This window comes from Saccostrea cucullata, unplaced genomic scaffold, assembly GCF_032062105.1.
Source record: "Saccostrea cucullata isolate Sc308-1 unplaced genomic scaffold, CSIRO_AGI_Scuc_v1 ctg1039, whole genome shotgun sequence".
NCBI classification, from domain to species: domain Eukaryota; kingdom Metazoa; phylum Mollusca; class Bivalvia; order Ostreida; family Ostreidae; genus Saccostrea; species Saccostrea cuccullata.
Genome location: NW_026928226.1, coordinates 8,253 through 152,431, shown reverse-complemented (window position 1 = coordinate 152,431; position 144,179 = coordinate 8,253). Strand labels below are relative to the sequence as shown.

The 144,179-nt window shown below is 32.6% G+C and overlaps 9 protein-coding genes and 2 long non-coding RNA genes across 13 annotated transcripts in view; 2 read left to right on the top strand and 9 right to left on the bottom strand.

Annotated features, from left to right (window-relative positions):
- Positions 1–3,926: 3,926 nt before the first annotated feature.
- Positions 3,927–5,320, bottom strand: LOC134276830 (uncharacterized). Its single transcript, XR_009994124.1, has 3 exons — positions 5,186–5,320; positions 5,006–5,091; positions 3,927–4,027 (listed from the first exon to the last, which is right to left on the bottom strand). It is a non-coding gene; the product is annotated as an uncharacterized LOC134276830 (long non-coding RNA).
- Positions 5,321–16,903: 11,583 nt separating this feature from the next.
- On the bottom strand, positions 16,904–21,852 carry LOC134276829 (snaclec bitiscetin subunit beta-like). The gene is made up of 4 exons (XM_062759120.1): positions 21,634–21,852; positions 19,892–19,977; positions 19,358–19,445; positions 16,904–17,247 (listed from the first exon to the last, which is right to left on the bottom strand). The coding sequence occupies exons 1-4, from the start codon at positions 21,839–21,841 to the stop codon at positions 17,078–17,080; spliced, it is 552 nt and encodes a 183-aa protein (XP_062615104.1). The 5' UTR covers positions 21,842–21,852; the 3' UTR covers positions 16,904–17,077.
- A 2,342-nt stretch (positions 21,853–24,194) lies between these two features.
- On the bottom strand, positions 24,195–29,391 carry LOC134276837 (ficolin-2-like). Its single transcript, XM_062759125.1, has 3 exons — positions 29,298–29,391; positions 24,966–25,133; positions 24,195–24,487 (listed from the first exon to the last, which is right to left on the bottom strand). The coding sequence occupies exons 1-3, from the start codon at positions 29,389–29,391 to the stop codon at positions 24,243–24,245; spliced, it is 507 nt and encodes a 168-aa protein (XP_062615109.1). The 3' UTR covers positions 24,195–24,242.
- Positions 29,392–31,526: 2,135 nt separating this feature from the next.
- Positions 31,527–34,851, bottom strand: LOC134276835 (uncharacterized). The gene is made up of 5 exons (XM_062759124.1): positions 34,813–34,851; positions 33,197–33,358; positions 32,231–32,438; positions 31,736–31,819; positions 31,527–31,617 (listed from the first exon to the last, which is right to left on the bottom strand). Exons 1-4 carry the CDS (start codon positions 34,849–34,851, stop codon positions 31,746–31,748), a joined length of 483 nt encoding a protein of 160 aa, XP_062615108.1. The 3' UTR covers positions 31,527–31,617; positions 31,736–31,745.
- A 4,772-nt stretch (positions 34,852–39,623) lies between these two features.
- Positions 39,624–42,237, bottom strand: LOC134276828 (uncharacterized). Its single transcript, XR_009994123.1, has 4 exons — positions 42,102–42,237; positions 40,724–40,931; positions 40,169–40,252; positions 39,624–39,782 (listed from the first exon to the last, which is right to left on the bottom strand). It is a non-coding gene; the product is annotated as an uncharacterized LOC134276828 (long non-coding RNA).
- Positions 42,238–53,242: 11,005 nt separating this feature from the next.
- On the bottom strand, positions 53,243–74,464 carry LOC134276827 (uncharacterized). Of its 3 annotated transcripts, none has more exons than XM_062759116.1 (5): positions 74,372–74,464; positions 65,138–65,288; positions 55,072–55,353; positions 54,384–54,597; positions 53,243–54,242 (listed from the first exon to the last, which is right to left on the bottom strand). In XM_062759116.1, exons 2-5 carry the CDS (start codon positions 65,148–65,150, stop codon positions 53,873–53,875), a joined length of 879 nt encoding a protein of 292 aa, XP_062615100.1. In that variant the 5' UTR covers positions 65,151–65,288; positions 74,372–74,464; the 3' UTR covers positions 53,243–53,872. The 3 variants fall into 3 exon arrangements, with proteins under 3 accessions (XP_062615100.1, XP_062615101.1, XP_062615102.1); XM_062759117.1 differs by lacking the exon at positions 74,372–74,464 and adding an exon at positions 65,477–65,507; XM_062759118.1 differs by lacking the exons at positions 65,138–65,288; positions 74,372–74,464 and adding an exon at positions 60,519–60,817.
- A 6,206-nt stretch (positions 74,465–80,670) lies between these two features.
- Positions 80,671–91,030, top strand: LOC134276851 (uncharacterized). The gene is made up of 4 exons (XM_062759139.1): positions 80,671–81,010; positions 81,264–81,473; positions 81,628–81,759; positions 90,406–91,030. Exons 1-4 carry the CDS (start codon positions 80,707–80,709, stop codon positions 90,915–90,917), a joined length of 1,158 nt encoding a protein of 385 aa, XP_062615123.1. The 5' UTR covers positions 80,671–80,706; the 3' UTR covers positions 90,918–91,030.
- Positions 91,031–108,022: 16,992 nt separating this feature from the next.
- On the top strand, positions 108,023–109,333 carry LOC134276834 (zinc finger CCHC domain-containing protein 18-like). Its single transcript, XM_062759123.1, has one exon. The coding sequence runs from the start codon at positions 108,023–108,025 to the stop codon at positions 109,331–109,333; it is 1,311 nt and encodes a 436-aa protein (XP_062615107.1).
- An 8,448-nt stretch (positions 109,334–117,781) lies between these two features.
- Positions 117,782–120,609, bottom strand: LOC134276833 (protein A16-like). The gene is made up of 3 exons (XM_062759122.1): positions 120,529–120,609; positions 120,343–120,433; positions 117,782–118,011 (listed from the first exon to the last, which is right to left on the bottom strand). The coding sequence occupies exons 1-3, from the start codon at positions 120,607–120,609 to the stop codon at positions 117,782–117,784; spliced, it is 402 nt and encodes a 133-aa protein (XP_062615106.1).
- A 10,904-nt stretch (positions 120,610–131,513) lies between these two features.
- LOC134276825 (neurogenic locus notch homolog protein 1-like) lies at positions 131,514–136,870 on the bottom strand. The gene is made up of 8 exons (XM_062759115.1): positions 136,816–136,870; positions 135,957–136,229; positions 135,401–135,646; positions 134,477–134,827; positions 133,325–134,233; positions 132,749–132,895; positions 132,073–132,277; positions 131,514–131,677 (listed from the first exon to the last, which is right to left on the bottom strand). The coding sequence occupies exons 1-8, from the start codon at positions 136,868–136,870 to the stop codon at positions 131,584–131,586; spliced, it is 2,280 nt and encodes a 759-aa protein (XP_062615099.1). The 3' UTR covers positions 131,514–131,583.
- A 4,923-nt stretch (positions 136,871–141,793) lies between these two features.
- The window catches only part of LOC134276850 (zinc finger protein 714-like), a 6,949-nt gene continuing 4,563 nt past the window's right edge, over positions 141,794–144,179 (bottom strand). The window contains exons 2-3 of the mRNA XM_062759137.1: positions 143,087–144,179; positions 141,794–142,479 (exon numbers count right to left, since the gene is read on the bottom strand). The exon at positions 143,087–144,179 is cut by the window's right edge and continues 877 nt beyond it. Coding sequence (XP_062615121.1) covers positions 141,977–142,479; positions 143,087–144,179 — 1,596 coding nt within the window. The 3' untranslated portion in view covers positions 141,794–141,976. The remainder of the gene's footprint in view (positions 142,480–143,086) is intronic.

The following is a 144,179-nucleotide window of genomic DNA, read 5'->3' as shown; positions in this document are numbered from 1 at the left end:
ACCCCCTCAATAGGATTTTCGGGTTTGGACTACTAGTTTGGACAATGGAATTTTTTTTCTTGTCAATTCTTTTTTTCAGATTTGAATTTTTCTTTTTTTTTCAATAAGCCCCCCCCCCACGCACTTAAAATTTGCTTCCGACACCAATGTAATCAATGCACACTTAATTCTGTATTTCAGTTATATTCTTGGAATGAAATATTTGAAAAAAAGATATCATAGATTTCAAAGTTTCATGTAGCTTAATATTGCAATATTTCGTGTAATATTTATTTAAAAAGAAGTACACTTGTATATGTAAATCCAGAATATTAGTAAACATAGTTAAACAATATACAATTTAGTTCATAAATTTGTTTATTTTTTTGCTAACAACACTTCATTTTTTTAATTTTAAAATTCCTAATATTAGTATTTGGAAAATGGGGAGAGTTTAACGCATGATGCGCATGATGCACGTGCTTATTTAGTTAGTTATGCACAACATTAATAACTTATAATGTCCAACTTGAAATACGGATTTTTTCAAAATAAAAGGTTTAGTTTAGTGATCTTTTTCGCATAGTTAATCAAACAGTTCAAGAACGAACCTCACAATTAATACATATTTATTTTGTTAAGTAGAGGATGTAAAAGGGGTGTAATATCCTTTTTTGGGATTAGTACCATATATATGTAAAGATTTTTTTTTTGACTGGGCTGTTTTCTTCATTTTTGTAGTTCTTTTAATCAAAAAATGCTTGCCTTAGATACACAACTCTAACTTTCAGCGTTATTTAATATTTGTAATAAAGTAGCCAAAATAAAACATTGAACATCCCCACCCCCACCCCCCACCCGAATCGGGGAAACACAGGATAGTTTGTGAGGAATTTTTGAAGCGGCCCTTCCATCCAATTAGAGAAACATGATTTGGTTTTCAACACTGACTAGTTTCCCTTTCCATTTTTTGTTTGCTTGTTTGTTTATTGCGTTTCGTTTATTTATTTTGTTTATGTTTTTTTTGTCACAATATTTCAGAGGGTTTTGATACTATACCCCCGCTTCCAAGAAAAACTTTAGGATCTCTCTCTCTCTGTGTTTCTTTGAAGAGGAATGCACTTTTTAGTTCTTTAGATCAAAAGAAGTTGCAGGGACGGCGTTTTTTTTAATTGTTGATATCAAAGATGGCGGGAAGTGCAGCTTCTAGTCCATCCCAGATTCTAACTCTAGTTCTCATTCTCAAGGTTATGCTCCGAAAACGATCGATTTTTAGGCCGAGGCAGGCTACTGACAGATAAGTTTGTTACAAGGATTTCACCAACCTTGTTTAAAGTCAGCATTACTTACATGTTATGGTCGCTATATTGATCTTTTCACAAATATAACCTATCATTGGATTCATTTTGACCGATGTGTTTCATTCTAATTTTTAGGCTTTTAATTTTGTTAATTTTTAAACTGAATTTGACTAGATGGGATGGTTTGCCCACCTTATCACTTTAATATTATATACGGCTCACTTTCTAGAAACCAGATTTCCAGGATTTTTGTTTTATGCCCTTTTCATGGTTTTGTACATGTAGTTATTTATGGATGTGGATTTTAGAAAATATTGTCAAAAATAAAGTTGTCATGCTTAAAGATAACTGAAATCGTGCACTGATCAAAATGTACATAAATACGCGGGATGATAGGTTTATTTCTATTTTTCTTGAAAAGGGAAAAAAATTGAAACCGAAATATAAATATAGCGATACTGATACATCCCGTAAAACAACTTCCAAGTTCAAAAACTTTTTAAACTCTTAGGTGGGGTCAATATTCAACAGGGTCTATTTTCAACTCGTTGAAGTCATCGGGGATAAGAAAAAAAATATCAAGCTGTTGAAAAATGACCCCGGGTATAAATTCAACGACTTTTGGTCTCAATTTTCAACGTTGAAAAAACACCCCTGGTTCAACATTCAACGTTGAAAAATGAACCCCGGGTCAATTTTCAACTGGGGTGAATATTCAACGTGACACCGTTTCTATTGTTTCCAGTTAATGGTGGTATTTTCAATTTAAGTGATACATCAAACAGCAATCATGATCAAATACAAGTGTCACTAAATTGATGTGTGCGTGGAGTTTGCTGCTTAGATAATTGATCTGTTCTTATCTATCACAGGTGATAATATCAAAATATTGTATTTTCAAGCAATTTGGTTGAATCTGATTCGTCGATAAACATTTGTTAAAAACCACTATTACCCGCTGAATAATGAATCCATGCCCTCTAGCGTAGCAACAGTCGACATTGCTTGAAAACGGGTGATCAGAAAAATGTTGACTGCACAAAATTTATGCGAGCACGTAAGGTTCACTTTCATATGTTTTTGTATAAAATATTGAGTATAAAATAATAAATAGTGCATGAAGCTGAGCGTAACATTGAAACTTTTCATCCCCTAGAAAACCATTGTCAACCCAAGCTGCGTCTCGGTTGACAATAGTTTTCTTAGGGTTGAAATTTTCAATGCTACGTCCACTACATGCATGCAATAAATATATAGGGGTCGCTTTTATCTTACAGTGAGGTTTCTGACTGGTATTATTTACTGAAACATGAGCTTCAAAACAATTATTAAGTACATAATTATGTACATGTAGTATTGACAAAGGGAATTCTGTGTTTCTTATTATTACTCAGAATTATTTTTTATGTTATAACCAGTATGAGTAAATGTCTTTTACATGATAATTTAGGGCCAAAAGACGTCTTAACCTGTCATGTCCGGCCCTTGTTCAAATTAGACCAGAAAACCCATAAAATATATTTCTCTGTTAAAATGTACTTTTTCTGCTTTTTCCTACTATCTAACAAATAAAACCATTTACAATTCAATGTTAAGGTAAGTAAAAACTTCACTGAGTGTTTAATTAACAATCAGCATTGATTTCATTTAATTCAATTTATTTATTTATTTATTTCATTTCGTGTACAAAAGCTTATCATCCATCTGATGTTTAAAAAAAATAAAAAATAATAATAATTAAAAAAACTATCATGTAAACAAAATTGGGAATACATGTATAGAGACTTAGAGAGGAAATCTAAGTTTGTGCCACAAGGCTCGTCGTTCCAATCGTCATGTAAACGTTTGACACAACTGAGCATATAGTGACTTTTCACAGAGGAAATCAAAGTTCATGCCACATGGCGCGTCGTTCCAATCGCCAGCAGGTAACAGATTAACACAGTCTTCAAAGCTTGCAAATTCTGGTCTAGCTATACTTGGTTGTTGTGGATTCCAGTTTGTAAACTGGAATGTTCTATTTGAATGATTCCATTTATAAACACCCTCCTCTTCAATGTCTGACCCCCCTGTCCAAACCATGCAACTAATATCGTACGTTTTACACAATTCTACAATAAATCGATTAAAAGATAAATTAATAAGAATAAACACAAAAATATCATGTAAATTAGAAAGGAACCTCAACCCACCTATGATGTGCAAAGCTCAGTGTTTGCTCTGCTCCAGATTTGTATTGCTTGAAAGAATTTTAGCGGAATCTTTATATTTCAATCAGATTCTAACTTACTTATTGTTGTCTTAACATGCAAATTAAAAAAAAAACACTAAAATATTTATGGTCCATGCAATGACTTCGTTCGCAAATACAATCTATACATTTAATTATGTCCAATGAGGAAAGACGTTTTATACAACTTGTTCGAACCTTACTTTTACACAGAACTATAAATAGATTTTCCGTTATTTTCCGATCATGACAAGGAGCACACGGCGTATGTGACCGGTCAACAATGGGGTGCTCATACCTTCATGGATATGGTGCCTGATCCCGTCTCTGATGTTTAAGTTGTATATGTGATTTCTCTCCTTCTGAATTGTTTGGTTCAGTTTCCTTTAAGTTTGATTACGGTAACTTATGTCAATATACTTCATTTACCTCTTTTAAGAAATGTGTTTGTTATCCAGTCCGATTCTAAGCGTTCCTCAATTTCCACTAGATACCCTCCTTCTTTTGCACAAGCAATCTATACAAAACAGTGTCTATAAGTAAAACTAATGATTTGTGTAGAATCAGATCACATGGTGTGCAATACAAAGTATCCGAAGTTCAATTTTAAAATATATCATTTAAGGAACATGATCTTTGTTAAGTATTGATAAGTACTGAAAAAAATATTGAACCTGTAGAGATAGCACGAAAACATGAAATTTGCACATTTTGACACTTAGATAAAAGAATTACATCAACAAAAAAATGCTCGATTATTTTTTTTTAATTGTACAACACCTTTATGTGAAAAGTCATTAGCACTAAGTTATTTAACAGAAATTGAGATAAAAAAATAGTTACTTGCCTGTTCAACGTTCTAATACCCCTAAACATTTCTTCTAATGCAGAAGGTCTACATAAATTGTTTTAACATTGATTTAACGAAGTAGTAATATTGTTTTCGATGTTAAGTTTTCATCTGTTGAAAATGCTCTATATGATAAGATTTGTTAAAAAATTCCTGAAAATAACCAATATTCAAGCTACAATTTTTTATAATGATAAAGTTTCAATTTTTGAACATTTACATTCATATACATGTACAACGTTATATAAATACTTTTGTAAGGTATTTTTTTCTGCATAAACCACCGTATACAGAAGCGTAATTTGATTTTGTGAAAAATGAAGTTTGTGCGCATATACCGTATATATTCTTTTAATTTCGCGTGTTGGAAATTTTACGAGAAAGGGGAAGATTAGTACAGTTTTTTATTATTATTATAAGTTATTTTTTTACGAATGAAGATTTTTTTGTTTGAAATTGTAATGTTTTATGTCACATAGCTGACATAATTTCCGCGTGTTTTTTATTTTGAAAAAAATAAATGCAAAAAAGCGAGAAATAAATCATCGCTAACAACCGGATATACGGTATATAAAGAAAAGGATAGGCAAACAAGAATACAATATTGTAAGTGCAGCAATTTGTTTATCAATTTTTTTTTTCTACCTGTGCATCCATCCAGTTCATTTTCGTGGTATGATACTTGTAAGCATGTCCATGATACTGTACCCATTCATCGGAACACATATTTGCTGTGTAAAAGATACATGCATATAGTTTAAGTACTTGCTTTATGAGAGCAAATTTAAAACGAAAGAAGAAAAACTAAATATTATAAGCGCATACCTTCTATTTTGTTTCGCCATGTTGATAGTTTCTTTACCTCTGCTTTCAATTCCGTATTTTCTTTTTTATATGAATTCAGTTATGTTTCCATCAATTTCATTTTCCTAAAGATCTCTGATAAACCCTTATCATAATGTTCATATTTCTCGTTTATAAGAGACTGGGAAAATACCTGGGCAAAACAAAGAGCAAAGAAGGTACACAACATTTTGAATTCATGTATTTGATTAGCATAAATGGATGTTAGACTACAAAATAAGGAAATATTTGATTTTTTATTTTACAAAAATATTTTTATTCTATTTTTTATATTTTGTACAGTGTTTACCGGAAAAAATTTGTTTCGATACATTAACGTATCAAATTTTAAAATATTCCTTATTCGTCGATAAGATTTCTAAGGAAGCCAATTAACCAAGATGAAAATGTATCTGCCCTTATCTAAAACATTCAAATGTGATATATTTATGCTAATGTACTATATTTTTTACTGTAAAAAATGTATGGTTAAAATATAATTAAGGAAATTAATTTTTTGCTTTCATATGCTGTTATACATGTAGTTTACTTAGTTTTTGACTGTTCTATAAATTGTGCTTACAAAATATCATACAATTACTTTTGGTGTTAAATGTGGCGTGTTATTCACTAGAAAAATATCAATATTGACCGAGGTGAAGCTTACAAAATATAAGATATTATAGGTCTGACGTAATATTAAATAGTCCAGTCAAGAACATTACTAAATACAAGAAGTGACAAAAATCAAGAATTTAAGGGTTCCTCTTATTTTTGGATCTTTTGATTGTGTTCTTTTTAAAAATGCTTTTTCGATATTTTATGTTTCCCATCTGTTTATAGTTATATATATATGTAGTGAAATTGTGTATGTAAATGTATTCCCTATGACCTATCACCCTGACCTCATAGCCATCCACCCATACTGGCCAGCAAGCTTCCTACCTCAGTCCAATCCAGTCCTTAAACCAATCACCACGTGTGTGTGTTACCTGTTTCCTTATAGTGTTGTTACCTGTACCGTTTATCATGTAGAACTTGTCTGTTCGTCATCGCCTTATATACTACTTTAAGGTAGGCGACATTATACACAGTAAAATGCCTTATTTTACTACACTGGCGTCGCCGGTAATTCGGTGCGGGGCGTACTGAAGTTACATGTTTTTATTCACAAAATTCACGTGTGAATTGTCTGTCACTCGTGAGTAAAACCATTCACGTGGAATGTTTTGCATTAACCCCCTTCCCCGCAATCACGCATTTTAACGCATATACCATTTCCTATTTCTAACGCAAAATCACGCATATACCGTTTCCCCGCAATCACGCATTTTCACGCACTTTAAAAAGTTCATTTAATCTTTAATTTAATGCCAATTTCCTTCTATTTTATACTTGCAAAAATCTTATGAAATAAAAGAAGTTTTTTTTTTGTATTAAAATATAACGTCATAATATTATTTACGCTAAACTTTAGAAACGTGTACCACGCTAAAAGGTTCTTGCGGGGAAGTGGTAAATTTCTATTTCTATGACGTGACCATTAAATGTTTGTTGCATAACAGTTCAATAAGTTGTAAAGAGTTAAGTCATTTTAGGAAACTGTTGCCTACAGGTGTTATAATTAACGTTATTTGCAAAGTTCCAACAATTTGACTAATTTGCCAGGTTTTTTTTTCACGCGTGAGTCGCATTTGAACACGTGGTGATATCACGGTCCAATTATTTTTGCATTTTCGTTTTTCATTAGTATTTAGTATTATATTTATCGTACAGCGTTTTTTGTAAACGTTAGTGCGAAAATTTTGAATATTTTCATTACTACTTAGTGTACAATATCGTAAGGGCGTTTTTTGTAAACGTCAACTACGAGAATTTGAACATTTACATTGTCTTGTGCAAATTGCATTATTTTTTTTCTTCTCACTTGATTCAGTTTCGGTCACTCGTGCCACAACGACTTAAATTCATTCTAAATTGTTTGTACAATGTATATTTCATTCTTTTGCACGACACAAATATTTCATTTTTTTTTCTATTGAAAAAGTTGTCACTCGTGTTGACAATTTTCGAGGAGCGTTTTCTTCTCGACTCGTAATTTAATTAGTATATTCATATATTGTTTTTTCCTTCTTTAAGTTCCCAAAAAATATTTTGGGGGAAAGTAGAGAGAGACAGTGTTTTTGTTAGTTTTATATACGAGGGTTGATCCAAAAGTTCGTGTAATTTCTTCATATTTTATTTATTTTTAAGTGGAATTGGTTGAAATTTACAAATGAAAATAAAGACACTTGATGAATATTTAAAATTAAAAAAACATTTCAAATATCTTTGATAGTAACTCTGTGGCAGTTGCCATAGAAACGATTGTTTTGAAATGCGGGGGAGACATTAACGCGTTTATTATAATTTTTTTTCTTAATACGTGAAATCAGAACTATACCGCGCTATGTGGTACATAAAACGAAAATTATGTCATTATTATGATTGTTTGCTCTTTTATGAATATTTCTGTGAGAGTTTTACTGATTTTACTGGATGTTTAATTTTTAAGTTGATGATTTATTGTTCATCTTTAAGTTGTTAGACAACGTCAAAATTCGGTCGAGTCATCTTTTTCGTGAAAATTCCGGGATCACTCTATCTTAAATACGTATTTTATTGACATAGGCTTGGGAAAAATGCTTTTAGTTATTGGTTTTCAAGTGGTATAAGAAATTTAAGAAAAATAGAACTTTCATGGAAGTTGATTAAAGGTGTGGTCGCTTTTTTGAGGCTCTGTTTTAAGTGTGTATCCCCCTAGAAAAATTAAAAGCATTAATGGACGTTGTCTGCTACCGAATTGTTCTTGACATTGGTACTGAAATTGGAACATCAGAGGTAAAGATGGGTAGTTTTTTGACATATGAGTAAAAAATGAAGATACGTTGGTGCGAGAAGATACCCAGATTTTTCTTGAGAAAAAAAAAATGGAGAGAAAGGCAGCATTTTGTACTTCACCACTATTTGAATTGGACATAAGAGCGAGATGCTTCTATAACGTGACGTGACATATCTAATTTGATGTTACGTCGAAGTCTCCCCCGGGTTTCACGACTATCCATTTTCAGAAAGGTCGTATGACCTTATTGGTAATTGGAAAATATTGAAATTTTCCAACATTGTTACATTATGCCTATATATTATGAATATGCCTGTTGTTTCCTTTCATTAAATCACGCTAAAATTTTAAAAAGAAATTCCAACTTTTGGATCAACCCTCGTACATGTAGTTTCACAGAACTAGTTCATGCAAACCCGTTTACCTGTTGTAGCTATATATAGCTCAAAGCGCACGTGCTTCTCGCTTCAACAGTAGACTGATTTTTGTAGTGTTACATTTTTACATATTAGCTCTGTGCAACGACAGTAAATCTCTTTGCAAAAATACAAACAATTCATGTAACATTCATCAATTGACTATACTCTTTAATTAATTAGTTTATCTGGTGTTTATTTTAGTAACATCAGTGCTTATTGCTACCGTCGTCTGTCATCGGGCGTTTACATAACGTTATAAGAGTCAGTGCGGTAATTTAGGTACGCTAATTTACAGATTAAGCAATTAATTAAAGTGTACAACACTAATATTTTGGACCAATACTATAGAGTATCATCAAATAAAAGCAAAGATAAAGGAAACGCTATTTAACTACCAGCGATATACAGATAGAAAGAAATGATAGAAAGAAAAGAAACCTCTAACTAATCGCCAGAAACTTTACTGTTGAATTAAACCGGCTTAGAAACAATTATTTATTGTGTTAAAGAAAAGTTTAATTCATCAATAATCGAAAAATAAAGATAGAAAACATTAAAGATAAAAAGAAGATAGAGAGAAGATGATAGAAAGAATAGACGCTGTGTAAATTACCTGGACTATACAGATGAATTAAACCGGCTTAAATACAATTACAATTATATTGTGTTAAAGTTACATTTTATTCAGATCACGGTGATCAAACGGAACTTGTTGCATATCAGTCACATTAGTGTGTAATATTTTCACCGGCGGTTTCGTTTACCGTGACGTGGAAATAGCGTAACGTACAGCAATATAAATACACACATTCTCCGACTGACTGTTTCAGTAGTATCAAACGGCGTGATAATTTTCGTAACTTTGAACTACTGAAAATTAATCAACAAGATGAACTCAGCTATGACAGCATGTACAGCACCTCCGGGATTCTATGGTGGACCATACCTGTCATCTCTTAATCCATACGTGTATCCAACTCCGTGTGTACCAGTTCCTGGGAGCTATCCAGTACCATTTCCTGAATATGGTGGACCATTCCTACAACCATTCCTTGGACCACCACAGCCATATCCCAGCATACCTTGTGCATATGGCCCATATCCTGGAATGTTTCCACCTGGATACATGGTACCTCAACAGCAATACCCACAGCCATGCATGTATGGAGGACCACCAATGCCACCACCACCATTGGCACACTCACAAGATGGGGTAGCTGTACAATGCCCTGCTATGTCAACAAGTGAAATTCCCTACAACCAAGGCCAGGAACTATCAGATGGTTCTTCACCATTAAAACCTGGAGACACCAGCAGCTGTGAATCTGTCCTGACTGCACCAGTGTATCATCAGCACCAGCAGCCAACATTTACTGCAGCAGTGCACTAGCAGCAGCAGATGCCCACAGTTACCTCCAAGAGTCCACCAGGGTTTCCACAAATGCCAAGTGGTGATGTATCACCTGCTGGTATGGTGTCACAGGATGATCTCCATGTTCCTGGAATTTCAAACTCAGAAGACATAGAGGACAGAGATGAGACAGATGGCAGTGAGTCTGAGTTAAGGCTACAGAGTAGTGAGTATTCAACTGCTAGTTGCCAAACAACTCCAGACACTAATGATACATCTGATTGCCAACAACAAACCCTGGACTTGACACCAGATACACAGGCTCCTAAGACAATCGACAGTTTACAGGAGCCCTCCTACCAAGAGCTGGTTACAGAACAAGAGGAAACAGCAATCTCTTCACTACTGGATCCACAACAGAAGGAAATTAGTGAAGCGCTGAATGCTGATTCCACACTGTCTGTACCAGCAACAGCTGTGTACGTTACCACAACCACTACTGAAAGTGACAGCACAGATGGCCCAACCAGGTCTACTTGGAATGCGGCCGACAAGAACTTCCCCCTAACTTACTTCGCAGAATGCCTTGTTTGTGTATTCTATTATGTGGACAATGGGCTGGGCATTCCATCTGGGCTGCCACTTGAGAACAAGTGCTTGGTTGTACCATAGCCTATCACATTGACTTAGATCATTTGCTTAAATAAACCTGAAATGCTTTTACCCAGTGTTTATCGAGTTATATTCTAGTTCTAGTATACTTAATATGTTGGTTTTTAGTTAGACTTAGTTAATTAGATAAATATCTTTCCATTCTCAAAAATAGGAAAGGAAACATTTAGTTTTAGTTAAGATTTACATCAAATTAGTGTAGTAATCTAATCAATTTTAGTACATGTATTCTAGTACTTACCGGGTAGTATTAAGTCAGTAGACTGTAGTGTTAATAACAGTTTACTGTAAACCAACTTTTATTCGCGACGACTTTATTTCGCGACTTACCGGGGGTAAACTAGTTTGCGACGATTAATTTTCGCGATGAAACCTATTTAGGTTCTCTTGTTAATAGATACATAGACTTTAAGATCCGGTTCGCGGCGAGAAATATTCGCGATAACGAGGCTTTCGCGAACTTCGCGAAAATTTCTCGCACGCGAATAAAAGTTGGTTTACAGTATATAGTTTTATTGCAGTCTAACCTTATTCAACTCTAATTTATTCAAACTACATGTACAAACATTTGAACAAGAACTGGTTGTTAACACTCAACTGATAGTAGTTGGTAGTTGACCTACATTATTTTAGTTCTTATATCATATTTATAATCAGTTTAGATTAGTAAACAGATCATTATACTTAGCTTACTAACATTACCAACATAAGTGATTATTATAACTATAAATTGCAGCACGTTTTAGTCGTTATAGTGTTTAGTGGAATTACTAGTAGACTTGCCTACACAATTATAGTACTTTAGTAATTTGTGTACAATAGTCAATACACCAGTATAGCTAATTTTATATGCACAAACTACATTAGATAAGTTCTAGTATTCCTCCATTAATAATTAGAACAGTTAGGTATTACTACTTCTCTTATTTTAAAAATAAAAGGGAGGGGAAATAGTGTAGAATGTAGTTTGTGGATGTAAAATAGTGCAGATTTTAGTTTGTTGATTTTCATAAGTTTTACTTAATCAATCTTAAATCCAAGATGGTCAAGAGAGAACTATCGCTTATGCTAGTTTAACCCTGTCATCTGAACAATGATGCTACTGCACAACTATGGTAAGGAACTTCTTGCAGTAATAGTCTTTTCGCACTTCTTTCGATACTACTTGCTGGGAAGATGCTTTACCATACGTAAGCCAGCTAGCTCGTTGGACAGAAATACAACATGACTGTACAAAGGGATTGCAAAGAGCATACCAATACAGATGCATTATCTAGGATAGACGTAGCTTGTCCCTTTAACAGGTCAAACTTCACAATTGAAGACTTGGCTTGTGGTGGATTTTACTACTGACGCTGTGACCTAGATGATGTAGTTCCTTTCACTGTTCCACCGAAGCCTAATCTGGGTGAAGCATATTCAGGCAATATGTAAATCATAATTAATATGCAATGATCTATTCTGTTGCATGTCCTTGACCCAGTTCCTGAGGACTTTAGGAACACTTCAACCAGGACTGGTGTAATCATGCAACCTATGCTTTCTGTCAGATACCCGGCTGACCATTCTCAGTGAAGGTATTGGGCAGGATTGCTTTATGTAAATGACCTTATGCTTTCCGTTCATATACTTGGCTGACCTTTCTCAGTGACAGTATTGGGTGGATTGCTTTACATAATTTGTTTATACATGTAGTTAGTTATATGTCGTACATTTTCCGTATCATACACGGCTAACTAATTTTAGAAAGTGACGGTACTGATGCGGAATATGTTTTGTAAATACGTTATTTAATAGTTATATTTCCTAGCGTCTTCTATATTTAGTCGACAATTAAGGATACATACCTTCTTTAGTTAATATAGTTATCAGGATAGGTATAGTAAGAAAATATACAGTTTACTTAGTTTAGGTTAGGCTTAAGTTAGTATAAGTTATAGAGTATTAGGTATTCAGATATTTAAGGTGACGACTTACATTAGAAGATAATCGTAATATATATTAAGTTAATTATTAGAAAGCATCACATCAGTTTAGTTAATTTATCTGTTGTAAAGTTCTAACATATACTGCACACCAGCACGATTTAATTAGGCAAATCAGTTGTATACACAATTAAGTTAAGCTTGTACAACTAAATCTCACTAGACTAAAACCATATGTCATGAAACCTATTCAGTTACAGGACTCCCATGGAAGTAGGTCAGTGTTAGGTCATAGGTAAGTTATATTCCTTTTGGCTATAAATTAAGTGTTAAAACATAGGAAATGTATAACATACAACATGGAATGCATATGTCTATAAACATAATCATTTGATCTAATGTGGAAGTTACATACGAATTATCACAATTCGTATATCAATGTACTTTATTCAATCTTGCCACATACAAACATGTTTATCCTGCAGAACTAAAGTGCTAGATGTAATTCCGGCCAAGTTCATGTGGATACATGAATTAGTTAATACGTTTTCCATGTCATACTTAAATAATATTCATGTATTTCTGGTTTACATTCCTCTGATTTAATTACAGTAATTGCCCCTAGCTTTATTAAATAAAACGGGGAGGAATGTAGTGAAATTGTGTATGTAAATGTATTCCCTTTGACCTATCACCCTGATCTCATAGTCATCCACCCATACTGGCCAGCAAGCTTCCTACCTCAGTCCAATCCAGTCCTTAAACCAATCACCACGTGTGTGTGTTACCTGTTTCCTTATAGTGTTGTTACCTGTACCGTTTATCATGTAGAACTTGTCTGTTCGTCATCACCTTATGTACTACTTTAAGGTAGGCGACATTATACACAGTAAAATTTTTATCCTAATGGCAGGAAAATGTCAATATATTTATGTTCATTACATAAACTGGCGTCTATACTCAAGCTCCATGTAACTCCCCGGGATGAACTGTAAAGCCTTTGTTATTAAAGATGCCCATACTCCGACAAGTGAATGATAATATAAATACTAATTAAAAGCAAAAATACACAGGGGCTATGGGAGTAAGTAGAACTGAGTAGGACGATTTTTTTCCTTTATTCGTGATTTGTTATTTAAAAAAATGTCATTAAAACTGCATACACATGTTTGGTTTCTACTAGTGCAGTACTACATTTTTGTTTAAAGGTAAATTGTTTAGATTACAATGCCAGATAAAAGATATATATAAAATTAAATCATCAAATGGATGACAGGATTTCTGTAGTTTATGGATTTTTTAAGGCAATATACTTCCCGAAAATTACATGTATTATCCTACCTCTCTGATTGTTGGAGGTCGTTCATGTTTCCACTGTCAACCATATTTATTGAATGAATGGTCTTTTTAAAGTTATTTTTCTTAAATTTCCTCAATGCTAAATTGTATTTCTAATTTGTTCAAAGCAATTCATAGAGATATATTGAAGGCCATCTACTTTTTATTAGTAGGGGAATATTCTCCCTGATGAACTATTTAGCCATTGGAAAACGAATAGTGCAGATAGAATATTTGTAAATAACATTGGTCCCTCTGTGGTTGCGACTGTCTTAAGTCAATAAAAAATATAAAGCACTTTTCCTTTGCCATGGATTCGGCACTTTGGTGTTATCCTGATTTGGTCGATCCTTCTAATAACATTTTAATAACCCGTGTCATGGTAGAATAAAAAAGATCCCTCACTACTCGGTGACCATGAGTGCCGTGTAAAGGTCAAAATGTTAAAAGCCCTTCACCGGTATTTTGTAACATCTGTGTAAAAATAATCAAATGGAACATAAAACAATACGCAATCAATCAATCTTCCCTATTTAGAAGTCTTTGAATCGGGAGAAAACCCCAGTTTCATAACTGGCAATGGTTTTTTTGCTTTATAAGTAAGAGAGAATTTAAAATATGATTGGGTATCATGTTAGTTTAGATGTTTTCGACGTAATTCAGAACACGCAAATTTCCTGAAAGTTAGTTGAGTCAAATAATTAAAATTAATAAGCATAAATTAAGGTTTTATAAAAAGTATTATAATACTAGCTTTGACTTAGAAATGTCACGAATTTCTTCCTTACTGACATTTTCAATCTTATCTTATATAATTAGACTGCTTCCTACATTGCAACTAATACCCCATTCATACGACGAAAATTTGCTTATGTGTGCAAATTTACATATAAGTAAATCTACACACCTAAGTAAAAGTTAATTTGCTACGCGTTCAGACGAGATTTATGTACTGTAAGTAAATCCTCATATTTTCATATAAAATATGGATAGATTCAGAATTATGAATTTTTAAGAAAAGGGGTATTTCTTGATTGTTTGGGTATAAGACTAACTTTTGAATGTTCCTCAAAGAACCTGGGGGGGGGGGGGTCCAATCCTCTGATTAACTGGCACAAAAAAACGAACTTAATGACTTTATGGACAAAGAATGGCCTAAAATTTAACACACAAAGGAAAAAAATTATTAAAAATTATGTTTAATGTTGGAAAATCTTTTTGCCTTAGTCCTAAAGACTGTAGCAGAGCCTTTGGGTGTAAAGAAAAAGGTGACTATAATAATTGCCATTTACTGGTTGACGTCTTCAGCAGAAATAGGACGACTGGAATCTTTTAGTGTTGGGAAACCCACAGTACGTCAAGTGTGCGAGACCATTATGAAATAATTATCTGCTTGAATATTATTACTATGTATTTTCCAGGAGAATGAAAAGGGTAAAGAAAACTAACATTGATCGATCTAAAAAAAATCATTGAATAATACACTTTATATGTGAATAGGAAATTAACATAAACCCCCGACCATATGCATTCATGGTGGGATCAGGTGCCAAGGAGGATACTTACGAATACCTTTATTTAAAAAAGTTTACTGAATTTCCTGTGAATTAAATTATAATATGTGAGTAGCATGTCTGTATTAGAAACAGAGAAAGGTAGAAGAAAGTAATCAAGAGCTAAACGGTAATGGAGCCCGAGCGACTAATGGAATGCGTGTTCCTTTCATAGCTCCGGAGCATTTCCAAGGAGACAACTTGAACACTATATACAGGATAATTTTGCCCTTTAGCACAAGTTTGCAATAAATTTTGCCCTGTCTTAAATTCGCCCGGTCAGAGTTTTGTGTAAGAAATTATACTATGTTCTATGAATTTGCCCCGTTCTAAATTCGCCCACCTGTGAGTAGGGTGAAAGGGACGAAAATAAAACGGGGGCGAAAATTTCATATACACAGTGGTAAGGACACTACTTACCACAGCTATATCTTTAAAAGATATAAACATAGGTTTGCCAGAAAGGGTGCAAGATGTCCTCGTTTTTGCAAATTCCAAAATTTATTTCGGCTCCTTGTTTACACTTTTGCCTTTTATGGCCACCATGTTTACCAACTTATATTTTACATCCCAATACAAGAGAATAATACATACCCTTTTCCATATCACATCCTGTATCAGCCCTCAGGCCCTCTGGCTGATATTGGTGTCTCGGGCTGATACAGGATGTGATATGGAAAAGGGTATGTTTTATTATTTTTATTACATACTTACTAATAAAATACAGAGCACATTAATTTGTGAAGAAAATAAGTAAATAATCTTGCACGTACTTCTTACAATGTACACGGCCTGTTGTATCATACGGTTCGGGATTGTTTCAACATGACTGTACTTCTATTTCAAATGCCCCCGATCAGTAATTTGAAAATAATCTATTATTTGTCAATTAGATTATCCTTACATTCAAAAAGTTAAAAGTAAGAGAATTATTTAACCCCAATATGTGTATGATCACAAGTTCAATTTTTTAAGGTTTAATTTACTAAGGGTGTGATATTGATCCATATCAGCCCTGCAAATCCATATCAGCCCTGCAGGGCTGATACGGCTATTGTGACGTCAGGCATATCGCATATGCAAAAATCCTGTATTTATTACTAAGTATGTAATAAATGCACATACACAATCGAAACAATACTTTAAATGGAGATTTATGCAATAAACAAAACAAAATACAAACATAAGTGTATTTGCTCGTGTTCATACGACAATATTTACACACATAAACTAATAATTTGCTACAAAGTGTGTGCAAAAGTTAATTTGCACCTAGTCCTGACCAGGTGTAAATTTACTCAACTGTGCAGAATTTGTCATACGACAAAAATTGCACATGTGAGTAAATTTACTTATGTGTAAAATATACTGAGGTATGCAAATCATGTCGTATGAATGGGGTATAAAGATTCGAATTTAAATTTTTAATTTTACTTTTTTTAACAAGTAATAACTCACGTATTTCATTTCTTGCAGTTGCAAGTAACATATATATTTTTAAACATTTCATTTATATATGAATTTTATGAGTCTAATTTTTATAGTTTGATTTAATACTAGCGTTCTAAATTAAAAATGGAATTATCATTCATTTTAAGTATTATTAAATTATATCAAGTTCGACTACGACTGACTTTGATGTAAACTTTGTTAAGACGTTTCACACAGAAAATCAAAGTTCAAACTACAGGGTGCGTCGTTCCAATAGCCAGAAGGAAGCAGGCTCACACAGTCTTCATAGCTTCCAACGTCCGGGGAACTTATACTCGGTTCCTTTGAGTTCCAATTCGTGAAGTTGAATGTACAATGTATTATTGGAATGACTCCATTTAAAAACACCCTCCTTATCACTATCGGTTCCACCTGTCCAAACCATGCATTTCAATTCGTATGACGAGCATAAATCTACAAGAAAAATATCATTCAAATTTCTCTGAAACAAACATTGAAAATTTGAATCTCTAATTGCAAAATGTAATAAGACACTGTATAAATTGAAATTTGTGGGCCCGTTTTATTTTCACCGCTTTAGTTCTTATTGCTAGTGGGTTAATTAAAATAAATAAAAAGTTGGAAATTGGCAAGGCATGGTTTCCAGAAACAAAACGCTTAATACACTTGTTTTTCACTTATTGAACAGTGAAATTTCGTGTAAAACACTATAAACAATAAAAAAAAAAATTAAACTTATTGACCATTTTGTCAAGGGAACAATATTTTGAAAGTCCATATGTATACGTATTGTTAATTATATGTACCGTGGCTCAGCTAGGAGGGGCAGAGGTCATTTCTGCGATTATGTGGAAAAGATACCATTTAGTAACTGTATATCAAAAATCAGAAGTAAATCCCCGTCAATATGTTTTTTTTTTTCCAATCAAGTTAATTACATTCACCCAGTCTCTTAAATTTTATGAATTATAATACGAAAAGAAAAGTAATGGTAACGATAAAAAAAAAACTATTAACAGTATTAGTATATCTGTTGGGGGTTTAAGGATTTTTTTCTCATTTTTGAGTGAGTTATTGGTGTGTTTCATACGTACACCAATAATTCACTGTAGCTTAAAAATATTCCTAATGCTTTCATTTTACATGGGTTGTCAAAAAGCACCAAAATATACTCTGTTTTAATCTGTCGCTACCTTTTGTTGTTAAATCTTTACTAACGTCTCTGTAGGCCCATTGTGACGTCATATTCGAGTCTCTCCTGTGTGTAATTCTACGCTTGAGTAAACAGGAAAATGGTATTCAAATCAATACTACAGTCGGAAAACGACAAAAAAAACTATAAACAGTTACTAGAAAAACACACAAAATGTATATTTTTATATTGATCATTTTTAGCTAAAATATCTTGATGCAAAAAAGGAAAACTAATTTTTGACGCATATCTGCGGTGATTTTCTTTGATATTTCTGTGGTGATATATCCCATATCACATATGCGATAATACTTTCCACGCCCCTTCGTATATCACTGCAGGAGGCAGAAATCAGGTCATGAGAAAAGAACTGATTTTATTTCACAAGTTCATAACTACAGAAAAATGAACATATTAATTATATAAGCTATTTCTTAGCCTTTAACTAAATTAAAATACATGTATTTAACTCAGCTGAATGTTCCCAGTCGTTCAAAAGATTAATCCATTTTGAAATTTTGAAAGTTACAGTAAAATCTCCAAACTTTATATCGTTAAACTCCGTGATATTTGCTTCTTTGATTTCATATTTGTAGAGTGCGTGGCTCAAAGATAAATTGTCAACATCTTCAAACTCAGCTAAAAAGCCAAAGACAAATTCACTAAGAACGTCCGACATGTTGGAGAGCTAGCTTGAAATGAATCTTAAGTTCATGACACGCTGAATATTTTTTTTATTGAATTTTGACACTCTCAGTGAAATTTATGTCCTTAGACATGCGACAAGTTGCTTACGTCATAGATGCCTCGTACTATTAGTTATATCGTTTTCATGGGGCGTGGAAATCTCGGGCGCTCCGCGCCCTCGATTTCCACGCCCCATGAAAACGATGTAATCAATACTACTCGGCTTCTATGATGTAACCTATACATGTGATGTGTACATTTTGTAAAAGGCATTTGTTTTGGAAAAATCTATAGGTGTGCGTCCTTGTAACAAATAATTTGCATAGAAAATACATCATTTTTTTTTTTGTTGATTGTTTAAAACATTGATTTGACAAAATCTAAAGAGAAGGGCAGTTTGGTTGGTAATATGTATGTGTTCCGGAATATAACATGTTCAGTACTACATGCTCAAGCGTTTTTAACGATTTATTATAAAAACCAGACACCTCGTCAATGTAATGAAGCAAAACTAAGCAAATTTAAAGCGCGACAAAATTGTTTCCAAATGTTTAAAGGCGATTGTAACACGTTGCAAAATTTAACCTGTATTAAGTACCGGTATCATAAAAATAGTGCATCATTCCTTTCAGGGTAAGAGGCACGACCAATGTTCATTTTCTTTTCGAAAAAGTTTTTTTTTACCTTTTTTAAGAAACTGGTCCGTGATCCAGTCTGATTCTAAATTGTCCTCAATCTCCACAAGGTATGCGCCCTCCTCTTCACATGCAATCTAAACACAACAGCCATGGACATCAGTTGTATTAGATGTACTTATTGTTTGCAAAATCACAACCAAGGTATGACTTTTTGTGGGTTTTTTTGCAAATTATCTTAAGGTATCTGATTCATATGCATAATAGGACATCATTTTGTAACCTTAAATATCCATCCTGTATTAAATACTCTGAAACTAATTCAAAGCAGTTTAGAGACATAAATGATTTACCAGGAGAACTTTCAAAAAAACTGTCAATACCCTTCTTTGAATCTAAAATATCTAATTTTATTTAGATTTCTCGTACAATATATAAAAAAAATTCATCATATTCAATAATTTTCCAAATGTGACTTTTGTGGGGGTAAAATTATCCAATATATCGCATATAGTCCCTTATCAGAAAATGTGTACTTACAAGATCGACTACTTGTGAATTTTCATTTAAACTTTTTTTATACCTTTGCATCATTCCAGGTCATCTTCGTCTCATGATACTTGTAACAATGCCCTCTATAATCAACCCACTCAGCGGAGCAAACAAAAACTACATAATATATAAAGGCGGAACATTTATATTTCATTATGACTCTTGCATGACATTAAAGCAAATTGAAAATGGAGATATATAAATAGAAAAAAGTAAATACGTCAGTACCATCTATCTCGGTAGCTCTGGCTTAGAGCGTTTGCTCCGAGCTCGGAAGGTCTAGAATTTAAATCTCGACAGCGATTGACCTAAGACGATCAAAAATAGGGTACAACTTTTCCTTCGCCAGGCGCTGGTGACCTTGACTTGAAAGTAAATTCTCTTTCAAAAGAGTCTTAATACAGCTAACTTGTCATTGGGTCATATTTTGCTTATGTTTCAGTTGTCCCTTTTGTTATACCAATATTGACTTTAAAATGTTCAGTCAACCTGATCAGTGCATGTCAATATTGGAATGCTTAATCATCCTACGTACTTGACCCCACCTCGGAAATTTCCGCGGGTAGGTTTTTTTTTAATATATTTTGTAGACTTTTGAGATTGATCGTAATTCATTATCGTCACCAATACCAGAACCCCTTTATCACGGTCACAGGCCTTTGAATCGCTTTAAAAAAATTGTGTGTGTAAAAAAAAATAAAGGTACTGAACTCTTACACTGGGTACCTAATTTCGCTATTAAAATATTTTTTATTCGAATGCTCTAAAATTCTACTTTTTATTTAAATCTATTCATAGTTAAACATTCTTCAATTCTACCAAAGCTCATTCCGAAATTCCTGATATTTCTTGAGATATTCTGAAATCAATTTCAAAAATGACCTACTTTCTTTTACTCGACATTAGCTTGGGCCCCTGGCCATTCACATGTAAACAGATGGTGTTTGAAGTGCGGCGAAGAGTTGCATAGTATTCGCAATATCTTTCAACAATTTATTTAAAGTTGATTTCTTACTCCAGATTGTAATGTTAAGTCCGTAATAATATTCCTTTCGCGAAAAATTAATTTGAAAACGTCTACATCAACAACTACCGCCATGTTGATTATAAATGTGAATGAAGCCATGGTAGAACGAATTTTTCCCGGAATATATTATATACGTTTCGATTTTCAAAACAATTAGACCGCTAAAATGTTGTTTATGACTTAGTTACACCATATGATCAAATTAAAGAAAACCTTGTAAAGCTTGAATGCAAATGAGCAAATATTCATTGAATTTAGAATAAATTCCGGGGAAAATTTGTCCCGTCGTTCCCGCTTTACAATTAGTGAAGGCCCAAGCTGACGTCGAGTAAAAAAATTATTGTCAATTTGGGAATTGATTTCAGAATATCTCGAGAAGTATAAGGAATTACGGAATGAACTTTGGTAGAAATGAAGATTGTTTATATTTGAATAGATATGGATAGAAAGTAAAATTGTAAAGCATTTGATTTAAAAGAATTTTATTGGCGAAAGTAGGTACCCCATGAAAAGAGTTCCATACCTTTATTTTTTTTTCAACAACTCAATTTTTTTTTCTAAGCGATCTAAAGGCCTGTGATCACGGTAGACGTTTGCGCGATTAAGATATTTATCAGCTCAATAACGATGAGATCAGAGTTAAGTATTAAATTTAGTTATTTACCGCTATATGGCGACGTCTCTATATTTTGATCGGGACAAAATAAATCAATAAGTTTGTAAAAAAAAAAAAAAATTAACAATACCTTCTGTTTTGTTCAGCCTTGATGATAGTCTTCTTATTTCCGCTCTTAATTCCATGTGTTCCTCCCTATATATGCTTATTTGTTTTTGCAGCGATTTTAGCATCTTAAGCATATCTGATAAACGTACTTCACATCGCTCACATTCTTCGTAAATCAGAGACTGGGTATATACTTTTCTAACGCAAAACAAAAAGAAAATTATCAACATCTCTATAAGTTAATAAATGTGTCTGAAATTTACAACAACAAAAAATTGATATTTAAGGAAGCTTTTATGTCTAATAATTTTACAAAATTAGTCTTTTCAAGTTTAACAATGCTTGCCTGAAACTTTAAAAATAAAAATTTCCTGGTCAAATCTCATATATGTTTTACATATGCAGTTCGTTTAATCAATTTTAAATAAACCAGGAGGATAAATCATTCTTTCCATCTCAATCAGAAAAGATATGTTTATAGTTTGTACCCTTGTCGACTTACTTATTACATCTTTCACTTAAAATAATTTTATTCCTGAATACGTATAAACTATTTTCATTAAGAATAAGTAATTGCACAGTGAAAAATTCATTAATTCCAGGTATATTGAAATCTGATAAAGAGTTGTTTATTTTTTTCTGCACTGGATTTTTATTAAAATGTAACAAGCATTCTTAGAGCATTGCATAAGCAAATTCCCCTACTGGTATTCTCTTTTCTTTTTTGGTTTTAATTTTATAAGACCCTGTATATGAAAAGCCCCCCCCCCCCCCCCCCCCCAAAAAAAAAAAATTAAAAAAAACGAGGACATTTCCGTAGTCGTTTATGAATGAAATGACTTGAAATGAAGTCTGCCTTACAAAGACGTGGTTCATCACTTGACTGCCACTAGACATGTTTTGATCAGAACTGCTTGTGTAAGCAGAACAGAGTAAGACATGTTAAAGTGTTTTGTTTATCTCCAAGACTAATAATTTTACTGAAATTGTCTGGAGGAAATGCAGTTTAACCTTACAACCTCGTTCTTGGAACATTATTTTGCAGCATGAACCCGATCTTTAACCCGATTATAAAGACAAAGGAATGTTTAAAGCTGATTTACTCTAGCACCTTTTAGTAAAACATGACAATATTCAAACTTGATCTATCACACGGCGGATATGACTGGTCGGCAGGGGTAGCTCTCTCCTTCATGTTTTAGAGGTCCGTATTTGTTCTGGTCCTGATTTGTATTGTTTAATGGATTTCTGAGCTCGTTATCTTCATATATTTTCTGCTACACCCAGCAAAAGAAACATGAGCAGAGATGATGGCGAGCCTGCATGAAATTAAGAGAATAAACGGTATAATTTAAAAAAAGAGGCTTTTGCTTGAAATTATGACGTTATTTGAAATATAAAAAAATAAAAAAAAAAATAATGCATGCATAGTGTTCTTCAAAAACTTTATTTCGAACAATTTATTACAAATATGGCTTTTATTTTAGTGATGTTTGAATACAATGAACATATGTCTAAAACAAAATATAACAAAATCACACAAACTTCTTTATCGATTATTTTGATTGATAGATTGATTGTAGTTGTTGTTCAAAGTCTCATTCGATTTTTTTCACTCATACAGACACGTGATTGTTTTGAAAAGATTTTTGCATTTGTTCATAGCTTTGATTTCATTAATTCACGTGATCGACAATTTTTCATCGGTGTAATCATTAAATATTGTCCAGCACGGCAAATACATGTACATCAAGAACACAATGTTACAGTATCGACCAGACACAACCTCACTGAAAAGCCAACCAAATAATGACCCCAGGTTAGTTGTGCATTCATTGGGGTTATGATTTGGGTAAAAAAAAAATTAGGTGCGCCCTTGCCTCATTCTAATTTAGCTTAAGGGTAGTTTAGGGTCCGCTAAACTGAACTCGGCGTTCGTTTTTTTTTTATTTATGCTCAAAACTGATCTAGCTTTATCTTATTGTCTAAGCCACTCACCTGTTTATTTAGAATACATATCGATTTAAATGGTTCATTGATGTTTAGTTGCGCGTACGTGTAAGAACAAAAACAAAGAAAGTTTTAAAATAAGAAATTCACTATCTTCGGCGTTGGTTGAGAGCCAGTACCCTCAGCAAGTCCTTCCTGATTTAAAGCTTTTTGAGCTAAAGCAAAAAGACCTTTACTTAATTGCAAAGTGCTCTATTGGAATCTGAGTTCGAATTCCATATCTGTTGGGTCCAGCCAACATTGTAGATGCAGTGTGAGTTTGCTTATAATTAGCTAAAAGACAGCCTGAGCGAGTCCCAAATGAACAAGTAAAACGAACTCAGTTTCCGTCTGGGTCCGCATTCTTATAGGTTGTGACTGGAGGGCACTGTGTAAGGAAATATAAATGGTCATTCAACATAAGGATTTTCAAAGAAAGTAAGGTATAGATACATGTAACTGAAAGCAGATTTAGCGGCATTGTGCATGATTTGTTTTCATAATGATCTTATATGCATATTCATACATCGCTCAAGAGCAGATAAAAAAGATTGAAACTTTAGAAGAAAAAAAACATTCTACTAATCCTGATACAGGCAAATGAATAAAAATTCACAACTTTTCTTGCAACTGGTTGAAATGTTATGGTGCTCTGTTTATCATCATACTAGAGAATCTGAAGTGGCTCATATTTGGGACCCTGTCTTGGTACACAGTTTCCGGACTATCTGGGTCGTTATTCAAGGCAACATAATGACACGAATTGTACCACCACCCGCCAGTTCCGGTTGCGCAATTTCCGGCGTTATTGTCGTTATCGTTGTCAAACGTGGTAAAACGTTGATTATTGATTGATTTGCTATTGTTGTATCGAAGAATAAAGTCACCTTAAAAAGATATTAAAAATCAATGTCAAGCAACTTACATAAAATATGAAGGTAATAATTAGTCGAGCTCAAATGGAGGAGTACTAATGTGACCAAGATTTTTCTGAATTGCATGTCTCTGTCATACTAAATTTAATTTTTTATTGCATACATTTTTCGTGTTCATTTAACGACTTATTTTCCGTTGTGAATGATTTTTCTGGTATATTCTAACTAAAAATTTTCATAAAATCTATTGTAAATAGTCTCGGTGCCTTTTTGGTTATAAATTGTTATTAATGGACGTAATAATACAAAAAAATTACTGGAACAACAAATTTATATACAACTTTGAATTTGAAATTTGAAAAAAATCTTAATTTGATACCAAATACACGCACCTGATCTCTCTTGAAAGGTATATTAAGATGATTTATATTCTAATATTCTAATGTTCCTATAAACACTTTGTTACCTGCATCCCTAAACACTTTGTTACCTGCATCCCCTGTGGTCGGTCCCTCAATATGCAGTCTGTACTTATCGCTTTCGGGTCCAACTCTGATAAAATGGTACTTTTGGTACAAATAACTACCATTTGTATCTATTATCCCAATGTACAGCTGATTGTGATGTCTGCTTGTTAGAAGATGAACTATTTCATTACCTAAACAATAAAGAAAATTTTTGAAGTTAACTAATATGATCCACAACCGATAAAAAAAACCAGAATCATTTCAAATTAACATATAGGGAAGGATACATATAGGATCTCCAATGATGTATGGTTGGATATGAGTTTTATCCAAAGAGTGTTGTGTTTACGTCAAGACTCGGGGATGAAAAACACAACGAGTTGAATAAAAATAATATCTAACCATGAATCATGTGAGATATTTTTATCCAATGTTTCATAAATCACTATCAATGTTTTACGTGTTCGGTAGGTCCTGGCCGTAACTGATCTAAGTCAAAAAAAAAAATGGGTAGCAACTTTTCCTTCACCATGTGCTCGGCATCTACATGTATAATGAAAGTAGCTGGTCTTTCAGATGAGACCTTAAAAGCCGAGGCCCCGTGTTGCGGTAGGCGTTGGCTCGATAATGATTCCTCTCTGCTAAATGGCCCCGTGTGAAAAATTCTCAAATGGGACATAACAATCAATCAATGTTTTTGGCTGTTTTACATGTATATGTATATTGGAATCATTTCATTTTTCATCACTCTCGAATAAAACCCCTTGTGATGTCACAACTGTGGTGTATCAAAAATATCCAATGAGTGATATCAACTGGATAAAGAGGTAAATATGGGATAAATATTTCTAATCTACAATTCTATACTTTTTCAGTAGAAATAATCCAAAATACTTCAACGAAATAAGAGGAAAAAATACAAATGGATGACTCATTCTAGTTTTTTATTTTATGTACCTGTATGTATTACTTTCCTATGTACCGGCGGCTTTGCTTAGACTTTTATAAACTTATTTGGAAGAAGGTTTTTTTCCCAGATATTATTAAGGTTATCTAGTAAATGATTTCATTTTTTTTTTTTGGTTCTTAAGTCCTTTTATCATCATTATCTATTTAAATGAATTTTCCCTTTATGTGTCACTATTAGCAAGATTGTATTAAGTACAAATTGAAGTATCTTCCTAACATTCAATTAAAATTGTAAAAAAAAAAAAAAAAAGTAGTCTGAATACCATATTAAGTACAGTACAAGTTTATCTTTTAAAAAGATAGGTGAGCTAGCGCCGTAGCAATTTTTAAACACAGAAAGGAAGATCCGTGATCAAGTGATTTATTTTGCTGAATTCTTTAATTTTTATCGAGGCTGGAGAGTGATAAAGTTATTATTGTTTTGTGAAGCGTATCCATTTTATAGACACATAGGTAAAGAAACAAGGGGGTGGGTGATCTATTGGAGTTTTGGAGCAACGGAACATATATGACCTTTACTGGAGAGGAGGGGGGGGGGGCTCTATTTAATATGAAGAAGATGCCGATTGAGACATTGCATGTATGGACTGATTTAAGGTTAAAAGACATACACGTCAGAATTTTTTTAACACAAATAGTGGATTTATTCGTTATTTTTAGTGTAAATTCTTGCTTCTGTTTCTGGAATTTGTAAGATAAGCTAAATTGACCAATCAGAAATTAGAATCTATCTTTGGTTGTGCTTGGATGTAAAAAAAACAAAACAAAACAAAACCCCTTGTCATTGTTTAGAACAATCAGATAATGACTCGGGCTTTTCCGTCAGCGAAAAACCCCCCAGAATTTGAAATATTATAAATATGAAGTTATCTTTAAAGTGTAAGCTACACAATAAATAAACAGTTATTTCATGCTACAACATGATACAACGAAATTGTTATCGTACGGTCTATCTGTAGTAGTTTTCACAGTTTTCCCAGAATGTACGGCCATGGCGGCCGAGCATGCGTATTCAAGGAATTTGGACTAACGTAGTTGCTAACGCTCGAGAACGCTAGCAATAAACCTGATCAGACCTCAAAGGTTTTGGAGGCTCGTGTTTGCTTTTGTATCGTAAGCATGGACCTTTGAGCTTAAACACCCATCGTTATCTCCAAATGTCATTGAAAAAATGTAAAAATATATGAAGAACTATTCAGAAAAAAATCTGGATGATCTGACCGATATGCAAAAGCTTTGATGACAAGTGTTTTTGCTTTCTGATTTTATTTTCAATAAAATTAAGCAGCATTTCATTATCAATCATGTTTTATAATCTATAACAATTCTTAGATTAAAAAAGATTTTCCGTTTTTGAAAAGTAGACTTTTTTGGTCTTAGACTGTGAAAATAATTCATTTAACTTCAAGTTTGTTTATTTGATTGTTGTTTAACGTCCGTCTAGAGAATTTTTCACTCATATGAAGACGCACCCACTTGCGAGGTACAGTTTCAATTTAAAGAAGCCTTTTTTTCTAAAATATGAAAGTGATATAAGAAATTAAAACTTATTCTTTCTGATTCCTTGGAATTCCATGCAGTAAGAATACAGAAATTATTTTTTTTCTTCAAATGACCTCTTGTGCATTTTCCTGTATTTTCTTTAAAAATTGCAGAAGACATCAATTTTCAGTGGAATTTTCTTTCAGAAAAATACTCTGTCACCGTCACCCACAAAGATTTTAAGATATGTGATTTTTCAAAGCAGTTTTCATAACATATCCAAAAATCGAAGTGGGCGACGGTGGCAGACACAATTTTCTAAAGGAAAATATGCACAGAAATGAGTCATTCTTAATTTTTTTTTTCGCATTACACTTAGAAATGTACCAAATTAATGACGTCATATTTTCAGAACGATTCTCCTTCATGTTATATTCTTTAATGATGTATCATATCCATCTACTCAACTTTTGTTATAGCCAATTTCACAACTTTTTAAGAACATTAAATTTTAGGGCGCAATAAAGCACAAACTGTACCATCTTCAAATGTTGTTTATACCCGGCACTTACGGTCAGTGAGGGATCTTTTTTGTGCCAACACCTACTGCGACACGGTTCCTCGGTATATACGGTCTCATCCGAAGGACCGGTCTCCACCTCCCACAGTGGGATTCTGTGATGAAGTTGACTTTTTAAAATTAATACTATGTTTGATTTAGGGTTTTCCTTGTGAGTTTTGGTGGTTATGCGTTTCCGTACTTTTGAGGGTGTGTATATAAGCTAAATTTAGAAAACTGGTTGGCCAGAAGGAAACGACGCGTGGCAGTGAAAAGGGTATTGTGCTACGCAATATCTACAGTTTTGGTCACCATGGACGTTCTTAAATATGGTGAATTCTAGAAATAAGTCTGGGACCGGTAGCCAGGGAACGGTGAATTTCTGTGTGTGGTCATTTCTGTTTTCTCCAGCCGGTAAGCTTGTTTTCGTTACTATTTATAGGAGTTTGTTACTTTTTGTCTGTATACTTGTTTTGTGTTATGTAGGTGTTTATATTCTGTTATTTGATAGTATTCTAGGAAAAGTCGTTAAATTTATTTTAGTGCGTAGGTCATAGAGTAAGGGCTTAGGACGGCAGATGTAGAGTGGTCAGTTTGTGTCTAGGACCGGATCATACTACTAATTATTGCATGTACGTGTACTACGTCCTCACAGATCTATGGGAACACTATAGCGTCCGTCTAACGGAGGGATAGAGGACTGTTGACACGTTTTAAGAGGAAGACCTGTGAGTCCGGCGGTCTAGACGGTCAGTGAACGTGGTGTAGACCAAGCGGTGTATGGACGCCAAGTGGTGCCGATATTTGTGTTGAAATAGGAACGATTTTCAGACAAACTCCCAATTTGGTTTATAAATAAAATAATTCTAAAGTTATATTACAGTGAACAGTATTGAAAGTATAAATTCTAATTTGAACTTTTTATAAAACAACTTGAAGTTAATCATTGTTTAATACAAAAGTTACTGTTTTCATTAAACAAGTTTTGTTCATATATTTATTTTTGACACGCAGCTTTAAGTTCATTGTTTGTAGGCGTGTCAGTTCATTCTTTGTAAAGTTATATTTTTTTCTTTCTCTGTGTGAGTGTTCGCGAGTGTGGTGTATGTAAGGTTTTTGTGTTTTTTTTTTTTTTTGTTTATTCATTTCTTTGATCTGTAAAATATATTTATTTTTGTTTAATTGATTCTACAGTGTTTCGTTTTCTTTGGGACTAACACAAAATCCAAAAGAACTCATTACAGATTCGAACCGCGACATAAGGAACAATTCTTTACTTTGCGACTCTAGAGCAGACGCTCTAACCACTGACTCGGGCGACTTTCACTTCAAGTAACTGACATACCTAACCAGAACTCTGCATTTGTCCCAAAACCGTTTTTGTAATCTTTCCAACCTCTTGTGAAATTAACTGTCAGAGTTTTTCTGTGTTGAACCATCTGAAACATAGACGAATAAACACATTTGATTTGAAAATGTGCTGATACCAAAAAGGGACATGAAAGAATCAGGATAGGTTTTGTATTATAAAATTATGCACTGTATGTGAGACAAATTAAGTTAAATGTACATGTAAAAACCTTTAAGTTTTTTTTTTTTTTATTTCAAATGTCACGGTAATGAGTGGTATATATCAATTCTCTTAGAGTAAAAAACGTCACAGCAATGAACACCATTTTTATTTAAAAAAAAAACGATGCGGTAATCTTAATCCTTGCAATATCTCTAAAATATTTTTTTTTCCGAACCACTTTTCATAATTTTTTTAAACTTTTATTATTATAAACGTTTTATTTCTCCAATATAAGTGTACCTCGAAGGACAGATGGATAAAGACTAGGAAAACAAATAATCATTAAATATCAGCCAAGCTACGTAGACATAAAGGGAGATAATACTCACCGTCCATCCTGGAGGAGCCACCTCCATATTACAATGAACATACACACTCTTTTCTTTCGAGCCCCAGGGGTAAATTGGATAAATTCCAGATCTGTTGAAACCCCTTTGTGATAAGTCCCAACAGTCAAATGGAGCATCATCTAAATTTTAGGATATTTTTTCATCTTTTAATCTTTTTTTATAATTGTGTAATCGATAAAACGCCATAAGAAAAAAATCAAAATGAAGTAAAAATAGAATTCAATCGTTTTCAGTTGAAAAGGTTTTGTTTCCTAGTGTACAGAACATATCATCTACTAGTATTTATCTTCCATTTGATACTTTGGTGAAGTAGCAAAACAAAAAACAAAAAATGAAAAGAAGAGAATAGACACAATACAAGTACCTTTAGTTTTGTTCAAGTAAGTTGAGAGTTTCTCTATTTCAGCTTTTAATTCCATATTTTCTTCTCTGTATAGATCTATTTTTGTTTCTAAGAACTTCAATTTACTGAATACATCTGAAACACGTTCGTCACAATGTTTGTTTTTATTTACAAGATACTGAGAATATACTCCGGCAAAACAAAGAGCACACAGAATTTTCAGCATCTTTCGAATACGTGTAAAAGGTAAGATTAATCCGCTTAAGAACCGCTTAAGTAAAGAATATGGAAATGTTGGTTGTTTTATATTTTTTTAAATATCAAATAAATCAGTTCATTTTATTTCCTTTATCAAAACTTGAGTGTTGTTCAAATATTTTGTTTCTTAAATAAATAATTATAGAGCAATAAACCAAGGTAATAGAGCTTTTTACCTGATCATAAAATACAAATATAGCTACTGATTCATTGTGTTGGACTTTTAAGCAATTTGTTTTATGCATTCTATTTGATAAATGCCATTATAGTCACTGTGATATTTTTGCAACACATATTTCTTCGATAAGATTTATTGTATTAAAAAGCTTTTCAATGCATCTCTATGAATATTGTAAATGTAACTTTCGAAATGAGAGAATTCCTTTTAAGGAAATTCAATTCTTTAATTATGTCCTTATTATTTCTTTCTAGAACCCTCGATACACTGATAAAAAAAAAATATTAGACTTGAGAAATTATTTAGAGTAAAGGAGCATGTTTTGAAATAACTAAATTGAATATTAATTTTTAGTAAAGAAAGGGAACCTTTTTCATAGAGGAAAAGAATCAGAGACAATGATGCAATGAATAGTAAAATCGCTTTTGCGTACTCAAATGGAAAAATACATGCAAATGAAGTTTACATCTACTTTATCGTAGTCTTATATAATGTCTGAAGTACTTGGATTTATTTTACATTATACAGATGACAATTTATATTCTTCTTTTCTTCTAAAATAGTGGGTCAGTCTTACTAAACAAGGTACCCTGAAATTACATGTAGGTCGAAGTGCAGTGAAGGTTCTTCTAAAATTTACAATCGAGGGGAAAGTTATATCTTTCCTGATGTTATTCCTTGCTCCGTGCTATTTATAAGTTACCAGAGAAAGGGCTTTATTGAGAATTTTTGTTGCTGCCTTATGTGCATACATGTAAAAGGCATAACAAAGCAAACACTTACATATAACAAAGAACATTATGACTTAAAATGCCGTTTATTAAATAAATTAATAAAATGCAGGTGTATTATATTACAATAACTGAGGTTCTTTCTAAAACCTTGATACATCTAACGGTATTGATGTGGATTCTTCATTTGGTTTGATTTTGTTAGATCTGTTGGAATTTTGCAAGGAAAAAACTGTATAATAAAAAAAGAACATAATCCATAATATTGGTGTTACATATCTTAGATAAGAAAACTTATCATGTTATTATATTACATGTGGGCTACTTCATGAAATATACGATATATTTACCTTGAGTTCCTTAGATTTTACAGCTCTGAGGGGAAATAATTTCATGCTTTTTGTTTTCAAATTCCATGAGTGATATTTTATTATCTAAAAAAATAAAGACAAAATAAAGACAATTTGACAATTTCATGAATTCGTTTTGTTGAGTATGAAACAATTGGTTGAGAAGGTTGACTATACGACAACTGATACATTGTCGTATTTGCATGCAATGTAACAGTACAGAAAAGTTTAACTCTGACACAATGTTAAAAAATGATACTGTAATGAAAATTGCAAAGAAAATTTCATATTGAGGACATTTTCTTAAATTATCTGCAACTTTTAATTCTTCCAGAGATTGCATGTAAAATGTAATTTCCCACGACAAGTATCCTAGCTAACCTTGCGTTAGCATTGATATTGGAATATAATCTTTTGAACAAAAACAATTTATTTTAATCTTGATTATTTGAATATTAAAATTGAATTTGATAAAATAAAATATTATTTATTTACCTTTGTCGTCGTCAAGTTCAGCAAACATCCTTTCAACTAGCTGATGCTTGTTTGCTACGTTGTGGTCAAAGATGATGTCAAAATCTGTCATGGTGACCTCCAAGTCGCCATCTTGATCATAGAGGGCGTAGTCACAAGGATTTACTCTTACGCTACTTTCACTTTTCGTGTTTACCATAAACATTACTACGTCAAAGATTTGTAATTTCTACGAAAATAAGAATATCAAAAAATCACTTAATTATATGACAAAAATATATAGTGTTTTGCTCTTGTAAACCCGAAATATGTGTCCGATCCAGAAGTTGACAAGGAGTCACATTTACATTATATAACAAAGATTCTATGAAAGTCTCATTAAATTTCATTTTGTGGTATTAGAGAAATTGCGGATAAGAGATGGTACATTGTACCTCAAAGCTTAACAGACGAACGTACAGAAGGACGGTCATTCTGATCACCATATACCCTTCCGCTTTTCAAGTGGGGGGGGGGGGTTAATAGCGAAGTATACTAAAGGGAGTGGAATCCCTGCTCTTACATTTAGTTTGAAAAACGTTTTCTATGGAGCAAGTTATTAATTACTCATTATTATTTTGATTTTATTAATATTTTATTTTATTACAAAATGAAATTTTATCATATATATCAGAAACGTCGTCTAAAGACATAATGAAAACATTCTTTGTATATTTGTAGTATATTCATGTAAAACTGCTTGTACATTGTAGAATTTTTTTGGACGGATATATTGCTCTTAAAACATAAAAATACAAAAAGTCAACTTTTTTGTTCTCTATTAGCAAACTCAAAAGACTCAAAAGATAAATTGTAGATGAGGATGTAGAAGTGTACATAAAAAGGCACTTCACATACCTGAAGGTCGCCTTAAAACTAGGTTTCAAATCTAATCAAACTCCAAGAAATTGTGTTATATCAGAAAAAATAGTGTCATTTAGTTCTTACTGTGGCGCGTTTCTTTCGTTTTCCCCATTTGAATGTGACCTTGACCTCCGCTTTCCATCCAGTATTGCCTGCACTCACTCCTCCCGAAATCTCCCATCGCCCAAGTGTGACATCAATGACCAGAAGACAAACGAACAGACATGGGATCAATTGAGATTTCATCTGTAAAAAGCACCATAAAAATAAGCTAGTATATTTTTTAAATAATCGATATTTCTTTACTTTTCTATGACATAAAATCATCGATTCATCGAATATTGGCTCATAAGAAGTAATGGTTGTTATATAATTATTTCAATTTCAATTTTGTCAAAAATATCAGAAAATGTCGTTTAAAGACATAATGAAAACATTCTTCGTATTTTTGTAGTATATTCTTAATTAAATATTGAAAAAGAAAGTCAAGTAAAAGTTCGGGAATAAATTATCTAAAAGAAATTAAAATTGAATGAATATAAATCTGACTGCATACCGGTATTCATTAAAATGTTTGTTCATTTGAAGTGAAAAGTAAATATGCGCATTCTTACCTCATATGGAATATTCTTTAAATTGAATACACAATATTCCTGCTGTCATCTTTAAGAACGATATTTATATATTGTCTAGAAAGGTCGAGTTTGACGCTGGATACCACTCCAGCATGCCGAAAAATTGAATGTTAGCATTAAAAATAACATGCAATGTGCATTAATATGTTGATTTAAAAAATTGTATTTTCCAAACACAAAATGACGTTACCTTTAAAAATGGGAATTTCCATAGGATTTTCCTTAAAAATATGCGTACAGTATTTTCATATCGATGATTTTGTTTGTATAAAGGATAAGGTGCTTCATTAAGTGACTTTTTCTTTCATATGGATTTCAAAGATTGATAATCTTCCTGTATTTCATTTTATACGTGTTTAAAACAAGTAACTTATTGACAGAAAAGTTGATGAAACAAGAATGTCAGCAGTCTCTTTTAAATTCATAATTTTGTTAGTTCTATGGTCGATAAAATTACCTTGTCAGTAAATACGTATTAATTATTAGGTCATTATCTACACAATAAATTATCGACAGATTTTCCCGTTATTTCCTGATTAACACAAGGAACACGCGGCAAGTGCTACTGGTCGGCAGGGAATGCTTCCTCCTCCATGACACCGGATTCCACTTTTGATGTTTTAAGAATACGTTTTTTCTCTGCTCCTGATATGTATTTTTTCTGGACTTCTGACCTTAAATACTAATTGTTATCTTCATATATTTCATACAAAGATTTAAAAAAAATATATTGTTTATAAGGATGCACAAATACATAATACATAAATTAATATTCGGAAGAAAAAAAGTAAAACAATATTATGATACTATATGAAATTATCGTTTCAGTGATATTTATAGTGACAAACCACATTTACAATATGTGTCATTAGTTTTATCAATATTTTAGTTTAAATTAATTTTATACAACATACAAGACAATATTAAGTATTTAAACAGAATAAAAATTTAATATTTTAATTTGTATTCTTTATAAAGGCAAAACAGAGGAATGTGTGATTTTTTTTTCTCCAAATATATGTACTTAGTTGCAATATAGATAACTTTTTATCAAAGTGATGTCACCAAGAGTTTTTTCCACATTGCCTCAATATTATTGACCATCATGCCAAGATTCCTTCACTTTTCAATCATGTTAAACCTTATATGCATGGCGCTAATGTGTACACTACACTTTTGTCTTCTGAAATCATTTTCATTATTTCTATTTTCAATTTTGTTAAGATTTTTCCCGAATATTTTCGCAAGACAAATTTGACAAAATTGAAATTGGTTGCTCATAGTGGAAATTCACCTTTGCCCCACAAGTTTGCGACCAGGTTTAAAGTAGAATGCCTCAAAGGCAAATGCTATCTTCAAAAGAGAAAGGGCGAAAACTTTTGTAAAATTTTGAATTTAAAAGAAGTAAAGATTTCCTTTTGAGAATAGTATATGACATACGGAGATATGATATATAGCTAAAACATTATTTTAATAAGTTTAAACATATACATAATTAAAATAATACTGTAGATTCCTTTTTTTTCGAGAGTACTTTTTTTATCGCGAATTGGCTGTTCAACGTTAAATCGCGAGAATAATAATTTGCGAATGGACGGTTGATCAAGAGATTTGACATAGATTTTAGCACTATAAAATTAATGGCGGGTAATTTTATTTCGCGTGTGGTGCTTCAAGCGAAATTACGCGATAATTAATTCCACGCGTATATTAAGGAAAATACAGTATTGGTTTAGATACCGCTTCAAATATGCCAAAAAAGTCATCTAATTACGTAGCTAAAAATCTTAAATCTACAGACCTACATGTAATATCAGACAGGTAGATAATGTTTTACCTGAAGAATCCATATTTACTATCGGTAAAATTCATTATTATTATTTGTATACAAATACGTGCTGTAGGAGTTAATATAACATGTTCCGCTGACATGTGGTTACGTGTATGAAACCCAAAAGTATACATTAATAAATGATTCTATAAACAAGACTGTTTATATTGTTTTTAATTGTTATATGAAACAATCCAGCAAACATTTTCGTACTTTATAACTTTTAGTTGGGATTTTTTTTTAAATGATATTCTCTACACATACTTAATATGAAAGGAAGACTTGATTCTCGGCTGATGTCAAGTTTGGATATCGTATAAAAAGAAATAACAATGTGTGAAAGGTGAAACGTTTTGTGCTAGGAATGAACGAAGATTCGAAGACCAAATGGAAGTGGAGTTATTAAAAATTCGTTTTAAATTTCAAATCTTGGCGAGAAGGATCAATTAAGCTGAAAATTGTTTCTAAAAATACTAAGGAACTAGTTTCTCTTGTTATTAATATATAAGAAATGTCATTTTCTTTTTCGATTAAGAAATATTACCATACAATGTCTAAAAGATTATACCAAAAAGTGACATAAATAATTTCAGTAAAATGGACAGTGGCTAATTCGAAATTTGTCTATTTTTTCATTTTTCAGAATATATATTAAGTTAATTTTACATGCTTTGTATATTTATTTTTTTTTCTTATTTTCATATATGGCAAAGTTGTAATAACAAGATACAAAATGTTACTATATCAATAAATGTTTACTGTGTATTTACTGAGAGAGAAAAAAAACCCTTTAAATGAAATTTTGATTTCTAACATTTACAAATATCTCTGACTTTGATTTTGTAAAAAGTGTGATTTGATCTACATTTATAGTTCTATAGTTATTTTGAGAAGCAGTATACGAGGGTCATTCAAAAAGGTCGTAGACTTTTGTTATAATTTTTTAAAGTCATATTATAACCAAATTTAGTACATATATTTTAACAATAAATTCAAATAATTTGAGCAAACAAATTGGAAAATATCTTGATGATTATCAAAATTATCAGAGATTTAAGACAGCGAAAATTGGGTCAAAATTGAGTTATCTACTAACTATACATTTTATAATGTCTATAGTCGTACCTCTAATAAATGGCGCTTAAACGAAACAAAATTGAAATGTTTAAATCAAGTATTAATCTATTACTTCTAGAGGCTAAAACTTATTGTAATACATGGCTTCATTTAAAAGATAATTTATTAATTTCTAAAGGCAGATGGACTTCATGAAAAATAGCAAAAAACGATGACGTCAAAGGACGTCACGGAGCAACAAGTAGCGATGAAATTTTGTTTTACATTCGGGAAACCTACAAAACAAACTCTGAGAATGGTTGATGAACCAGGAAATAGATACAAAATGTGCTATGCATTAATGGAAATGAATCTTTTTGGAGTTTTAGAGACTGGATCGGACCATAAACGGTCTCCAAAGAAATAAATTATAGTTTAAAATCTTGTCAAAGAGTTAGTAAAGACATGAAACGTGATATGCGATTCACTTTTGTGGAACTTGTGCAAACAAGAGTTACGCGATAAAGGATTTGAAACCATAGACAAACTATCTTAAGGTACTCAAACAATTGCTACGAACTAAGTGTCAAGGGCTATGGATACGATTTTATGAATTGGGAAGAAGCTACAAAAGGTGTATGAAATGAAAAGATAGAGTAATTTTGAGAAACTCTCTCGACGTTGTTTTGACGTGCTCCGTGGTAACAAAACATCTTGCTTTTTTGTTTAACTGGAGTTCCGTTCAATCAAATGGAATGAAACTTAACACACTGACAAAATAAATGTTTTTACATATAAAAATGCTTTGATCTAAAATTTTGTAAAAATAATATGATGATGGAGGACATTGTCTACGTATTTTTTAAATGACCATCGTAGAAGATGTTTTCATCCGCCGCCATTCCGCAAAAAAATATAGTCCTTGCTAGATTTCATACTCAGTTTACCATTTCTACTTAAAATTGTACAAATGTGACGAGGAAAGAATAATTTCATTTTTTAATTCTCTTGCATGAAATTATATAAAATAAATAAGCATATATACTCTGAATATTCCATGTAGTCAGAAACCAGACAAAAATCCATCCTTAAGGTACAGACCTAGGTATAACAAATCATTAATTAAGTTCCTGTTACCTGCAGTTTCGTTTTGTACCTTAAAGGCATATTCTTATCTAAATTCTTAAAAGTATATTTTTCTCCTTGTCGTCATTTTATTTTAAATATGTTGGAAAATATTTTGAACTTTTTCCAGCAAAAATTATAAACTATTTAACTATCATTGGAGGTATCTTATGCACAATATATTTATTGCATTTATTAAGTTAACCTACCATCCAAATGTGTTGATTTTCTAAACTGATAAGTTCAATTTGAACAATCTTGTTCATATGCTTTCCCATTTTGTTTTCTTACATTAAACCCTTACACTACATAGCAATATTTCAGATGTTTCAGTTCTAAACATCAATTTGTTTTTGTTTGTTTTATCTTGTTTAAAACTTTATTTCAAAAAAACATTTTATTAAGAATATTAATTGAAATATGAAAATAAGGAGCATTAATCTTACTTTAAGGTTTATTAGCAGAATAAAAATGGAGTAGAGCAAACATAGACCTCTTAAGAATTTTAGATTAAGGATTAGATGCCATGAAAGAATAAGCATCCCCTGTTGATTGGTCAAACCCTCCTTATGTTTCTGTTTCCTTTAAGTTGTGTGTTCCATAAAACACAATGAAAACTGGGTTCTTCCTGAGAAGGGTAAATAACAATGGATAAAGATGGGAAGAGAATTAAAATAAAAGTGAATGGAACAACATGGTCAGAGTAAGTAAAGAAAGAATGGATAGAATGTGTTGCTGCAATATATGTACATGTAGATAAAATCGCAGGTACAATGAATGTTAAGGAAGCATTCAAATTATTTCTCGGGAAATTTAGACTTTTTAAAGAAAATTAAGTTTAATAATTTACCAAAGCCGCTGATAAAACGTAAACTATTATTAATTATTGCATAAAGATAAAAAAGTGTCTAAGGCAAAGATGTGTACCACCACCACGTCATAACGTGACTTCTATTAATAACGATATGTTCCTTAATAATTAGGATAATAGAACAACAGTATCCCGGATTTCTTTCAGTAAATAATATAGTTGAAAACATCTATAACGCCTAAATAGTGCTGCTAGAATCCAACTGCCCGGTACGTAAATAATCATTCCACACATTCGCACGAAAACCTTACCCGATGTTTTTGATTTTATACATATAACCCGAGGTTTTTCGTGAAACCATGCTTACCTCAGGATTCTAGCAGCACCTCCCAAGTATTTCAGAAGTCAAACATTCGATCTGTACAAATCTTATATTTTGAAATATCCAGCTTACTGTTGTTCTTTTGTATTATTTTTGTCACGAATGACAGAGGAAAGGCTGACTGGGATACGTTAATGGCTTACTGTCTTCGAAAGAAAATATAATAGATAAAAATGAACTTCCTCACCTGTTATAAAAAACTTAATTTAAATTATTTAACCTTTAACTTCATAAACTGAATTCCGTATGAATTTCACATATTAACGATATTTGCTTCTAAACCCTCTTTTACGTGGCTTTGTGCATGTCGTCTTAGCCAAATTCTTTTTTCATACCATGATAAATTCCCAAGTTACTTGACGTACATTTATGACGTCATTGGTAGTCGATTTTAATCCAAATGACAGATACAACATAACAAACTAAAAAGATTTTATTTTTGTTACTGTTTTTTAATGTTTCTATTCATTTTCTGGAGTTAAAGTACATCTCCATCTCTAAATACCTATATCACAAAAACGTGTGTTTCTAAAATTGACGTCATCTTGCCTACTTTGACGTCATAATGTATCACTGATTTAGTCCACTTAGAAAATTCTGAATGCTTCCATATTACCCCCTGCGATGCGTGAGTAACTAAATAAAAATAACAAAGTTCAATGTGATTTTAAATCAGCCGTTTATTGAACAAAATAATAATAAACAGATGCATTACATTCATTTAGGTTCTTTTAAAATCCTGTTCCTTATTTAATGTAATGGCATATATATTGATTATCTAGTTGCTTCATGGAAGGAAATGGGACGGTTTAATAAGAATTGCTGGATTTCTGCAAGAAAAAAAATCAATATATATATAAGGTATTTGATATATTTATGTTATCTTAATAAACTACCACAAAAAGAGAAAGCTTTGCGAGGCTTTTATATTGACATCATAAGCAAGAGGTTAAATCCGCTAACATTGAAAGTTTCTTGATTACTATTCGTTCCAAATCGCGGATAATTAGAAAAAAATTCGATGAAATTATTTCTTGCTAAAATTTTTATATGAAATTATCGGATAAATCCAAAATTTGCGTCTCGCTAAATTCCACTCATATTGTATGTTATGATATAGAGTTGACTCAATTTGTCTGTGATTTGAGGGTTTGACAGAAGGAAACTGTTTGAAAGTTATGGTTGTAGACTACTGATTAAAATGTATAAATTTTACCATGTGTTCTTCAGACTTGACAGCTCTGCGGGGAAATTACTTTATGCTTTCTGTTTTCAAACTCCATGAGGGAAATTTTATTATCTGAAAAATAAAGAAAATTGGACGCTTCGAATAAATATTGTTTAATATGAATCAACTCACTGAGACGTTTGACTATAAAAGAGCACGTCTTATTTGCATGTTATATATAAAAGTACAAAGGAGTTCAACTATAAAACAATGATTAAAAAGTTTTATAATTCTCAGCTGAGAAAAATGTGCACCATCTATCACAAGAATACATTTGTGTCTCTCAAGTAAAAAAGAACAACATTTCAAGGAAACAATCAAGCTACTAGTATCTTTCTTAACATTATGTTTCCCCCTTTTTTAAATTGTATGCCACTTGGAATGCATTAATTCTTAGTTTCGTCGTATCTAAGCTACCCTGAAGTTAAACTTGTTCTGGGAACAATATCATCTTAATATATAAATGTTTAAATCTAAATTAATTTAAAAAATCATTTTCTATAATATTTGATAAATATTTATAACTTAAAATCATTATTTTACCTTTATCTTCGTCAAGTTCAGCAAACATCCTTTCAATCAGCTGATGTTTGTTTTCTACGTTTTGATCAAAGATGATGTCAAAATCTGTCATGGTGACCTCTAAGTCGCCATTTTGATCATAGAGGGCATAGTCACAAGGGTTAAGTCTGACGCTACTTTCACTTTTGTTGTTAACCATAAACATCACAACATCAAAGATTTGTAGTTTCTTATGGAATAAAGAATTGAAAATGATATTTTAAAATTTACGACAGAAAAATATTGATATATATTCGGGATTCAATATTTGAAAAAAAGAATCGATGAAAATTGCCTCCGTGGAAATATGTACATTTTTCAACTTATAAATTAAAAACTTATATTGCCCTATAGCATTTTCATTATCTTAAAAAACATTCTTTCTTAAGAAATAGATCAGATAATATGTGTCAAGTGAACAACGTAATATTTGCCACTAGGAAACCTATTCAAAGTAATCAAATTATTGATAAGCTATTTAATCTTTCATTAAGTCAAGTTAATTTGAATGTCATGTGAGTAATTAATTTATATATACTGGCTATATTGATGATAATTTTGTTTGATTATTCAGGTAAATGTGTACCGTATATACTCGCCTATAAGTCGGTTGTATTTTTTGACGTTGCTTTGGTGGGATTTGCTGTTGACCCGCTTATAAGTCGGTACATTTTTTGTCAAAATCGGATGCCAATTTCAAGTAAATCAGTTGATGTTTTAACCTGGTTTTAATTTATATTTTTCGAAATGACACTAATATTTAATCATAAATTACTTGTAAAACGGCAATGTTCACTAAAATTACAAATAAAATGTTTAAAATAGGTAAAATCTTGTACTTTATATGTATAATCTAAGAATACATAAATTATCATATATTACATCCAGACATTTTCTTTGATAATCGTCGGAAATGCAAATAAAATACTAAATTTTAGCCTCCAGAAAAATATCTCTTGATGACGGTATGTCATTTGAGTGATTATTTGACTTATACTGGTTATATTGACGATAATTTTGTTTGATTTTATCATACATGTACATGTAAAGCTACATGTAAATTGAAGATTTAATTTTGTCTTCAGTCTAAAGTCAGATTTATTGCTCTTACTACAAAACTATATTGACAGTGCTATAATTACATGTACATAAAAATACTGAAAGGTGTTTTTTGTCTTTTCCCTTAGTTAATAAAAGATACTTAGTTTGTAAAAGATACCTTGTAACTGATAATGAACATCAAAACACGTTTATATTAAGATTGGGTTTGGTTCAAAAGGTACTAAGCCAAGAGATTTTTTTTAAAGAAATTGCTTTCAGAAGCATATGTGTTAATCAGACAAGTGTTCTTCATTCTTACTGTAGAGCGTTGCTTTCTTCCTCCCCATTTAAAGGTGAGCTTGGCCTCAAATTTCCAGCCACTACTGCCTGCACTCACTCCTCCTGACACACTCCACTGCGCAAAAGTGGCATCAATGCATAAAAGACATACAAACAGACAGGGAATCAACAAAGACTTCATCTGTAAAAAAGAGTTTTAAAAAGAATCCATGTACAGTGAGACAACTCCAAACCAGGCACACTGCTTCCAAGGACATTTGTAGGAATAAACAGAATTCTGTATTAAACAAAATTTACACAATGGAATTCTTATAAAAGGGACCTCAATGAATTAAAGGTTTCGAGCTGAAAAATATATATGTCGATCCATTTTTTTTCATATTTTCTATATTTCTTATTTCAAGTATATCATATCTAAATGCAATTCAATCTTAAGGTTTCTTCCTATATTTTAGAGATATTGATTGCCATAATACTTTTTGAATCTCCATGCATGCCGTTTACTGAACACTGTCTACGATGGGATTTTTTTTTATAAAAAGAGATTAAAAATGTCTATGGATAAGTAAATTTTATAGTTTATTATTGTAAAAGAAAAACTCGCTATATTTTTAATTTACAGATAAAAAGAATAATAATTTATGCTAATAATAATATATGCTATGTCCATTCACTTACTTGATGATTTTTAAGATTACATTTAGCTGATAAATACATGTACTGTATTTTGCAATTTCATATTCAAAATTGATATTAATTGCACCCTTCTTTGAGTAAGAGAAAATAGAGGTATATTAAAAAAGAAATGACTACTAATTAAAACTGCTAAAATGAATTGAAAAATAAGCGTGCACATTTTTACCTTTAGTTATATGGAATGTTCTTCAAAATGAATAAACAGTGTCCCAGTCATGTTTATAAACGATATTTATATCCTATCTGAAAAGGTTGGGTTTGACGTTAGCCATTACGCTAGCTAACTCAAAAATTGAATGTTTTCCTAATCCAATAAAATGCAATAATCAAGAACATATTGAGGTTAAAAATGGTTTTCCCTAAACTTTATGACGCACGTTTATGAAGGTAAATATATTATTTATATATTTCTGAAATGACTTTTTTCTTTATACAACACTTAAAAAAAAAACAGAATAAAAAATCCTTAAGAAAACAATGAATAAATAATTTTTTCAAGTCACTATTATGACTGAAGATGAGTCGTATGAAAAAATATGTCATATATATATATGAAAATACATGAAAAAAATTAAGAACAGTATAAGTGCTTAAGAGTCTATTAAAACAATTTATTTCCATTTCTATTTTTTTTTTTCTCTGTGATAACTCTTTGGAAGTTAGCGGAGTTAATTTCTTGATAATTCTTCCGGAATGTAAATTAGGCAGGTCAATAGGTCAGGAGCTAAAGAGGCCTAATATGCATGCAAATCTCGTGCGGCTGCCGTTGTGTTTGACGTCAGTGGGCGAAGACGATTGAATTGGAATTGGAATCCTCGTGTTATTTAAATGTCCACATTTTTAAAGTGTAACACAATTTTTTTTCACGATGAAATGGAAATATAAGGAATTACTGTCTAGTTAGTATAGTATGCAAGGGACATGAACAATATATAGTGGGACACATGGGATAATTTATGCATAACGGGCTTTGCCCGTTATGCAAATTATCCCATTGCACCACTATGTATCACATATATACTATGTTTTTGCATTATTATCGATGCTTTAGTCCAACTTAATCATGTATCGCATACAACATTAAAAAGATATTTACATTTCATAATATACGAGACATTGCGTATAGTTTGCTTTCTAATAAACGTCTTTCGGTGAAAACTTGCATATACGTTTGGCATATACTAAGAATTAATAAAAGCAAGAAATATTTTACAAATATTCAATATTTTCTCTACATTGGTATATAAATGCGTCAATAGTAGGGGTACCTAGAGCAGTCACGAAATCAGATATTGAATATATGCAACACCAACGTTCTAACTCTACGTTGATCCATGAAAAGCGAAAATAATTCAGTTTAAGTGTATAATTTTTCAGCTTCATTTCAAATTCATGTTGTGCAACTTTGATATAATTTTGATCAGATATACGGAGATCGTAAAAAAAATAAGGGCGATAGAGAAATCTGCTAACAACGCACTGAAAGAAAAACCTAGTGAATTTAACTAGTGTGTTTCGTAAAGCGTTGGTCGCGATTAGTAAACTTTCAGTTTACTGGTTAAGATAGTGAGTTGTAGAGCGAGGGTCGTATAGATACTTAGATATCTAGTGAGAGTTACTCATCAATTCTTAATTTACTAATCTTATCTAGTAAATATACCAATATCTGGTAAAACTACTATTAAGGTAGTGATTGTATGGACAGTGAATCTACTAGTTTTCTTCGTGACATTAACATGATTAACTAGTTATTTTTTTACAGTGCAACAAAATGGATTTTGACGCCACGGGCGGAGCAGCCAGCATACCTAAATTTTTGTATAGCATTACGTAGAACTCTTTTCCAGATGAACGACCTTCTAAAACAATAACAACGAGAAAAAATATTATGCTATAGTTTGTTATTCAATTGGTTGACATTTTTTTTACAATTTTATTTTTCACAGTAAAATTAAAATCTTTGGATGAATGAGTTACGTACGATATTGATATCGTTACGGTATTAAACCCGCGTTGCATAAATCGGCACTGGATGATTCTAAGTCATCCTTTCCCACACATGAAAAATTTCACCGGGGTAGCAACAACAATTTACAGCATACATTTTTAAAGAATAGTTTAAGAAAAGAGACTGTTTGATTTTTGTAATGTTTTATTTGATAACAAAGAAGGAAGAGTATTAACCTCTTCCCGATCGTTTTACGTGCGAAACCATCTCCAGCTGACGTAACGTTAAATGACGTAGCGATGCTGCTCCGGGTCTTTAGACATATACATGTTTTTCATTTCACCGAATCTTATCTAATTATCATAGGAATTAGAAATTTTGCATAAGTGTTTTATTTGTTCTACATGAAACGATGAATTTTCAATAAATTATCTTCGTCCTTTATTGAGAAAATGTAATTGTCTCATTAATTTCCGAACAGCCCTCGTATATGACATTTTTCAAGCGCTAAGCGCAGCGCAAAGCGCTTTCTGTCGCCGTAAATTTACTTCCGTTCCCGATCCAGCGCCACTAAGCAAGTTAGATAACTTCACTGGTTTTTCTAAAAATATGCAACTGGAAATTCCCGACTCTCTTTTAGCTATTTTAGTGTAACACTGATTTACGTGCAGTTCTCATGATAGGAGTCAATTAGTAGGTAAAGATATGCATGTACATTCATGATTGTACAAAAATCCACTGTTAGTAGATATGGGCGGTTCTTGTCATGCTTATCTCTACATGTATACATTGTAGTTAATTCTAAATCTTGTCGGCACTCATCACATGTGTACCATGTAGCTAACAATTGCTACATTCATGGCGCAAATTTTTAGTTATAGGGAGTATTATATGCCATGTACATTTAATATAGTGATCAAATAAGTACATATTTTTAAAACTCTTTTATAATTTTTAACTTTCAGAGATTTTGATAAGTATTTCAATCTTCGTACTGGAATTGAATTATTTAGTAGAAAATTTCGCAATTATAAAATTGTACGTTCAATAAAACGTATATTCATTTAAATTAATTTCTTTTTCTACGCCTATGCCCTAATTTCAGACAATGTAACTAAAAAAAACTCTTCCTGTTATCACCCTTACATCATGCAGAGAGCTATAGATGAAGTTGATTTTCGCATCTCAGTATCAATTAATAACAGACTGGAATGCTTTCCAAGACTGTCTGCACTTCGTGTTGTACTAAATACTTGTAAATGATGTAAATAATTCACAATGAAAAGCAATTTGCGGCTGTGGGTACATGTAGGACACCTGGTGGTTGTGTTTTCAAGGAATCAAATAGGAAAACTAATTTCTCAGAATATTGTGCTTTAAAATTGTGTAAACAGTGCTCAAAATATTGAGGTAAATGCAAAAAAGAAACTGAATTGAACTTTTGTAACAATGGACTGCAAAAGCGCCGATAAAAATATCTAGCAAATAGTGTAATTCTTGTATTAGGAAACTAGGGGGAAAAAAGTCTATGTAAAGATGTGCACGTGTTGTCGTTTTGACTGCTAAGCAACTTGGGGACTACCTAAAAACAGAATAAAACAACTTTGTATACCTTCATAAGGATTTATTACTACTCGAGGTTAATATACCGTTTTTTTTCTTTCTTGGTCTGCTAAATTATCAATCATAGATACGGCAGAAAAATTACGGGCAATTATTTTCAGTATTCCTTTTAAATTTTCAAAACAGTGCCATGGATATTTTTCCCCTCTAAACACGTTTTGTTTCGTCGTTAGAAGCATATTATAAAAAAGTAAAGAATTGTGTAAACGTCGCTTTAAAAAATACTGTTCTAAAATTAGAGCACAGACACTAACAGCCAATCTTCAATTTGTAACACTCGTAAATACGAAATGAATTTATTATGAAAAATTATCACCAGAACATTTTAGCTATCGGTGTTGCATATAAATGAGAGGAATTTCAGCGAATGTTCAAAATTATTTAGAAATATACAGTCATGTACATTTTCTAGCAAGTGCATGGCTACATTTATAATCTAAATTTGGTCGGAAAAATCGTCGACCACCCCCTTCCAATAAATTGCGATTTATACTCAAATATACCTCTTATAGACTCATATAAGGCGATGCAGAAGGAAATTATGTTAACATGTTTTTTTTTTTCTCTTTTTTTTGTTAGGTTTGAGAAATACATTACTGTTTGGACTAAATATCTATCATTTAATTAGTATATATTTTTTTTATGAAAATATTTTCTTGCAATTTCATGTATGTAAAATTAATTGATCTTTTGATAGAAGAAGAAAATGTAAAATGCTCAAAATAAAAAAAAAGGCATAAGACAATGTTGAATTTCATATCCCAACAGGAAGACTCACATGTTTGATTGTGTATCAAACAACTGTGCTTGCCCTAGTGCAGCTGCACTCTCAAGATGTTGCTTACATTCCAATACAACAGGCAATTTAAATTAAATAAAATCATGAATTTCCAATAGCAATATGCTTAGCGCTTCCCATTTCTTTCAGTACTTTGATTTATATTTCATTTCTTGATTTTTTGATTTTTAAAGAGATTAAAATCTGCTAACTATAGATATTTGTACAGTTCGTCGCACTATTAGAAAGAATTAAGAGGAACCACTATTTTGTGACAACATGGGATAACCATAGCAAGTTAAATTTTCCTTATGAGATTGGAACACGGAGGTAAATGAAATGCTGTGTGTTTTATTAGTGTAAGCGTGACTGACAGTGGTTTAGATGTACCACAACGTAATCAATAAGCTTACAAGTTTGTGTATACAGACCTAATAATAGACGGACAAGGGATGTGCCACAATGTAATCAATAAGCTTACAAGTTTGTGTATACAGACCTAATACTAGACGGACAAGGGATGTGCCACAACGTAATCAATAAGCTTACAAGTTTGTGTATACAGACCTAATACTAGACGGACAAGGGATGTGCCACAAAGTAATCAATAAGCTTACCAGTTTGTGTATACAGACCAGACCTAATACTAGACGGACAATCAAACAGATGGACGTTTTACCAAACGTACTGATATTTTACATCGTTGAAGGTGGAACAGAAGTCTTCCAATTGTTATCTATATAAAAACACGTGCCCCAGGTGTAAGAATGAGATTTCCGATTCCTATGCGGTAACCTGCGTAAAACGCAAAAGTACACATCAATAAATGATTATATAAATAAGACTGCGTATGTTTTTATGGGCATATTACAAACTAGTAAATATTTTCTTATACAGTCAGTTTAAGTAGGAACATTTATCATGAATTTCTCTACACTTCATATTTATTATTAGAAAGACTTCAGTCTCGAAGGATGTTAAAATGGGATATCGTTTTAAACAAGGTATTACAATGTGTAAAGGACAATTCGCGTCTTGTGCAAAGGATGATTTCAGATTTGAAGATCATATAGAAATGGATTTATTGCAAATTCGATTGAGAATTCAAGGTCTGTCCAAAAGGATCGATAAAATTGAAGATCGTTTGAAAAAGAGGAAAGGAACATTGGCTCAGTTAATCAAGATATGAAGAATGTCGTTATTATCATCAACACGGTCTTCAGGAAGCACAGTTAACGTCCTTTAATTCAAGAATAAAGGGAATATTGGACGATCACTCTTCACAATGGTTCTGCTTCTGATCTCTATTGTTTTAGTTGACTGCTGAAGTTCACTACTGTTCGATAAATATATCTCCATGATATTTAATTCTGAAAGCATTTTGAGTATTGATGAGAGTACATGTACATGTATATCGTATAGACATTATGTACATTGCTCATTAAAATCAAATATGATTTATCTGGAATATATTTTTGCTCAAATAAATTGTGTAAATGGTGGTTGTTTTGAAGAGATTATACGGTGTCATACTCAAGTGGTTGCGATATCTCATGTGTATATTTTATGAGAAAATATTTTTATAAGGGAATTTCTATATTATTTTGGACTAGTGATAGAACATTATGCTGATATTAAATAACTAGTATATTTTCAATATTCATACATCTTTTACTGTTTACAATAACTCTCTGTTTATCAAACAAAACTGATAAATGTTTCTATTAATTTTTATATCACTATATGGGGTTTTATTCAGAACGCGCAAGCACAAAAATTTGTTTAATTAGACTTATTTTTGATTTATGCATTTGTTAACATTTTGTAAACAAAGATTATACTTTAATACATTTGATTAAAGTATGTCATAAATCATAATAATAATAATAATGATAATAAAATCATAGTAAATCAGAAGCAGGTGGCTTTGTTTTTGATCTGCCTAAATGCAACATAAGAAATAAGTCAAAAATTGATACACAGTAAAACTACTGTTTGTAATCTTTGTTAATATCAATCTAGCCACTGTAATGAAACAAGGCTTATAAAAAGTCATATGACTGATAAACAAATGGCGTGATGCACTATATAAGGTCGCATCTCTTTGCTTTGAGCACTTGATGCAACAATTCTTTCAAGTATTTTTTTTTCTAATGATAGGATACATATAGGTTTAAATTACTTTTTTGGTAATTATTCTTGCCGATTATTCTTTTTTATCATTGCTAAATTGCTATTTAAATTTGTATAGTGATATCCTACTGTAAGTTCAATTCTTCATGAATTAGCAAAGATAGATATCAATAACATATTTTACTTCTTTAAAATACGTTCATTATGTACAGGTGTATAATGTGTATGTTTTTCCCTTAGTTGAAGATAAGGATGAATAAAGTTGTTGAGTTGTCTTTCTGTCCGTTTGTCCGTAAAGAATTTGCCTTGATCATAGCTTTTAAGTGATTGGAGCTATGGCTTTCATTCCGGCATTTCACATGCGAAGAACTTTCTTTCGTTACCCCCAAATTTGACTTCATGACCGAGACTTTAGAAGTTTACTAACTTTTACCAAAAATTTTAGGAAAGTTTTAACATTAACTTTTGTTTAATTGATGCTTGGGTTTTTATAGTTTACGTTTATATACTGAAAGGATAAAGAAACGCATATTAAACTTTTGAATTAAATCAAAACTATTATTTTGAGTATGCTTTCCAGTATTGTTATCATACATTTTAATTCATATTTAATCAATAAGTTAACAAAATTTTGTTTGATTTTGAGTGATAATTCCTGAGATAATGATATCAATATGTCAACACCCCCAAAAATAAAACTAAAAATTCTCAAAATCTCCCTTTCGCATCACTAACAAACTTGATATTCCCGTGCCTTGAGTTCACCAGAGCATTTATCTTTTTCATAGCATTATTATTCAACCCTTCCGATTGTAGTCTTAATGGCTGAGATTAGCTGTATTATTCCAAAGCCAGCATATCCCCCCGCCCAATCGAATCCCACGAATTTTCGATCGAGGATAGAAAGTACAGAATCCAGCAGGTTCGGTACACGTGAATGTTTGTACAAAAGTCTCGACAAACAATAGCTACATTTTTTCAGTGTAAACATGCTAAAAAAGATCACGCAAACGACGCGTACGTGCGCGTTTGAGAGTAAACTCGACGTAAAGTGGCCAAGCTCGCGGCCCAAATTAGAGCAGAGAGTTTCTGTCAATTTAGGGTGAAAAAAATGAATATGATTGTCTGCTGTAGAAATATCAATTTCAGTGATAATGTCTTGACAATAACCGAGGTGGCATGATGAAAATTCCTTTCTTGTTGTGACGTTGTTACGCGCCAACATCACCGTCATGGTTGGTTGGAAACATTTTAAGTTAACTCTCTGACAATCCAAAAAACTTTATATGGTTGGAAAGCAATCTGTACAGCAGCATATTTTTGCCTTTTTATTCACTTATGCAATATTGAATTCAATTATTAAACCCACAGTAGCTTCCGTCAGCCATACCACGATTACAGGAAATTTATACTGACTGCAAATGTGCAAAAACGATGTCTATAACTCTAATGCATCGTATGGCACTACAAAATTTTATCACAAAATTATCATCATCAACATTCACGTGTTTTTGACTTTTTATCATTTCCCCTACGTGACGCCATACATTTTATGGCTGACAATTAAGTTTCACTCACTTAAAAACCTTTAACGTGACTATCGCTTTTGAACCGATGGTACTAGTGCTTTTTTACTTCACAAGTGTATATTCCTTGTACCACAACATTCCGTGATTATCAGTGTTTCACAGCACAACTTGTTTCTTATTAGATGTATGTATCTCTACATGTATATGCAAACAAATATAGTTCAAAATCGTAAACCGCAGAGCCGAAATAATTTATTAGCAATTGTATTTCCTATTCTTTATTTTACACAAGGTTTTATAATAAATAGATGGGTGTTTCCCAGATAAGATAAGCTGTTTCAAATGTAAAGTTTTTTTGATGAATAAAACGCAAAAACAAAGAGCCGCCAGGTACTCGTACATCTAACAGTGCTGAGTTGTTTACGGATATTCCTGTTTGTCTGGTACATGTACCCCTATATTACGCTTAATCTCAATTTCTTTTTAATAGAGTTAAGTTTTTGTTCTAACTCCTAGTGATAGTTTTTTCAATAGACCTTTTGGTTTGATATACTGTTTTTTTCTTTTTGTTTTAATTTGTGTAATTTTGAAGAATATTTTATTTTTATTAGTAAATCTAGGACTGATAATCTAAATATAAATGTATGTTATTAATTCCAACAAAGATAATTCTTTCTTATTGTTTTCTTCATTGATTGACTGTCTGTTTTTGTTATATAAACTATTCGCACATGTTTCACTCATATAGAGTCGTCACCATATACCGGTAAAAGGTTTCAAAATTTGACTTCCACCCAGCATTCAGGGCCTTGGACCAGTGAGGAATATTTATCGTGCAAACGCCTTTAATGAAAGGCAGTAAAGGTTTATTGAGGAAATAAGGAAATGATGGGAATTTTCGACCTCTTTTGCCATTTCTCAGTATATCACACCCTAGAAACGTCATGTCGTTTTCCTCAAACAAAATTGTGGTTTTGAGATAAATTTCCGCATATTATTGGCAGACGACACCAAATTCCGTTACCTTACATTTTCCATCAGATAATCACAGCGGGAAAATTGAGAAGCCTTGAAATATATGTGCGTGTTTTACATTTCTGACTCAAAATAATTTATGATTTTATTTAAAGTAGGTGTCATTGTTCAATGTAAATGCATTTAAATGCACTTTAAATGTCAAATTCACAGAAAAATAGATTCTGACAGACGCCTACGTTTACACACAAAAAGCATTATACAGTCATTTTTTTAGAAGAATGGAGTAATAACTGGTATAAGGGTTTGAAATAAATTTTGATCTGGAAATCGAATACATGTATATTTAAAATATGGAATTCGCTTATATCATTATGCTTCAATTCATCGTTTATAAAGCAGCTGTAGATTTTTTTACTCCTCCCTTGATTTGTTCTCTAATTTGAAAACTGTCATGTGATGTCAGAGAGATTATATTTGGAATGAAGGATATGAAGATAACGAACAGTATTCAATATCAAAGTCCATAAAACAATACAAAAGAGGAGCAGAGCAAACACGGACCTCTAAAACACCAGAGTCGGGATCAGGTGCAATGGAGGAGTGAGCATCCCCTTCTGACCGGTAACACCCGCCGTCTGCTCCTTGTCATGATCGGAAAATAACGGGAAAACTGTCATCAATTCAGTGTTTAAATAATGGACTAACAATGAGTATGAAAAACGTCAGTCAGCATTTGACTCAATGATAAATGGTATTAATATTAATACAAATAAATATTGAGGAATCAATATTTCTTAATCAAAATGGCATTCTAATAATACGAAATATTTTTGATAAACAAAAGACGATGTCAGAATGGAAAATGATTTGTTATTAACAGAATTGTCTGTTATTCATCGAGTAAAAAAGGGGAAAGTATCTTTTTACTCAAATATGGATAATACTATAGCGACTACAGCATATTTTCATTTCTCCATAAAAGGCTTCATTATTTTTACTAACACTACATGTGCCATGAGTCATGTTTGGTAAGGATGATATGTATTTTCAAATAATTTAAAACATTTAATATTTTGTTACATTCCAAGAGAGACACACATCTTGGAAAAATACTCAGATGAATTGATTTTCACAGTACTTTCTTGAACGACGCATCCATTTTGGCACTATAAACTGTAGATGTTTTCTAAAGTCAAAATTGGCAAAGGGAACAATGTTTTAAATAGATCCTTGAATCTCATTTAGAATGATGCTTATCCCTCTTAGACACTTGGTTCAATCTCCAAAATTTCCGAACAAATCCGTGCTTTACACACTCTCCAAATGTTACCAACGGTTTGACATCCAGGAAAATTGCTTCCCAAAGAATTAAAATGATTTTGTTATGCGAGTATATAGGTAGGTAAATAAAACAGGTGTACTAACACGGTTGAACTCTAAATGTTCTTGCGTTAAGTAAAATAATAAAGTGAATGAAATATTCCACCGTCTGTATTATTTTTTGACAAAAGGTATTTTAATAAATAACAAAAGAAAGCAAAGAGGCATGTAGATATATATTTTATGTATTTCAATGATTAAGATAATTTATAGCATAATCGTTCCCTTCTCAGTATAAGTATTGCTAACATATATAGCTTATACAAATATTTCCAGATCTGTTTGGAAAGTTGAGACGCAACAAAATTATAAATATACACATAATGCCCAAGACAAAAATATATATATAAAACACTCCTCTCGAAAACATCAATATTATACATAAATACATTCCCTTGCATACAATGTATAAGCATACATAAATTGAATGCTTATCCAAACATGGAATCAAATACATTTTATAATTTATAAATAGTACAAAAATTGGATTTGCTATATTTGAACAGTGGAAAGATAAACATACCCGATGAATAAAGAATTTTCCTTTCATTCTTCAAAACGAAAACCATCATTTCAAGGAATAAAAAGTGTTTCAATCTATCACGAAAAATTTAACGGAAAATAATTTTCCAACCTTTTTACCGATATTTATTTTATATCACAAGTAAATTCAAATGAATCATCTGTCTTTTTTACCCTTAATACCGTGAAATTAGAGGATTTTTTTAGTAATTCGAATTGAACCACCTGTCCTCTGCGACTGTGTACTGTAACGACCTGCTGTCTCTGTCGCGCTCCCGTCGTAACCTTTCATCGTAGTTATTTGCAAAGGCGGTTTGAAGATATTCATGACTTCTTGCACGTCTGACTCGCGGGTCATATTGTGAATGAGCGCCTTCGAGTCGATCTTGGTATCTCTCACGTTTAAAACGTTGGTCGAAAGTGTTAAAATATGGGACGTCATTTCTATCCTGGTCATGTGTGCGTTTGAAGCGTTCAGAGCTGTGTGATGACGCTGATGCGCTTGGCGTTGGAGAATTTGTTTGACGGAAGTAGTCATAGACTGTTGTGGAACCGGACTGTCGAGAAGGCAGACTACAAAACATAATATTTCCTTGCTTATTTTAAGTAAAATATTAATCAGTTACATTTTGGAAGAATTCACAATTTTATAATATATTTTTTATTGCTAGAACCTTGTAACTAAAAAAAAAAATTTGATAAACTAAGAGTTACCTGTCAAATATTCGCACGTGTGCAGGTCGGCGGTCTTTTTCTTCAATTTCCTCTATTTTTCTATTAATAAGTTTGCGCATGCGCACTAAATAAGTCAGAATGAACACAAGGCTTAAAAACATAATGGCTAAAACACAGACTGTAATGATATATGGAGTAATGCTTCCGGCGAAAATTCCAAATGACGAATCAGATTCTGATGAGGAGGATGCTCCTAGAAAAGAAAATAATACAATAATTAGAGTTTTAGTTTCAAGCGTTTTCTGCATTTTATAAATTGCTAATAGGATTTTTTGTCATATATGTAGCTATTAAGCTTTCCATATTTTGTAAAACATGACTTTCGACTATTAAAATAAACGCAAACATCAAAAGAAAATAATGATTTCATTCTATTGAGAAAAAATTCTTTATAAAATGAATAAGGTTAAATGATTGATCTAAATTTTTTTTTTTAAAAAAGCATATCTAAAGCACGAAAGATCGACCCAGGTGCGATATACATTTTTCTTAAATGATTACCCTATTACCTTATCTTTAGAGTACATTGCAATATTTTAGATATAAAAAAAATCTGCTTGCTGCATGAAAACAGTTTTGCATCATATTACAATAGTAAAGTACAAATTCAAGCATACTTTATCAATTTTATAGACGTGTAACATGAAATAAATTTAATTGTATGTACCTTTGATAGGTTTTTCTGTGGGGATTATAACAGAAGATGTTTTCAATTGTTCCGCTTCGAATTCTTCTTTGCTCACACATCTTGGAATCGGTTTATCCCACGTTCCATTATTTTGACAGGTTAGCCACGTAGGCCCGAGGACCTTTAGTGTGTTTGAGAGACAAGTGACCTTGACTTTGGTTCCGGGTCGTCTGCTGTAAGTACTCAGCTGTAAAGAGTCCATATTGGCTATTGTAATTATATTGTATTCCTTCGCGAGGACTGGGCACAACTTCATGTTTCCTGAAAAATATATTAATATCATAAATAAAAGATAAGGAAAAAAAATAAAATTTCAATTAAATAATTCTCAATTATTTATTGAATTTGATTTGTGTTGGATATTTTTAATTAAAGAAATGGATGATACATTTTAATATAAAGGGTTTTTTAATGTAATACCGGTATGTATTATGGACTTGATATATTGGAATTCCAATGTATAAAAAAAGCTATAGTTATGAAGCGTGGTTTAATATTTGTGTATTTCTTTTTTAAAATTATGTTCAACGCTCTTTCTTATTTATATATGAAAAAGTCTTAAATCAATTATGTATTTACTTTTGATAATTCTTAAGAGAAATAGAATGAAATAAACAATCGTGTAATGTATAATGAAAACTTCTTTTAACCATTTACATGTGTCCCTGGGAAAATATTTTTATTATTATTGAACTATAATTTTAAGAGATAAACAAGAATTCTAACGGGTGTGGCAAATATTTGGCATTTTTTTTCTCTCTCACAATTAATCATTGTACATTGAAAATATGTATACTTTTAAACAAGATGATATTAAACTCTTTTTATGTCTTTGATTTGAAAGGATTTTTAACTAATTTCTAATTGTGTTCGTTCAAAAAATGTAGATTATAAACGCCGAGGACTTTTACATGTAACAGATACGCCGACCTCACATAAATCATTTTAATGTAATATTGTATACATGAGTGGTTTGTGGGTCTGTCATCCATCTTTGTTTTATATAATGGAGTACGCAGGGGAATAGGTTGGGCATAATCAGTCAATTTGAATATATACTTTTGAACCTTGTATTATAAATCAAATTAAAATGTCAACAAAGTAGATTGGACTTTAGATGGAACTGTTTAAAGTCAGCGATGTCTTTTGTCGTGTGTTTTTAAAATTCATATATATATAATGAAAGATAAAAGATGTGATTTCAAAGTTTTCAACGAAAAGAAGAAGTGATTTATCAATGTGATAATGGAAATTTATCAGTACTTTCTGCAAAGAAAACAAAGTACACAATGAGTTAATAACCTAACAAATTTCATTGATAATCCCATACTCAGAGATGAGTTTAGTTCAATATTAGAGCACATGTGTATTTAGGTTGCTTGAGTTTTATGGAATATGAAATACACAGAAAACAACTTTGAGATATATTTGGGTTTTGTCCTTAAAAGATGAATCAAATATTTGGAGATAACGAATAGTGTTCGAGTTAGAAATTCCATTTCTGATAAAAAACAAAAAGAAGCGCAGCAAACACGGACCTTCAAAACATCAGAAGTGAGATCGGGTGCCATGGAGGAGTAAGCATCCCTTGCATCGGATACACCTACAGTGTGCCCTTTGTCATGATCGGGAAATAAGGGAAAATTCCGTGGACAACTCAGTATAAAAAGAGTCAGTTTGTCATGTGAATGTATATTATAGATAAATGTTCAAAAAAAATATATATATGAAAAGAAAAAAATCTTCATTGTCTTATTTAAGTCTAAAATAAATGAGGTGTTTTCATTTAGTACTGAGTACACTCAAAACAGTAAAGGAATTAAAATACATCCCTAACTGGGTTTTTTTCTCTGCCTGAAAACTTCAAAGATAAAAGGGCTTCTCCTTGAGCAGTTCCATATTAATTGAATAATTTTTTCATATTAATTACGCATATGTTAATTATTGTGGGAATATTTCTCAACAATTTTATATAACACAGTATTATTTGTGAAGTAGTTTTATTGAAATTGACACCAAAAAATAAGACTCTAAAGGGAAAAATGTATATATTTGTAACCAAAAATAACTTGATCTGACGGAAATCGTCACCTCTGATTATTTGATGACTAAATAAACTCATAATGTACATGTTGATAATGCATAGAAGGAATGCCGTTTTGAAATTGTTGATGGGCGGTTTTTTTTTCATGAAATTTAACAAATTTTTCAAAACATCATCATTTCATTCATTACGTTTGCTGCAAGTTTCTGTATGTACCCCCTCCTATATGAATTAATAAATTCATTGACAAGGATGTTTTTATTCATTCTTCTGTCGATCTTCAACAGATACGCCACATTTTGAATCACTTATACATGTAGGTATTTTATGCTTAGGTTATACACGAGTCTCATTTTTCATTCTATGATACGAAACACATTACTTACTTCAAAACCCTGCATGTTTCTGCACATCTGTCAAAGACAGATTTATAGCTCAATTTGCCTATAAATTTTGACCTTTTATAAAGCATGCAAAATAAAGATACACCTTTACTGCATTTAAATGTGATAGTATTTCCGTAGACAAAAACAGAATTCTGACAGATGGATTGAAATGTTGTGAACGTCAGAAAAATGTCACACAGACTACATTTCTTTTTTGACATTGATTTCTTTGCAGTGCTTACCTAGAGAGCTCTATTTGAAATTGTAAATCACCTTGTAATAGCAAAAACTTAATTCTAACTTTATAACTATAGACCACATGATTACGCAAATCACTGTGTTTATTTGGACTATTAAATTCCTCCTTAGAACCTGACCCTATTCTAATAATTTCAGAAAGTGATAATATCTGTAATATTTTTTTTATTCGTCGGTATCAATACAAATGATTAAAATCTGATTGTGAGTCTTTATTGTTTTAGCATGTTTATCATTTTGTAAAATTAATATCTATTTTATCCGGCTTCACTTGTTATACAAAGGAGAGGCTGTGCATAGGCTTTGCTTGTTTCCAAATTCTTACTAAGTTATTCCTTAAATATGTTTCAATCAATGTTCAAAAGTTACGTCGTTGTTTAATTTATCCGATAAATTATAGTGGTACCTTCAGCTTTAGTATTGTGTGAATATATATATTATTTTTTCTTCTAAATGCTTCGTTTGCTGATTAATTGATTGCATGTTAAGCATAAACAACCCAGATTGCACTGCATACTAGAACAGATGATTCTTTTTTTTTTTTTTTTTTTTTTGTCTTGTCAGTATTCTAGAATAAATAATCTGGTGGATTTTACTCCCAGACTTGAATACAAAAACACATTTTTCATCCTTATGCATGGAACATTTTTCATACTGACAGAAAGGAAATTTGCGCGTTCGTTACAAAAAGGTGACTTTTAACATTTTTTTAGAAAACAATCCTTAATCAGCAGATAAGCCGTATTTCTTTATATATGCTTAATTTAATTTTATCATAATACACCATTATAAATAAAATCTGGAGTTTTTATTCATAAATAAATGAAGATGATGATAAGGAACTTTATTGAAACTGAAAGCTCCATTTAAACAATAAAAATCATAGGCAGAGCAATTAAGGACATTGTTTCATCCATACAATTTTATTTTAACATAAGGCTCATAGTTTCTTGGAAATAAAACTTGCATCAGGCAAAAACTTAAACCTTTTAACTCAAGCAAGTCTGATATTGTGCATCCTTAGATTTGTCATCCATGCAAGTTTGGTCAACAATGGAGCTTATAGTTATTTGTAAATAAGACCTGCACCAAAAACATTATCCTGTGCACCAAAAAATGTAGGTCAGATCCAGCAACCGTCGCAAGCATGGTAGTATGCATCCTTAAGATGTATCATCCATGCATGTTTGGTAAACATTTGGCTTATAGTTGCGATATAAGACACACACCAACGACCTACACCAAAAAATTTAATCTGCATCAAAAATATTCACCTGCACCCAACATTTTAACCTTCTCCAAAAACATTAACATGGACATTCCTTTGCTGACATTGCAGCATCTAAAGCATTATCTGATACAATGTAACACATCAGAAGGGTCATCCATACATGATCAATGTAGGGCATAGAGGTACATAAAAACAGCTACAACCTTGGACGCCGATGCCATTACCAACATCGACGCCAGGGGTATCACATAAGCTCCCGTAACTTAGTTGAGGTGAGCTAGAAATGTTATTCATTTCAAATATTATTCTTCATCAAGATGTACTTAGTTTACGTTTTGTTTCATTTTGGATCAAATTCAATATCTCTTCTCCAACATCAATCTATCAAGGACACATATTACAGTTATATATTACCTTATCTTACCACAGTCTTATACATAAACATATGTGGGTTTTTTAAAAAGATCAAAGAGGTGTTAAGTCATCATTATAATAGAATGACAAATGTATATTTATGTTATGTTTTAATGACCTTAATATAACTTAGGTTCACTGTCTTTTCTTGTTTGTTTGATTGTTTCTTTGTGAGTTTTTTCTTCATCTTATCAATGGCATATTTATAGCCATATAAATAAAGAGTAAAGCTCAGCTTTTTTGCAATTATCGATTTGATATGATAGCTTGCATTGCTTGAAGGCAAGAAAAAGGAGTGTATTTTGTTTCAGAAGCAAATGTGAGTGTATATGAATTTTATATCACAAATATCCTTTATAAGGTTTCATACCTTTAAAATGATGCTATATACATGTAATAACTGTAATTTATATTTGAAACTAGTCTTTCAGTATAAGTGAGTACTTTTTAATTCAATATACATGGTCCTTACTACGAAAAGTTTGGTAGGATACCTTAAGATAAAGACAAAATTACTTAGTCGTACGTAGCTCTCGTGTGTTTCGTACTTTATTATTGAAATTCCTCAAATTTACAATTTGTATCCTTTCAGAACCAGAGAAATGCTGAAAATAGCACAGATTATAAGCATACTATCTAAATGTGTGATTTTTACATACATAGATTGTACATGCATGAAGAGAAAAGAACAGTTAATTGCTGCAAAATAATTTGATATCAGCAATGCTGTTATAAAATTATTATAACTTATATTACAGTGATCACTTGAAGATATTTTTGCATTGACAAAAATGGTGAAGATTGATACATTTCTTTTAAATTTGTGCAAGGACATATTATGCAAATTATGCAAGGTAAACTATTCCATTCAATTTCTAAACTTTAGCCAAAAAAAATTAACTGAGATTCAATGAATTTAACATGCAATGCAAGGAGTGCTGTGCAAAACTTTTTTTAAATCCTCATTTCAATGCCAGGTTCACACTTTCATTGATACTCAAGAAACGGTTTACGTAAAATTAAATCGAATTATTATATATAATTGGATGTTCCTTCATTCCTAGGACTAAGAAGTTAGTGAAAATATACTTACTTATTGACGTGTTAAGTAATCCTTAAATATCACTTGCTACGATGCAGAAATGATTATTTCAACATAGATTGGCATTGATCAGTCCATTTCATTTTTCTTATCGCCAGTATTCAAAACTGGTATTTTTCACAATAATTTAAATGAATTTGTAATGACGAGATTGAAATTTTTAAATTCACCCTCTCAACAATGTTGATGAGTATCGATCTCCCTTTCTCTCTCTTCCTTTGTCTTACACAAAAGAAATGTCAAAATCAAAATTCAGGTGTAAAACGAACTGTTAAATTGTGATCCTCCTGTTAAATTGACCAGTAATGCCCAGTTGACGAATCGGTTTTGAAGTCTCGTGTTTGGAGTCAAGTGTTCATATTGTGATGAAATAGGCCGTTACGCTTGACTGACGTTATGAATACATTATCGCTCTTGTATATATTACGGAAAACTATTAAAGGTCGAGCTATGTCTATTTTTGAAATAATAAATTCACATTTTTCTTCAAAAGGAATGTATTCTAGAATTCTTTTCAACTTTTTTTTTACCTTTTATGTATGTAATATGTCAAGGAACAAAATCTGTATAAAAATTGAATTTGCCTAATAATATCATTCTATATTAACTGCATATTTCTTCCACAATTTGGAAACGTTTTGGAGAATCTCGTTGAAATAATTAGAGTAAGCTTGGTGAATGTCTTTGGTATCTCAATACAAGTTGCATGTAATACAAGTATTTAGAAAGCAAATGAATTTCGATAAAATTTATTTTATCTTTATACGTTTATGCAATGTGTCAGATTAGAAAAAACATGGATGAATAAATGAATCTGCATAATGATTATGACTTATAAGTAAAAAAAAATATATTTTATTTTTGATATAGAAGTAAGGCGTGGGCAAGATAACGTGGTAAATTAAAGGTTTTAGAGCGCCTTGAGAATTCATAATCATTAATCATGGCTGAAACATGTAATACTGTATTCGGCTTAAAAGAATTTAACTTGCATTGGTGTGTCCTTCCTTTTGACATTATTGAAATATTTCTTTCTCATTGGTTTAGATACCACTCTTTATGACACGTAAACAGTCTATTAACACGATCAAATCTCCCACGCAATTGATTGATCGATATAAAAAATAAAATCAGATTTATCGTTTTTGTCCTTACATGACATTTATATTGTCTGTGTTTTAAAACTTTTAGCACATATATTTGTTTTGCCTTAATTGATATATTAAATCTAACAACCAAACTTAGTGTTAAGTGTGATGGCTTTAACTTTTCAATCGTCAACTTCCCTTACTTTTGCAGCATTATGCCTTCATCACCTGAATACGAGGTTTCTATCCCTCAGTTGATTCGATACGCAGGAGCATAATATGCGTATGAACAATTTCTGATACGAGATTGGTTATTGACAAACAAGTTGATGAAACAATAATATCAGTAATCTCTTTGGCAGGTGATGCTAACTCCTCAATGGCACTTAATTATGATCGAACGTCTGATATTTTGGAGGTCCGTGTTTGCTCTGTTAAAGTTTGTATTGCTTAATGGACTTACTGAGCTTGAACATTTCGTTTTCTTTATATATTTCATTCATAATGTTAAAATACTATATAAAGTAAACTCATTCCTAGGTGAAATTTTCTCCGCTGGAAAAAGCCTGTAATTTTGAGACGTATATCTTTGCTCAATTGTTCTGTACTATTTTACGTTAGTTTAAGCAAATATTCAATTCTAATTAAATACCGAATAAGCAGAAATTTTAGCTAGGGTTTAATTTTGGCATTATATTATTAGCCAGGCTACTGAGATCGCAAATATTGAATATCACTTAAAATAAATAGCGATTTATTTGTTAAAGCTTCTCTAGTGAGTATTTTAAAATAGCTGAAAATAAAATACAAATAACGCTAAATTTGCGTCTCGCTAAAATTTCCACTTATACGGTATGTTTTGAATGAATAAGGAAGATAACGATCAGTAATAAGATCGAATGAACAATAAAATTGGAAGCTGAACAAACACAGGCCTCTAAAATATCACAGGTACATTCTAGGATTAAGTGTCATGGAGAAATAAGCATTCCTATAGCAAAGAAATAGACACATTTCAATTCAAATGACTAGCGAAAACAGAAAACTCAAAAAAGACCAAGATGTGTTCCCATAATGTAGACTATTCGAAAGGGTGTGTAAAAGACTGCATATAGAGTATCAGAATCTTTTGAATTCAGAGCTCGTGTTGAGCTGAAGAATTAGGGAAAAGAATAAAGAATAAGAGACAGGATAAAATAAAAGAAAACAGTGAAAGAATCCCAAAGAACTGGGCGGCGATAATCAAATTATTTGATCTTAAACTCAAATAGAGAAAGAGAATAATTTACACCTTAAGAACCCTACGCAGGGGTACGTATGAAAAAAAACGTTTGTATCTTAAAGAGGAATCTTTCTGATTTTTTTTAGGAATAGAATAACGTGAGAGAAGTTTCCATAATTCCATAAATAAGCCTTTAAAAAAAATTGAGAAATAGAAGACAGAGACACGACATTGAGTTGACAATCTGTTATAGAACCTGTTTTATTTGGGACACTGCGATAGGTTATCATAGATCAAAAATATATCTTGCATACATCTTGTAAAGCTAATAAATTAGATAAAGGGCGGAAGGTCCCCCGCAATCGGTCATTTTGAATGTGTTTTTGAACTTGGCATATCAATCAAATGAATTTACACATGAATAAAAGGACATTTTAAAAAGTCTAATGATTTAGAGACTTAAGTTTTTGATTCTTTTTTCTCTATTTTTGGATTCCAGGATTATATTTTTATTTTTGGTGCTAATCATGTGAATCTTTGAAAACTGGTGCTTCATTTGTATGGAAATGGCAATTTAGTGGACCTACAACAATGTTATAGTGATTAAAAAAAGCATATGTTAACAAGTGTTAAACATCAACATAATTAGTTGTCTTGTGAAAATTAAATAAATTATAACTGTTTACTGTATATTTTAAAATTGTCTTATTTGGTATATCCACATAGGTAAATGACACGAAAGAATTCAAGGCAAACAATAGTATAATGTTTTCAAACTAAATAACTCATTCTGTTTAGAATCTCTACATTAGATATTTTTTTAAAAGTACTATTGGAGGGTGTTTGTTTGTTCATGGGTATTTGACTTGTCTCAATGATTCTTTTAAATTAACGTTAAAATTTAGAAATTTAGAGTATTTATATTGGTTCTTGTACAATATGTTCAATTTGCAAATACATTTTAAAATAAAGTCAGAAAGCATTCCAAGATTTAGAGCAGCCTACCCTAACAAAAAAATACTATAGTTAACTATAGTTTACTATAGTTTACTATAGTTAACTATAGTAAATCAAAGTGTCAAAGTTTTCGCCAAAGTTTTTCAAAGTGTCAAAGTTTTCGCCAAAGTTTTTCAAAGTGTCAAAGTTTTTGTCAAAGTTTTTCAAAGTGTCAAAGTTTTCGTTTTTCAAATTGTCAAAGTTTTCGATAGAGTTTTTCAAAGTGTCAAAGTTTTTGTCAAAGTTTTTCAAAGTGTCAAAGTTTTCAATAAAGTTTTTCAAAGTGTCAAAGTTTTCGTCAAAGTTTTTCAAAGTGTCAAAGTTTTCGTCAAAGTTTTTCAAAGTGTCAAAGTTATCACTATAGTTAACTATAGTAAACTATAGTTAACTATAGTTAACTATAGTAATTTTTTGTTAGGGTAAAACAACCATGTAAAAAAAAATTATGTTTGTTTCTTGATTAAATGTAATTTATCTAAAATCACCGAGCCAGTAGAATTAATAGCGAAGATCAGTGTGTTTATGACAAATTAAGTTCCGTCTTTTTCTAATGTCTGTTTAACAAATGTATTTACTTTACATAAAAAATCTAAAACTGAGTAAATACTATCGAAAATTGTCCGATACTTTGCGAAAACTAAGTCTAGTAAATTACTTGATCAGCCTGACGAACCCTTTCTTTACTTAGTGATTTGAGCTAGATATTATATCAGATACTTAAAAAATAGAAAAAAAATACATATGTATAGGGAAAGTCGAAAAACCAAAATAAAATACTATTTAAAATTGATTATATTTGATGCAGTGGAACTAGCCTAATGTGCATACCATAGTTTTCGGGGGTGGCAAAATTAAACTACATTCCACATAAGGCATTTTAGTACAACATAGAATTTTTCGGAAATGGACCAAAAAAAAATAACGGATATATGCAATCCTTCAGAAAACATAATATCCACATATCAGAGATTTACAATATCAAGATAAATTGCAAAAATTAGAAAAAGCAAACATTTTTTGTAACTTTGATAAGGAGTTAAAATTCTTTATCTGGCTCTAACACAAAGACCTTGATTGGCAAACCTAAGACCAAGCTGGCAATATTTGTAGACTAATACATCTAATCTCATATAAGGGGGACGTTATATATCGAGCTTAAATAACTAGTTTCAAGCTTATATTAGTAGAAATACTAATATTATATAAGAAGAAAGTAGATATGCTGAAAAGATCAAATATCAAAATTATAATTATTACTTGAAATTAAGAAGGCTTACAAGTAAAGAAACTAAATCGATTCTTACTTTGTGACGACATTTGTATTTTCAACCAGTAGAAACTGTGAATTGTTTTGAGGATCCTCTCTTTCTAGCGGACCATATTCACAAAAATTCCTTTCCAAAATATCACAGTGGCTTCCTCTTCCCACTGCAAAATGTTGTTAGACCAATATAACTGTAAGAAAAAAGAAAAAAATCAAAAATTAACAATCCTTGTTGGTCTTTTCGGTGTTTTATATCTTATCTTCCTTAGGTTTTGAAATATTAATCGTTCCTATGTTTAATCATTGGACAATCATAAAATAAAATTGTTTGTGATACACACTCTTGCAGTAACTGACGGGCTCGTATGGTTACGCTTACCTGAATGTGGTCAAATGCTAAAACCACACTTTCAATTGAAAACATCAAGACTAAGTTATACTTCTGTCAGCTGTGTATTAATTCATTACAGTGATCTGCAGGCTTTATGAATACATTATCTTTTCTGTATAATTTATAGGTAGTTAAAACCGCCTTGTCTAAATCTGTCCATATTTGTAATCATAAATCTGAATTTTTTTTTATAGAATGCGTGGTCAAAACACAGAAAATATTTATATCCTGATAAGAAATAAAAATATGATTCATGCATCAAACACCTCAAGTTTCCTTCAATTTTTTTTCTTCTCTGTCTTCAATATAACAAACAGCTGTGTGTTTCTGATGATTTGAAAATAAACTTTGAAGGATATTTGTTAAAACATATGCATGGATTTCAAGTTTTATGCTCATTGAAGAAAGGTGAGAGATTCGTTTAATTTTTTTTCATAATTTCTTTTCCCCCTTAGGCATGTTATGTCTGAGCAAAGTGCCAATGATTAATAGATGTGCGCATTAACCACAATGGCTTTGCAAATATGACTCGTAAAGATCAATATGTTACAAGCATAATAAACTATGTAACCAGTAAGGAGGTGTTGATACATCTGGCTAGGAAAATGCTGTGCTGTGTACACATTTCTCCGAAAAAGGGACCCTGACAAAGGACAAGATAGGGTAATACCCTTTTTTGTCCCCCTGAATTTGGGTGTCTTTCAGGATGATGTAACAGTTTATCCATAAAACCTGTTGTCATCCCTGCCACAAAATGTGTAAAGTTTTGAAAATTCACAGAGGTTACAGAGAGGTCAGAAAATATGTCAATTTTCGAATTTTCTCAGTTTAATGTAAACTTTCATCAATTTTCAGCTCATTTTTCTTCGGAAAACATAGAACACAAGCGTTTTCGAATTTTCTCAGTTTAATGTAAACTTTCATCAATTTTCAGCTCATTTTTCTTCGGAAAACATAGAACACAAGCGTGCCTATCTACCAAATTTATATATTTTATAAATAAGTATCAGAGGCAAATTATGTGCAAAAATATCAGAAAGGCAAGCTTGTGCTCTATGTTTTCCGAAGAAAAGGTATCTCAAATATGATGAAATTCTACCAGAAATGAGGGGAAATTTGGGAAAATGTCGTACTTCTTCACCTTCTAGAGGTTATAATGTAAGCTTTGAATCCAAATTGGTGCTGGTTTTAAAGCAAGCATCATTATAAGTTCTTAACTACGAACTATCACAGTTTTAGCAGTATTCTGATTTTTACATCAATAAGGGGCCATATTTGGCCGTTTCTCTACCTTATCCTTATATTTATTAAATTCAAAATTCTTTACCAATACATCTATATTAGGCTAATGTTAAAATTGCATCCAACCCCAATCTAAACCTCCTTCTTAAGAATATATTTAATACGTCTCCCCCGCCATTAACAAATCAATAGATGTGATCGATTGAACATTACAAACATCAATAAAAGTGAATCAGAATATAGGCTAAGGGCTCAACACTTTGATCACAAGATCATACAAGTGCATTTTAATGTTCTTGTAATTTCCTAGATTTGATTTCTTTTAAATATACATGTATCAGACTTTTATAATTGAAAATTTATACATGTGTAGAATTATTAATATGAGAGTATATATACACATGTATAGGTTTTATTATGATTTTCAAAATTCATTCACGTGATAAATGCTATTATTTATTGTGACAGAAGCCAAAATTATAATTATGTTTTCAATCAATAACATTATTATTCTCCCTTACTTACTGACATCTTTACAATCTATCAATATGTTACCATGGAGTTGTCTACAACATAAAAAGCTTGAATTATATGTATAATCTTCTTAAGCAGTAGACCAAGTTCAAAACATATTTAAACACTAAATATATGTCAATCTGAAAAACAGTAATGTTAGTATTTTCCAAAGTTACTTCTAGACGAGTCATGAAAAAAACTTGGCTAACAATTTTAAAGTGTGTTTTTGTGCAATAAAGATATTAAAATGCAGGATTCTTCTGAAATAAAGAAAATAATTACAAAGATATACAAGTGAACAAAATGAGATTCATGTGTAAGATAGAACCAAGCGTCAGATTTTCGTAAAAAGAAGCCACAGTGATTTTGAAGATTTTTTTTAGAAGATATGGCATATGAATATCAAAAATACCAATAAGATAAAAAGTGGGGAAAATTAGAAAAAAAAAAACAATTAAAACAACTATACGGTAACACGCAAAATTCTCTGTTTTCATGTTTTCGCTAAAATATTTTACGCAGCAGCAAAATATAATTAATTAGGTCAGACAGTTCTGTTAGTGATTTATTGCCTTGTGTATTATTTATTACACATTCTTATATCTTGTGCCTGAAGAGGAGAAGGACAAATTACAATTATAAATAGGTTAAAATTAATGAGCTCCCAAACATTTTGCGTTATATTTTAAAGAGTTGAAGAGTTCCACTGTAACTGTCTGTTGCATATAGATGTATATGATCGTCTTCTTCATGGCACCTGCTCCGACCCACGCTATTTGTAGAGGTCTGTGTTAACTTTGCTCCTCAAGTTAGTTATTCAAATGGACTTTTGATCAGTTTTCGTTATTTTCAAATTTCATATTGGTGTAAGGTGAACTACTTCTTTTCCATGCCGTTTTTAGTTCATCAATATACCATATGTACAGTATAAGAAGAATTTTTAGTGATGAATTAATTGTGGCATTATTAGCTAGGGTACTTAGATCTCTTAAATTGAAAATCGCTAAAATGTAATAGCTCCTATATTGAGCATTTAAAAATTATTTTTTTTTAATTTATCTAAGGTCTTTTTGAAAACCGTCTTCTATGGTTGCAATATTTTTTCAACTCACATCCTTATCTTAATTTTTATGCCCTTAAACGAAGTTTCGGGGGTATATAGTTTTTGTCGTGTCCGTCCGTCTGTCTGTCTGTCTGTCTGTTTGTCTGTTTGTCCGCAAAAAAACTTTAACCTTGCCCATAACTTTTGATTTAGTGGAGCTATGACTTTCAGATTTCAATGTGTATTTGTTGTGACAAGACTTTTCTTTTGGTACCACCAAATTTGACATTTTGCCCTTGACTTGGAGTTTGGCCCACTTTTACCCAAAAATTCTTAACTTCTACTTTGGCCATATCTTTTGAACAGTAGATGTGTTTCACAAACACATCTTGTTTTATATAAAAGACAGATATTATTTTAAATTGTTATCAATTAATAAAGACGGGTTACTTGCTTGTTCAAATGCGTTGACCCTTTCTTCCCAAAAATATTTTGTTAAAAAACTAATACTTAAAAATCACATATTTTCGTGGGGTCAAATTTTCGAGGTTTGAGGAAAAAATACTGGATTTGTGGAGACTTGATTTCGTGGTTTGAGAGTGTTAAGTAGTAATGCATATAAATTTTGTGCTATTCATAAACTCGTGCAGTCCTGCTTTTAAATAAAATTATGACAATATATATTAAAATATATCATAAATATATCTTATATCAGGAATAGAGATCATATTTATCATATTTGAAACATCATGCACCAAGTTGTTTTTCCTCTATATAATCGTAAGGAATACTTTCAAACGCGAGAATGAAATCCATTGAATATCATTGAATGCCATTGAATACAATTGAATATCATTGAATACAGTTGAATATCATTGAATACATTGAATATCATTGAATAGCATTGGATATCATTGAATACAATTGAATATCATTGAATACCATGGAATATAATTGAATACCATTGAATTTCATTGAATATTGTTGAACCACCCAACACACACGAAAAGTTGTGATTTCACAGTATTTGCTTGTAGTAATTTTAAAATGATATTTCATAATGAAACATGTGGACGACTTTAAGCATCCATAATATTATACGTGAATAATTTTTCATTTGTTACATTACATGTAAGCATTTCAATGTGATTTACCTGTGTGGTCGGAAATAATGCAGAATGTATACATCATAAAAGACATTAAATATGACTCATATATCATACGTTTAGCTGAGATGAGAGCGATCCTGTTAGGGTTTTTTTCAAAAACAATGTCATTGCGTTGTCCTTTCAAAAGTTTGATATAAAAAACAATATACGATGTTGTTCGTTTTGTAACTGAGGTAGAGGTGCCTTCATACATCTGTCGTGTTTGTTTCTCGTCTCTTATTCTATGGTCGATACAATGATCTTGTCAGCAAAAACAATTTATCATTGAGACAAATGCTGACTGAAGTTTTTCATACTAATTGTTAGTCCATTATTTATACACTAAATTGACGACGGATTTTTACGTTATTTCCCGATAATGACATGGAACACACGGCGAGTGTGACCGGTCAGTAGGGGATGCTCACTCCTCCATGGCACCCGATCCCATCTCATGTTTCGGAGGTCCGTGTTTGCTCTGCTCCTATTCTGTATTGTTTTATGGACTTTGATATTGAATACTGTTCGTTATCTTCATATACTCCATTCAGCAAGGCAAGAGGCAGGCAAAGGAGATTTTTGTTTTGTTTGTTTTGTTATATTTTTGGTCGCACACTTACCATTTATGAATGGCTCCTTTAATACATTCTTATAAAATATGACCTTTTTAGCATATTTTTTTTCTTCAGCAAAACCATTTATATATCATTTGATTGTTTATTAATATATTTCATACCAGTTATCTATTGTGAAATCACAAATATTCGCTGGGGTTTAATTTTCGTTATTTTCAAGAAATGAAGAGACCACAAATTGACGTTCACCACGAAATGTAAAATGTTACACACATAACTACTGAACAATTTTTCACCCACGAAATCAAATCCCCACAATCCAAGAGTTTTTCCTCAAAAAATGAATTTGACCCCTTCGAAAATATGGGAACCTTTAAATTCAATAAATATGCAACATATTAAATTCAACAAGGATTCGTATTTTTGTGTATACTGTCACTACATGCGAAAAAGTCAATCAAGTTGCAGCAAATCCTCAAATCCCCACAAACCCCCAACAAAGCCAGAATTAACTTTTATTTGTCTTGCTTAACAGTATTTATAATTCAGAGTAATGTCTTTCAATAGACAAGTGTTCTTTTCCTCTCAAAGAAACAAAAAAAGCAATGTATTGTGTGAACTTTTTTTCGAACAAATAATAACTCATACAAGGTATAACATTGCAATACCGTATTATCCGATTTTTATATCGAAAATATATATATTCCTTTGTTATAATATTATACTGAGAAATATACTGCCCCTATATATTATCAACTCGACATTTAGAGATATCGATGACCTATTGGCAATTAACAATCAAGGTAATTTCCAACTTTTTGTTGCTACGATATATCTTGGTGAGCTTGAGATAAACGATACCACAGAGTTTGATACATCTGTTTCATATTTGGATATTTTACTTCAAAAGACATTAATAGTAGTCTAACAACCAAGCTATATGATAAACGTGATGACTTTAACTTTTCTATCGTCAACTTCCCTTACTTATGCAGCAGTATACCTTCATCACCTGCATACAGAGGAATTTCAGCTGTCTCGTTTAAAGTAATCTTTTAGTAAGTTCTATGGTCAATACAATGACCTTGACAGCAAATTCAATTTATCACTGTGTCAAATAACTGACTGACGTTTTTCATACTAATTGTTAGTACATTAATTGAATTGAATTGACGACGGATTTGTTTACGTTATTTCCTGATCATGACAAGGAGCACACCGGTAGGCAGTGGATGCCCACTCCTCCATGGCAGCTGATCCCACCTCCGATGTTTTGGAGGTCCGTGTTTGCTCTGCGCCTATTTTGTTTTTTGTGTTATAGACTTTTGATCTTGAGTTCTGTTCGTTATCTCAATACGTTTCATTTCATTAATTACTAGTAATATTAAAACATGCACAGCACGCACGCAGTTACATACCATATTAACTTTCGGAGTTAACGTTTAGTGCAAAGTCATTATGATTTTGTAGCCATTTTATTATGACTCAGAATGACATAATATGGAATTTCAAAAACATGGACATTATCAGTTTATTTCAGAACGCCTTGCCCTTAATCAAGACAACAAATTCCACGTAGTTAATCAACCTCATCATATTTGATGAATCTAAGCATAAATTCAATCATCTTTTAAAATGCGCCTGAAAAAAGCACGTGCGTTTTTGTTTATAGATTCTTGAAACTTACATGTGGCACCTAACTCAGCACGTGTAAAAACGAAAAAAAAATGAATATTTAATTTTTCTTAAAATTTTATAAAAGCAGATGAATAATCAATTTTTTGCAAATATTGCGAAATCTGTTAAATCTAAAAAATATTTCATTTAATTTTTTAGGTAACGACCTTATACCTGGCTTAAATATTCTTTAAGAAAGATTAACGAATTCTGTTAATGGTTCATTTTGTCATTTGTCATCATGACATTTAGTACATTAGTGCAAACTAAGTGGTGGAAGAGCAAAACTTTTCTTACTTTCTTTAGTTTTTAGAAGATTACCATTCAGCCATTGTTTGAATGTGAAGCATAAGAGACATAAGAGACACATTTAATACAAGCAGAACATATACATGTAGGTGAGCATTATAAAACAATACAAAATTTGTTAATGAATAAATAATTATACGAACATACACAGAAGTGAGATCTGGTGATCAGGTGTCATGAATGAGTATGCATCCTCCGTCGTTAAATCAGATGTTATGTGTATTCGTTGTTAAGATCAAATAAACGGGAAGAACTGCAAATGCTTTAATGAGGAAAATAATGATCGCCTTAGAATTGGTATGATAAATGTTATATGTATAAAAATTATTACGATTTGTAATTGTTTCTTTCTTTGATTAAAGCATTTATTCTAAAAAAGCATACAACATAATTTACACTTCTATCAAGAAGAAAAAAAACAGTTGGTAGTGTTTTCTCAAAACAATAAGAGAGGATGCTTATAACATTGTATCTCTATATAAATAACATGGTACATGACAATTTACTGTATATGTTATCTATGTATGAAATATATATGGAGATAACGAACAGCATTCATGATCGATCTAGCTCAAAAGTCCATAAATCCATACAGAATAGGAGCAGAGCAAAAACGGACTTCCAAAAATTAAAGGTGGGTTCATCTACAATGTAGGAGAGTGCAGCCTTTGCCGACCGTTGACAGCCGCCGTGTGTTCCTTGTCATGATCGGGAAATAACGGAAAAATCCGTCGTCAATTGAGTGTATTTATCTTTTTTCTGATTCCTATGTAAGATGTAATTCTTAATTTTTGTATAGCATTGTTCTTTCGAATTGGGCGTTCGTAAAGTCATTTTCATGTTGCATTCCAAATATTCAAAGAAAATACTTTTCTTCGTTGTGACAGGTGCGTCTATGAAAAGCTGTATATATTTAATTATGTTATATTGTGTTTACAACAGATCTAAATATTCCTAAATATAACTTTCTACATCAGCTAGCACAACATCTCAATAAACAGAAAGCAGAAGGTGCATATGATAAAGGAGAAAGCAGAAGTTGCATATGATACAGATTTATTGACTTTATATTTAACTGTGTATGAATGCAAGTGCATTTGTAGAAAGAACGATTCAAAATTTTCATTTATTATTTTTTTATGGAACTAAACATTTTACCATTATTTTGTATAGATTATTTATATCAAATAGTTCAAAATTAATAAAAATTATTTAGTATTGGCATTTGAATTAAAACTGACTATCAGCCTACGTTTTTGAAGTGCTTGATAACACATCATTCTAATAAACCTACTATGCGTTATAATTTCCTTATTGGGTTTTTATTTGAGGCCTATGGGTACTTAAATTTAACTCTGTGAAAACCTAACTGTCACTAGCCATGAAAAAGGTAAAAGTTGTAAAATCGTGGTGTTATTTTAGGATTCAATATGTCGAGGAGAAATCAAATTCGTATAAAAATGTAATCTGTGTATTAACTTCCCCAGGGAATTCAAAAATTATAAATTATGTAACATATATAAAAATAGCATATATAAAAATTTGTCTTCCATCGCAAATATGCATATGGACAACAGGAGTTAATTAACGTTATTTTTTTCTGTAATTGAAAGAGTTATTTGCAATTTCATGAATTTTGCAACAAAAAATTTCGACATCAAAGTTGCAGTTCATATTGCTTCAAATCATAGTGATTCAGTAATTGTCTTCTCTTCATGTTGCATTATAAAGAATGATTAAGAATTCATTATATAATCTCTTATCAACATTATCATTTGTAGTGAAGTCCACATAATTATGATAATGAATAATGAGAAAATTACTTCCGTTATACATAAGAATTCAAGTTAATTAATGCATAATTAATAAGAAAAGGTGTAGTGTAAATTATAAAGTATTTCTTTAAGATTGGATTCGATTGAAACATTAATAACTTGGAAAATACATTGAAAATAACCATGTTAATCATTCTTATACAAAATATATAATCTTCACTTAATTGGAAGTTTTCTTGTGTTTTAAGAAAGCTATTTTGAAGAACAACAGAAACAAACTGTAGAAAATTAAATCATCAGCTGAATTTTAGACAGAAATTCGTAATCACGAATTTAAAATACTGTGGAATCATTACTTTTCGTAGGTGACCGATAGTTCGTGGGTAACCCTTATGTACGAGTTAACGTCTTCCCGAGCAATTATTTTGTCAACAAATCTGTTCTTAAATCTTCTGTACATGATTATGAGTAACTCACGATATATAACGTCTTTACGAACCAACAAAATTTTGCTTGCCCACGAACAATGACCCTTAAGAATAATAATTATTCCACAGTGTTCCTTAGCAGCTAGTTAAAACTGAAAATGAAATACTTACAGACATATGAAAGAAATATTATATCTCTCAACTGTTCTGGGAAAGCTCACTTTCTGTAATAATTAAAGTCTGTGGAGAACACCTATAATGTAAAATGTCACAGACGATTTTTTTCATTAATTACCACATCCTGCCCATAACATTGCATTGCGTCTACATAGTGGTGATTCTATTGAAATAAAAATGTGCATGTTCACCAGACCGTGAAATTTTCATAACCTCTAATAATTAATAAGTCGTGAAAATACGAATTAATTTCTCTCGTAAAAAAGCGACATTTTCCATTAAGACTTTTTTCTTCAGATGTGTATGTTGACTTCCTGCTGGTGGTGTTTATTTACAAAATTATGTATCAGAATGTTTTCTTGAAGCGCCTTTCATGTGCTAAATTTTCCTCCTAAGAAAATGATTTTATGATTTTCAAAAGAATTACACGTCGTAAATTTGCGCGAAATTTGGAAAATAACCCTCTCTTAAGTATCTAAATGTCGTTTTTAATTTGACATAAAGCAGATATAGACGTCGAATATCGTATAACTTATTTATGCATCCTACAGTCCCTAGTCGTATTATTTTACAGATATTTTCGATGAAAAGTAATGAAATATTCTGCAAAATATTTACAATGGTAGTCTCTTATGACTTACTTTTACGTCCGAATGTACTTCATTTCGCACTTTTAGAGTTTTTCTTTCCGAGTACAACAAATCATTGTCTAATAAATCGCTGCAACATAAGGTTTTTACGCACCTTTTTCAAGAAGGTTTAATTTAGGTTATCTGTCTTTTAAGTTGTTTATTTTTACGAAGCAATCGAAGCAAAATATTAGGTTATATGATTAAACAATGTTACTATATCTCTAATCTGAACCACTTTTTAACATTTTTTTTATTTATCACAAGAATAATACTATTAATAATTCATCAATAAAATATTTTTTACAATCATTATGATATTTATATGAAATAAGACTCTTCATTCTTTCAACAGTTCTCCTTCTCATGAATCCAATTCTACTATCCATTTTCATATTAATGTTTTGTGTATATAACATATAAAAGTGAAGGCTTAGAATTTAAATTTTAATGGTTTACATCTCTAATATATCAGATTTCATAAGCATTCAAACACCCACATCAGACCATATCTGTCCATAAATATACATCTTTGATGAATCTTTGAGGTAAAAATCTCGTTTGCTTTACACACAAATAAAAAAAATTTACACATTTGTCATTAGCGTTGCTGCTTGCTTCTGGTATTTTTCTTCAATCGGAGAAGTAAGTTTTAAATATCATGTTTTCTCATAAAAAAAAAACTTTAAATTCCTTCAAGAAATTCTCATTGATCACTCCCCACTAAATAATTTTTACGTATATATGATTATGCAGGTCGGACTCATTAGAGAGGAGTGATTTCAACTTTAAATTTTAATGATCCATCCTTTGTAATACATCAGATTTCATAAGCATCGAAACACCCTCATAATGACCATATAAACCACTTTGATTAATCGTTCATGAAAAATATTTTTCTGTTCAACACAAAATTGAATATTTTACACATTTGTCACAAGTATTTGGCCTGGTCTTTTCTTTTCTTTTTTATTTAATGGTCGCTTTCCTTAAAGCTGTTTATTAGTCATTGGATTTCTTTTGTTAGGACCGTCCATTGTTTTCTACCACAAAAACTCAGTGCAATTAGTGTCAAGTAATATCTGTTTGCTCTTGATTGTTTTTCTAGACAAATGTATCTTTGAAAGAAAAACAAAGATTATTTTTAATGATGCATAATTAAATGTATAACAAGTTGAGGATATCCTTCACAGTGTTAAAATTTAAAGATACCACATTGTATGAAAGTTGAACTATTATTGATTTGATTGATGTAGTTTATGTTAAACATCTTGCTTGCTATTATTTGTAGACACATTTATTTGCTATTTCTATCAGAAAAATAGCTTAATTCTAAAATTTAAAACAGAATTTTTTCTGTAATTTTATTTGAAAGCTGAATTTTATAGGTTAGTGACTTCAATTTGAACAGTTCGAGCTACTGACTCTTGGGGAACACTTTAAAAGAAACCCCCTCAAATTTCTCAAAATAGATTAAACTTCTCTTAAGGGGAATGATTTGACATTTAGAAAAAGTGGGGGTGATAGGGTCATTTGTTTAAGAAAGTAAACGTAAAAACATTATGTTAATTCCGATGATTAATAAAGTTGGAAACTTAAAATGGTCGAAATGAGAGAGACATGGAGTGGGTATTCAAAGACATTCACTGTAGCCCAATACAAAGAAATTTCTCTGAGTAAATGTCAAAGGAAACATAGGATGGCAAATGGTGCAAATATCAACAAAATAGAGGGAAATGATATTGGGAAGTATCATTAAGAATTGTCGTTAAATATGCATCAGTGAACAGCTCTTGAAACGGTCAATCAGCATGCAGTTTTACTATAAAAGTAGGCTTACTCGAACGGTTGAACATTATACATGTCAATATATTATCAATGTAACAAAGACAAATGATTTAAGGTTTCGTCAAAGGTCAACATGTCTAAAAAATTATTTTTACAATAGCTCCAAAACTATGTGTGGTACAAAGTCATAACGTTTACAGTTTACAAATATATCATTGATTAATAGATCTATAGAAAGTATCACTTGATAACAAATATTTTAAAAAACATTTTTTTTTAGAAAAATTGTATCATAAAATGTGCATATTTTTAAAAAAAATGCACCCTCTTTATTCTGTCCTTTTTGTGAAAACTATCATTGCAGAAATAATATAAATCATTTTATCATTGAAGGGCAAGTTGGACGTGAATGGTCTCTGAAAGGCTGTTATTGAAAGCATAACAGACATGTATAAAGACAAGACCCCTATAGAATCCGCCGTTTGCAATGTAACATTCACTTTCAAGTCTTAACATTTGGACAAAATAAACAAGGAAAACAACTTTCCAGAGACTATCCAAGTCCAACTTGCCCTTCATTGATAAACATATTTTGTTTCTGCAATGATGGTTTTCACTAAGAGCATAGAATTATTAAGGTATGCACTTTTAAGAAGAATTTTTCTCAATTAATAAATACTTAATTTTTTCCAAGAATTTTTTTTTATCAAGTGATACTTTCTATCTGTTAATCAATGAAAAGTTTTAACTTTATACATCAAATAGTTTTGGGGCTATTGTAAAAATAAATTTTTGAACATGTTGACCATTGACGAAACCTTAATGCAAGAACATTTACCACCGGGAAGATAGTTACTGAGTATAAATAATAAAGGGGTCCCTAAAATTGTCTACGAACACAGTGTGTCATAAAGTGTAAAATACAGTTAAATTTTGTCGCACATACATGTACATGTAATTATACTTATTTACTTACAGCCTGTCGTTCCGCGAGGAACATACATGTAGGCCATCGATGACAGTCCTCCGACGAACACATACGCACATACGCTAAGAGGAAATTAACTTTTTAATAGTTTGAAGACAATGTTGTATTTGTTATAATATCTAAGTAATAAATCAGACAAAAACGTGCACGACAGTGTTTGATAAAATGCAGTGAATATTGTCCATCATATTTAAGCACACAAAAAAACTTGCTTTAAACATCTATCTTTGGTCAAGTTATCAATCAAAAACTATGTAAAAATAACAAGATATAATGGATGGACTTGATAATTTTAAATTTCACGTATGTAATTTGTTTCCAATGATGATGGAATTGTCTTTGTGGATATTTCGATTGCACAATATACATGTATTCACTGCACAAAAATGCAATGTCCAAAATCATCTATAAGGAAGAAGACTTGGATAAAGATTATTTAAAATATTTATGAATTTATTATGCTTATCAAATAAATGTCATAATAGGGGCCCAGAGCAACGTCCTACAAGTGGCAGTGGAAAAGCGGAGAGGGGGTTCAGAGGGGAAGCACGTAAGCCAAAATAGTAAATTGAGCAAAAACAGTGACTGGAACCAAGAGGGGATGGGGATTACGTAGGAAAATACTCTGTTCTAATATTCTATGCAATGATACCGTGTATGATATCGGAAACACCGAGAGGACAGGTGTACATGATCAACAAAGATTTGGGGATCCAGTTGGAGGAGGAGGGGTGAACGGCCTTAATTTGTAAAAGTCTTTACTATAATTTGAAGCCAAAAGGATACTCCCAAAAACATGCTGGAAAAAGTGGTTTTCTCTCACCCTCCTCGTATTATGGCCTTATATCATACTTTACTATTTTTAGCCCATACAATGTACGTGGGTTGTACGTAAAGTTCGTGGACAAGCTAAAAATTTGATAAAGGTTGTGTCATTCATATTTCTTATTGGCATATTTCTAATCCTTTACTAAATGTAAATTGAAAAATGTAAAATTTTATTCAATTTCAAATCTTTAATTACAATTATGGCTTCACAATTTTACCCGTAGCACCGCAAAATTTTAATCAAAAACATTATTTATCACTTTATAAATTTCATTTGTTTTTATAAAATTCAGGGTAAATCTGGAACATTTTACATTATAAGACGTTTTCACGTCAAACTTGCAAAATTTGAAAGTTCAAAGTTTCAAAATGGCTGAGCAATCAAAGTTAGAACAGTCATATTAAGACAGGATCGAAATTGTTCAAAAAAGAGACGTTGTCGGAATAGGTGGAGCAGTGAACAGTGATAAAATTCTGCGTAGACATTGGAAAAACACCTACAGGGACCAATACATTCTGTAAGCAATCCGAAAAACATAATAAAAGAAGTCATTCACTAGTATTTAAGTGGACGGAAGGAACAGTTTCCAGGATGACATGCGTGAAGGAAAACCATCATTCCAAGATTGAAGTGCTGAAAAAATGAATTTCGTAACGTGATCATGACTTTGCCGTATTTCCGTAAATAACATTGTCTTTTCACGGACAGTGGTTGGATTATTGCAGGATATGAGACAGGCGTTGTTAAATTATATTATTTTACGAATGAAACCTGAACATTATGTGCACATATTTATGACTGGTTAAACCGACATAAAAAATGTATTCAGTTAAATGGTGACTACATCATGTATATATGTTGAGAAAATTTATACATGTGCTCGGATTTAGCTTTTGACGTCGGGTAATGTCAAGAATTTTCGTTTTAGTGCTCCGGGTATGAGTATATTGTGTGTGTGGGGTTTTTTTTGTATCTGATAAAAATGTAACTATTTGTGCTTTGTTTTCGTTGAAAACTTGCATATGTATAAAATGAAACACGAATTTAATGAAAATAATAGTTTCACATATTTTGTCAATGTTTGTCAGTAATTATCAACGTTGTCCACGAACTTTACGCGCGGACAACCCTCGTACTTTCAACGTTTTAAAGAATATCCATGTCTTGCCATTGTTTTTCAATGTGTAAATTTTCCTCCCCTCCTCCACGCCAAATTCCCCCACCCTTCAAATTCTTTTCTTTTTGCAATATTGTTCGACCGTCCGACGTTATCGTTCAAAAAGTCGTCAGTAGGAAAGAGTTCTGATAAAAACCCCCACTATGGCATTTTAACAACAAAAAAAAATTATATAACGAAAAAAATAAACAATCCTCGGATACAATACAAATGTCAAATTATATCGATTACAAATAGGAAATTTTACAATTATTCAAATAATAAATTTTACAATACAAATAAGAAATATACAATGCATATGGAAAATATAGAATGCAAACGAAAAATTATACAGTTCAAAAGTTTCTTTTACAACACAGATGAATTGATATATAGATAACGAATTTTTAAAAAATATATATAATTCAAATGGAATATTATAGAATTCAAATAAATATTGATATACAATACAAATGAGAAACCAAAACAAATGGAAAATTGTAGAATAACTGTTACAAATAAATTTTGTACAATACAAATGGAAACTTTTACAAATAGAAAACTATAAATGCAGATAAAAAATATCCATTACAAATGGAAAAGATCGAATATTGCTACGTTTAAAATTCCATACCACACCCATCGTAAAAAAAAAAATATTTTTCCAGTTTCACATTTTTTGTCCCTTCCGATTCTTGCACATTCGCTTGTTAATGACTTTCTTTTCTCTATTTCTTTCTATGTCCCTCTTTTTCTTAATCCTTATGACACCCTCCCTTTAAGTTTTCTAGTCAGTTCAGAACTGTCAGCAATTTTTAAGAAATGCGTACTAGGTTCAGTACTTTCTGGCCTTTGATTGAATTTTAGTCGGGTTCGTTCTTCACTTTATACCGACCTTTTATACCGGGCTCGAGCAAAAATATTTTTCGAAGATCAAAGATGGACAAAGGTGTACTTAGAAAAAGTCTCAGGCTCTTTGAGGATAACAATGCACGTTTTGCTGTAATCAAACTTACTTCTTGCAATGGGACAGAAAGTGTCGCCTTTTCTGATGCTAGTTGCGGATTCGAAGTATTGACAGACGAGAACAAAACACCATGTTTTGTCCCGTTTACAGAAATATTCGAGAAGGGCATTTCTTTCCTCCGAGAAATAGAAAATAACAGTTGTGAAAAAATTGAGAGACTACAAGGCCCTACAAACGATGCTCTTTTGTGTCTTGATAGGTTTTATAAATCAAAAGGTAGGTGATTTCCAGATCTATTTTTAGATAACCTTTCAGTAAAATAAAAAAAAACTTTCAGATGATAAATCATGAAGTCATTTACTTACATTAAAAAGTAATAATCATAGCTTATTGTTTTGCAATATGAATTTTGTAATAAACTAAAAGGTCACTATTTTTGCTTCAGAATCGAACACTTGGAGTATTACGCCCATGTCTTTTTACATGTAAGGTTTAGTGATTTTTTTTTAACAAAGTTTATATTCTTTAGAACAAAATGAAGCCTCTTTGAGAAAGGTCTTTGACATGGGATGGGAGGATAAACCCCGAGTCACTGAGACAGATATAACCGTCTGCCTGGCAGAGCATCTCATAGGAAGGCTGGCCCCTAGGGAGTCCTGTGTACTCAATAGCATGCTCAAAGGAAACAACTGCAGGTGTGGGTGTCAAAAGGAACCTACATTTTCTCCAACAGGAATAGGTAAAGTGAAAGCAAGAGTAGATTTATGTGAATCAGTCCAGAACAGCACAGAACATTGATTATGTGAAAAGTCATGTGATTCATTTTTAAATTTCTCAATTGCAATAATTTGCTCAGAATGGACTTCAGTTATTGATATTTTTTTGTATTTCAGGACATGAGTTAGTGTGGCATGGCTTTGTTGACATTATCTTCTCATCACATCAGGGAATGTCAGCAATCGCTCATACTGTGATGAAGAGTAAAGAAATCAGTCCAAAGAAAAGAAAACGAGATGAAGTGGATGGTAAGGCTTTTCAGCATTAGGATTGAAAAGGTTCACCGCAGTATAGATTCACTGCAGTATTTTTTCTGATTTTGATACTCGGTGCAAAATATCCACTTTTTTTCGATTCATTTTTCATTCGGTTTCATAATTCAGACACATTTAGCATAGGTAAAAGATAATGTTACTCACTATGATTATTAAAAATTAAATTATGAATTTATTTTTTTTTTTTTTTGGTTTTCATAGCATAATTTCTCTAGGATGCTTTTTGACTGAAATTTTTATATTGATAAATATTTCATCTGTATACTATCTGCTCTGTTATGAAAACATAAATACATTTCTAAGCCTGTGATTTTTTGACAGTTATCGTTTTGTCCAATACTGTAAAAAAAAAATATTTATTTACCTACCTTCCCACCTTGAAAAATGTGGGTCGGAGTACATCCTACAAAAATATTTTTAATGATGGCTTAAAATATGTGATTATTTTTTTTTTTTGGTATATAGAAGTAGGGAAAAACCAGCTGAAAAGCAGCAATAGGGATGGGTATCACCAAAACTTTCGTATCGCGATGTATCACGATTTTTTCCTCAAAATATCACAATAATATCATGATATTTTTACAATCAATTTTTACAATGATTTTAAATGAATAGTCATTATTAGTCCCCTACCGGTGAAACCGGGGGGACTGTAGGTTTCCTCTGCGTCCGTCCGTCCGTCCGTCGGTCTGTCCCCGTCAGTCTGTCCCACTTGGTTTTCCGCACTTTTTTTCTAAAGGCTTGCAGATATTGAGCTGAATTTTGGTATGTGAGTGTATCTCAGACCTGTTTACTCTTACGATTTCGCCGTATTTTTTACGGATTTTTATTCTGAAATACGTCTCACGTTTTGCCATTATGAAAATACGGAAATCGGAAAAAGCGTTTGTTTGGAATTTAACAGTTAGATTTCGTTATCACCTCTCTTAGTTTCATGCTTTTTATTGCTGAAAAAGAGAGAGATTTCAAACACAAAAGCGATGTCAGGTTGCCAAGACGCTGTGGTATTATAAAATGACAAAGACCATATTGTTAAACCATGTTTTTGAAATCAGAAAAGCAGTTATTCACTATTAATATATGTAAAATTGATGGAAAATAAAATCTTACTGGTAAATGCCAAATCTCACGGACAAATCTAATAAAAGATACTGAGAGACAACGATATGGGTAAACAGGTCTGGTATCTTAATGAGTTACAGATCAAGTTTGAATTTCGCTTCGCTTCATTGATTTTTGACAGAAATATGGCATTTTGAATATTTTTCATAATCGCTTAATTAAGATCGGGTTCGAACTGCGCTAACTTCCGATTGTCGACAAAAATATGAAGCGAGGAAAAGACGATTGAGAAATGAGTTGAATTTTCGTCTTAATGTGGATTATTTTATTAGTTTTAAGGCATTTACAACTTGAAAATCTTTCAGTTTTACCTTGGACATGACTTTTGCACATAATAAAATGACATCCTGAAGAAAAAGGGGAACCCGGTAGGGGACATGTATTGCTAAATGCAATACTCTCAGAATGCTTGTTTTTCTTTAAAATATGCTAGAAAAACAAAATTTCACTATTTTTAAATTTTTATATATACACTGATATATGAAATTAATCCTGTTTCGATGGTAAGATGCCGTTGTTTTCATGTTTTACAGCATTGTTTTAGACTATCTGTAATTGAAAATTGAAATATTGAACAAATGATGAATAATTTCTGGACTGTATAATATGTACCTAAATACCAATATTTTGGTCTCCGTATCACAACACGTATCATGCAACAAAAAATCACGATATATCGATAAAATCGCACATCCCTAAGCAGCATACTTGCCAACCTCCAGCATGTAAAAATCTGGTCATGACCAGATTTGGAAAGTAAAAAATCTGGTCATAATGCGTAACGACATTCACGACATATTGACCATGATTAAATTTTATACATAATTATATATATACAAAGTTTTTGTGTATTGAGAATTCTATTATTGAAAAAGGCTTTAATTTACAATGACAAAGAATTCATACATAATTTGATTAAATTTACATGTTAAAAAAGACAACTGAAGGTTTCATATTTCAGTATTGACCTGAAGTAAGTGTGCATTTTTTTAAAAAGCCTTTTCAGTTTCTGCTAAATTTGAAAGTATATTAATTTTAGTTTTGAAGTTATTTTTCCTCTCTCTTAATTAATTAACTACTGCAATGTGTATACAGCAAAACTCGTTTAGTACGAACACGGATATAGCGAATTCACGGTTATAGCGAAGTTATTTTGGATCCCCAGCTATATAAATTTAACGTATTCCTTATATGGATATAGCGAATTACGGATATAGCGAAGTAAATTCATAGGTCCCCATGACTTCGTTATAACCGAGTTTTACTGTATATTAAATGTGAAGTTAGGCCTACACTGTCTTCGATCATTTTATTTTATCTAGAATGAAAGTTTTTTCCAAAGATGTACATAAATATTGTTTCTCTTTTTCTTGGTTCAATCAGAGACAGGTGTTTGGTTCAATTTGTTCCTGCTGGCCCTGATAACGATCTAGTTCTATCGGAAGCCATTTTTATTGACTTCAAACATTGATTTGTCAAAACAACACCCAGTTAATTGTTTACACCTGCACTGATAATTAATCCATCGGCATTGTTTACGTAGATCTAAGCTTGGGTTGTAACTGGAAGTGAAAAGTGCAACCTAATTTACGAACCAAATCCGGAAATCGGGAGATATTCGGGTTGGTCGGCAAAAATCGGGTGAAAAGCATGACCCGCCGGGTCATAAAGCATGACCCGCCGGGTCATAAAAAATAATCGGGTTATGGGTTGAAAAATCGGGATTGATCAGACGAAATCGGTGAGTTGGCAATTATGCTAAGCAGCAAGGTAAAGGGAACTCAGGTGACATTCTGTTCTGTTTGAATATAAAGTCTGCTTAGTCATAAATTTTTTAGTTCACCTCACCATGAAGGTGAGATTATATTAACCAACCTGGTTTAATACTTATTTTGCAAGATTGATGCAAATTTCCAATCTTACTTTGAGTGGTTGTTGACTGGATGAATGATTCTTGAATGACCAGTTTCATGTTTTTAAAGCAAGTGCATTCCTCAGTAGATAGGAACCATATGAGATTTATAAACTTGTACTGTCGATGCCTCCAAGTATAAACATAATATATGCCTACCAAATGCTTCACATCACAGAAACCTCAAACCTTAACTTCTAGGATGAATTTCCAGTTTAAAGATTTGGGGAGAAGTTCATTTCCCCAATTAATATGCCACATTTTGTCCAAATTTGCACACACAATGCATCTAAGCATGCATTTACCTTACTTGCTTCAGTACGTGCAGAAACTGGCCTACATTTTCTGAATGACTGATGTTATCAAAAAATTCGTGGACTGAGACTATAAAATAAGTACTATGTAGTCTGTGCTTTCAAAATTTATAGGGAACATAAAACAACAAGAAATGAAGAAATGTTGAAAATTTTAGCTTGATACGTTCATTAATTGCCAAATTATTATAAGATAAAAACGACATTATATGGTCACCTGGCAAGGTCACCGTTTAGTTTCGTGACGTCCGTCCGTCAACGTCTTTGTTTTTCTATCTCCGCTTCTTCTACCTCATACACATATTTTGATATTAAGATTCTCTGGACCTGAGTAAGGACTTAAACCTGTCTTGTTTATATGAATTTAAACAGCGGCTTTCAATGCATATAATATTGCAAATGGATTTATACATTTGGAGAGATCCTCGCTTGATTTTGGCAACATAATTTGCTTTTTGGAGTTTAATTAATACATACAAAACATGATCAATGGGATTCCTTTTTTGACATGATTTATTTTTCACACCTTGAGTATAAATTGACATTAACTGTGTATCAATTTTCTCTCTGAATCTCTTTTGGCATCTAACAATAAGTACTGTATACAGGGAAATTTTCACCCCCGTTTTATTTTCGCCCCTTTCGCCCTACCCTCATTTGGGCGAATTTAAAATGGGGCAAATTCAAAAATACAGTATAATTTCTTAAACAAAACTAGGACGGGGCGAATTTAAAACGGGGCAAAATTGTTTGCAAGAGTGAAAGGGCGAAAATAAGACGGGGCAAAAATAACCCTGTATATAGTACTCTGGATTCATTTTATTTTTCCTTAGCCAGTTGAAACTTTTTCTAGGTCTATTATAGTTTTTTCAGGGGCAATACTTTATAGAATAATGGAAAAGGAACCACTTCCCATATTTGACGTCATTTTCAATGTCTTACTTGTTTTGACTACATGTAAAATTCACGATAAATTTTCATAGAACTTCCAAAATGAGCTGAAAATTCCATATTCAAAGGAACAATTCTTTCACAAGACATACCTGAATTAACGGGATTTATGGATGTCAAATATTCATATCAAAAGAGTTTCTCAGTTACATTTGGGTCGGAAAAACGACGTGTTCGAGGTTGCACCCTGGACATACCATTGCTTACAGAAACATTACTCATTTACAAAAAAAATAATAAATTTTATGATTTGTGGTTTATTCTATAGATAGACTAGATGATGCTAACTAGATATTTTGAAATCCATTTATGTATCAAAAGCGGTTTTAATTTTATAGCGCTAGTCCACGAATCTTTTGATAACCCCTCGTATATGCGTATAATTTGTATAAATATGTTTTCAACTTTTCAGTAGTCACTGTTATGAATGATCTATATTCCTGGTTGAATTACCAGGTTTAATGTTTTGTTTTTTTTCAGCAGGTTTAATCTCAATTTTGAACAAAATTGGGTAGATGCTGATGCATGTAGGGATGCACACCATCATAATTTTTTGTTCATATAAAACTTTGCCTGACTAATAGATAACTTTTGCCAAAATAAGCTTATTTTTCTTGAATGCAATATTTTTTTTTCATTTTTTTTGTTGTTAATACGTTATGTGTTCATATCATTTTAACCAATAAAATTTGGTGGTATACTTATGGAGGAATGCCACACCAACTTTTTATTTTATTGATCTCTGAGTCAACCTTTTTAAACAATGGTTTCAGCAATTTTTTTTTAAATTTTGGCCAATCCAGATCAAAATTAAACCGAAAATCACAATTGCTGTTGTTTATAGACCACCGGACGCAAAAGCTGACTGGGTTTCTACTTTCGAAAACGTAGTTGACGAAATAATGACAGACAGTAATGAGGTTGTAATTCTTGGTGATTTTAACATTGATGAACTTAAAAACACCAACTTCAAATCTCAGATGGAAATAAACGGATTACACCAAGTTATTAACACACCAACGCGAGTTACAACACACTCCGAAACCCTCATCGATCACATCTATGTTAGCGACAAATTCCTCTACTTAAATTCTGGAATTATTCCTATCGGCATTAGTGACCATCATTTAGTGTATACAATTAGAAACAAAACAATTCAAGAAAATAAACAACATATTTACATCAAATATAGAGATATGAAACATGCAGACGAATATGCATTCCTATCCGACCTTGCTTCGACGAACTGGAACATAATTAGAAACCTGGAAAATGTAAATGATATGTGGGCCTTATTTAAAGACATTTTCTTTAAAGTCATTGACAAACACTTTCCAATGAGGGATAGGCGCATCAGGGCGGATTCTGAGAAGTGGATAAATGACAACATATTGTCAGAAATGCGACAACGTGACTTTCTACATCAGAGAGCACTCAAATCTAAATCCGATGCCGATTGGAATGCGTACAAAGCGGCACGAAACCGAGTAGGGATCCAGATCAACGAATCAAAACGCGAACTTGTAAATGAGGTAATCGAGCAGGCACACGCTAAGTCCAAGAATATGTGGGATCGTATAAAAGAGTTTCTTCCCTCGAAACGAACTCAATCCAGAACAACCCATTTAGAAGTCGATGGTGAAACAATTACATGTCCTCAGGAAATCGCAAATAAATTCAATGACTTCTTTTCTAATATTGGACATAAATTTGCTTCTAATTTTGACAACTCCTTACCCACGGTTCCTCAACAAATGCCAGAAGGTTCATTTTCCGTACCTTTTGTTAGTGAAAGCTTTGTTATCAATGAAGTACTTTCTATGTCAAACTCAAAAGCCACAGGTTTAGATGAAATTTCTGTTAAAATCCTTAAACAAAGTATTTATGTCTTAGGAGATATTTTAACGCATATCTTGAATTGTTCAATCAAGTCGGGTGTTTCTGTTGATGAGTGGAAAAGTGCTAGGGTTACACCATTGTATAAAGCTGGTGAGAATTTTTTGCTCAATAATTATCGCCCAGTTTCGATATTACCTATCATAAGCAAAGTCTTAGAAAGGCATGTTCACAATTCTTTTTATGAATACCTCATGCATAACAATCTTATCAATGAAAAACAATCTGGTTTCAGACCTAAGCATTCATGCGAAACAGCACTTCATAGTATAATCGAAAAATGGTTACAAAACATTGATAGTTGTAAACTCACTGGTGTTTTATTTGTTGATCTTAGCAAAGCATTTGATACGGTGAATCATAAAGTTCTTCTCCACAAATTACTTTCTTTTGGAATATGCAAAGACTCGTTTAATTGGTTCAAATTGTACTTGTCAAATAGAAAACAGTGTGTTAGATGGAATGGTACTCAGTCAGAAAAATTAGACATAACTATAGGTGTTCCTCAAGGATCAATACTTGGGCCATTGTTTTTCATCCTTTATGTCAATGACTACCCAGGCTGCTTGAAACACTCAGCAGCTCACATGTATGCTGATGATACAACTCAGGATGTTTCAGATAAGAGTATCAATGTTATTGAAAATAAATTACATAACGATCTTATCAATACGCTAGAATGGATGGAGAAAAACAAGTTAACAATCAATCTTTAAAAAACACAGTGCATGTTAATTGGTACGGAACAAAGATGAAGAAACTGTAGGAATTTATGTATTAAAGTGGGTAGTATTGTGATTGAAAATGTATCTTGTGTGAAACTACTTGGTGTTTACATCGATAGATGAACACGTTGAAAATTTAACGAAAAAACTAGCTTCCAAAATAGGTGTTTTGTCTAGATTAAGATCATTCATGTCCTCTGAGTTATTGTTAAAAATTTTTAATACAATTGTTTTTCCCCATTTTAATTATTGTTGTACTGTTTGGGGCAATATGAAAAACAAAGAAGGTCTTATCAAACTATGTAAACTCCAAAAGCGAGCTGCTAGAGTGATTTTAAATACTACATTTTATACACCTACATCGGAAATGTTTCAACAACTGAGATGGATGCCAATTGATGATTATTTTACGTATAGAACTGTCATCCTTGTTTTTAAAGTCTTAAATGGATTAACTCCAGATTATTTAGATGTTTTTAAATTTGTACATGAAATAAACAACAGATCTACAAGATTGAGTCAAAGCAATTCATTGTATATTCCGAGGGCAAAAACAGAATATTATAGAAGATCTTTTACAATTTACTGTTCCCAGCTATGGAATAAATTGCCAGAATTTTTAAAGAATTGTCCAACATTGCAAAGTTTTAAATCAGCATATATAAGAAATTATTTCCAGTCTACAAACTAAAATGTTAATCACATAGATCATACTTCTGATGTTTATAGACGCAGCTTTGACAAACCATCTGTAAATATTGATTTTTATATTCTTTTCGCTCTATATTTATATGTTTCTGTACATAATCTTCTGTCTGTATAAATGTTTTCAGGACCACAATGTGAACTAGTTGTAAACTAATTGTGCCATCCTGTATAAATAAAGGATATTATTATTATTATTATTATTACCCCAATTATAATTGTACAATTATTGGAAATAAATAACTTTCCCCAAGAACACTAGTCTGATTGGGCATAATAAGGGTTAAAACATTAATGAACTTGACAATAAAATAGATTTCTTCATTGTAAATACATGAAAAGACAATAAATTAGTATTTTATTCATTTTGTGTTAATTTTGATCGGGATCAATTTAATTTTGATCGGGTTAGGTCCAAATATTAAAAAAATTAATTTCTCTAAAATTTCTCAATTTTGTTTCAATTTCTTTTTAAAATATGATTGACAAACATGTTCTCCTCATTTGTGACTTGTTTTATGGTGTTTTTAACCATAGGTTTAAAAAAATATTCACAAATAATATTCACAAAAATATCTTTTATTTTCATAAATAATTTTTTATAAAAAAAAATAAAAAAGTCTAACAAGCCCTTTCTTTACATATTTTTAATTATAAGGTATTCATATGATGCATTCATTTACAGCAAACTTTAAGCTCGAAAACAGCTTATTTGGATGTAAATAATTTTTTCATTGTCTTTGAAAAATACAAACAAATTAATATACCGGGTAATATAATTAAGAGTGTATATTGGCCTTTCAATGCTGAAACCATTGTTTAAAAAGGATGACTCAAAGTTCTATAAAATAAAAAGTTGGTGTGACATTCCACCTTAATATCATTTTCAAGAAGAGAAGGAAAAAAAAATAGTTAATTGAAAATTTGAACAAAATGAATTTTCTTTCAGTGAAATAAAACCATTTTTACATATTTATCCTTTTCTGTTTTTCAGATAGGCTTGATGATGATTCTCAGAGACAGATAACAGAAGATCTCAAACAAAAATCACCAAATTACAAACTAGAAGAAGCCTTCGCTCAGACAATAGTGTTTTCCTTGACTGAAAATCAAAAACATCCAAACTGTTTAAATCATATGGTACCAAATATTGTGATATCTCCAGAAAAGTTTGAAATAGTGCTGTATGATGCAGAAAGGGATATTTTGCTATGTAGCAATTCTATTTTCTTATTCAATTTGGATCTTCCAGAACACAGAAGTCTCACTAATGAAGCCATAATTATTTTATGGATGGTGTTACATTATGAAATATTCTGTTCTGGATTTGAAAAGGCCAGTAATGATGTGCTTGTAAAATGTAAATCAAATTTCAAAAGTCTAGTTGAAAGCAAATGGGATATATACTCTAATTCACTAAAAATCTGTGTGCCAGAATTTCCTCCTGTAAAACGTTGGTCAATTAATGAGTTACTTCATCGAGGACATCAATTAAATCTGCATTAACATAATTAAGAACTTTATACTGTTACATGTAAAATTTTAAAAAAAATGATGTATAGTTTGCTTTTTGTGAATAGACTTTTTTTTATCATAATTGGGTGACTTGGACCCATGAATGTTTATGTGCATTTTGGAACCAAAAACAAGCTTGGGTTTATAATCTTCATACTACATGTAGTAGATTTCATTTTACTTCCATAAAAAAACAAAAATCTGATTCCTTAGCTTGAACTGTTGAACAAGCAGCCTTAAGTGCCCCCAAAATTCAAGTGAGGGTATCAGACCTCACGCTCTTACATGTACAAGGGAGAAATTGGGAACAAAGATCACACAAATGGCTACATGAACTCGAATGCAGTATGATCATAGGCTTAGGAGAGCAGGGTGACTTTCTGTTTTTATGTTGCAATGCTTACCAATTAGTCATTTTTGTATATAAATCTTTAAAGATAAAGACTTCAAACAATGTATGTAAATATTGTTTTACAAACTTCCTCTTCTTTGACTATTTGATGATGGTGGTGTTGCCTGCATGATGAAGTGGTTAGAGCACCTGCTAGAGAGTTGCAAATTCAGGAACTAGTCTATGTTGTCGGTTTGAATCCACTGTAGGACATGGAGACCGTTCCTTCAAATGACACTTTAAACCAAGACCTTGGTATCAACCAAGACCTAATGTCACAGTAGATGTTAATTGTCATGAAAAAATATTCCTCACTGCTCAATTGCCCTGAGCCCTGAGAATAGGTATGAGGGTTGTCCCAAAAACGTGAACATTTTTAATATTTGTTGTTTCACTAATACATATTATAAGTTAAAAATTGGTTTGCATCGAAATCAGCATTTGTTACATAATTTATAGTAACTGCAATACAATATTTCCATAAATAAGATTTTTATCTTATACACTGCTCCACACAACGCTGAGTGATACTCTGGTGCGCTGCATTATGGCCCGACGTTGCCGTTTTTGACAATATCTAACTATTAGTTTTTGTGCACTTAACGTCATATTTTTTTTATACGATATGGTCGCTCACGTGGCACAGTGGTTAGAGCGTCTGCTTTAGAGTTGCGAAGTAAGGAGTCAATCCTTACGTCACAGGTTGGAATCCCACTGTGGGACGTGGAGACCGGTCCTTCGGATGAGACTGTATAAACCGAGGCCCTGTGTCGCCGTGGGTGCTGTCACGAAAAAGATCCCTCACTGCTCAAAGCCCTGAGTGCCGAGCATAGGACAAAATTTGTAGCCCTCCACCGGCAAGTGATGGCGTCTCCATATGAGTGAAAAATTCTCGAGAGAGACGTTAAACAACATACAATCAATCAATCATACGGTATGTAATGTCGGAGTACTAATTTTTTTCCACACAAGAAATCTTGATACAGTTTTAACACCATTTTAATGTTGTTCCTAAATGCATATTACGACACCTTACATTTTATAGCCAAAATATCAAAAAATATCATTTCCCAACATTATGAGAAAAATAATACTTTTGGACTGGTACGGTAGTTTATGAAATTTTTAAAAAGTTCGCGTTTTTCTGGGACAACCCTCATAGTACATGTAAGAAGCAATTAACTTTTTAAATAGAAATATCCTTGGAGTTCCTCTAAAACACAACACCTCCAGTCAACAGTTTTTTGTCTGATTTTAATAACACTCATGATTGCACTGATAAATATTGATTTAACACAACTCTGTACATGTATTTCGTACTTTCATGAAAGGTATCTGAAACTAGAATTTTTTTTACAATTCTTTTAAATGGCTATCCATCCTAATTTTGATCTGCTTGCATTAATTCAATTTAATCTTGCAGCAAAAAGAAACTTTAAGGACAACTTGACAAATTTCATCAAAATTTGCCACACGTTATCCTTTTATTTTTGACAGCGACTGAATTTATTTCAAATGAAAGGTCGAACTTTCTTCTAGGATTTTGTAATTCTGTTGTAGTTCTGTTGATGTCAAATAAATTTGCTTCAAAATTAATTTGGTTGGTGATTAATCATCAATAATTTAATTTTGTTTGTATTCTTGCCTCTCATTGGTTGATTTCCAAAAAGGAACGCATAACATTTTGTATAATCTGGTTTGGTATGGGGACACACCCCCTTGACGACCAGCTGAATCATCTGTATCCATCAATCCCCTCATTTCCAGTCCTTGGGATTCATGGAAAATTCCAGATTTAATGAATGTACCTTTAACTTCAAACATTAGCTCGATCTTACCTCGCGTGAACAAGCATCATGGCTGCTAGATCTATGTATCAGTTTTTACCTCCCCTCGCTTCCCATCACTTCCGTTACTACGGTTGTATTATTGCGCGGTAAATTTGAACTCATAAAAACAACACAATTTTACACCCCAGTTCTTTAATTATTTTAGAATTAAATTATAAGGAATGACTCAAATTCTTGGCCAAATTATCGAGTATAATATGGTTTGGGTCAGTTTACGCTTTTTTATAATCCGCGAATTTGGCCAAGAATTTGAGTCATTCCTTAAATGTACATGAAAAAAATTCAATAACAAAGAGTATTGAACGTTTTGATAGATTTCAAAACTCTTATTTTGTCAGAAAGATAAACAGGAGGCCCATGGGCCACATCGCTCACCTGAGCATTGTGGCAAGGAAAAAATTGGAAAGTTTAAATCCAAAAGTAGTCCCATGACCAATCATGGATTTGCTATTCTTGAGAAGATTTTTAATGAATTTTCCTACAGATTTCTAATTAAAAGTTGGGTCGGCCAATTTGACCCCGGGGGTCATGATTTGGACAAACTTGAATCTACATTACTTGAGGATGCTTCTATATGAAAATGATTAATTATTGCTCTGCGATTCTTGAGAAGAAGATTTTTAAAGAATTTTCCTAAACCTATATATTTCTATGTAAAAGTTTGGTCGGCCATTTTGCCCCCACCATACCCCTGGGGGTCATGATTTGAACAAACTTAAATCTACACTACCTGAGGATGCTTTCATATAATGATGATGAATTATGGCTTTGTTATTCTTGAGAAGAAGATTTTTAAAGAATTTTCCCATATATTTCTATGTAAAACTTTGGTCGGCCATTGTGGCCCCGCCCTACCCCCGGGCGTTATGATTTGAACAAACTTGAATCTACACTACCTGAGGATGCTTCCATATAAATATGATGAATTATGGCTTTGTCATTCTTAAGAAGATTTTTAAAGAATTTTCCTATATATTTCTATGTAAAACTTTGGTCGGCCATTTTGGCCCCACCCTACCCCTGGGGGTCATGATTTGAATTTCCCCATAAATTTCATCTTTCCTGGCACAGTGGTTCTTGAAAAGAAGATTTTTAAAAGATACCACCAATTTTTCATTAATTCCCAATTATATCCCCTTGAATGAGGGCGTGGCCCTTCCTTTGAACAAACTTGAATCCCCTTTACCCAAGGATGCTTTGTGGCAAGTTTGGTTGAAATTGGCCCAGCGGTTCTTGAGAAGAAGTCGAGAATGTGAAAAGTTTACAGACAGACATACACCGGACAAAATGTGATCAGGAAAGCTCACTTGAGCCTTCGGCTCAGGTGAGCTAATAAATTTAGATGATTAATGTATCTAAGACAAGAAGAGTCTTGCTAATCAATATCTTGTCAAAGATCAGAGGTATTTGTATTGTACAGATAAATTATCAAACACAGTTTTTAATATTCCACAGAACACAACGTATAAAGATGCATTTTAAAAATTCTACATAAAATGATGTAAGTAAAGAGATAAATTCCTGAACGAAATTTTCCTTCCATCCTTCAAGTAGCAGACATCAAATATTTAGCTCAGCTGAGCTGAAAGCTTAAGTGAGCTTTCTGATTACATTTTCGACTTCTATAAAACCACTGGGGCAATTTTAACCAAACTTGGCACAAAGAATTCTTGGGTAAAGGGAATTCAAATTTGTTCAGATGAAGGGCCAGGTCCTCATTCAAGGGGAGATAATTCAGAAATAGTGAAATTTGGTGGTGTATTTTAAAAACATTCTTCTCAAGAACCACTGTGCCGGGAAAGATGAAACTTAAAGGGGAGCATCCTTAGGTAGTGTGAATTTACTTTTGTTCAAATCATGACCCCCGGGGATAGGGTGGGGCCGAAAAGTTTTACATAGAAATATATAGGGAAATTCTTTTTTAAGAAATCTGTTCAAGAATACAAAGGCATGAATGATCATATTTATATGGAAGCATCCTCGGGTACTTAGATTCAAATTTGTTGAAATAATGACCTCCGGGGTAGGTCGGGGCTTCAATGGTTGATCAAAGATTTATATTGAAATACATAGAGAAATTCCTTAAAAATTTCCTTCTCAAGAATAGCAAAGGCACAAATGATCATATTTATATGGAAGCATCATCAGGGAGTGTAGATTCAATTTTGTTCAAATCATGACCCCAGGGGATAGGACGGGGCTTCAATGGTTGGTCAATTTTTATATAGAAATATGCAAGAAAATTCAGTAAAAATCTACGTCTCAAGAAAAGCAAAGCCATGATCAGTCATAATTATATGGAAGCATTCTCAGGTAGTGTAGATTTAAGTTTGTTCAAGGCATTACCCCTGGGGTTGGGCGGGGCCACAAAGTAAGTTCAGAGTGAAAGGGCAATAAAGCCACAGGTAGTCAAAGAAATATGCAAGCATCCTTAGTTAGTGTAGATTCAAGTTTGTTCAAATCATACCCTCTCTCCTAGAAGGATTGGTTGGGACCACTTTTGGCTTTAAACTTTGTAATAATAAACTGATTTCTGCTTCTTTTCCTAGCCACATTGCTAAGGTGAGCGATGTGGCCCATGGACCTCCTGTCAATTAGAAAATGTCATTTGCATTATTTAAGAAAGCTTTCTTTTCAGTCAATGTCTTGGGAAAAAAATCAATGTACATGTATATTGTACTATTGCTTGTCGCAAACTCTTACATAATGTATGATTAAAATATTGCAATTTGAAAAAAAAATACAAAAAGATTCTGAGGAGGATATGATTTTTTTTTGAAAATTCTTTGAATGTACATTATAATAAAAAGTTCCATATTTGGATGTTTTACACCCCATACTGGCATAGCCAATAAGTGCTACTAACAAACTACATATATACCAGTGTTAAAAGACGAAACTAAAGTTTAGTTTTTTCGTCATCAGATTTTGTGTGTATCTATATAGAAATATTCTGCTATCACAAGCTGCATATAGTGTTTCTGTCACCGCATTTGATATTCTAAATCACGTCTGAATGCTATCTCTAAAGCAGGATACTGACTACGGAAACAGCACATTAAAATTCTTTGGGCATTATAATTATGGTCTCGTTGACAAATGAAACCTATCGTTTGGCCGTATTTTCCTGCCATGTTTCTTACTTTTTGTTAAACTTAATTTGACTAAAAATATAATATTCCTTTTACCTGGTTACATGTAATATATAGGACTCACGGTGGTTCTGACCTGTTTGCAGGGGAAGTTTACTCCTCAGTCATCTACCCTCTGGAATTTTCACAGGATTGTACGTTAAGTCCAGATGGTCATCGATTTATTATAATATAATATTATATTTTTCTCTTTTAAGATCTTTGTTTATTATCTTCATATTTTATGTATGAAAGTACTTTAAAGCATATATTTGTCGATGTGACTGGACGAAAAGGGATGCTTGCTCCTGTATGGCGCCTGCTTCTATCTTTGATGGTTTTAGGGATCTGTGTTTGCTGTACTTCGAATTTCTATAGTTCCATTGGACATTTGAACTTGAATATTTTCGTATTTTATATAAAAAATAGTAAGTATTATACGAATGTTTAAATTATAAAATACAATATTTGTATAGTTCTAGTCCTACTGTACATGTGAGCATGGACATTTCGTATTTAATATTGAAAAAAAAAATTGTAAGTATCAAAAGAATATGCGAGTTCTAAAATTAACACGAGGGGATACAGTATGAATTTTAACTTCTTTTTTTTTTAAATGACAGACATTGGCAAGGGTAGCTTTAAGTAACCTAAAGATATTCGTCCCGGCTTTTACAACATTTTTTCACAGACAAAGGCGTACAGGCGCTTTTGCCAGTCGCAGCTAAAATCAAACCATTTCCCTCTATATGTCATCAACACACAACCACCAATTCCATCAAATCTGTTCGCTACCCATGACTGAAGAATGACAGGTTCGATGCTATGGTCCCATGTAAGTATTCCGTTTTTCCTATTGGCTCCTATCCATGTAGAGTCTACAAGATGATTCTTCACATTTCCTGCAAATCAATACAATGGAAAAAAAATACAAAAATTTACAGTAAATGCTGCATTCATGATAGTTTTATTTTCATCTATTATGGAATAAAACCTAAAATATTTTTTTAAATTTAAATTTTAATTATTATATGAGGCTTATATTTACAAGTTATGGGGTTTTATGACAGGATGGTGAATTGTGTAGAAATAACGTTCTCTGAAAACTTAATATTTATCTTACCATTTTTTGACAAAAACATTTCTGATATCCATTTGTTCTCCTTGGCTGATGTCATCTCTACTAAGTAAGAGTTTTGCTTTGTACACTGGGTCTAAAACATGCATGTTTTCCATAATGATTATAAAGAATTCAAAAAATGAGCTTAAGACAGTATCATTGAATTAATACAAAATGGGATCAGAGCAAACATAAACCTCAAAAAAAAAAGAAATCAGAACTGGTATCAAATGCCACTGACAAGAAAGCATTCCCTATTAATCTGTCACACCACGTGATCATTGTCATGATATGATGAGCTTACAGTTTGTATGGAACACATCAGTTGACAATCGGATCAACAATAGATTTAATGTACAAGAGTTTGTTACAAGAATACCATAGAATCTGATAAGCATAAAATCTTATTGCATATTTCATTCTTTACTCTGCTTCAGGAAGTATTCAAATGTTTCTGTTTCACGGTGAAGTATCTCTTGCGCTGCTCTATACTCTGCATTGCAGTTGATTCTTCTTAATTTGGTTTTAATTAAGGAATAATGGTCTAATTTGTTGGTTTCATGATGTGATCAATCAATTGGCTGGCATAATAATTTGCATAAACGTCGAAGGGATTTACATGCTCTTGATTCCGTATATTCGATTGCTTTAAGCCCCATTTCTGTCTTTATTTGTCCCGCCCCTCACGTGTTTTTTAACCAGTAGATTTATATAGAAATAAACTATTTTATCTATTTGTAGTTTAATCTCAGACAAAGACATTGGAAATGTAAATACTACAAAATATTTTTCTCATTATGAACAATAATTCGACAAGTACACTTTAAACAAATAATTCGGCAAATACTTTCTTATACATGTATCGAAATTTTGACTTTCAAAATTAAACTTTTTTTTCGTATTTAAGAATTCAAATTTTACCTTTGCAGCTTTCCATGTTACTCTTGTTTCATTTAGGTAATAACAATGACCTGCAAACGGATACCATCCAGACTCGCATGCTTTAACATAAAAGTTTTTTTTAAATATTGAGTTACAAATTATATTGAGGCAAATCCTTCTGAAATAAAAATCTTATCTATTTTACGTACTGCAACACTTCAATGATTGACTGATTGATTATATATTGATTAACGTCCCTCTGCAGAATTTTTCACTCATACTGAGTCGACTCGTCGGTGCAGAGCTGCAGAATTTGTCCTATACTCTGCACTCAGGGCCATTGAGCAGGGAGGGATCTTTTTCGTGCCAGCACCTACCACCTCGGTTTATACGGTCTCGTCCAAAAGACCGGTCTCCACGTCCCACAGTGGGATTCGAATCCGCGACGTAAGGATTGACTCTTTACTTCGCGACTCTAGAGCGGACGCTCTATAATCACTGCGCCACACGGGCGACGCAACACTTCAATGAAATAAAAACAGAAAATGGGACTGGTGTCTTCTTAATTTCTTTTTTTAATCTTGAAGGAAAAGGTGCTTTACCCAGAGGCAAAAGGTTTTAAGTCAATATGTGCTTCAGTCCAAAGTCCAAAGTTTATTCATAATTTTTTTTATTGTTAATTATCAGCGATTGTATCAAATGTTAGTATCAACGTGCATGCGTTTATATCTTTTATTTACAGTATATGAATTGTAACTTCTCTATTTTCTGTAAGTAACAAGACATAACTTTAAAAAAATAGGCATTCTTTCAATTTTGTTTCTAGTATCATTTTGTTTGTCTTCCATTTGTAGAATATTTATTTTTTTTTAAATGTAGGTATACAATTTTTTTTTCTTAAAGAAATAAACCTGAATTGCATTTATATATACAAGAATGTACTTTTTAAAAAAAATTAATACATGATATGTTTTGCTAAAAAACCTTGCATTAATGTGACAACATAAGTCATGAAAATAAATTTCATTTTTCATACCTTTGTAATTTCCAAAAAACTTCCATCCATCTCTTTCTTTAAGAAATCTTGTATTTAGCAGACACTCCATCACATTGCAGATTTTTTGTTTATCGTTATATAGCAATCCAGAACACAGAGGGATATTCTTCAAACAGAATAGTACACAAGATTCGAAAGTTATATTCTCAAAATGCTCCAACACGTAACGACCATGTATTGGATACAAGTTGTCTAACAATGCATTCCGTGCCAATGTAAAATGTTGAAACTTGAAACCGGCATGTAAATGTTTCAGAGTAAATAACATCCATATTATTACCACCATTAATTTCAACATTTTAATTTAAGATATGATATTTGAATAAAAAAAAATTTAAATTTTTCTTTAAAAAAAAAAAAAGGTAAAAAAACACGATTTTTTTTAAAGTTACGTGGTAATTTGGTACTATTATGAAAACACACGGCAAAGAAGCAAAGAGGGTCTTCCAAATACAACTCCAGTGAGTTACATGCAAGAAAATGATTCACAATAATTATCTGCTCTATGATTCCGAAGAAATTGGAACTTCTTTGAAAGTGTTCACTCATCAAAGCAATTTTATATTTATGCTCTGTATCGTTAAACTTAAGCACCTCGTTTAAGTTTATTGATATTTAAAAACAATTCACTTGCTTTTTGTAATAAATCACAACCTACCATGCAAAATTTATCAAAAGAAGTATTGAACCTTTAAAATCTTTAATAAATTTTTTTAAAAGATTTTTATGTTACTTTTAAATATATTTTGAAAAAGAAAAATTTAATTGTCAATCAATACCTACATATATTTTGTCAAGTTATGGTAGCACTCTAATACTGAGAGTAATACAAATGTAACATGGAACTCTTTGACCATTCCAGAGAGCACACGGGGGAGTGACCGGTCGGCAGGGGATGCTTACTCCTCCATGGCACCTAATCCCACCTCTGATGTTTCGGGGGTCCGTGTTTGCTCTGCTCTTTTTTTGTATTGTTTTATGGACTTGGAGATTGAATAATGTTCGTTATCTCCATTGTCACTGTCATTGTCCATATCCTTGTCACTCCTCCATGTCTCCGCTCACACCTCTGATGCTTTGCTGTGATCCTATTTTGTTCTGTTTTATGGATTTTTTTTTATCTTTTATACTGTTCTTTTTCTCCATATGTTTCAAAAGCTACTAAAATAGAAATGTCCTTGGGGCTTTTAACCACAACATCTCCAACAGTTTTGGTCAGATTTTAATTACACTTTGTATGCAAGTACATTGCACTGACATCGAGATGTTATCACTTTCTATGTGTATTTTTTACTTTCATGAATGGATTCTAAAATTAGAGTTTTTGTTAAATTCTTTCAAATGGTTATTCCTTCTAATTTTAGTCTGCTTTCATTAAATCCTGCACCAAAAAGGAACTGTAAGGAACACTTGACAAGTTCCAGGAACATTTTCCACAAGTTATCCTTTCCATAATTGAAAGAGATTCAATTTTTTTCAAATGGAGGACGTTTTCTTCTAGTACTAGTATTTTGTAATTAATATTAATAGGTTCATTCGAGTTGGTTCTGTATCGTTTGATGGAATTCATCTTCTAAACAATATCCAGAGTTTTATTATATATATTAATTAATATTAATATTAATTAAAAATTAATTAAAAATGTTTCTCTTCTGTAATAAATCACTAATGAACATGAAAAATAAAAAAAGGAAAATAATTGAACGTTTTAACAGCTTTTAAAATTCTATTTTGTTGTTTTTAAGAAAAGAAGAGTCATTGCCAATAAATATCTTTTCAAAGATCAGAGGTTTTGGTATTTTACGTGTTATCAATATACTAGTCTTCCAAATATTCCACAGACCACATGTACAATATTTTGAAGATGCATTTTAAAAATTCTAAATAAAATGATGTAAGTAAACAGATAAATTCTTGAAAAAAAGTTTCCTTCCATACTTCAGGGAGTAAACATGATCAAATTGTCAATAAATAGATGTCATTTGTATTATTTAAGAAAGCTTTCCTGTCAGTCAATGTTTGGGGACAAATCAAGGTACATTGCATGTATTATTGCACTTTTATTTTTTTTTTCACAGAGCTTCCAAAATTTCAATAAACATAATAGTCGCAAACTCTTATGAATATGATTTTGCAAATGGAAGAATATGATATATAGATTCTGAGGAGGACATGTTTTTGAAAAGTCAATGAATACAAAATAATAATTAAAAAGTTCCATGTCTTGATGTTTTTCTTCCCATAACGATAAGGACAAACTATATGTCAATAAAGAGAACTCAAGTTTTTTTAGTCATCAGCTTTTGCGTATCAATATAATAATAGTCCGCGATCACAAGCTACATGTGGTGTTTATGTTATCGAATATATTCGATACAGAAAATGACGTCTGAACGCTCTTGACGGTAAAAACACAAATTTTCTTGGGCATAAAATTTCGTTGATTCGTCATCTAAAAAGGTTTTGTGGACATAAAATACCGTTGTTCCCGAAAATAATCCAATGCAAAATATAGTAATAAAAATTCTGTTTAACCCCCACGAATATTTCTGTTTCTGCGGTATTTTATGAGCAAAGCAGGCTTCTGACTACTTAAATGAGACGGCACATAAAGATTCTTTGGGCATTGTTATGGCGTTGTTGACACCATTTGGTCTTATTTCCTGCCTTGTTTCGTACTTATTAATTTATTTGACTACGGTATATAATTTTCTTAAGCTTATACCTCATGAATACATAGAACTCATATGCATGGCGGTTCTGACCTGTTTACAGGGTTGGCTTACTCCTCATTGATAGCTTATATAACCTCTGAATTTTCAACTGGTTTGTGTGTTATTTCCACCCAGTCACTGATTTATAATGCTTGCAGTTTATTGTCTTTTCAATTTCTCTTTTTAGATCTTTTGTTTTATTATCTTTATCTTTTTACTATGAACGTAATTGAACGCATTTATTCATGGACGTGACTAGACGAACTTGTCCCTCTATGGCACCTGCTCCCATCTTTGATGGTTTAAAGGATCCGTGTTTGCTGAACTTCGTATCTGCATAGTCCCAGTGGACATTTAAGCTTGAATATTTTTGTATTTAATTAAAAAAGATAGTAAGTATTGAAAGAATATTTTAAATTATACATTTAAAATACAAAATTAAAATTAACATGAGGCGTTAAGGTGTATTTTTTTATCAAACACCTGAAAAATGACAAAGACCTTCGCATGTCTTGCTACAGAGTCGAAGATATTTTTGCGGCTTTTACACCATTTTTTCACAGACAAAGGCCTGCAGGTGCTTGGCCGAGGCACACCAAACATCAATCCAATGGCCTGTATATTTCATGATCACACAATCTCCTTTTCCATCAAGACTGCTCGCTACCCATGACTGAAGGACAGGTTCATTGCTTTGGACCCATGTTACATTATCGTTTTTCCTTCTTGCTCCTATCCACGTAATGGTTACAAGAGTATTGTTCCCATTTCCTGCAAACGAATATGATGAAAAAAATATCCGAAAAAAGTCACACAAAATAATTAAACAAAATAAAATTTTATTAGCTTACCTGAGCCGAAGGCTCAAATGAGCTTTTCTGATCACATTTTGTCCACCGTCCGTCCCTCTGTTAACTTTTCACATTTTCGACTTCTCAAGAACCACTGAACCAATTTTAACAAAACTTGGCAAAAAGCATCCTTTTGTAAATTGCAGATTAAATCATTAAATTTTAGGGTCAAATCCCATCAAAAGGGGAGAAAATTAAGAAAAAACAAAATAGGGCGGAGTCATTAAAAAACCATCTTCTTAAGAATCACTCGGCCAGAAAAGCTAAAACTTATGTGGAAGCTTCCTGAAGTAGTGTAGATTCTAAATTGTTCAAATCATGGCCGTCGGAGCTAGGGCAGGGTCACAATCTGGTATCCAATGAATTAAAGGAAAAATCATTTAAAATCTTCTCAAGAACTATTGGGCAAGAAAAGTTGAAACTTATGTGAAAGCAAACTGGGGTAATGTATATTCTAAAATGCTCAAATCTTGACACGTGCAGGGTAGGAGCGGGGTCGAAATAAATATTACAAGGGGGAAATCTGGTAAAGGTCAGCATGGTCAAAGCCAAAGCGAGCGATGTTGCCCATGAACCTCTTGTTTTCATTCATTATGGAAACAAACTTATAAGCAGTTTTGAAAAAAAAAATTTTATCATAGTATGCGGCTTATATGTGATTAGATAAACTTGAACAGTTAGTAGATTAATAATGACATCTAATGAATGGCGTAGAAATAACCATGAAAATTTAATATTTATCTCACCATTTTCGGACAAAAACATTTCTGATATCCATTTGTTCTCCTTTGCTGAATTCACCTCTACTAAGTAAGAGTTCTGCTCTGTACACTGGGTCTAAAACATGCATATATTTTTTTCATTATAACGAACACAAGATGTAAGGTAAAAAAATTCCATTGAAACAATACAAAATGGGAGCAGAGCAAATGGTGACATACACCCCTACCCCCCTTCCCCCCAAAAAAAATCAGAACTGGGATTGAATGGCACTGAGAAGAAAACATCAGCTATAAACTGGTCACACAACGTGATCATTGTTATGATAGGACAAACAGAAAAAAAGCTGTACACATAGCTTTACAATTTGTAGGGAATATATCAGATGGCATGTGGATCATCAATAGATTAAATTTGCTGACAAGAACTTAATCATAATGTATAGACCACAGAATCTTGTAGGAAAAGAATCTAATTGCATATTTCTTTCTTTACCCAGTTTCAAGTAATTTCTTGATCTGTTTTTATATTTCAATGTAACTGTTTGACGATGAAGCATCTTTTGTCTGATATGTTGTATATCATGTTTTTGGCGGGTGTAAACTTTGGCGTTTTTCCTGCTCAAAGGTATGCCAATTATTTTGGCGTAATTTATTTTAGCGGACACAGGGTGTTAGGTCTTTGCAGATAAACACTTAGAAGAGTACTGACTATTTTAGCGATTAAAAATTTTAGCGGACTTCCATCAAAACCCAAAATTATGCCAAAATTAGCACTCCGCTAAAATAACCGCTATACGGTAAGTATATAAGCTGATTTAAAGTTGATTTTGCTGACTATTTAGTATTTTATTCCTAAATGGTTTTTCTCCTTTAAACAGCTAATTCGACAAATACTTTATTAGATGTAAATTTTGACTGTCAAAAAAGAATCTTTCCAAATAAAAAAGTTTTAAGTATATAATTCCAAATTTTACCTTGGCAGCTCTCCAAGTTACTTTAGTTTCATTCAGGTAATAACAGTGGCCCGCAAAAGGATGCCATCCAGACTCACAGGCTTTAACACAAAGATTAAAATTAAAAAATAAACAAGTTACATCTAATGCTGAAAATATCCTCGGAAAATATAAATTAAGTTTTTTGCATACAGCAACACTTCTTTGAAAAGAAAACAAAAAGTGGTACTGATGCCTTCTTAATGTGATTTGCTGAGACATAAATTCAAAATTTATTACCGGCCGCCAGGAGGCGGTCGGTTATATGATATGAAAGTTTTAAGTCACTGTGCATTTCTGCCGAGTTAACAATTTAAATAAAAATACTCAACATTCATCATGTTCATTTCGCTGGCGAGTCAACATTAAACAAAGATTGTCTAAACGTTTAGAAAAAGCACAATAATCGTAAAATCAAATTTTATAAATAATGGGGTAAATATTTCATCCAATCCTGATTGACAAACTCTGATTTAACTGAAGTGCGGAGAAAATTGGTAGGAGTGTTAGGCATAGTCTAAAACAAAGACCGCATTGTAAATCAACAATTTAACTTTCTCTTTTTAAAACAGGATCTGCTGTATTTATTGAAATGAAGTGTATATTTAAATATTTCCTATAGATGTTTTTTAAAAAATATGATGAAATATTGATTTCTTTGTAACCAGGGTTATGTATTATTTAATGCCTTTAATTACTATACTAGCGCTGCGTATATGTGAGAATGTGGTGTGAAAGACTTTGTGTGAATGAGGTTGTTGTTATTTTTAGACACTAGACGGACAGTCACATGACTTTATCCTATTCACCAAATTCCCGCTTTCACGCACTAACATCGGGCACTCTGAGCCTAGCCGTTGAATTGGTTAGATGTGTACTCTACTCTATAGTCAATAACAGATAGTAATATTTGTAATTCCTGTGTGTGTCCCGGTAAGAATCTATTCTAAAGTAAAGTCTATTATGTTTTAATTATCTGTGTAACAGGGGGTGGTGATGAAGAAACAACACGTACTCCTCTGTCAGGGTTCAGGTCTTATTTATTCGACACAGTAAGCACTTTATGTAATACAAATGTTATAGCCCTGAAATATAATAAAACAACAATATAATAGCACATCAAATCAATCATCAATCATCTATACATGTAATTTTCATAGTAACATATTCATAATGATATATATTATAGATGATAGGTATATATGTACATTTACTCTCAATTAAGGGAGATAACTCTTAAAGTCAATATATGGATCATTACATATTTTCTCCCATATAAAGGCATAAAAAAATAATACTAATTAAAACAAATAATTCCTCACCATTCTGTGGGAAAAGGCTTCCACAATGATATGGTGGTAATAGTTGAAAATGACATGTATATGGACTCTGTAATTTAATACAGTATACATTAAAATATATATATTCCTTTAAAATAAAAATCATCTGTTCTCTTCGAATTTAACAAAGTAACCAAATATCTGGGTCATAAAATATACATGGTGAACTTGAATATAACAATTTAAACTTATAATATATAACATTATTGACCTCTACAATCAATAATTCCAATCATAAAAATAACATCTTTCTCTCATGGTCATTCATTCAATTAATATAAAGTGAAATCGGGATCTTTAATAAATGCAAATCTATGGAATAGACATATTACTTAACAATTAGTAATAAGGAAAGTTAGTACTTACCAGAAAATGGAATTTGTCAGTCTCCAAAGGTCAAAGTCATAGAAGTCCATAAGACACAATCTTGGTCATTTCTCAACAAGACAAAGAATGAATATTTTTGCGGTAAAACCAATGACCATAAGGATAAAACCAATGAAAATCAACTTCACAACCAAACTACCGTTAAGAATCAATAACACTCCAAAACCTTTGAACTGCCCTAAGGTAACTAATTATCTACATTCAGGTGTACAGGTAAAGGGCTAAGGATATATAAAGGAGCGGATCAAGCCTTTTATACTTTTATCTATTATGGTAGTTTAATTTATTAACATTAAATTTAAAACACTTATTTATCAAGTACGTGTATAATACACACTACTACATCTGTCTAAATGTCTGTCTATGTGTCGTCTATATGTTGTGTGTAATTGTAATATTTCAGGTTTTTGACGTCTTATTTCAACATTAATAAATATAATATTGAACCTGAACCAGATTGTTAGTTCTGATGTTTTACCACTGGCTACAAATGGCGCCCACGCAATTCTAATAAACCGGGACATCACACCAAAGCTTTATTTCCTTGGAATCTCAATCCCCGGGGGACGGACTTATTGAGACGAGGACCGTGGCTGAGACGAGCCGGAGCGGTTACTTCTATTTTCACGCCAGTACCTATACCATGGAAACCCATATGAAGAGGTGATTCTGTGTGTGTTTGTGCCTGTGCGTTTATATTCCGTTATTACCAAGGAACGACAGAGTGAAAAAGTGTGTCAACTTTACGACGAATTCAGTGTTTCACGAATGGCGGGAATACGCACGGATCCAAAGGCGCGGCGAACCACGTGACCCGCACGAACCGCATTGATCCGCGAGGAAACTCGGAACTAAGCAACGAGGCCTCAGGTACTGTGTAATTCAGTGATTACTTATCTGTTCTTATATGATGTGATTATCCTGTGTTGTATTTGTGTCTGTATTTGTGCTGTGAAAGATTGAATTTGTTTTGTCATTTTGTCATCTTCTTGCATAGGGAATTCCCGAGTTTATTTTTAGATCTAAATTTAGAACAAGCTTCCGGAAATTCTTTAAACAGCTGATCGATCAATTTTGTTTTTCGATTTCTTTATTTTCATTTCTGTTTAACATTTGAACTTTATTTTTTTTCTTGGTGTTTATAAAAGCAATATTTTTTTTTAATTCAGGCCTGCTATTTATTTACTTGTAAGGTTATTTGTTTATTTTGTTTTGATTTTTTTTTTTTCTGAAAAATTGTAAAGTTTATCATTTCTGTTTTGGAATTGAAATTTATTTGTGTACTTTTGGAAATTGATTATACCGGGAATTAGTTAAAAAAAATCTTGTATTAGAAATTAGGTCATCATTTCTTTGCACTTCCCTTGCATGCTACTAACCTTTGCACTGACATGGCAACTTTGACCTTTAGTGACAGATGATGTGCATGAGTGTTACTTTGTCTGAGTGTGTGTATATGCTTGCCAATGATATTTTTCATGAGATTTGCATATTGCATATATGCGCTGCGTTTTTATGAATTGATATAACAGGTGATTACAGGTTACTTGTACTTTATCAAGTTTATTACTAGTAAGTGATACATTTGAGTGACCATTAGTTGAACTTTAGTGTTATTGAAAGTTTGTTTGACTTGTGTAGAAAGTTGAAGAGTCTAAAATGGCAGATAAGGTTGAAGAGTCTAAAAAGGCAGATAAGGTGTCTGAAAAACTCAAGAAGTTACTTGACAAGGCTAAAGAAGAGGGTGGTTCATTGCATGAGGAAAGTAAGTTGGACTTTGCAGGTGTTTCAGAGGCGGATGTTCCAAAAACAAGTACTCCTGTTGTAAGTAAAGATCAAAAGCCATTAATGTTCCCCAATGCTAAAACTTCTGAACCATATCAATTCCCACCCCCTCCCAGTGTACCAGCTGACATTGGTAAAGGTGACCCCTATGGTGAGGTTAAATTTAAGAGTTTCAGTGGTTTACCCCCTCAAAGCAATCCCTTTAAATTAAGTCAAGAAGGGAACACATCCCATTTTTATGAGGTAACACATTCTCAAATCCCTAGAATTCCCCAGTTTTCTGGTGATGAACCCCCACAAAAGGGTGATGTTACTTATAGAGAGTGGCGATATGAGGTTCAGTGTCTTATGAATGATCCTGAAATAAAAGAGACAGTTATTATTCAGAGTATCAGAAGATCTCTGAGGGGTACAGCCAAAACCATGCTTATTCCTCTTGGTGAAAAAGCTAGTGTACAAGAAATACTTGACAAACTAAATATTTTATTTGGTGAAGTGTCAAATAATGCTATGATCATGCAAGAGTTCTTTAATGCATATCAATTTCAGGGTGAGTGTGCAACATCTTTTGGGTGTAGATTAGAAAGCATGTTACAGAATGCAATTGACAATGGTTATTTGAATAAATCATCAAAGAATGATTTACTCCGTCATAAATTCTGGACTTCGTTGAGTTCTGATCGGTTAAAATCACAAACGCGTCATAAGTACGATACGCTTAAGAACTATGATCAGCTTTTACTTGAGATTAGAAGGGTTGAGAAAGAAATTATGATCAACAAAAAGAGTTCAGAAAAGGTGAGTCAAGGTGTTGATAAAAATCCCAGGTTACATCAACATGGTATATCAGTAGAAAGTGAAGCTGAGGAAAGAATTAAAAAGAAAATTCAGAATTTACAGACAGAGTTAGAGGGTAAGATTGAGGATAAGTTTAGTCAGATTTTGATGAAACTTGATGCACCTAAAGTTGACTCTAGACAAGATTATAGTAGAGGGAGAGGAAGCTTCAGAGGAAGACAGAGTACTAACCGAGGAAGAGGTGAGTATTTTAGGGGAAATTCTCACAGTAGTGACTCCTACAGAGGAAGTCGAGGAAACCTGCAAAGAGGTCAGTATAGAGGATATGGTAAGCCCAAGGGACAGTATCATAGTTCAGGGACAGAGAAGCATGACCCAAACTTTTAGTGGTCTCTACTAGTGGCCGAGGAGAGACCAGTGTACTCAGAGGTAATGGCCAACAAATTAAATGTGACATGATTGGTGAGTCAAATGAAGTAGAAATTGTGTTACAGGGTGTGACTATGAATGCTTTATTAGACAGTGGGTCTATGATTACAACATTGTCTGATAAAGAGTACAACAATCTTATAGACAAACCAGAGTTGAAAGAGTTGTCTACCCTTGGACTGCAAATATCTGTAGCGGATGGTTCAGTTCTGCAGTACAAAGGTTACATTGAGTGTACAATCAAGTTACTCGATATTGAACTATTTGTTCCAATCGTGATAGTACCAGATACAGAGTTCAACAGACACTGTCCTGTTATTGTTGGAACAAATATTTTGAGAATCTGTAGAGATTATTACTCGCATATGTCCTGTCAGTTACCTGATGCGTGGCAATTGGCTATTGACAGTACACAGTGCAAGTCATATTGTGTCAAGACAACTAGTAAGAAAAACATAACTATAGAACCATATCAGTCGCTTGTTGTCAATGGAATAGCAAGAGGTGTAGACAGAAATATTTCTACTTTAGTGACTGAGAATTCTCATAGTAATGACAGTTATGCAGTGTGTCCGAGAGTTGTCACTTTGTCACAGAATATTGTCAAACCCAAAGTCAAAGTCAAGGTGTGCAATATTTCTGCTAAACCTATTACACTGAGACCCAATTCAATACTTTGTTCTCTACAGGAAGCAAAAGTTATTGAAAGTGTATCTACCCTAAAGGGGAATAACTCTCAGTCAGATAAGGTGAATCCTATAGAGTTGGGTGTGAAAGTAGATAGGACTTCATTATCAGAACCACAGTTTAAAACTGTGAACCAATTACTGACAAGGTATAGTCATGTTTTCTCCAGAGGTCCATTGGATCTAGGGAAGACAGACTTGGTCAAGCATAGTATCAAACTTGAAGATAAGACTCCATTTAAGTTACCTTACAGGAGAATACCTCCTGGTATGTATGATGAAGTGAGACAGCATATCAAAGAAATGCTAGAGGCAGGTGTGATAAGAGAATCCCACAGTAACTATAGTTCTAATGTTGTCTTAGTTAGAAAAACAGACGGTTCTCTTCGCTTTTGTATCGATATGCGTGTTTTGAATTCAAAGACTCGTAAAGATTGTTACATGCTACCACGCTTTGACGATGTCATTGATACACTGAGTGGTGCCAAGTACTTCAGTAAATTAGACTTGCGGTCAGGATACTGGCAGGTGGAGATAGAGGAACAGGACAAACACAAAACAGCTTTCTCAGTAGGTAACTTTGGATTTTACGAATGTAATAGAATGTGTTTTGGCTTGACAAATGCTCCAGCAACGTTTCAAAGACTTATGGAGAAATGCATGGGTGAAATTCATCTCAAAGAGTGTTTGATTTTTCTTGACGATATTTTGATTTTTTCCAAAACTTTCGAGGAACATTGTAAACGTTTAGAAAGAGTGTTTCAGAGATTAGAAGAACATGGCTTAAAACTTAAACCTTCAAAATGTGAATTTTTCAAACAGTCTGTTACATATCTAGGTCATATTATTTCAGAGTCAAGAATTTCCACGGACCCAGAAAAAGTTGCTGCTGTTGCGGAATGGCCAACACCTACCAATGTTAAGGAACTGAGACAGTTTTTAGGGTTCATTGGCTACTACCGGCGATTTGTGAAGAACTTTGCCAGTATCATTGCTCCATTGAACAACTTGTTGAAAGGCCATTCGGATGCCAGTTCCAAAGGCCTGGGAGCAATCCTGTATCAAGTGCAAGGAGGTCAAAAGAGGGTGATTGCATACGCAAGCAGAGGACTGAGACCCAGTGAGAAGAACTACGCTGCACACAAGCTCGAGTTCTTGGCGCTTAAGTGGGCGGTATGTGATAAGCTACATGACTACCTGTACGGGAATCAGTTTGAGGTAATCACGGACAACAATCCGCTAACTTACATATTCACCAAGGCCAAGCTTGATGCAACAAGCCAGAGATGGGTAGCCAGTCTTACTAATTATAACTTCCAGATTTCATACAGAAGTGGAAACTTAAATGCAGATGCTGATGGTCTATCCAGGAAACCAGTGGTTTTTAAGGACACGGTTAAGGCTCTTTGTAATGCTGCTTCAGTACAGATACCATGTTGCCAGAGTGTTTCCAAGGAAGATGCCCCTCAAGCCGCGGATGAGGAGATTTTCCCCAGCGACACACTCAGCAGTCATGACTGGATAGAAGAACAGTCCAGAGATCAAGCCATCAACAGAGTTCTACAGATCCTGAAAAGCGATTTCCGACCCAGGGGAGGAAATATATGGAAAGAATCTCCAGATGTTCAGAGGTACATGAGAATTTTGAAGAAGCTGCAAGTGGTAGATGGAGTTCTTTGTAAAACCGCTTTCCAGGATGGTAAGAGATCTTATCAGTTAGTAGTCCCAGAGAGTTTTCGATCAGTTGCATTACAGGGAATACATGATGATGTCGGACATCCAGGAAAAGATAAAACCCTTTGGTTAGCCAGACAGAGATTTTATTGGCCAGGCATGGAGAACGACATCACTAGGAAGATAGAGACCTGTAATAGATGCATATGTAGTAAAACACCTGTGAGACCTGCAGCAGAACTTATACCGATTGTGACGACAAGACCCATGGAGTTAGTTTGCATAGATTTTCTGAGTTTAGAACAATCCAAAGGAGGCTTCGAGAGTATTTTAGTCATAACGGATCACTTTACCAGATTCGCTCAAGCCATTCCATGTAAAAATCAAACTGCTCATACTACAGCTAAAGCTTTATTTGATAACTTCTTTCTACATTACAGCTTTCCTGAGAAATTACACAGCGACCAGGGACGTAACTTTGAGTCGAAAGTAATCCAAGAACTCTGCAAACTCCTAGGAATAAAGAAAACAAGGACTACGCCGTACCACCCGATGGGAAATGGCTCAGCTGAGCGATTCAACCAAACACTCATCAAGATGCTCTCAACACTCAACGAGAAGCAGAAGTCAGACTGGAAATCCCATGTTGCTCCACTCGTTCAAGCCTACAATGCGACCAGAAATGATGCAACGGGATACACTCCACACTACCTGATGTTCGGTTGGCATCCTAAGCTTCCCATAGATGTATTCTTTGGTATGGACTTGGAACACGAGAAAGGAGATCACCATGGTTATGTTGAGAAACTTAAGGACAGGATGGTGTCAGCATATAGACATGCCTCTCAAGAAGCTTGGAGAATATCTGACAAGAACAAGAATAAGTATGACCAGAGAGTGAGGTTCTGTAAGCTGGAGATTGGAGACAGAGTCCTTGTGCGGAAAGTAGGATTAAAGGGAAAGAATAAACTAGCAGACAGATGGGATTCAGAAGTTTATGTTATCACAGAAATTCCCAATCCCGAGATCCCTGTTTTCAGAGTGAAGAGTACATCAGGACGAGCCACAAAGACACTGCACAGAAATATGCTGCTACCATTTAACCAGATACCAGCATGTGACATTGATGAACCTGTTGTTTATAGGACACCTGTGACAAGGAGGAACAAGAAGCCTAAGAATTCTGATGAACTTCCGGAGTCCGATTCTGAGAGTTCGGATGATGAAGTAACAATTGAAGTGAAATCAAGGATACTCAGAAATAGAGATGAGTTCAGCAAAGAATCATCAGATCAACACAGTGTATCAAGATCTAAAGTTTCTAGTGTATCAGATGGTACTAATCAAAATATTTCTTCATTTCAGAATTCAAGTCCTTCCTTTCAGAGTGTGAGTTCTCCCAGACAGTCAGGTTACACCAGTGAGTCAGACAGCAGTAGTACCAGAGCTTCTGTGAGCGGTCCACATAGTCAGTTTATTTCAGACCAATCACAGTCGCCTTTACCGATTTTGCCGAGACGGTCGACCAGAATGAAAAAATTCCCAGATCGGTATGGGGAATGGATAATGTAAACGGTTTTTTATGATATTGCTTTATGCCGAGAACCGATTTTTATGCTGAAAACTGCTTTTATGCCGAAATGTTTTTATGATGCAGATTACCCGGGATTTTAATAAATTAAAATAAAAATTTAAAAAAAAAAAAAATATTATAATAATGACCATATTCATTATTCCCCTAATCCTTAAACTCATTGTATATAATAATTTGTGTCTAGTGTTTATGGGATTAGCTCTTAAAAGTTGTAAAACTTTAATGAGGTGTATTGAGGTACGTGTAAATAGTTTCATGACTTGTGTGTCATATGGAGTATGGAGGAATTCATTGGTCAGGTATTCCTACATTGATTGGTACATTTGTATATTATGTGTCTTGTTGATGTTTGAAGTTTGATGGTCATTGATGAGGTTTTAATTTAATTACTTGATTTCATTGTGGTGAGTTGTATCAGGTAAATTGGTTTTTATTTATATTTCATGGTTACTATTATTGTACATACTTCTTTGGAAATGTCAGGAGCCATTTCAACGAAGAGGGGGAGTATGTAACCAGGGTTATGTATTATTTAATGCCTTTAATTACTATACTAGCGCTGCGTATGTGTGAGAATGTGGTGTGAAAGACTTTGTGTGAATGAGGTTGTTGTTATTTTTAGACACTAGACGGACAGTCACATGACTTTATCCTATTCACCAAATTCCCGCTTTCACGCACTAACATCGGGCACTCTGAGCCTAGCCGTTGAATTGGTTAGATGTGTACTCTACTCTATAGTCAATAACAGATAGTAATATTTGTAATTCCTGTGTGTGTCCCGGTAAGAATCTATTCTAAAGTAAAGTCTATTATGTTTTAATTATCTGTCTAAATGTCTGTCTATGTGTCGTCTATATGTTGTGTGTAATTGTAATATTTCAGGTTTTTGACGTCTTATTTCAACATTAATAAATATAATATTGAACCTGAACCAGATTGTTAGTTCTGATGTTTTACCACTGGCTACATCTTAAAAGCAAAGAATATTACGACAGGTTCGTCCAGGAGACTAGGATAGAGCGCGTTTTACATTGTGCCAAACTCTTTCCCGCCACATCTCAACACCAAAACAAAGAGTTATGTAGTGACGGATCTAGAAGGAGTTCGGGGGGAGGGGGTTAACATCCTCTAAGAGAGAGAGCGAGGAACTCCACATATTATATATTTGTTACGTTTTTATTAAGTTAAAACTATAGCTTTGTTTAAACTTTAGTTTTGTACGTTTTATGTAAAAACTACTTAAACAGCAAACTCACAAGAGTTCGTTAAGTTGTATCAAACTGAGTGCAGGGACGCAGAGGACTATGCACAGTTTATATTGCCTATATATTTAATATTGTACATGCATTATTCATGAATAAAATCGGCATTGTCGCATGCATTTTTTTTCGTGTCACGAGGATATTTTAACAGAAAAGTATAAGAATTCTTGTAAACAAAAAAAAAAAAAAAAAAAAAAAACAGCAAATTTCAGGTTCTAAAATAATTTCAACAGTTATATAAATTGGTCTGCGGCCGATTTTTGACGCTTGCGTCAATATGTTTCGTGTATATACTTCATTCAATTCGTAGGGTTAATTGTCGATTAATTGTTTCATATTCTAGTATTCGGGAACATGCTTTGAAAAATTCTGTAAAATGTTTATTTTTATATTTATGAGTTAAAAGTTAAATAAATCCTTTACGAGTAATAAGTCATAATTTTAAAATAGGCAAAATTGTTTTTCTGTTTGCGTTCCGAGAAAACTTTTAAATTAAAAAAATGGAGGTACAATTTTTCTCTTTAAAAAATAAACTTCAAGAATACCATTTTTGCATACAAAATTGTTTATTTTTAAAGATGATATACTTCTTGATATGTTTTGTTATGAAATCTTGCTTACAATGACAACACAGGTGATACAAATAAATTTAATCATCCATACCTTTATAATTTCCAAAAAACTTCCATCCATCTCCTTCTTCAAGAAATCTTGTATTTAGCAGACACTCCATCACATTGCATATTTTTTGTTTATCGTTATATAGCAATCCAGAACACAGAGGGATATTCTTCAAACAGAATAATACACAAGATTCGAAAGTTATATTCTCAAAATGATCCAACACGCAACGACCATGTATTGGATACAAGTTGTCTAACAATGCATTCCGTGCCAATGTAAAATGTTGAAACTTGGATTTGGCATGTAAATGTTTCAGAGTAAATAACATCCACATCATTATTACCATTAATTTCAACATTTTAATTGAAGATGTGACATATGAATGAGAAAATTTTTTAAAAAGTTTTAAAAAAACACGATTTTTTTTATAGTTACGTGATAATTTGGTATTCTTATGAAAACACACGGCATATAAGCAAGGAGGGTCTTTCAAATACAACACCAGTGAGTTATTTGCAAGAAAATGATTCACAATAATTATCTGTTTTATGATTCCGAAGAAATTGGAAATTTGAAGTGTTTACTCATCAAAGCAATTTTATATCTATGCCCTGTATCCTTAAACTTATCCAGCTCGTTTAAGTTTTATTGATATTTAAAAATAATTCACTTGCTTTCTGTAATAAATCACAGCCTACCATGCAAAATTTATCAAAAGTATTGAACCTTTAAAATCGTTAATAATTTTTTTTAAGATTGTTATGTCACTTGTAAATATATTTTGAAAAAGAAAAAATTAATTGTCAATCAATACCTACATATATTTTGTCAAGTTATGGTTGCGCTTGATATCATTGACAGCTGCTTCTTCAATAAAAATGGAACTCGTAAATTTACTTACCTCGTCATTGGTCATTCGCAAAATTATTTTGTTAAAACAGATTCTGATTGCACACATAAGTACTCTGAAGTTGACATCAAGAAGATGCTTGAGTCTCTGATTGACAATATCTATGTGGTTTTTGGAGACCAGGTATTCCAACAATCTATTGGAATTCCAATGGGTACCAATTGCGCTCCGTTATTAGCAGACTTGTTTTTATATTCATATGAAGCCGAATTTATGCAAAATCTTATGTGTGAAAAGAAGAAAACACTTACTGTGGCCTTTAACTCGACATTTATGTATATCGTCTACGTATTGTCAATTAATAATGATAATTTCCATTCCTACGTCGATATCCAAGTGAGCTTGAGATAAAAGATACCACAGACACATCTGTTTCATACTTGGATATTTTACTTGAAAAAGACACTTATGGTAATCTTACAACCAAGCTATATGATAAACGTGATGACTAACTTTTCTATCGTCAACTTCCCTTACTTATGCAGCAATATACCTTCATCACCTGCATACCGAGTATATATATCTCAGTTGATTCGATACGCAAGAGCATGCTCTACATTATACGTATGAACAATGTTTTAAACGATTTAAATTATTGACAAGCATTTTGAAGAAATAAGAATATCAACAGTCTCGTTTAAAGTCATCATTTCGTTCGTTCTATGTCCAATATAATGACCTTGTCAGCAAATACAATTTATCATTGAGTTAAATGCTGACTGACGTTTTTCATACCAATTGTTAGTCCATTATTTATACACTGAATTGACGACAGACTTTTTCCGTTATTTCCTGATCATGACAAGGAGCACACGGCGGGTGTGACCGGTGGGCAGGGGATGTTCACTCCTCCATGGCACCTGATCCCACTTCTGATGTTTCGGGGGTCCGTGTTTGCTCTGCTCTTATTTTGTATTGTTTTATGGACTTTGAGATTGTATACTGTTCGTTATCTCCATATCCTTCTTTTACTGTATTTTCCTGCCTTGTTTTACAATTGCTATATTTAATTTGACAAGACAATGTTATTTCGTTATACCTGGTATATACATAGGACTCACGAGGGTTCTGACCTGTTTACAGGGGAGCTTTACTCCTGAAAGGCATCTGCCCTCTGAAATTTTCACAGGATTGTACGTTAAGTCCAGATGGTCACTGATTTATAATGCTTTCAGTATGTTTATTATATTTTTTCTTCTTAGATCTTTGTTTATTTTCTACATAATTCTTAAACTGAAGGTATTTGAAAGCATATATTTGTCGATGTGACTGGACGAAAAGGAATGTTTGCTCCTGTATGGCGCCTGCTTCTATCTGTGATGGTTTTAGGGTTCTGTGTTTGTTGTACTTCGTATTTGTACTAATTCTATTGGACATTTGAATATGTTCGTATTTAATATTTAAAAAATTGTAAGTATTAATCGAATGTTTTATAAATTTTAAAATACAATATCTGTATAGTTCCAGTCCTACTGTACATTTGAGCTTAGAAATTTTGTATTTAATATCAAAAAAAAAATAGTAAGTATTAAAAGAATGTGCGAGTTTTAAAATTAACATGAGGGGTTACAGTGTGTTTTTTAACTTAATTTTAAAAATGACAGTCTTTTGCAAGGCTTGCTATATCTAGTCTTAAGATATTTTTCGCGGCTTTTACAACATTTTTTCACAGACAAAGGCGTATACGTGCAGTTGCCTGTCGCAGCGAACATCAGTCCAACTCCCTGTGTATTCCATGAACACACAACTTCCACTTCCATCAAGTCTGTTCGTTACCCATGACTGAAGGTTGACAGGTTCGTTGCTATGTTCCCATGTAAGTATTCCGTTTTTCCTATTGGCTCCTATCCATGTAGTGTCTACAAGATGAGTGTTCCCATTTCCTGCAAATCGATACAATGAAAAAATACAACTAATACTGCTTATATAATAAAGTTTTTTTTTTATCCATTATTGAATCACACCTTAAATCAGTTAATGTAAAATGATAATTTTAAAAATGAGGCTTATTTAAGTTATTGGATAAACTTGAAGAGTTACAAGGTGTAATGACAGTTGATGAACGGTATAGAAATAATATTTAAGAAATGGATAGCAAGTTTATAAACTTCAAGGGGATTTGAAGTGGATCGGTCATGTGATAAAATCCTGTGAAGACCTTCTCGGAAGATTTGATCATGTACCGACCCACTTCATATTAATAATTCCCATTGAAGTTTATTAACTTGTTATTTATTACTTATCAATACGAGGGTTGTCCCGTTAAATCGTGGACAAAGCGTTTTTCTCGAAAAGTAATGGGCGCACTAAGCTGAAAATTTCAGTAAATGTTTATTTATCATATATATATATGCACGATAATTTTTTTTGATAAAATATAGGCAAAAATAAAGATTTTATTATGCTTGAATTGAAGGTTTTATTAAAGAATACACAAGTTTGAATTCAAAATAAAAATTTCAACTACATAAGATTTGGATTAAAATTATCTTATTCAATTCCACAATCAATTTTGTAGTCTGTAAAATTTTTTAGGCATTTGCTTAATGTTTGGCAGTTTCTCGAGCATTCGAAATGGGAAAGCGGTAAAAACACACGATAAATGGCGACGTTTTATGACGTTACGGCGCACTGGAGAAGAGTTCAGTTTTATTTCGATGTTGTAATGACACCTTTAGAGACTTGAAATGACAATAGAAGAAAAAAGATTATAAAAATATCACCAAATCTTAATTATACAAAGGAAATAGTATTTTTCTTAGCGAAGTTTTTTTTTCATCGAGTCCCTGCGGTGTACAAAACATACGGACAAACTCCTAATGTAAAGCAAAAGACGTTGTCACAGTAGACCGCCGATATGAGATGTTCTATTAGTTGAATGGTGGTGAGAATATTGTCCGTAACTTACTAATAAATCTACAAAAAATCGCATGAGGGTGCCAATTGGTTCTTCGGCTGTTTATGGAGACTAAAGAATGTGTATCAATGAAATTCATAAATTTAAGTTGGACTCATCCAACTTCATTTTCAACAAAGATAAAACGTGACGCTGTTTTAGACACTTTGACGTTATAATCCATGCACCGTAATGTGATACAATACATGGCATAAAGTCTCATAATTTTTTTATGCATATATTTATCTGAAATTTTCTGTGTATATTGCTTAAATATGTACTAAATGATAGTGAAAATTTCAGAACGCAGTGATGTTTATTTTTAAAAACAGACTTTTCCACAATTTACAGGACAACCCTCGTATATACATGTACATTCGAGACGGACAATTAAATATTTTCGAATGTTAATTATATTGCACTAACCGTTCGTCGTAGATTTTGAAAAATGACGAAAGGTGTAAATCGGTTTGATTGGCGGTTACGCTTTGAATTCACCAGGCTAAGAATTCCATTTCGAAGGAAATATTTTGTGAAAGGCTATTTGTGATCAGTAATAGTGAACAGATTGTTGTCTGGGAATATTTTTATTCGTGAAAATTGATAATCAATGCTGAAAAGACACAAGAAACACGTCCAAAGATCGCCGATAAAAAGCTGGAGGAATTTCGGTCGTTGGGAAGGGATGGATGGAAAAACTTGACCGAGCCAGTTTATTTACAATCAAGCATTAAGTTTGATAAAAAAAACCATTCAATCTACGATTTCAGTAACTAAATGTATAAATATGATGTGAACACGGAGACACTGGGGACAGCTTACATATTGAACTACGACAAGGCCGAGGTGTTTATCAGCTGTTCGTGGCGTGATTGTGATGCTTCGATATTTTCCAACATATTTACACATTTATCGTGAGTAGAATTTAATGAAAAAAATATATTTTATAGAGACTGTGCAACTGACAAAAGTGACATAAAACTTGTAAACAAACTTACAAAGGCTAGATCTAGTCTCTATCGGTATATATAGTTGTATATTCTCTATGTACACAGGATAAATCGATAGCCAAAAAATGTATGAAATACTTGTTTACATAGTAAATAAAGTAATTATAATTTTACTTGCTGATTTAGTTCATTTTTATACATGTAGAGCAAGTCATTTCATATTTAAGTACCGATAGTTAATATTGCACCGTGTATTCACCTTTGACCTCCGAAAAACTTCACACAGAATTGAAGATATTTGTTCTCTGTATGTTTATATATTGGAGAGATACCACAAATGTATATATTCTCTATCAAAGATATCTTACCATTTTCTGACAAAAACATTTCAGATATCCATTTGTTCTCCTTGGCTGAATTCATCTCTACTAAGTAAGAGTTTTTCTGTGTACACTGGGTCTAAAACGAACACAAGAAATTAACTAAACAAATTATATTGAAACAATACACAATAGGGTCAAAGCAAACAGTGACGGACCCCCCCCCCCACCCACCCATCCAAAGATATCAGAACTGAGATTAAATGCCACAAAGAAGAAAGCATTCCAAATCAACTGGTAACACCGCGTAATCATTGTTATGATAAGACAAACAGAAATAATCTGTACATTTGACATTAAAATTTGTATGTAGTATACATTTTGGCATGTTGATCATTCATACATTATATATAAATTTGCTGAAAAGAACTCAATCATAATGTATAGACCACAGAATCTGGTAGACTTTAAATCTAATTGCATGAAGGATATGGAGATAAAACAAAGTCCATAAAACAATACAAAACAGGAGCAGAGCAAACACGGACTTCCGGAACATCAGAGGTGGGATCAGGTGCCATGGAGGAGTGAGCATCCCCTGCTGACCGGTCACACCGTTTCTTCCTTTACCCAGTTTCAGGTAACGTTTCGATCTGTTTCTATTTCAGTGTAACTGTTTGACGATGAAGCATCTCTTGTCTCCTTATTACGATGCTTTACAGTTGATTCTGCTGATTTTTTCCTGAATGATCTTCCCCCTTTATACAATTCATTTGACAAATACTTTCTTAGATGTAAATACCTTGGCTGCTTTCCATGTTACTTTTGTTTCATTCAGGTAATAACAGTGGCCTTCAAATGGATGCCATCCCGACTCGCAGGCTTTAACACAAAGATTAGAATTAAAAAAAAAATAACAACTAACATTTTATACAGAAAAGTATTTTTGGAAATTATACTTAACAAAAAAGAAACGCATATTGTTTTACTCGTCAAAGTAAGTTTTAAAATGTACATGGAATAACTATTTTTTATATCATTGGATACCTGTGACCTATTTAAAGGACAGCAAGGGGTTTTCAAACCCAAGTGTTGAATTATCTCCCTTGATTAAACATGTTTATGAAAGTAGTGTATTTCATTATTTCTTCTAAATCGGACGTCTATTTTAGTTGATATTTTGGATTTCGAGAAACTATAAACACTTCTACTAAACCCATATTTAAGATTTGATTGAAGTGTTGATGCTGCAATGTCCTGCCGAAACAAAGATGAACACAACCAGGCTAACGATGATATTAAACGGAGCTACGCAACAGGAAGTTGCAACTGCATTTGAAATACATCAATGGGCTTTGCAGCCGTTAAGCTAATGTCGGAAGACCAAGAATTGGCCGTCTGCAGGTAACCACACCCAGGCAGGACCGTCTGACCCCCCCCCCCCCCCTTCAGCACCTCGCGCGATTGAAAACTTGCTGTAAAGACTGCTGCTACAATTGCTGGGTGAAACAATCAGCATAAAAGTGCATAAATTGTTCGCAAGAGATTGAAAAGAGATGGTATTCCTCCACGATATCCGTACATTGGAAACCCACTAGCATTGAGACGTCGCACAGTACATATTGTTATGCCCCTTGAATTTTGGGGCGATGAAAATGACATCAATTGACTTTTCAATTTGCAACATTGGACATGTTTGATTTTTTTCAGAAGACACTCTAAAATCGCTTAAATAAAATATAAGGTTTAAACTGAAAACTTAGATTTTCATACTATTCTGAATATGCGTTTCTTTTTTTGTTGAGTATATAATTTAGTTTTTTGAAGGAAACAGAAAGTGGTGGAAATGGTACATAGAGTATGATGTAATATATATTCGGACAAGATGGCGGCTTGTTTTCATTTTCGTCACGTAAGAAACATATTTTGATGTAAATAAAAAGGTTTAAAAATATTGTTGGTATTTTGGGTATTTATTCTTAACCTCCGATGGGCATGTGACATTTGATATGTCACGTGATTTTATTTTCGTCTGCTTTGTTTACAAAATCTGACGACTGAAAGTAATATGGGTCGAAAAGGAAAAGAATTCAGTAGTGAGGTGAAAGAACTTACCAAGAAATTATTATAGATGAGGGAAAAACTGTCGGGTATGTGACAGATGTTCTTGGTTTATTCCACTCTACCATTGAATCACTGAAAAAAAAAAAAACGTTTTGAAGAGAGAGGTTCAATAGAAAACAACCCGCGAAGTGGACGACAGCCTACTGTGACAGATCGTGACTATAGATACTTCGAAAGGTTGCTTAAAATTAACAGGAGGGATAGTTTAACAGAAATTAATATTAAATTCAATGAAAACAGGAATATTCCAGTACCTAAACGTACCTTACAGTTGCATTTGCACAAACATGGATTCACAGGACGTGTATCGAAGAAGAAACTTGTGATAAGGGAGGTAAATCAAAGAAGGAGATTGTCATGGTGCCGGGAAAAACGAAAGTTAACTGTGGGAGGATTTTGGAAGAAAGTTCTTTTCTCGGACGAATCAAAAATCGTTATTGGACGTGATTCAAAAGTGTATGTATGGCGCAAGAGGGGTGAAAGATTGAGGCCTGATTTGGTGACTCAGTGCCCTTCAAAGCTCAAAACCATGCTTTGAGATCATGATCTGGGGATGTATTACTTGGAATGGAATTGGTACCATCACGACTGTAAATGGAAATATTAACGCTGAAATATACCAGGATATTCTTGATAACAATCTGTGGCCAGTTATAGCTCGCCATTTTCCATCTGGTGACTATATATTCCAGTGTAACGTGCAACGCGGTCGAGCTTGTTGTGTGTGGTGATATGTCTTGTATCACCGAGGCGTTACACTAGGTTCGTTAACCTGTTAACTCAGGTTTTTGTTGACCAAATAAAATTACAATCAAATATATACAATGGATCAACGGGTTTCTTCTTGATTAGATAACCACTAACTGTGGTCAACGGGTGTCTCCCGTAAGTAGATTTCTTCGGTCCTGTCACTTCTCACTGTACTGACTCCTGGCACTTCCCCCCACTTCTCACTGTGGTATGCAACCTCTCTCGATCTATACTACCCAGTGACTGCCGTATTCAGGTCTTACGCTTTTGGGTAGTCTACAACACGTAGCTGTCTATCCCCCGCAACTGTCTGCCTTATTCAGGTCTTATGACCGTGTGTAAGAGGAGAAACTAGCTAAGGTTTCACAACTCCGTCACCAGAGAGGTCTCAAAGGTCCTGCAATATAATTGGTATTATCCCAATGCAGTCCCTATATAGTGGCAGATTCATACTACTTGTATGATCGTAAAATTAATATTTTTTAGTGTTTAAGACTTTAAACAGAAACGTAGGTCTAACGTTAATACGAAACTAAACAACACCAATTTCCGTTTCACCAGGACGATAATGCCCCAGTACATCCTGCGAGATCTTCCCAGGAATTTATGCACAGAAATAGAACAACTGGAATGAGCTGGCCTGCACAAAGTCCAGATATCAATATCATCGAAAATCTATGGTTACTGATCAAGAGAAAGCTACAGGCACGAGTTGGGAGAATTGCGAGTAAGGATTATCTTTTCCGCAAAATCCAGTGTATTTGAAGAGATATCAGCCCAGACTTCATGAAATGTCTCTACCGCTCTATTCCCCGCAGATTAATGAATGTAATTCGACTCAAAGGGCATTTCACAAAGTACTAGGTAAGTTTTATTATTCATTTAATGTTTTTAATGCAATATCTCGACTCGAAAATTGACCTAGTTTCGTATCAAATGTAAACACGCTGCCATCTTGTCTGAATATATATTGCATCATACTGTATGTCTTCTAAAGGTGTTTTGTCAAGAAACAAGAATTCAAAATTCATATAATTATGCTTCATTCACTTTTAAAGATTAATTAACAATGAATGTATCAAAAACTAGTATCAGGGAACATGTTTTGAAACATTCTGTTGAAAGTTTGCATTAAATTTTACTTATTTAGTTTTATGAGTTAAAAGTAAAATATATATCCATTTCTAATTTTTATCTCTGTGATAACTCTTTGAAGGTTAGGGGAGTTGATTTCTTGATAATTCTACCGGAATGTAAACTAGACAAGTTAATAGGTCAGGAGCTAAGGAGGCCTAATATGCATGCAAATTTCGTGCGTATATGTCTCTGTGCTTGACGCTTAGGAGGCCAAATATGCATGTAAATCTCGTGCAGCTGCCTTTGTGTTTGACGTGAGTAAGAGAGGACTACTGAAATTGGCATGGGAGTCCTCGTGCAATTTAAACCTATGTCTACATTTTTTAAGTCTAAATCTACAATTTTATTTCACAATGAAAAGGAAATATAAAGAATCACTGTCTAGTTATTATAGTATGCCAGGGACATCAACGATAGTGGGAAAAAATGGATAATTTATGCATATATACCATATACCATATACCATATATACCATTTTTCTCACTATCGTTGATGCCCTAGCATACTATACTAACTAGACAATGATTTCTTAAACATCATTTCTCTACAAGTAATAAGCCATAACTAAAAACTTAATGGACAAAGTTTTCAGCTTTGTTTCAAAATTTTTTTTAAATAAAAAAAAAGAAGTTCAATTTTCCTCTTAAAGAAATAAACTTAAAGATTACCATTTTGCATACAAAAATGCGTACTGGTACTTTTAAAGACGATATTTTTCATGATATGTTTTCCTATGAAATCATGTACAATGACAAGAATAATCCATACAAAACAATTATTTTTCATACCTTTATAATTTCCAAAAAACTTCCATCCATCTCCTTCTTCAAGAAATCTTATATTTAGCAGACACATCATTACATTGCAGATTTTTAGTTTATCGTTATATAGCAATCCAGAACACAGAGGGATATTCTTCAAACAGAATAGTACACAAGATTCGAAAGTTATATTCTCAAAATGATCCATAACGTAATCCTCGTGTACTGGATACAAGTTGTCAAACAATGCATTCCGTGCCAATGTAAAATGTTGAACACTGGAATTGGCATATGAATTTTTAAGAGTCAATGACATCGATATCAGTATCACCATTAATTTTAACATTTTAATTGATGATGGAATGTATGAATGTGAGAAAATCTAAACCTTTCTTTTTTTCTAAAAGTCACCACACGATTGTTTTAACTGACGTGATAATTTGGCACTGTTGTAAAATAATCAAGATATAAGCAAAAAGGACTTTACATATGCAACTCCAGCGAGTTACATGCAAGAGAATTATTGACAATAATTCTCTGCTTTATGATTTCGAAGAAATTGAAATTTTTTTAGAAAGTATTCACTCCTCAAATCAGTTTTTTATGTATCCCCTGTATGGTTAAACTTATCCACATCGTTTTTAAGTTTTATTGATTTTTTAAAAAAAAAAATCACTTGCTTTCTGTAATAAATCACAATTTACCATAAAAAATTTATCATAAGAAGTATTGAACGTTAAAAAAAATTCTTTAATTATATCTTGAAAGATTGTTATGTCACTAATTAATATATTTTGAAAGAATTTAATATCGGTAAATCAATACTTCAATAAAAATTGTCATTAATGGTGTAGCCTGCGAACACTGAAAGTAATTATACAAATGTAACATGAAACACTTCAAACATTCAAGGGTGTTTGAGGTTTTGGAGAAGCAAATTAAAAAATTTCAAACATGAACCTATAAAGGCAGGAATTTTTTTACCGGGTGGTGAATTCCAGGTGAGAGAGGGGCTTATTTTGTACAATTGTGAATGCTTTGGGGCTACCAGTCTACCTGTGGTCATCTAGATGTCTCTTAATCCTTATACACAGGAAATGATTGAATACACAGTGAAATACCCAAATGTAAAACTTTACCTATGTTTGGGATTTGGAGACAATTTTAAATCAGAAGTAAAAAGTTGTATGTAAAGATTTTTTTCTCTCAATAATCTATACTGATTTATTTTTGAATGTGAGAAAACACCCTTTCCCATTTAAAGAAAAAGGATATTATGATATAAAAAATACAAATTCAAGATTATTTTAGGTGTTAGTGTATGTGATGATCTCATCCATTAAATGAAAAGAGATCCTATCCTAATCTTAATAAAGCGGTGTGACCATAGAAATGCCATTCTTATCTGAATAACAAAGGGAAATATGTGACCCATGATTAGAAACATTCCTAAATATTTTTCAATTAATTGCTTCACACTGTGCTGCTCTAAAATTTAATCAATAACATTTCCACTATAACATGTATAGGTATAGCGTATTTAAATTAATAATCGGAAATTCATTTGCAAAAAAGAAGTTTTTTTGTACCTGTAACAGGAAAGGAGAAAATGTATGGCTGGACCAGGAATGGAACCCGTATCTCTAGTCAGGTTCTCTCTCTGAGCTATCCAGGCCAACATCCACGGCCCTAACCATTACATACCAAAGTTAATTTTTTTAAATGTAAATTATATTATATTCCTTTCATTTATCATTTAAAGGTATATTTACTTAAGTTTAATTCGAATTTAATTCTCCGTGTGAACAGGGCACAAATTAAACGTAAGTTTACAGCGAAATAGCTTCGCTTAGCGTTCACACGGAGAATTTAATGCGAATGAGTTTACTTCGAATTAGTTTACTGCGCAATATTTACATTCAGTATAATTTTCCTTATCAAATCCATTAGAAATCCACGACGTTCAAATTTCTATAACACACGCGAAACCTTGTCACCGCGCGTTAGAATACACAGTAGGAACTATATGCATTTTCAATACTCTAGAAACACCAAAATGTAAAATGTTTTACTTCAATTTAATGAAAAACTACATCCCTGAAAAATTAACGTAGAATTTTACGTAATGTGCGTTAAGAATTAATTTGTCACTTTTTTAATCGCAATGTTTGTTTGCGTAATTTAACTTTGCAACGTCACTTAACGTCATCTGACGTCACAAATGGCTCTTAGTCTATTTACCACGTTAGTTTTGAACAGCGCTAAATTCACATTAAATGTTAACGAGAAAAGCAATTATGAAGAAGGAAAATTAGAGAATGTAAATATAAGCATTGAATTCATATTTTTGGCTGTCTTCGGTCCTATAACACACCTGGCCGTGCCGACAAATTTATCATACCGCGCTAACGCGCGGTATTCAATTTGTCGGCACAGCCAGGTGTGTTATAGGACCGAAGACAGCCAAAAATATGAATTCAATGCTTAATTAAATTACTTTGCATCAGCTCCGTGTGAACGCTAAGCGAAGCTAATTCGAATTAAATTTTGACGCATGCGTAATGGCAACATTTAGTCAAATGCCACTTGTCGGTGGTCAGCTATAGGTACTTACATTGCTATTTTTGAGTGAAAAACTAATGAAAAGTTTGTAAAACTAAGGAAAAGTTTGTAAATCATTAAAATGTGAATACAGACACTTTGCCATTAAGTCAAATGGATCTGCATTAGCATAAGGTGACGTGATTTGCAAATGACGTCATAATAGCCGTGCTGACGCCGGGCTGCAAAAGTATTTTTTTTTTTTAAATTCGCATTATTTTACTTCGCATTAGCTGTCGTGTGAATTTAGTTTGATTCGCATTAGTTTACTTCGCATTGATTTACTGCAAATTAAACTCTCCGTGTGAAAAGGGCATTGAATTAAACTCCCCGTGTGAACAGGGCATTAATTCATGTATTATAAAGCTGAAAACTTTAATGGTAATTCAGCTTCAATTGTTTGGTAAACATCAAAGGATCAAAGTTAATTTGAGGGTCCCAACGAGAGTCAATCAAGGTATATAGGGTATATATATATGGACTGATTAGTAAATGTCAATCAAGTTCCAGCATCCAATGATGGACCTTCATGCACTTGATTGACAGGGCTACCTAGGCCAGGTATTTTCGAATGCGGTGCTTAAAATCTCTGTCTTAAAATAAAGAAAGATGCTCGTGGAGAGAGAGAGAGATGTTGCTGAACTGAAGGTACTTTCTTCCTTACAATTTCACGACATTCGAAAAATACATAAGTTCCATTTTTGCGGCCCCCTAAGTCGAAGATTCGGGTGAATATAGTTTTTATAGTGTCCGTCCGTCTGTCTGTCTGTCTGTTTCTCTGCAAAAACTTTAACCTTGTCCATAACTTTTGATTACGTGGAGCTATGGCTTTCTTATTTCACGTGTTTTCCTTGTCACAAAACCTTTCTTTACCAAATTAAACCTTTTGACCTTGACCTTGGAGTTTGACTCAATTTTTCACAAAAATTCCAAACTTTTACTTTGGCCATAACATTTGAATGGTAGATACTAGGACTTTTATGCTTCAAATATATATTGAAAGGAAAAAGAAACGCAGGGTAACATAATGTTCTAAAAAATTTTGACCACATGACCGAAAATTACGAAAATTTGTCAGAAGATAAATTTAGCTACTGTGCACCACAATCTGTATTCAGAATTTCTCAACCGTAAAATTTATTACGTCACGTAGGGAAAATACTAAAAAGGCCAAAACATGTGCAATTTGATAGCGACGAGTTTGTCAACAAATCCTGTTGCATTATTTGATGCATATTAGGTATAAACATCGTTTTTCAATATTAATAGACATTATGAATTTCTTGACACAGTTTATCTTGGCACAGTTAACGGAATTTTAATGGAGTCTTGTTTTCGCATTACCTAATTAATGAAAAAGGCATCAACGATTTACTAAGCAGTTTCTTGTAAATTTTCCCCCATAAAACTTGTTACCCGTTGTCAAAGAGGGTCTGGAATGGTTTTCAATCAACCATGACAATGACGTTAACGTGAAACAGAGCCATGTTAAGAGCGGGTTATTCGTCCTGCCATCTCTTAAATCGCCACCTTATACCACAGAAACATCCATTTATACAGTAGACGATTATAATCATTACATTCATACGAAATTTGAAAGAAAACAATTCCGCAATTTGGTTTTTTGAGCTTGTCAACTTACTGTTGTATACCTCTCACTGGCGCATGCGCGCGCCGTTTGAGTTATTTTTTTGCCTGGTAACTCATGCCAAATATAGCCAGGGTTTGAAATATAAACACTATGAGGAACTGTGATGCAAAGGAGAAATAAGGCTCTGACAGATGCACGGGAGAGACATTGAAGATAATGAGAGCTTTCACTTTTGGGGGGTATCGTCATTTGAGCTTCAAAAACTCATGAATTATTAGACAAATTCAAATGAGAATTTGGTTATATCTTTTTGTAAGATGACTTTAAAAGTTAGATAGGAAAATTAAAACATATTTTGAGAAAAACAAATTTAATTTGCCTCAAAAGTTTACCCTGCGTTTCTTTTTCCTTTCAGTATACATTCTTTGTAGGAAGTCCTTTCTGTCATTGGATATCAACAATATCGACCTTTTGACCTTGACCTGGTAGATTTCCGTACGTATGAAACTATAACCTTGACCATAATTTTTTTGAAAGTAAGGTCTAGGGCTTTTATATTTCACATATATAATTCCTGTGAGAAGACCTTTCATTGGATATCAAGAAATTTGACCCTTTGACCTTTACCTTGGACCTACTTTTTTAAAATTTGAACCTTGCCCATAACTTTTGAACGGTTAATGCTAGGGCTTTCATACTTTACATATGTAATACTTGTGACAAGACCTTTTTAAAGAAATCAACAACTTGAACCCTTTGACCTTAACCTTGGAGATTTACCAACCTTTCAAAAACTAATCCTTGGCCATAACATTTGAACAGGTGGTACTAAGGCTTTCATATTTCACGATCGTATTTTTGTGAGAAGACCCTACTTAGGGTACTGATATATTTAATTTGCATTAAGAAGAGTTTAATCTTCGCTATGTTGCTATACGGGGGCATCAGTGTATCAAAAACACATCTTGTTTATAATACAGAAAATAAAATTCGTGTTAGTCAATGACAATAACATTACTTTCCTGACTATTGAACAGTTTAAGATCACTAAGATGAGAAAATTACTACTCTGTTGACTTAATTATTTAAATGCTTTCTTTGGGTGTATGTATGGGAAGGAATAAATATAATTACTGCTGTTGCAGAAAGTTTACTAAGTCCGCATTGAATCAATATGTACCAACTATCATTATCCTAAAAGTGTACCTGGTTAGAGGGTGGAAAAGGCTGCTATGGATATTCCAAACATGCAGTCATTTGGGATCTCGTTTGAAGCAAACGCTATACGATTGTTTATAAAAGCTTTATATAAAAATTCTTCTTAAACTGTATAAATAAGAAAACAAGATGAATATTTTAGTTTTAAAATTTATATACATGTACAACAAAATTTCAAAATTTGATGCCAGCTAAGTACTTGTAGCAGTGCCAACCCTGCAGGCAATTCAAATATGAACTTCAAGATGAAGAAATCAGCTTTTAAACCCTGAAAAAATAATTATGATAATTTTAATTTCTAAAATAATTCAACTAAATTCATTTTTTTTTTAAAAATCATGGATCACATGAAGTAAACAATACACAAGGAAATAAAAAAAAATAAACAAATATATCATAGAAACCCTTTACTTCTATGAAAAACGCCTTCTGACTTTAATATCTAAATAAGTGGATGTAAGCAAAAATTGATGTGCAATTTCTTACCAAATTTTGAATTGGTCCCCGTGTATTCAGTCTTTTGAACTGCTTTTGCATGTTAACAGATATGTCCATGGAAAATTAAAAATGAACGCAACCACACATTGTTGATGAATATGTAAGTAAAAACCATCAATATTGAAAAACACATGAAAGTTAAATATATGTCACAGGCAATGGAAACTAGTATTTATAAATAAAAAGAAAATTTTTTTTAGCTCTTACAATTTTTTATAAAGCATAGAAGAGTAATCATAATTGTCCTACATATAATAGCAGTAAAAAATATCATATGTCAATATCTCGATCAGTATCACTGATATTATGTAAAAGGTTATTTGTAAAAGGGATAACCTTACCTTAATTGTTGAAAAAAAATCGCGCGCGTTTTTGCGATACTCTTGCAAGGAGAGATAGAGAAAGATAGAAAGGAAAAGGAAATAGAAAGAGAGTAAAAGAGAGAAATTATATGAACCTGCAATCAACTTATATTATTATGATTGTAAATGAATACAATGTATATACATGTAACTTATTCACATAATTATTTTCTTCGAATAAATTCTTGAAATTATATAATATATTATTTTGAAAAAGCATCAAAAAAATTATAAAAATATTAAAATATTATAATTTAATGAATTTTAAATTGAAATGAAATAATGTACCTGTTAAATATTCTGGAGAAGCTGTAGTGTTACTGCTTCCTTGTAGAACACATCTGAAATATGTAGTAAAAAATTATATGTATAATTTTCAAGTCTTTGACCACTATTAACTTTTATTCTGCTAAAAATTGCATTGTATCTTAAAGGCTTATATGAAATACAGTTGAACTTTATTATCTAAAAAACCGATATATCGAAAATCGGTGTTATATTTCAAAATCCTCTTTTGACTAGAAGACTAGTACATTTCATTTTTTCTCTTAGCATTTTATCCTCCCTACCTCTGATATCTAGATGCCCCCAAATTTAATCTTGGTTCTGTTTAATTCTAGGTCACGAGATTTTAATGTATAAATACTTATAAACAATGTATAATTCATACAATGTTTAATAATTAAAAGAAAATTTTTATCGTAAACAGAAATAATTTGCTTTCCAGATTATATACCTGTAAGAGCCGTCCTGTGAAACACATTGTCCAACTTTACATGGATTGGAATCACAATACGTATAGGACAGCTCACAGTGTTTCCCTGTGTAGAAGACTCCGTTATACTGTCTACACAGACAGACATACAGACCAGACTTAGTGGGCTTGCACACACCGCCATTTTGACACGTTTGATTCAGACATGGGTTTGGAGAAACATCAGCTGTAGAAAAAAATTTTGCTGTGAAGTTTTTTTCAAATCTGGTAATTCGAAAATGTCTTCAGAAAGGCTTGGTATCAAAATATTTAAGTTTTATTTCGTACTGTGATACTGCTCCTGTTCCGAGTATACGGAAGTAATAATTATACTAGCAATCAGAATGTACTATTAGACAGGCACATGTATTTACATTCGAATTCTAAATTTGAACAATTAAGATTTGCACTAATTATTTTCTGAAATATTGATTGTCAACAATGAAGTTGCAAGTAATAAATTAAGGCGCGTGTAATCAAGAAGATGAGCAACAATGAAAATACATGTACCTGTTGTAGTTGTGCTTGTGCACAAGAAGATAAGCAACAAAATTATAGCTGTTGTACTTGTGCTTGTATACACATGACGATGGGCAACAAAATACCTTTTGTAGTTGTGCTTGTGCACATGACGCTGACCATTGTTACACATGTATACCTGTTGAAGTTGTAGCCTGTCTACACTGTAGACCGGCGAACCCCCGAGCACAGATACAGTGGTGGGTAAAGTTAGCAGTAGCCTGACAAATCCCGTACCCACAGTCCGCTTCCCTGCACGGGTTTATCTCTTCTGAACAAGAGGCTCCTGGAGATATTAGACGTGAAAATTCAGGAAAGTGATGAAAATTATATACATGTACAGTGATTAAAAAAAGAGAATTTAAAATTAGTGAATTAAATTTCTTTGAAGTCATTATGTTATTTTGAAGAGTTCTATATATGCTCAATTTATATCTTAAACTTGATATTTTGAAGAAAAAAAATGCATAAGAGTTTGCCCTTTTTCTTAATTTGGTATGGAGAAAATTTAAATAAAGTAGAATATCTTTACAAATAAATCATAAAACATGCAGTGCAAAGGTGAAAAGTGATTCACTCAGTAATGAAATTTTATCTTCTTTTTAAAAAACGCAATTGGTAATGGTATATACACTTTTCTTTTGTCATATTTTTTTCTCAAGTGATATGTGTAACTCTATGGGTACATGCATCTAAACTAAGAACATCTGCTTACCTGTAAATCCATTATTGCAGATACAGATATGACCACCATCTTTGTTTTCACACCTGCCATTGACACAGGGGGAATTTCTGCAAAAGTTGATTTTAACATTACACCTTTTCCCTTCGAATCCTGGATTGCACCTGCAGTAGACATTAGGTGATGACGTCAAATTCATGACGCAAGTTCCGTTTCCGCAATCTAATCCCCGGCAGAGTCGAGGAGTTCTACAATTGATTCCTTCGTATAAGTTGTCACAGAGACACCTATATCCGGTTTGGTCTGAGACGCAGTGTCCATACCCACAATCAACTCCCTCACAATGGTTGATAACGTAATTACATAAATTTCCTGTGAAGCCCGACTGGCAAACACATGAGTACGTATGGTTGGGAGCATATATCATACAATCTCCTCGAACACATGGATTTGGGTTGCAAGGGTTATTGACCTGAATTTCACAGTATTTCCCTGTGTAGCCAGCTTCACATATACAGCGATAATTATTACCGGAATCAACACACGACCCGTGTCTGCATGGTCTCATTAGGCACGGATGGAACCTGACGTCACAGTTTTTGCCGACGTAGCTTTCTTCACACTGACATCCATAGGTATCTCTCCCGGTGGTGTAGCAGGTACCGTGTTTACACGGACTGTTTGCGCACATTCCCAAATATCTCTCGCATCGCTTTCCAGTAAAGTTACCCAAACACTCGCAGGAATAGTCATTGACCCGGTCCACACATGTGCCCCCAAAATAACATGGACTACTGGAACAATCGTCAATATTGGTTTCACAAAATATTCCCGTGAATCCAGGAACGCATGTGCACTTATAGTTGAGTCCTAATGGTTGACAGGTCCCTCCATTTCCACAGCGATTGTTCTCACAAGGGTCTCTCTCAGGTTCAATTTCACCTGAATAATGTATTCAAACTATATATTTTGATTGACTAAATTTGAACACCTATCGTTTACACACTACAAGCTTTGATATTATCGCTAAAAGAATGATATTAGATGTATTTAAGCAAAACAATTTTCGGATTAATGAATGAACCTACTTTTCTTTAATTTAAAATTCAATTTTAATCTTGCACATTGTACATTGTGTTCATCATGAAATATTGTTCAATGATTAATAAGGTAAAAACAACTTACTGAATTCGTAGATTCCTTGAAATGCCATGGCCGTATGGGTTGCTCTAAATCTGACATACAAACTGCTTGACGATGAGTTCACAGCATAAAGTCGACTTGCCACAGCGCAGATCCTCGCAATTAATGGAGAGCTTTCATCATTTCCATCGTGTATCATTATTCCGGCTTCCAGTTCGTTGCAAACGTTTGATTTGAAGTAAACAGTGGGAAATGTCAAGGTTATTCTGTTGTTTTGAGGCGCCTGAATGGTCACATGACAGTCCAAATCCAACATGGCCATATACGGGTACTTCAGAGAAGCAATAGCATGAGGGGCGTAGTTTGAAGCCAAAGTGGCGTTACATGGCCATGCTAGAAAATGCATGATAATTACATAGGTTAATATAAAAAAATATATATAATTGTTCAACAGCTGTATTATTAATTTCAAAAGCTCTTTTAAAGATGTAGACTAATAGATTTTCTTATATGTCAAAACCAGCGTAAAGGCTAAGACAGCAATTTCCATGATACATCGGCCTCCTTAGAGTGATGATTTGCTTATTGTCCTTTTTGTCACCTCCACTAACCTTACCAAATGATCACTTCAATCATTTATTTTGCATTAACCATATATTTTTATTTTATGTTCAAACATTTGTATTATAATTTAAGTAAGTTGATTTCTCGATAATTCCACTGGAATGTAAATTTTGGGGAGGAAAAGAGGAAGGTTATCTTATTTTATGAATGTTGACAAATAAATTCAATATTTTGGATAACATATTTTAAATATACATTTACAATTTTATTTCACAATGAAATGTATATATAAAATAAAGAGTAAATGTCTAGTTTGTTGGGTATGCCGGGGACATCAAATATAGGATATGCTAACGGCCTTCGCCACTTGTAACCTTGATGTATTGTTATAATTTGGTGGACATATACAGTAAAGTAAATGTGTGTGTATCAGTCCTGTGTCATTTGATTGACTGGTATACAACATGTTACTAAGACCGCACGTGCCGGAGGCGTGGCTAAAGGAGAAAGACATGCAGCTATGGGTGTGGCTTATTACGCAATGAAAGGAGCACTCATCCAGGCTGGAATTCTGTTTGATGTGATAGTAACTGCTCTGTTTACTCAGGGCAGAATTTGGGATCTTACGAAACAGATTTTTGTAAGATGCTGCAGAGAAATAAAGAAGACCAAATAAATCTTGTGATTGTTTTTCCTATTCGTACAGTTTTTTTTATAATGAATTGTTTTGCAAGAATGAAGAAAGAATGACGAAAGCATTGGTCTGAGACGCAGTGTCCAATGACGAAGACATTAACCTTAAGGTTATCCTATTTTCAATAAAAATAAATTATTATGTACGTTTAAACAATAAGATACGAAGAAAATTAAGTTATTAAGAAATTTGAATTTTAAATTTATTGCACTTCTACGTCTTCATATTTTATTAGTGTCAAATAACTTTGATGCATGGATTTACCTTTTGATCTCTCGTAGAAGTCTACCCTTATGTTGTCATGGAGACCAAGGTAACCATCTTGAACAAGTAATGTCGTCATATTTGTATAAACACACATTTTACTTCCGGTTGTGTACTCAAACGCATAACAGGGAAACTGCCGCGTCCGAAAGTAGATCGTACACTTGGCCGCGCACATTTCCAGACTGACATCTTTTTCTACTTTTATGGAGTGAGATGGAATAGGGGCGATGAATTTACCAGGAACATGAACATATTCACTTACAGGGCTGACTGAAATAAATAACATTACAAATACAGTTAATTATAATGAATTGTTAAACTTGATAACGATCGATATCCCTATCAGATAAGCAAATAGCTGCAGAACTGTAGCTCTTCGAGAAAAAAAATATATTGACAGTCTGGAGAACTACAGTGCCATCCATTGAAAAAAAAACAGTTATATTATACCAATCAATACGAAACATGTCTAACAATTCTGATCCTTTATTGAGCATTTATTTAAAAAATCGATGTTTGACCGCTGTGTGAGATTTTGGACTTGTTTATGTTTTGTTGGGCCGCTTAAATTACTTCACACAATGCGCGGAGCTAAATCTCATTTGCATTCGTTGGTGTTCGACAGTGATAGAACCTCTTGTTACATCACGGAATACAGTACAAGATTTATGCATGACAAATTAATAATAAAATTAAAGGTATAACAAAACGTCCTCGGGCAAAATGCGTTATGTCGACCCTCCAACCAAACGAGGCGCAGACAAACATTGGGTTTTTGGGTCCGACAAAAAGCATTTTGCCCTCGAACCCAGTCAATAAATGTATAATAAGTGTACATGTATAATCTCTGACTTACCTATTGATGTGACAACTGGGAATATAGAAAAACTGAAAAACACTAAGGAATACATGGTACACTGACAAGGAGAAGTGTTATCCCTACTGCTTTATACACTCAGATAAGAATTATCATTCCTGCAGGTGCTTCCTAAACAAAATAATTCTATCATGCTGTATAAGAATATAAGAACTGGTTATAATGTAAATGTTATCTTTTCGCTGATAGAGAACAATGCAGTCATTCATTTATAAAGTCTCTATATCCCAAATTCTTGTATTTTTATTTCAAGAATGAAGAGTCAGGCTCTTAAATGCTTATTTCGTGCAGGAAAGGACACTTTTGGGTCATTCCAAAAAAAGAAGATATTTTACTTCTCAAAAACATTCTTGGAGCTGTACCTTAGCCAGCAGGGAGCCGTTTTACAAAAGAACTTAAGACTTATAGACCAAAATTTAATTCTGCTTATAATGTTTTTTATGTTACATTAATTTGAAAATTTATATAATTGTTTTTCAAAAAACCATTTAACAATATGTTTTTATATTCACAAATTCAAACATAATCATTAATTTTACAAAATTTTACAATCAACTAAAATCTTTGGTCTTAGTCGTAAGTTCCTTTGTAAAACAGGCTCCAAGTGGTCTGTAGTGTGAAATATGGAAATATTTGCAAGAATCTTCGGTAGTTCAACAGAAAGTGGAATTAACTCGGATTTCATGTGTTTCTGTCAAAGAACTTGAAACAATCATGTCTATATTTATATAACCGGCCATTTAAATGAAATCCTTCTTAATATACGTAATCACATTTAGTGAGTACTTTAATTTCCCTAGCCGAAAAAGGCAAATGCGAATATATATAAGATATAAGAATATAAAATTAGCACTTCAATTTTGACACCAAGAACAAAGAATTCATGCAACACAATACAGCAACTTGTGATCGGTACAATGAGTACTGAAAACTTATTATTATCGCGGCATCCCAGTATTCAGTTTAGAATCCATCAACGACTAGCAGGCTTGGGAGGAATTACATTGTAAAGTAATACATTACATGACCATTACTTCAATTACTAGCAATTTTCGCAACATGCACCTTGTACAATGTAGATACTTATATTAAAAAAAGCATCAGTTAGTGATAATTAAAACCTGATTTGATAATGAAAGCTAAAATGTAAATTTTAAAATTAAAGATACATGTATAACAAAAGCTTTTCCGGTTTTTAAAGTGCAGCAATTTGTAGATATTTATACCGCAGATCATTGTTTCACGTTTTGAAGTTCTGGAAAGAAATTGTGTTCGTTTTCGTGGTACATAATACAAAAATATCACTTTAACATCAAGAATCCTAGAACAGGGGTGCCGTGGTAGGAAGGAAATGCTCCACTTGGTGGGACATTTTATAAAATTTTAAGGAAAATGAAGTTTTATGTTCTCATTTAATTTCATATGATTCAGCAAGTCTTCATTAGTAATACATAGATTACATGTAGTATTACATTATGAACAAAACCATTCAGAATAAGTACATAAAGGTTATTATTGCTTAGTATAATGCTACATAATATAATAATTGAAAAAATTATTTTAAAAAATTTGTATGATACAATATTTGTATTTGATATAAAAACAAAGTTAAATAGCACTAAATCACTTGTCCTAATAAATTTTTATATATAACTAGAGAATGACAAAACATTTACATGTATCAACTCTTTAAATAAAGATGGTCTACATGAATGTAAAACACATGCATATCATGGAATAATGTGGTTACATTTAAATTGCTACTAATATATTCTTTATCCAACTTTTCTTTTTAAAAAGTTGTAACAAATTATTAAGTGTATAAAGAAATATGCTATAGTAAAAAATTTCATTACGAAATAATAAAAAGAACAACCTTTGAAATCTTCAACAAGAATCAGAATATATGGTTCCACAGTTTCATAATGCTAATCATCTACATGACATTAATTTCTTTTCCTCATTTGTATGTGTTATGAATACCTTTATTGGTATAATACTTTGAACAATTCCAATCCCTGTACTATTCAAAATAAACTGTTTTTCCTTAATGGTCTAATTCCATTCTTCGAATGTGAAGAAAAAAGAAATGCTATGAACAAAATTTACCCTCCCCCCTCTTTTCCCGAGAAACAATTAAATTCAGGATTTATTGACATTGGTCCCATAGTACCAGAGTAAGGAGGCTCACTGCATACAAAGGGAGGCAACTTTTAGGTAAAAAGAAACAGTCGAGTGAGAAATACAGGATAATCCCCCTTTCAAATTAAAAAAAAAAAAAACATTGGACCCGACTTTTTGTACAGACTATACAATTCTGAATCAGTTAAGTTCTTTTTATCAAGCAAACACTATATTAAATACAAATGAAACTGTATTTTTCATGAAAATGTTTCAATCTCAAATAACTCTGAATTTCACTTAAATTCATTTGCAAGTTAACCACACTATAATATTGATATTCTTACAACTTGCTTTGGTTATAAATATTCTATTGTATCAGTGAAAGAACCTTTTAAGCCTTCCCAAGTTCCTATAAGTTACATTTAGCATCATACATGTACATTCTTTCCTTTTTTTAAATGAATAAACTTTAATATAAATATAAATAATCCATAGAGGAGTAAGATTATCATTGAAATTTAGGTAAAGCTAATTAAATAGATATGTATAGAATCAACAAATTTTAATAACAAATATTTTCTATTGTACAAATATGGTATTATCCAACATGTCCAAAGAAAGAAAAATAATATTGCTGACAAGAACCAGCCTTTCTGTGTGTATTCTAAAAACAAAAATATAGGTTTGTTAAGATACAAGAAGATATCTGGAATCTTTTCTGGAAATTCTTAACAACTAATACAGATGTACATGTAAAACATTCAAGCAAACAGTCAAACAAATAAATTAAATAAGAGTTAGGTCATTTTAAGAATTAACCCCAAAAATGATTCAGGGGTAAGGGGTGCCAAATCCAAGGTACACATATATAGACTTTAAAAAAAACTTGGAAAGGCCTTAGACAGTGGACAAAAATATATTGATTATGAAACATGAAAAGATTGATGTACAGGGTATAAGTTGCTTACAGACATATGCTACAGCACTAGTGACCTTTTGTTAGGGTGTTAGATCATAAAACTAATCAATTATACATGTAGCACTTGGTTAATGGTAATTTACTCAGTGCACAGCAGTAAGGACATAAAATACAATATATACAATATAAGTCTATAAATAAAGGATATAAGAGCTATGAGGTATATTACAATAGTTTTATCATGGTAGAACTACACTTGTATGATTCATTCCAATAACCCGAATGTTTCCCAACTTTTTATTTTCAAAATAAGTCCAAGGTCTTAATTGAAACAAGATTAAATTAACAAATTTACAGGCACTTAAAAAAATTCAAATCTAGATTTTTTTTCTTTTTTCTAAAGTATTTCTGAATTAAAATTTGACTGGGGAAAGAGGAGCAAATACATGTACATGATGTAGTTATGAAAAAAAATTGTTTGGTTTCTTTTGATAATAGGTTCCAAAAACCTAAAAAAAAATCAGGAAAAAATTTGGTCCAGCAGTTTTACTTTGATCCCTTTCAAAACACATTTGCCATCTTTCTCATTTAAGGAAATGTGACCCTGTACTAAGAGAGATAACTCTGAAATGAATAAATTGCCACTAGTACTTCTTCTAACAAGAGGCCCATGGGCCACATCGCTCACCTGAGCACCAAGGGTAGGACTAGTATAAAATGGCTTTTTATTGTAAAGTTTAAATCCAAAAGTAGTCCCATGACCAATCATGGATTTGCTATTTTTTAGAAAATGATTGAGAAGAAGATTTTTAAAGAATTTTCCTATATATTTCTATGTAAAACTTTGGTCGGCCATTTTGGCCCCGCCCTATCCCCGGGTGTCATGATTTGAACAAACTTGAATCTACACTACCTGAGCATGCTTCCATATAAATATGATAAATTATGGCTTTGTCATTCTTGAGAAGAAGATTTTTAAAGAATTTTCCTATATATTTCTATGTAAAACTTTGGTCGGCCATTTTCGCCCCTCCCTACCCCCGGGGGTCATGATTTGAACAAATTTGAATCTACACTAGCTGAGCATGCTTCCATATAAATATGATGAATTATGGCTTTGTCATTCTTGAGAAGAAGATTTTTAAAGAATTTTCCTATATATTTCTATGTAAAACTTTGGTCGGCCATTTTGGCCCAGCCCTTACCCGGGGGGTCATGATTTGAACAAACTTGAATCTACACTACCTGAGCATGCTCCCATATAAATATGATGAATTATGGCTTTGTCATTCTTGAGAAGAAGATTTTTAAAGAATTTTCCTATATATTTCTATGTAAAACTTTGGTCGGCCATTTTTGCCCCGTCCTACCCCCGGGGGTCATGATTTGAACAAAATTGAATCTACACTACCTGAGCATGCTTCCATATAAATATGATGAATTATGGCTTTGTCATTCTTGAGAAGAAGATTTTTAAAGAATTTTCCTATATATTTCTATGTAAAACTTTGGTCGGCCATTTTCGCCCCGCCCTACCCCCGGGGGTCATGATTTGAATAAACTTGAATCTACACTACCTGAGGATGTTTCCCCATAAGTTTCATCTTTCCTGGCACAGTGGTTCTTGAGAAGAAGATTTTTAAAATATTCCACTAAATTTTCATTAATTCCCAATTATCTCCCCTTGAATAAGGGCGTGGCCCTTCATTTGAACAAACTTGAATCCCCTTCACCCAAGGATACTTTGTGGCAAGTTTGGTTGAAATTGGCCCAGCGGTTCTTGAGAAGAAGTCGAAAATGTGAAAAGTTTACAGACAGACAGACAGACGGACAGACGGACAGCTAGACAGACGGACGCCGGACAAAATGTGATCAGAAAAGCTCACTTGAGCCTTCGGCTCAGGTGAGCTAAAAAACTTTCATTTAAGACCACAATAAATTTCTCAATTTCATGATTTATATCAGTCTGTACATTATATTAAATTTGTATGAATTTCTATTAAACACATCTCTAATTTAAATGGTCAAAATGTAACAAAAAAATCAATTTATCTATAAAGTCAATTTCAAACATTCTAAAACACAATATATATAAACCTAAGATTCATCACCGTTTTCATCATCTGATTCTGTATTAAAACTATTCCCATTATTTGTTAAACCCATACTTTCATTCTCCATCAAACTAAGATCTAGGGAGGTTTTGCTGTCATCCGGATCCCACGACTCATCGGTCACGTGATGAACGTTCCTCAAATGCCTCTTAAGGTGATGTCGCCACTTAAAACAATTCCCACAAATATCACATGAAAACTTCCTAGCCTTCAGCTGCGTGGCTTTATCTGCGTGGACATTGTCTTTATGGCGCTTGAGGTGGTGTTTCCACTTGAAGACACTGCCGCATTCCGTGCACATGAAGGGGTGGTCGTCGGAATGTGTCCTATAGTGACAGGTCAGTTTGTCGCGTCGTTTGAAGGATTTATCACACAGTTCGCAGTGGTAGAGTCTGAGGTCTGAGTGAACAGTCTGCTTGTGTAGCTTCATCTGATGGTTCCTCTTAAAGCTGGCCTGGCAGATCTCACACTGGTAGGGTCGATCATCTAAACAATGAGAAATAATGAGAAATGTATTTTATGAAACAAAGATAACAAGGTTTGAATCTATGAATCACTGAAAATCCTACATTCATGCATAAAAGTTTACTTGAGGTTGTGGTCAGATTGGTCAACTACAAACACTGCACCTGTGACCATGTGTGCATGTATTTATGTACATGCATAACTTTAATATGACATACATATCTGTTAATTTATTTTCTATTTAATCATGTTAATTAATTTGTTAATTTTAAAATTTCATATTCCACTGACAGACACTAACACTAATTCATTTCTTAAGATAATTTGGTACTTTGTCACAGGCAGTTACCGTATAAGTAGAATTTTTAGCGAGGATTTAATTTTGGCATTATTAGCGAGGGTGCTGACATCGCTAAAATTGCTAAAAATAAAATTGCATATAAATTGTAATAGCTTCTTTAGTTACCATTTTGAAATTGCTAAATATACTTTTCGCTAAAAATAAAATACCAGATTTTAGTTAAAAATTGCTTAAATTGCGTCTCGCTAAAATTTCCACTTATACGGTATATACTTTAAGAGTGACTGTGAACTATCAACTATTTTACAAGCAATAGATATTTCATACCTGAGTGAGATTTTAAGTGCTCTTTTAGACTGGAGTTGATGACTTTTTGGCACACAGGACACTGTTTACAGTTCAAACAGTCGCTCGAGGTCAGACAGTGAAGGGCAAACTTCCCCAGGGAATCAAAAGGTAGGAAACACACATTGCAGGTAATGCCAGTGGGCTTCAAATTGTCTTCAATAAATCTCTCAGAATCTTTCTGGAAATAGTGAGAGGTGGTATTTTCTTCTTCTCCATTTTCCCACTTTCTTGGTGGTTTTCCATGATTTGGTTGGTCATGATTTGTGTCAAGGGAATGGTTCTCTTCTTCTTGTTGATTTTCTTGAGCATGGTTGTTGAATGGTTTTGTATGGTTTTGGATTTCTGCTGAAAGATTTATGTGGTTTTGGTCCATGTGATATTCTCTAGGCTTGTTTTGAAAATGGTCCTCTGGATTTTCTTCAGTTTGCCTGCAGACATTAGGTTCTGCAGGTGAAAAAGTCATTTCTCGTTTTGTGTTTCCATCTCGGTGATGTTTATTTGCATGATCCAAGAGTAATCCATCATTTTCAAAAACATTGTCACAAATATGGCATTTCACATAGGTCTCTCCTACATGGCGCGTGTCCATATGCCTCAAAAGGGCATACTTAGAAATAAAACATTTACTGCACAGACAGCAAACAGCTTTCTCTTTCATTTTCTCACCATGCCCAAAGAATTCCTGAATCTTTTCCTTTCTGTCACTGTGAAACTTGCACATGTGGGTTTTTAAATTATTTCTTGTTTTGAATGCTTTGGAACAAATGGGACACTTGACAGAGGGGCCACTTAAAACATCTGAAGATGAGGGATTCTTCCTCTTTCTTCCCCTCTTTCCTTTTATATGTTCACTTGCCACCAAATTTTTCACAAAGCTTCCAATATTCATATCTGATAATTGTCTTGTTTCCTCGATGCCAGCCATTTTTGCAGAATCTTCTAGCTTTAGATTCGATGATAAACTGTTATCAACATTTCTTTCTGAAGTATTGTTGATGGGAAGTGAAACAAAGTCCCTTTGGTTCTCTTTTGTAGGAAATGAAGCATCATCCACCTGATTTGATGATCCGCC

What these genes read in the sequence shown, in the direction of transcription:
- LOC134276835 (XM_062759124.1), bottom strand. Translation starts at nt 34,851, where the DNA reads ATGGTCAATAATATTGAGGCAATGTGGAAAAAACTCTTG. An exon ending in AACGAAAGAAACGCGCCACA is followed by an intron (nt 32,439 to 33,196) that starts GTAAGAACTAAA and finishes TTATTTTCGTAG; the next exon opens with AAATTACAAATCTTTGACGT. An exon ending in TGAACTTGACGACGACAAAG is followed by an intron (nt 31,820 to 32,230) that starts GTAAATAAATAA and finishes TTATTTTTTTAG; the next exon opens with ATAATAAAATATCACTCATG.
- LOC134276833 (XM_062759122.1), bottom strand. Translation starts at nt 120,609, where the DNA reads ATGATTACGCGGTGTTACCAGTTGATTTGGAATGCTTTCTTCTTTGTG. An exon ending in GTTCTGATATCTTTGGATGG is followed by an intron (nt 120,434 to 120,528) that starts GTGGGTGGGGGG and finishes TGTTCGTTTTAG; the next exon opens with ACCCAGTGTACACAGAAAAA. An exon ending in AATGTTTTTGTCAGAAAATG is followed by an intron (nt 118,012 to 120,342) that starts GTAAGATATCTT and finishes ATCGATTTGCAG; the next exon opens with GAAATGGGAACACTCATCTT.
- LOC134276825 (XM_062759115.1), bottom strand. Translation starts at nt 136,870, where the DNA reads ATGTATTCCTTAGTGTTTTTCAGTTTTTCTATATTCCCAGTTGTCACA. An exon ending in CTTCTACGAGAGATCAAAAG is followed by an intron (nt 135,647 to 135,956) that starts GTAAATCCATGC and finishes ATTTCTCTGCAG; the next exon opens with CATCTTACAAAAATCTGTTT. An exon ending in TCAAGGAATCTACGAATTCA is followed by an intron (nt 134,234 to 134,476) that starts GTAAGTTGTTTT and finishes TACATTATTCAG; the next exon opens with GTGAAATTGAACCTGAGAGA.
- LOC134276837 (XM_062759125.1), bottom strand. Translation starts at nt 29,391, where the DNA reads ATGGTTCAACACAGAAAAACTCTGACAGTTAATTTCACAAGAGGTTGG. An exon ending in AAATGCAGAGTTCTGGTTAG is followed by an intron (nt 25,134 to 29,297) that starts GTATGTCAGTTA and finishes TTTATTGTTTAG; the next exon opens with GTAATGAAATAGTTCATCTT. An exon ending in ACCGACCACAGGGGATGCAG is followed by an intron (nt 24,488 to 24,965) that starts GTAACAAAGTGT and finishes TATCTTTTTAAG; the next exon opens with GTGACTTTATTCTTCGATAC.
- LOC134276851 (XM_062759139.1), top strand. Translation starts at nt 80,707, where the DNA reads ATGGACAAAGGTGTACTTAGAAAAAGTCTCAGGCTCTTTGAGGATAAC. An exon ending in TAGGTTTTATAAATCAAAAG is followed by an intron (nt 81,011 to 81,263) that starts GTAGGTGATTTC and finishes TATATTCTTTAG; the next exon opens with AACAAAATGAAGCCTCTTTG. An exon ending in ATTTTCTCCAACAGGAATAG is followed by an intron (nt 81,474 to 81,627) that starts GTAAAGTGAAAG and finishes TTTGTATTTCAG; the next exon opens with GACATGAGTTAGTGTGGCAT.
- LOC134276829 (XM_062759120.1), bottom strand. Translation starts at nt 21,841, where the DNA reads ATGTTGATAATTTTCTTTTTGTTTTGCGTTAGAAAAGTATATACCCAG. An exon ending in TGACCTGGAATGATGCAAAG is followed by an intron (nt 19,446 to 19,891) that starts GTATAAAAAAAG and finishes TGTTGTGTTTAG; the next exon opens with ATTGCATGTGAAGAGGAGGG. An exon ending in GGACCAGTTTCTTAAAAAAG is followed by an intron (nt 17,248 to 19,357) that starts GTAAAAAAAAAC and finishes TTTTTCTTGTAG; the next exon opens with ATTTATGCTCGTCATACGAA.
- LOC134276827 (XM_062759116.1), bottom strand. An exon ending in CACAGAAAAACCTATCAAAG is followed by an intron (nt 54,598 to 55,071) that starts GTACATACAATT and finishes TTTCTTTTCTAG; the next exon opens with GAGCATCCTCCTCATCAGAA. An exon ending in CACGTGCGAATATTTGACAG is followed by an intron (nt 54,243 to 54,383) that starts GTAACTCTTAGT and finishes TATGTTTTGTAG; the next exon opens with TCTGCCTTCTCGACAGTCCG.
- LOC134276834 (XM_062759123.1), top strand. Translation starts at nt 108,023, where the DNA reads ATGGCAGATAAGGTTGAAGAGTCTAAAAAGGCAGATAAGGTGTCTGAA.